Source organism: Thermobia domestica, chromosome 2 (assembly GCF_964235325.1).
Source record: "Thermobia domestica chromosome 2, izTheDome1.hap1.1, whole genome shotgun sequence".
NCBI lineage: Eukaryota > Metazoa > Arthropoda > Insecta > Zygentoma > Lepismatidae > Thermobia > Thermobia domestica.
This window is the reverse complement of record NC_137455.1, coordinates 289,421,098-289,540,225: the sequence shown is the minus strand read 5'-3', so window position 1 is coordinate 289,540,225 and position 119,128 is coordinate 289,421,098. Positions and strand designations below refer to the sequence as shown.

Below are 119,128 nucleotides of genomic sequence, written 5' to 3'. Positions count from 1 at the left end.
CTGTTCTCCAAAGTTGTGGAATGTCTAAAACAAACGAAATATCTATTAGTTATGCCTTTACTCATAAACTTTAAGCTCCCGTCAAATAAAAATTACGAATGTTTAGAAAAACTAAACGTTAGTAGTAAGAAAACCCCTCCCAAAACACTTTTTTAAATTCGCCACTGATTCTCAGTATAAAATTATCTTCAAGGTTGTATCCGGAAGATTATTGCTAAACATATAAACGAAACGAAATATTAGTTATGCCTGTACTCATAAACTTCAAGCACCTCCCAAATAAAATTAGGACTTTTTAGAAAACGAAACAATCAGAGAAACCCCTCCCAAAGTACTTTTCTAAATCCGCTATTGATTATTTGTATAAATTGGTATTCAAGGTTGTATCTGGAAAATTATTGCTAAATCATTGCACAACTACAGTATAACAGAAATGTGCAAATATGGTTTGACGGACATATTGAAAAACGTATGCTTTGACGGATATATAGAAAAACGTAAGTTTAACTTTCATGCTAGAAGCTGGAGTAGTAAGCTCTTAGAAATGAAACACGGATGACAAACTAAAATGATCTAGAGAAGGAAAAAAATGTCGATAACTCAAAAGTTAAAATAAAGTTAAATAACCTGTAAAATTGCCCTCAAATACTACATTCTTCATGTTAGCTTTAATTCGTAAAATATGTGCTCCATCCATCTTGATGGTGAATTACAGAGCTAAATATGGCATTCAGGTCGTGGAAATCTTATCTAACTATAGAATATACCATAAGAAAGCTATTTGGATAGAAAAATCATGAAATGAAAAAAGCCAAAATTTCCAAAATTCTCGTTTTTTTTCCAAAAAAGCCGGCTTTTTATGTGAAAAAAACCATCGATTCAAAAAAGCCGGCTTTTTTGCATCTCTACTTGCAAGACACTTTTCTTTAAATTGAAGTAAAAAGCCAGCGCGCATTGATTTTCAGTTGTTCACTTCTTCTCAAAAAAACACGTGACGCTTACTTCTTAACTTTCGGCGACAAGGTAGTGTTCGCGTTGTTAGCGTCTTTTTAGCATTCACCTTGAATAAAGGACAAAAGTTTTTTTTTTTTTTTTTTTTAATTGTGCTGTCTAGTGTTCTAATCCCACGTAGCTACAATGTCGCTCTTTATTTCTTCATATTTCGGTAACCATGAGGCTTAACGAATTCTGGTATTTATGTATAAAGCATAAATGTGAACATATATGGCAGCAGGCTTGAGCCTACTTATTTTGCGAAAGAATACAGAACTGTTGCTGATATTTTAATATGAACTTAATCTTTAACTTACAGTATAAACTTTACCTGAATGCTGTATTTAAGGTGTAAACGTTTTTCTGCGTTTTTATATAAAAAAAGGTAAAAATTTCAAGTACTCGCGGCTTGGTCGACATCACCGAGTTTCTCGCTTGAGACCACTGGGGATCCACAAGATAATCCACTATTTTTGAAAGCTTTTACTGTGAAGGATCTCAAGATCGACATCACCGTGCATTTCTCTTATAGAGAGAACACAGGGGAGTCACAGGAAGCTTTACAACATTAGTTATTAAGAGGGTGACCCACCTCTGGTGGGATTCAATTACTTATCTTTAATTATTATATTTTCTAGGTTTGTCATTAGTTATTAGGAGGGTAACCCACCTCTGAAAAAAACGGCTATCTCACCTCTGGGGGAATTCAATTACTTATCTGTTTAGTATTTATATTTCCTCGATTTGTCATTAGCTATGAGGGAGACCCACCTCAGAAAAAACGGGGATCTCACTTCTGGTGGGATTCATTAAGTAGTACGTATAATTAATTATCTTGGTTCAAGCTGTCATTTATTACGGGTGCACCACCACAGAAAACACGATTATCTCAGTCTCATTGAGAATATAGTACAAAAACAACGAAACCAATCATGCCATCAACTTCCAAGACAACTGTGCAGAAGACAACTGCTCCTGCCTTGAAGAAGACGGAGACTACAAAGAACCCAAACAAAACAGAGAAGTGGACGTATAAGCCGGAACGTTTCCCTGTATCGCTTGGGAACCGATCTTAAAACACCAAATCGACTGCTACTTACAAGCAGCGATATGGAATTTACAGTGGTGGGAAACATGAAGCGTAGGCGTTCTTCTCTGGATGGTAACACACCAAGTAAAAGCAGAACCCCACCATCCGAAAATTTCCCACTACTTCCACTGAGAAACTCTTTTGAGGTTCTCTGTCAGAATGCACAAACTATGGACACAAAGTCCACATCGTCTGCACCACTGCCTCAGAAACTGACCACCACCTATATTTATATTGAAAAATTGAATTGAATTGAAAAAGGTTTTATTCAAGTGGGCGAAGTTCAGCATATTGCTGCTCTACCACCTAACCCTTGTCAAGGAAGTACATTGAGTTATACAAATAAATGTCGAGATACTTCTTAGAGTCCATATTTCCCTCAACACGAACTAAGTGACCCAGTCCAAACCATGTAAAACTCCCAAACCATGACGCTGCCACCACCAAACTCCACAGTCGGCACAATGCAGTCACTGCAGAAGCGCTCGTCGGGCATCCGCCACACCCAGACCCATCCATCGGACTGCCAGATTGTATACCGGGATTCGTCACTAAACAGAGCACATTTTCACATGTCCAACGTCCCATGTCGGTGAGCTTTACACCATTGCAACAGACGCTTCGCATTTTGGAGGCTGATGTTTGTCTTGTGAGCGGCTGCACGACTATGGAATCCCAGTTTTTTTTTTTTTTTTTAACTCATGACGAACAGTCCTGCTGCTAGCACTAACCCGATGCACTTTGAAACTCCTGTGTGATTTCTATCATGCGATTTTATTTCATTACACGTTTGAGCGTTCTTTGGAAGCGTGCAGTAACTATTTTCGGCCTGCCATTTCATTTGTCGGTCGTTTCATTGCCTCGACGTTTCCACTTCATAATTACATCCTCCACAGTGGATTTCGGCCTCCGTAGCATTTCTGCAACTTGACGAACAGATTTCCTACTACGGTGACTTCCACTACCACGCCACGATTGAAGTCACTGAGCTCCGTAGACTTACTAATTGTAGCACAATCGCATCACTGTGACTCCCACACTATTATCGAGTTACTGAAAGGTGGCCTCTGACAGATAGCTGCACATGTTGTAAACAAAACGAGAGAGAGAATTGTTCGCTAATCACAGCACTATTCTCCCACGCTGTTTCTCGGCAACGAAGGTCACCGACCGCACTGTTGCCGGTAGTTGAGAAAACTTGTTAAACGTCTTAAGTTTGTCGCCAGAGCTGCTTTCTCTGTTGCTGAGCCTCTGGCAACAGCGCCTCCAATACTCCACGTGCTCTACCCAACTGTGAAGCCACCTTTCCTTGCGCACGCAGCACACCCGATACTGTTCTCGCCTTCAGTCACGGCCACTTAACGTCACCGGCCTGATGCATTTCTTCGGAGGGGTGTCCGGATACTTTTGGCCAGATAGGGTAATATTGAGGGAAGTGAAACTGGGTCGATCAGCATTTGTTCCATTTTGATTCTACAATTACTAGCGTCTATATGCCATTTTTTATTTCAGTATGATTAAAGCGATTCTTCAATATCGTAACACTCAGAGGCGGATCCAGGGGGGGGGCGATCGGGGCGATCGCCCCCCCAGAAGAGGGGACTTTCTTATTTTATATATATATAAATAAAACCCATCCCAAAGTTTGGAGCCCTTAAAAGTAGCAGTATTGCAACCCATCGCCCCCCCCAGAAGTCGGTCGTGGATCCGCCCCTGGTAACACTTAGACGATATGCAACAGGAAAGACGTACTTTTTTTTTTTTAAGCATAAACATATTTTGGAGCGAGAAATGTCTATATGGTTCACAATTGTATTACCAAACCATCTTTGTTCACCCTTGACTTTCAAGTTCAGCAGTGCTGTGCTGTGGAAAATCAGCGCCAGGGGGAGAGTATACGACGGCGCCCCCGTACATATGCCTGCGTCCCCACTGCAGTGATTCGGGTGTAAATAGACCGGTGGGGCGTTTTTAGTGTTTAGGGACACAAAAGGTATAAATATGACCCTGGTCAAATTAAATATTAGATTGAAAAATACTGCTGTTGATCTAAAATATTGCATGTAATGTTTCCTCTTTTTTTTCTCTTCTTTTCTTTTCTTTTTCCTCCCGAATTTTGTGCTCCCTTTACTTCTGCGCCCGGAGCAGTCGCCTCGCTCGCCCCCTAACCCTCCGCACACACACACGTCCATTCACACGGCACGGCACGGCACAGAAGTTCAGCGGTGTAGTTTTGGTTTCGTAAGTAATAGGCATAAATAACAGTAATCCTTCAACACAATGATTTATAATAATCACAGGAGGTCCGAAAATTCTGCTTTCCACCATACAATGCGAGCGGTTTTAATCATTTTAATTTTAAAATATTTTTACATTTTTACGAAGGGGAAGGGAAATTAAAACAATTTTGCTACGTTTGAGGACTCGGTAACTTCACCGCTTGGATTGTCGGTTGTTACGGCTCTGATCATGTGTCACCCAAACATCAAGCTTCTTTTAGTAATGAGCTTTTCTCAAATGGTAAACACAGTTTGGTGACTGATGTTTTGGTCATTGACGATCCGATTACTCTTTATATGCGATCTTGCTAAATTTTTTCTTGAATATCATCCTCATTTTTGTCTGATTGTTCAGTCAGTGCGAGAAGCACCTTGGACATCGAAATTTGCAGAACGAAACCAACGAACTACCTTTTGACTTTTGCTTTTATTAACATATCTTGCCTATAATCAGCACAAATTTCTTCTCGGATCTGTTCAACATTTGCGCAATTATTGAAATAACTAGCTTCAACTGTCAACAGTCATTTGCACTCTCCCATTGTAACTCATATATCCTGAGAGTTGGGATACTATCGCCATATCATGCGTTAAAGGCTCAATATTTTTGTAGATTTCTGATTTTTCTAGATGCTCACAGAAACAGAAAGAGACGCTTACGAGAGCTGTGTCGCTTTGATTCAAAGGTTTACAGGCAATCGGTAGGACAGAGAACTATGTGCAGCTTGTAGATATGAGCGGATTAAGGGCAGAACCAATGGAGCCCAAGCTCCGGGGCCCCCAGGCTCAGGGGGGCCCCAAAATCCCTCTCTTTAACACTAAAATATAGCAATTAACTTATATTATAGGCTTCAGACCCATGCTAATTTTCTTCCGCTCGCTATGTTCGCGGTATCACTAGTGTAAGTCTTCTTCCATCACGATATTTCACGATACATCTTCATGAAACTTATTTTGTGAGGGAGGGAGCTACTTTGGGCCTCTATTACAACCCAAATTATTAGCTTGTGGTGACAATTCCTTTGAAATATCTCTGTCATTACTTGGAGCAAATCTAGGAGGTTTTCCAAATCTCCTTACCAATAAAACGTTCGTATGTAAATCAATTTGAGCTCTCTGAGGTACTAAAATGTTATTCCCTAACAACATGTCTTGGGAAATATTACTTAACATGCGAAAAGTATGATGAAATGTTCTCCCATTAATTTGGAAACGTACAGGTACAATTGCTATCTTGTTTATCAAAAGAGAATTCTGAGTAATTCCTTTTATTCGAGTGTCGATATTCAATATCTTAGCCCTAGGTGAAACTAAATCCTCTCTAATTATTGATATCTGCGAAGCAGAATCTAATTGAGCATTAGCATTCTTACTTTCAATCAATAATGACATTAAGATCATATTATTTCGTGTAGTAATGGAGGATTTTACAACATGACCCCTATTTTCTAATACAGTGTTATCTGCAAATGTACTTCCCACATTTACAAACATTACGCGTTTAAAGACTGTTTACACAATAAACATGCATCTTCTGTGTGAAAACTATGATCACAAAAAGAGCAAACAGGATGTGTTTATGCCTGATTCGGAAATTGTTGATAATTGTTTCCATACATAGGTGTTTGAAACTGATAATTATAAAAGTTTCCTCTAGGATAAAATTGATTTATCGTCTATCCTCTAAAATTTGTAAAATTACCACGAAATCGACCTCTAAAATCCCCTCTTTGATTGTGATTCTGATTTCCTCTATTATGCCTGTAAAAATTATTCCCTTTACCTTGAAAAATCACCTAGTGAAGACCTTAGATGCTATGTGCTTTCACGTGGAAGCAGCTCTTTCCAGGACAAAAATTCCAACTTTTTGCTGTTAATTATTTATTATCTACAATCTGTAATGAGTTTGTTCAGCTGATATCTCAAAAGGTGTTAGGCAAGATCGTCGAAGAAATAAAGCGAGTAAAATATTATAGTATCAGTGTGGGTGGACTCGACACCGGACAAAACACACGTAGAGCAGCTTGCTGTAACCATTAGGTGAATGGCGTAACAAGGCCAGGCGGGTCCCCGGGGCAGACATTGGCCAGGGGACCTCCTCAGAAAAAGTAAAATGTTGGTCATATTTTGACATATCTTTTTATTTTTGACATAATAGCACATCATTTAGCAGTACCTTTTATAGGTACATATTTTAATAGCATTTATAGTTTTTAAGTTGCATATTGTTTGTAAAATTATATTTTTTTAACCAGACAGAAGAAAAGATAAGCTTAATCGTGGGAAATTCATATAAATAAATAAATTTAAATAAAATATAAGAATTTTCGAATTTTTTAAAAAATATATTACTTTTCAAGCAGGATGAAATAACTTAAAACTTGGTAGAACTAATCCTATAACTCCATTCACAGTAACTTTGCACCGAAAATTAGTAAACTATCTATTTTTTACCCTCTATTTAGGGGGGTGTTTTGAAGATGATTTTTTCGTCTTTGAACTTTGATCTGTCAAAAATAAAACTTGATCCTATTACGCATAGAAATAATTATCTTTGCACGAAATTTTGAAGGAAAGTTATCCCAAATGAAGTATAGATGTATTTGTTTAACAATCACCCCATACAGCTCAATGGCCATTTTACACGGGTATTTAACAATAACAACAAAGGAAAGGACTGGAGTAGATATTGGCCAGGGTCTATTTACTAGGTATCGTCCTGGAGTTTGACTGATAGAACTGAGGGATACCCTAATGAAATTAGTCAGCAACGGGATTCGAACCCACGTCCTCTCGAATGCGAAGCCAACGCTCTACCAACTGAGCTAGCTCGCTATAGATACATTAGAGTGTTTTAATACAATCTACGTTCTTTTTCACAATATAGACTTGGCAATTACATTTCTCGTACTCCGTCATACCTTTCAGAAACAACGTAAGTCACAATATTTCAACATGACTTTTGTACATACACTTTTGACGTATGTAAGTCAGAGTTCAATATGCATGATTAAACAACGGCTTCATGTTACAATAATAATTAGAACTCCACTTTACTGATGTTTTTCGTTCTTTTGACTTTCACTTAAAAATACTTTTAAAAAGTATCGATTATCTCAATAAAAAGGATAGGGTGAAAGTGTGACCATATTAGAAAACGTCAGAGTGGAAACTTGATGCTGGTCAGATTGATGCCACTAGTTTCGGAGATATACGGTACCGAAAGCGTGGTAAAATGAATTTTAAAGCATATATTTCAAAAACTATCCAGTGTAGAGACTGCGGCTTAAAACATCACACTGAAAGTAGTACCTGGTTTACTTGTAAATGCGTGTTTCAAAGCTCTGCAATGCATGGGCAAGGAATTTTCCAAAGGAACTGACGAACCGACAATGGATTTGACAGTCCCTTTGAAGAGTCCCTTCGAAGTATATGTCTCCCTCAGAAGTTCATTGTTCCACGCTTTGGATACCTCTGAAACTCTAAAGCTAGTTACTTTTAACCAAAGTCCAAGAGGATATTTTCCATGATTTGATCCCTTTCTTTGGCCAGAACAATAAATCATCATCGACATCAAGTACTTACCCTTTTTTTCTAACATAGTCACGCGCTTCTCTGTATAATTCTTTACTTACCAGAAGCTAATGAAAAATCACTCCTCGTATTTTCTGGGACAGTCGTAAAAAAAGAATAAATCTTCATAAGTTTTATCTTCAGCTCTTCTCTTCCTTTCTTCTTTCTACGTTTTGCTGCGCCACTTAGTTTACCCATTGTTTAGCAATAATTCGTACCATCTAAACGTATCAGAATTAACCATGAAATGCTTCGTTAACATTTACTACCCACATAGGGTTCAGCGATGCTTGGCCTCTTGTGAAAAGCACATGAAAAACTAACTAATTTCAGAATTACAAACTCCAGGACATTTTGCGGACGCTTTACCTAGGTAATATCTACAGATTTTAGAAAAAAACTATGAACTTAGCTGACTCAAAGGTCCCGCAGTCAGGGTGTGCTGACTGCAGGAGGCATTGACCTCGACATGATAAAACTGCTTTTAGATCCTGACATTACAGGTGTGTGCTGACAACAAACCCCTCCCATGGCGGAGGGTGGAACGAGGAAATCCTTGGTAACAATCAATCCGGAAAGGAACAAACCATAAAATTGCGTCTCTTTCTCCTTTAAATCCCGACCCCTGCTGCTCTTATTTCAAGGAGCTTATTCCAAGTAAACAGCATGTTTATTTTCATTTTAACACATCGCGGGTAGTCTTGATTGAAAAAAGAAAGACCGTCATTAGGAACTGAGCAGGGAGATCGAGAAATGTAGCATCATTATCACGTTTTTTCAGTATATATATATATATATATATATATATTTCCCAAAATACTTTTGGTGACAGACTGAATTTCACATTTGCGTTTTTCATTTATTTCGACGGAGCCGGGCCCCCCAAACACCCCCAAACCTTTGGGGCCTGGGGCACTGTCCCGGCAGCTCCGACGTATTTACGCCACTGCATTAGGTACGTTAAAGAGAAATGAGACGTTGTGCAACAATTTTTTCAGTTTATCCCTATTTTCAGTAATAATGGTAAGTTCTTAGCTGAGATAGTTATTAAAACATTGGAGGAGTACGGAATTTCTGTAGGAGATTGTCCAGGACAGTCATATGATAATGCAAGTAACATGTCGGGGCAGTATGAAGGACTGCAAGCTCATGCTGAACGTCTTAATGATTTAATTGAATTTGTTCCTTGCGCAGCACTCTCTAAACCTTCTAAGAAACGCTGCTGTTAAATCATGCGAAATTGCAGTCAATTACGTCAGTCTTCTCCAGTTGGTTTATAATTTCTTTAGTTCGTCAACACAAAGATGACATTTGCTAGAGGAAGAAATTAATGAAACAAAGAAAACACTGAAAACTTTGAACACTTTGTCTGGAACAAGGTGGTCTGCTAACAGCAATGCAGCACAGTTTGTGAGGAAATGTTTTGCCACTATAAAGAACATGTTAGCATCCATAACGGAAGATCCAATGGAAAACAAGGAAACACGTCAGGATGCGAAAAACATTTTGCAGAAGTTGACTACTCTTGAAACCTATTTCACGTCAATATTATGGGATATTATTTTAAGCAGAATAGATAAAACTAGTCAGTATCTCCCAAGTGAAAACACGGAGCAAGGAACTGTGGTCAATGTACTTGAGTCCTTGATCAGCTACGTTTCTTCCCTTAGAGAAAAGTTTGCCGAAATAGAAATATCTGTGAAATCAGAGAATGGACTGTGGAAGTATTGATGAAATGAAAAAAAAAAAAATCCGTAGAAAGGAATATTTTGACGAAAGTGGCACAGAAGAAGCTCTGTTACTAGGGAGTGATAAATTTCGTGTGGAAATGTTCTTTCCAATCATAGATAAACTCGCTTCAGAGCTATAGCGAAGGACAGCTCAGTACAAAAATCTTCACGAGACTTTCGGTTATCTTACAAAATTTAACTTCATGAACGAAGAGGATATAACTCGAGCCATCAGTGATCAACGAACTTACAAAGTTCGTTTCTGAATTCTCTGTCTGTGTGTCTGTCTGTCTGTCCGTCTGTTATTTGTGATTTTTTCAATTTTGAACCCTGCATTCTATAGAGCATCTAAAACTATCCGAGAAAGTGATTAAATTTTTCGCGTCACTCTTACCGTTCCCGAGATATTGGCCAAAAAGTGGCTGATTTCTAGATATTTAAGGAGCCATATCTCGGGAAACATCAGTCATAGAGAGATCATATTGGTGTTGATCAATACCTAAAAGGATCGTAAATATTTTGATATCAAATAGTAACCGGTGGCCACTGTCCAACTGGCCACTGGCTTGGACAGTAGCCAGTTGGCCAATGGCCTCCGATTAATATCGGTACCAAAATGTTTACCATCCTCTTAGGTATTGATTAGCACCAACAGTGGCGGCGATTAGGAGGGGCAAGAGGGGGTAGTTGCCCCCGCACTTTTTTGAAGTGAAGTGACTATATCTGTATATAGTTTCATTTGAAAATGTGAAGTTTTTGTATGTATTTCTGGTTCATAGAAAAAATGGTGTCATATAATATTTGTCCTTGCATGACTACGTATTGATTATTTGTCTTCCCGTGGAGAAAGCTACATGAATTGCGTTTTAATTGCAATTCAAAGCAATTAATATTGCAATTGCATAATTGTTTTAATGTAATAGGATATGCTAGTAGTATTTACTGTCTTTCATTTTCTAAGAGTAATAGCATACCTTTAATGGCATGTGTGGAATTCAATAGGTATAAAAGTTGTCCATTAATTCATTAGTTTTAATATAACTTATACAAAACAAGCCTCATTATTCATTACTATGATTGATATTATTCTTTCTGTTTATTTGTTTGGCAAATTTGTTATTAAATAATCTGGTCACACAATTTTCCAGACAGAGTTTTAAGATGTTCATGAGCAAGGAATCGAGCCCCTTCTTACACTTTCATTGTTCAAGGCTAGTTTTAGACAGAAGCATTTATCGTAACATTTCTCGTAGCAAAAATCGTATCATCGATATCGTAGCGTGTAAAGTAGCAAATGCTATAGCACTTTTATGCCATGGCATATCCTATGGCATTTCTTGTCGATAGAACCTGCTCTATTTCGTAGCATTTTCCCCAACATTTATGGTCTGATTGCAATGCCGTGGTGTGTTAAAAGGAAGGGAAAGATTTTGTGCCAAATATCCATGCTCTTTGTTTTGTGTGGGAAATTGAATTGTAGTAAAGAAAAATGAGTTGGAGTAAGATTGCTCTTTGCCCACATACTTTGTGATTTTCGTTTTTTAATATAACCAGCGAAAATTGTTGTTACAACCACTATAGCTTTAGCTACCTCACGCTTTAGTTTTCGAGTCATAATTTCGCTCTTCTCCAGTGATTTGTTTGCTACGTCACAAGATGCTAATCAAAATGCTACCGTGTAAAAACACCACATACTTTTGATGCCATAGAATATTATACGGGATTTTTGGCAGTACGTCCGCTACGAGAAATGCTACGATAAATGAATCCGTCTAAAACTAGCCTAAGAGTACAAAGGGCTAGTACCAACTTGCGTTGCTCTTGTCAATTTACTTAATAAAATATGAAATGCAATATACGGTATTTAAATCTCCCGAAATCGGAACTATTTTTGACCAATATCACGGAAACGGTAAGTCATAGAGAGATGATATTGGTGCTCAGTGGCGGCGATTGAACGTTAAAAGTGGGGGGCAAGACAAGATCTGAATATTTGTATATCAATGTTAGTTTTCCTGGTTGTTTCTAACACTGTTTGAAGAAAAGTTGCATAATTAATAGGATGCTATCTTTTTCAATTAAGGAGCCATATCTAAGGAGATACCTAAGACGATGATGAATATTTTGGTACTAAATAGTAGCCGGTGGCCATTGATCAACTGGCTACTGGCCAAGTAGCCACCGTTCCCGATATTGGAGAAAAAAATTCGAATTTCGGGAGATTTAAGGAGCCATATCTCGGGAACTGTAAATCATAGAGAGATGATATTTTGCGATTTTTTGCGAGAAACAGAACAAAGTGAGGATAAAAAGATTCATTTTTACATCTAGGAATAATCACAGTTATCCTTCGCGCTCCATCTCTCCATTCTTTTTAAGTTAGTTCAGGCAATGCTCTTCGAGCATTCTCAACTGGTTTTATTCTAAAAATACAATTGTGACGTGGACTGGAATTTTTGCGAATAGTTACGTGACTTCTTATTGTATATACAAACAAACACTTTTGATGTTATATGGAAGTATCTTAGATATAGTTTTCCCAAATGTCTGCATTGCGTACAGAATTTATCAATCTCTTTTTGTTACCAATTGGACTGGCGAAAGATCCTTTTCTAAACTTAAATGGTTAAAAAGTCCAGTAAGGTCTAACATGACGCAGCAGAAGTACAATGCTCTTGCCCTGTTATCTATTGAAACATGTCTGGTTCAGGCACGTAGCCAAGGGGGGGGTCCGGGGGGTCCGGGCCCCCCTTCGAGACCAAAAATGAAAAAGTAAGGAAGGATAAAACAAAATGAAATGACAAAAAGAAGGATCAGCGTTAAAAATTAAAAAGAAAACTACAGGAAGCTTTTGCTTAGGCCTACTCTTTCTTATGAGGAGATTTGTATTACTTGCAATATGGTGGCGAGGTAAGCGAGGTATTCTTGAAGAGTCAGGGAATTTGAAATTTCAAGAAAAGTTATGGAATTCTCAGAATTCCTGCTACTAGTCAGGGAGATTTCAAGTTTTCGAAAGCATAAGTGCCGTTGTGTAACCGCGTGGACATTTTTAATCATAACTTTTCGTCATCGCATCCTTTCAGTATCAAACATGTTATTTCAAGGACAATTTTCTGTTGCTCCTTTAACCTGTCATTTGGAACCGACAGTAGTTGACGGAATAATAAAAACAAAAAAATTATGTTGAAAGAAAGTTCTGTTAACATTTGATTCAACAGAGAAAGGAACGCATATATTGTAAAACTAGTTGAATATACACATGCTTCGCACAGGGGCTGTATTTCGAAGTCAACGCCTGTGGGAGTATCACCATTGATCTCAGCGACCGCGAAAACTATGAATTTGATACTAATATCGGTCATTTAGGGGTTATTTTTTACATGTCTCGGTACCCACTCCTCCACCCATCACGGCCCGCATACTTGCAAGTCAGCGCTAATGGAAGTGTCACCATTGATTTCAGCGACCGCGAAAACTATGGATTTGACACTAATAGCGGTCATTTTGGATTACTTTTATACGTCTTGGTATCTCACTCCCCCTCCGGTGACCCCCGGCCCGGAGCCGAATAGCGTGAATTTGGAAGTTAATGCGACTGGAGTTTCACCATTGATTTCAGCGACCGCGAAAATATGAATTCGACACCAATAGCTCAAGTGGTAGAGCGTTGGCTTCGCATTCGGGAGGTCGTGACTTCGAATCCCACTGCCTACCATCCTGACTGAGGTTTTCCAGGGTTTCCCTCAGTCCTATCAGGCAAATGCCGGGATGGCACCTACTAAACAGGGCCTGACCGATGCCTTCCCAAATCCTTTCCATTGTTAATGTTGTTGGATAGGGATGGTACCGAGACCGAGACTAGTCTCGGTCTCGTCTCGGTATCGTCTCGAATTATCGAGACGAGACCGAGACCGAGACGGCCTTTTATACACCGAGACGAGACCGAGACCGAGACGGCCTTTTATCTACCGAGACGAGACCGAGACCGAGACGGAGCTCTATAAATCGAGACGAGACCGAGACGAGACTTAGATCAGTCTCGAAAGTCTCGGTCTCGTCTCGAATATTGATATAGACAACTATTAAGATTGACTTTTACTCAAAATTTCTTTCGTTGCTGTATTAGATAATATGAGAACAGTTGACTAATGTTCAGTGGCGTATTTAGGGGATGGCTATCGGACTGAAGCCCCTCCCGAAATAAATTTGTGATCATTTTTTCGCATTGCACGTACAACACAAATATTTCTTACTCGTTCTCACGCCTCTCCCGAAACAAAATCCACTGCTGATGTGTATAGTCATCTCTGTCTGTCTCTCTCCCTCCCTCCCTCTCTCTCTCTCTCTCTCTCTCTCTCTCTCTATATATATATATATATATATATATATATATATATATATATATATATATATATATACCAGCGGATCCAGGATATGATCGAGGGAGGGGCGAAACCATAGCTTGACATTTTATCCACTGTAAAGAAAGAAGTAGGATTGAAGCCCATTTTATACAGTGTATAGCTGAGCGTCAAGGGGAGATATAACCCCTTTAACGCTCCCCTTGGATCCTCGCCTGTAAACCATATCTAATATAAGTAAAAGCAAGAGTTTGTTTGTCTGTGTGTCTGCGAGCCTGTCTTTCTGATTGCCTGTGTGCTGCCTGGGGACCAGACGAGAGTCCAAGAGTTACGAAATTTGGGTGACAAGTATCATATCCCAGGCCTCAGACCAAGAAGAAGCGTTTTTTTTTTCAATTTTGAATCAGGAGGAGCGTTTACCAGGACATGTAAAAGTAGTAGAAAATGACCGATATTAGTGTCGAATACATAGTTTTCGCAGTCACTGAGATCATACTTCCATTAGCGATGACTTTCAAAGTCAGCTACCAGTGCATGCGGGCCCTGGTTCGCTTGCGGGGGAGGGGAGTACCGAGACGTAAAAATAATACAAAATGACCGATATTATTGTCAAATAGTTTTCGCGTTTTCTGAGATCAATGGTGAAACTCCGATCGCATTAACCTCCAAATTCACCCAATTCAGCTGCGGGCCGGAGTTCACAAGAGGGATACCGAGACATGTAAAAGTAATCCAAAATGGCCAATATTAGTGTCAAATTATAGTTTTTGCGGTCGCTGGTGTCACTTGGTGTCACTTCCATTAGCGATGGTGTCACTTCCATTAGCGATGACTTTCAAATTCAGCTACCAGTGCATGCGGGCCTGGGTTCACCTGCTGGGGATGGAGTACCGAGACATGTAAAAATAATACAAAATGACCGATATTAGTGTTAAATACATAGTTTTCGCGGTTGCTGAGATAGTGATACTCCCACAGGCCTTGACTTCCAAATACTTGTCCCATGCGAAAAATTGGTATTTCATCTAGTTGTATACATATAATAGTCATATATATTAAAAATGCTGAATCTTTTTAACATGCTGTGTGAAATATGGAAGGGGAAATTCTTCTAGATACTCTGCAATACCACTAGATAAACAAGCAATGTTGCGAACGCAACATGAAGTAGTAATTTCTCAAATTGCACTACGTTTGATATTACATATTTCCGTTCAGTTAATTTAGTTTAGTGCGTGGGTTTTCTCGGGGTTCTCCCGTTTCCTCCCACTTTCTTCATTCCACCATTTCATTCATCTCTCATCATCACAGTCTCCTTTAGCCTAACCGGCATAACCGTGGGATGTAAAACTCAAAAATTTCATTTCATTTTTAATTGAGTTTAACGCCTCTTTCAGCAGCGTGGTTATATGAGACTGAACCTACTGATTAATGTTGAATCTAAACCACATGAGCTCCCGTCAGGAATCTAACTCGGGTCTCTCACGCCATAGGCTAACTGCTTAGCCACGAAAGAGTTCTACATATTTCTAATTTAGATATTAAATTAAACCACAAAAGCACATATATTATTCAGTGTAACAAAGGGCAATACATATCACTAACATCAACATTTTGGAAATCTCTAATAACTCAAATGGCAGGAACATTATAACATTAATGTTCAGTAGTTTTAATTACAACAAGTCGCAGTTACATTATTTTAAGCAGTGTTGCGAACTTAAATAAATTGCTAAATATTATTATAAATATAGTGCAAATAACGTAGCTAAGTTTTATGGTGCAAGAATGTTTTCAAAACACGATGTTTTTCATAGTCTTTGGGCTACTTATAATGTTAATGTCAAAGTTTTCGTTCCAACAATACATGTAAAAGCAAATTGTAACTGAAATTAAACGTAACTGACAATTTTTCAGTAGCACTAGTTGTTCTCCCTAAGCCTTAGGCTTGGTGTATTTTTTAGATTAAAACACTGCTTTATTAAAATTTTAATTACACCCTAACTGCATTTCATTTGTTGTAGTTTGACCACCGACCACCTCAAACTCGATCCATACCATATAGCTATATGCAATTATTCAAAGACTTACAGTTAGTAATACGCATTGTGTTGATTTTTGGTTTGTTTTGTTTTAGTTTAACGTCTCACGATTATGCTAGGGCGGCTAAAGGAGACGTGGAGTTACTGATCATAGTGGAATCCGAAAAACTTCGGTCATTGAACATTACCGCCACCGGGAATCGAACTCGGGACCATGCGAACCAAAATCAAGCATACTAGCCATTACAGCAAATGGGGGCTCTTACATTGTGTTGATTTAAATAATTGAGTCAGTGTTGCCAGATCCGAAGATCAAAAAGTAGCGTGTCTGTGCTCCAAAGTAGAGGATATGAACTATTTGTAGCTCAAATATATAGAAATGAATTATTTGACAACTAATGACTGGTACTAATGAAATAATGTTTAAAATAGACCGGAAAATGTGATGGACATATTGCTAGACGAAATTATGATCGATATACGAAAACAATTTTAGATTGGATACCACGTGACAAAAACAGCCTAGGAAATGTCCGCATACAAGAAATTGTGACAAAATCAGGGACCACTGGGGAGTAACCTGGAAAAGAATTACCCAAGATAGATAGTTGTAGAGAAAACTTGGGAAGACTTCATCCAGCAGTGGATTGATAATGCTTGATTATGATGATGGTGATGATTTTATATCGAGACCTAAGAGGTAAACTAAACCAAGTCATAATTTCGTAATTTTACAGGAGAAGCGAAAAACCGGTTCCTTAACTAAGATCTATAATACTGTTTTTCAAACTATACTAAGTAGTTACAAACTAGTAAGATGGCTTTAGACTTACATTATTACACCACTACAAAGAACATAGTCTATTTAAAATAAGTATTCTAACTCAATTTGACCAAAAAGTGACTTAACATAGTCTACCACTAATGTTAATATATATATATATATATATATATATATATATATATATATATATATATATATACTGTATAAATTTACTAGGTAAGGTAGGGTAAAATTGGATCCAAAATTTAACGAAAGTCATACATCGAAAAAAAATATTTTTTGACTATTTAATACTTCATGTTGCTGCAAAACTACGAAAATGAATACAAAAGAAAACTAGAAAGTTAAGAATCACTTGTTTTGGCGAGAGAGAGAGAAAATAGATACAGCTAGTTCGAATTACCTATATACTTATATAATATGTATGTTCATGTTTTGCAAGTAATTTTCAATCAATATAAAATTTCAACGTAATGAACGCACGATTAGTTTTCTCGAATAAAGATCACATGCACCGCTAAGAGCTCAGGAATAAGCTTAATCTATGTTACGGCAGTGGATATACGTATGCGTATGTAATGCATTACAGCTTTAGGAACTTGTATAAGAAACAGAATGTACTTAAATTTAGACGCGAACTATGCGAAACATCTGATTTGAATCTAACTTGTTTCGTGATGCAACCCGAGGCCACACATAGCAAAGATGAGTGCCGTAGCTCCCACCACAAAGTTCAGGAATTTCGTGTTATAAGGTGTCAATTAAACTCGTAGATGTGAAACGGTAATAAAGCATTTGTTCAATTTTAAACAAAATATATTGTAGTAATAATTTACCCTATTTGTTCAGATAATGAACGTTATATTATGTTTTTAAAATGACAGTCAAAACAGAATATATTGGATAATAAATGAGAAATTGTAAAATTTCAATTTCGGTACGATTAAATACATTCATGCTGCTATGTGTTGCGTTATCCGTTAGAATGTATTGAACAATTCTTATTCTAAGGAAGGAAATAAACTACTGTATAGTACTGAAGTTAATTTAATAGAGTTTAATTGTATAGGCAGTACTGGGCCATATGAGAAAGTCTTTTGCTGAAAGTGAAATATGGGTTACTATTAGAATTTTATCCCAGATATGATATACCCACTGATGATTGAAACTGGAACACACGCATGGAAGGCATCAGCGCTAGCAAATTAGCTCTGAAGAAGTACACCATACTATAATTCTAATTCAAGAATAAGGCCAAAAATAAGAAGCAGAAACGACAGACTTTACAATAATAATAATTTTACAATTTTAATTTCACCAATTTATTTCGAGACTTTCGAGACGAGACCGAGACGAGACCGAGATTTGGCCCTCGATACCGAGACCGAGATCGAGACAAGCATTTGTTGACCGAGACGAGACCGAGACCGAGACGGCGATTTTTGACTCGAGACGAGACCGAGACAGCTATTTTTAAACCGAGACGAGACCGAGACTGTACAAAGTCTCGTCTCGTCTCGTCTCGATACCATCCCTATTGTTGGATATTCAATGTAAAATGGCCTCTGAGCTGTATCTGGTGATTGCTAAATAAATAAATAAGTAAATATTGGTCATTTTCTACTACTTTTACATGGCCCGGTAAACGCCCCACTGAGACCCCCCTAGTTCGTATTTCGACAAAAATGTTTAACTCTGGTCTGGAGCCTGGACCAAGGTATTCGTGACTAAAATTTGGTAACTCTCGGTCAGTTTGTCTGGTTCCTAAGCCGGTTCCGGTAAACGCCCCCCTGAGACCCCACTGCTTCGAAATTAAAAAAAAAAACGCTTCGTCTTGATCTGCGGCCTGGGCCAAGGTACCCCTGACCAAAATTTGGTAACTCTCGGTCCACTCGTCTGGTCCCCAGGCCGTACATAGACAGACAGACAGACAGACAGACAAACACACAAACAAACGCTTTATTTTATTTATATTAGAAGATAGTTTACAAGACAGTATTCAGTATGTACTTTTTATAGTAATTGAGGTCATAACGAAAGGAAAATTGTTATATTTGAATAAACAGGAGAAGGACGTAAATATTGCAAAATCTTTTTCAATACTTTTTTTTTATTATTTTGCTCGAAATTTCTTCATAGTTTGTTATTAAAGTACTTGCGAACATATCCTCATTTTATTGCCGTAACAAACCAATAGTAAAGTAGTTTAGATTGATCGAGCACCTGGGCCTTCAAAACTTCATGTCACTTCCCCCTTCCCCGCGTTACGAAATCCTGGCTAAACGAACCAATATATGTTCCAGTATGTTCCAGAGTGATCGATCCGCTTTTGTGATGACCACAATATTTCATGTCACAGACCCCCTCCCCTTCACGAAATCCTGGCTACGTGCCTGTCTGGTCAGAGAGTTTATCGGTTTAATGATATAATAGAATCCTTTGCAGCAAAAATGTAGGAAGAAAACTTTTCCAACAATAGCCTTGTATATCTTTAGCTATTTATATGTGACTTTTCTCCTTTTACTCTATGAGTGTTTTTACGGGGACTGTTGACCATTTGGCTTATATTTGGCATGTGTGTGTGTGTGTGTGTGTTACACTGCAGTATATGAGCATGTAACTGTTAATAATGAGTGTAATTAAAATAATTATTGTAAAGTTGGAGCACATTAAAATATTACAGCGGTGTTTCGATGAGCATATGAGACTGTGGAAGGCAGAAACAAAATTTATGCACTGCAATTATTTGTAACATAGGGCTCCTTGAAATAGTCGGCTCCAGGGCCCCAAAAGCCTTAATCCGCCCCTGCTTGTAGATAACCTTACGAAGAACTATTGCGAAATGGGATGTAGGATGCCTTCATGTTCTTCATTCACGTCTTGAACTATTATGGATAAGATGGAAACGTACGATAAGGAGGATGCGGAGCGCTTATACCAATTATTTCGAATTTTGAACGCTGGTATTAGAGTCAGGCCAATGAAAATATAATTGCTGATAATTGATTCCTTACATACCATGCAAGCTTCAATGTAGAAAAGATATTCATTGCTAATACTGGTAGCCTAGTAGATTTTTCGTATTGGCTTTCTTTCGGGGAAAAGGTAGACAAGGTATTCAATATTAATCATATTTTAAGAAAGGGGAAAATAACTAGATCGAAGTGTAAAGGTGTAAGTTTATTTAATTATTTTTTTACTTCACTTTACCAAGACTAACAATGAAACTAAACGAATTTGTCTATATTAATCTTTTAGTTTTGCTATTGCTTTAATTTCATAGTACGAAAGACTATTTTTAATCAGTATGCGCTAATAGTAACATTTTATAGCAGCGTTTAAAGTTATAGCTGTATGGCCTGCTACTATTGCTTTTGGTTTTGTGATTCAACTGTTCGTCAAAAATGGTGGCAGTTGTTGATATTGTTATGTCAATCGTAAATTAATATAAACTTGGCTATTCGTAAGTTCAACCATTATGGGTACGGAGAAGTATCGTTGAAAATGATGAGAAATGTGCATTGCAGTGGTGTGTTGACATGTGTTTATGTATTTAATATTCAAATGTGTTTGTGAAAGGTAGTCAATTTGCCTACTGTATGCACCAAATTAATGAGCGGAAGATCAGGTTAACGTAATCAATGATGGCCATTGATGTTCGAATCTCGTGTGTTCATTCTTTCTACAGTGTTGATACTTAATTAATAGCGCTTTTAGTGTAAGAAGTGAGTTGAAAAGGTTTTATCGTCTAATTTTAATAGCTTGGTAACTGTATCTTTGAATTAAAAGTATGGGCATGTTAAATTTTTCAGTAGAGTGGAAATTGCGCCCTAGTGTTGTCAATTATAAAACAGTTTGAAGAATGCAACGGATATGTGTTTTTGGTTGTTCTTTTCGAATATTTCCACCGAAACAAAAGGACTTCATTGTACTTTCGTTATTACCTTGTAGTTGGCGGGAAAATGTTCGGGATAGTTTTCAAAATGTGCGGGAAAACGTAAGATACCGGGAATGTTAACAAACAAGAATGCAATAAATTTAATACATGGTCTTACAGCCAATTACATTAAAGTTAACTTTTTAAGTCTACTGGTAAAGAAAAAAAGCAAATTTTTAGTATTGATATATTCAAAGAGAATAAAAGCACGATTGGACCGTAATTCGGACCCTGCTCTCCAACCTATTATGCCGGTACTTTAATCACTACGCTATCCAGGCTGGGTTCTGAACAGTCATATGTACAGTTCTATATTATGGGACCATACTGAAATTCATGATTCGTGTACTTTCATCAGGAAATCGACTTCTAATACTTTACAAATTGTTTCTTATGGGAGAAATTTCATACCTTGGTGCAGATTCACTTTAGTAGGGCGTATGCTAGTTTCCCATTAAAAGGAAGTAGACAGGTGAAGTCGAAACTGGTGAGGTGTTCAAAGAGGGCAGGTGCGTCAGCGATAATTAGTATGCACGTAAATAGGGCATGTTCCTCATGTTGCTAAATGACGTACCTGTCGGACAGCTTTATCGTTATGTGGAAACGAAATGAAATCTTTGAGTTTTACGTCCCACGCATATACCGGCTAGGCTAAAGGAGACGGTGATGAGAAATGAATGAAATGAAGAAAGTGAGAGGAAACGGGAGAACCCCGAGAAAACCCACGCACACGTTGTTTGTCCACCACAAAGTTCACGTGGCGTGGGCTGGGATCGAACCCGGGACCCCAAGCACCACAGGTGAACACTCTATTACTGAGCCACCGCGGCACCTCCTTTATCGTTGTGGATCATGACCTCACTCACCACATTGACATAGGAATTCAGTTTATCATGTCTTCATTATTACACTGGTATATGGTTAAAATAATGCAGTTTCGATCATAGTTTTGAACGTATTAAGGACATCAGAGATATATTCTGATAATTACGTTTTCATTATTTCCTCTGTAAATTTTACAAATCTGTGGTCTCATAAAATACAGAGGTTGTTCAGTCTACATTTGGCCAATTTCGACTTACCTAAAACTTTAGAAGAATCCATGGCCCCAGGTTCGTAAGTGCTCGATGTGTTTCCCTTGGTTCCTAACAATAGCCCGACAGCGTAATTTCCACTGTAATAGGCTTCTCTGAAGAACTGGGAGGGGAATCTTGTCCCATTCCCTTTGCAAAGCTTTCCAAACTCCTTCCACAGTTGTCACGCGCCGTTTTCTCAAAGCCCGCTTCAGCAATCCAAATCCACAATAGACCATAGGACTTGCATCTGGAGATTTAACAGGTACCTCATTGAAAGTTATCACCTGTAGAATACGAGGGGCGATCGTGAGGTATGTGATGAGGCCTTGTCCATGTGAATGCGCACCAGATTGGCGTTATTTCCGTACATTGTTGGAATTTCATCCTCGTAGATCAGCCGCATGATCTGCTCCTGAAAATACTTCGAATTTATTTTGCAGTTCTTCGCCACCCTACGAATCTTCAGTTTACCTCGGTAACAATAGCCAATAACGACCATGAACCCTTTTGGGAAGGATTCTTTACAGACACGGACCCACCTTCTGAAGTTCTTGGCGCCTTTCTCTCGGTGCATGATGGCTCTCGGTTTGGCGCAGTCGGAAAGGTAAATCCATGTTTCATCGAGCGTTACGACGTACATCCACCTTTGTTTTGCCAGATGCCGTTCGTACAGCTTCCGGGCGTTACACTTTCGTTCCTTTTGGTGGGCATCCGTGAGAAGATGGCCGCGAGCTTTCATGACTTTTTCCAGCTTGAGTTGATGGTGTAACGTCCGGCTCACAGTCCCCAAAGACATGTCAAGACGATTAGCCATACACCTTTGTGTTGGCGGATTTTCTTGCATTAGCCATTTTGCGAAGTTTCCTCTGCATGGTGGAGGTGGCTTTGGTGCATTCCCGCTTCCTAGCAACTTCGTTGGTGATCCAAATGGTGGAGCTTCGTTGCCCTTGTACTTTTAATAACATTTTTTTATTCCAGTTAAACTGATGTTGCAGCCATTCTTCTTGAACTGTTTTCTAATGACAGAAACACTGGGGCCGGAAAAATTCAGCTAGATGTTTTAATTGAGTTTCAAATTTAATTTACAAACGGATTTCCTATTTTTAGAAGTATTCGTACGTTTTGTAGGAAAAAGAAATAGTTGTGTTAGAGAAAAATAATAAGAAAAAGAAAGTACGAATGTCGCAGGATAATAGGCAATGTGATAGACACCGATAATAAGAGATCATATCAGTCTCCGAAGTTTTAAAAATTAATGAAAAAATACAAAGAATAGGTAAAAACGTAACTTCTGCTGGTATTTTAAAACGAATGAGACTAATGAATTTACCGTTACAGTACATACTGAGAACCTCGTAGAAAAAGAGTACAAGAATTGAGCAGTGGCACTAATTCGAAAATCGAATACAGTTCCCTTCAGTAAATTATGAGGGGAGAAAATGGAATATTGGACAATTGTCCGTTATTAAATAAGGAACAGGTCACACTAATTATACACACATGCATCCGCCATTCGTATCGTAAACGATCTTTCAAAAGTAGGCCTACGCATAAGTGACCTCACCAACTGTTATTAATTATATCAGGTGGAAGCCCTCCAGCATATAAATTAGCTAAATATTTTGAATAAGCATTTTCTTCTAATTTATTAAAATTTATGCACGCAAGTTTCAATATTTTTTAACCCCTTCGAAATGAAAATGTTCAGAGCTTAGTCCTCTCTTTTGGTCAGTGGGAGAGCAAAAAATATTTAATTTCCCTTGTAACTGTGTCTATTACAAATCTGGAACTTATTACATAAAAATATTCAATTTAAAAAAATCAAAACTTTAATTAGTACTCTTAATTATTTAGAAATAATACGAAGTACTAAATGATTTGTCGATGTAATAGCACATATCAAGGTCTAGCAACACCATATACAAGGGTTAGATTTTTAGTAATGGCAACAGTGCTATACATATACTCGGGAACAAAGCAATCCATTATAATTCACACCAGCGGTAGGTTAGATGCCGGCCCTCCCTCAGAGCACATGAACTCGCCTGCCCTCCCCTCCATACGCGCGCAGCGCCACCAGTTAGAAGACATTTCGAGTGAGTGCTCATAGACTACAGTTACACTGCGTGAGTGCTCGCGGAATACAGTCATGTTTATGAAGCAAGATCAGAGGAGCTGGTTGAAAATTGAATGCGCTAGAGGTAGGAATGCAAAACAGTGCTACGAAGTATTGGAAGATGTTTGCGGTGCAAGTGCATTACCGTACCGTATAGTAGCAAGGTGGGTCAAAGCCTTTAATGACGGACGACAAAATGTCACAGACATGCCTCGCTCCGGCCATCCTTCTGTAAGTGAAAAAGATGTGCAGAACGTGAACGCGTTAGTGCTAGCGGATCGGAACGCACGATTCGTAAATTTGCTAACGATACAGGACTAGCGCATTCGACTGTGCTGAAAATTCTAAAGAAGAACCTGGGATTGCGTAAAATTGCCTCAGGATGGGTTCTATATGATCTGATTGAACAACACAAGTGGCTACGATATGATGCCACTCGAACACACTTGGAGCAGTATCAACGTGAAGGTGAGGCCGTCTTACGGCGGCTCATTGCTATTGATGAGACCTGGGCCACAGCGTATGAACCACAACTGAAACGGCAAACAAACGAGTAGCGTCATCCTAGGCTACCGAGAAAAACAACAGTTCGAAATACCCCAACCAATGGGAAAGCTATGCTCATCAGTGCACACGACTGGGATGGTGTAATCATAAACCACACCGTCCCCCATGGACACACCGTTAGTGCAGAGTACTACTGCAATTTTTTGCAAAACAATCTGCGAGCAGCTGTAAAACGAAAACGAGACCACTTCCTGACAAACTCACCCATCGTTCTGCATGACAAGGCAAGGACACATTTAGCAGGTGCCGTCACTGATTTGTTGCGTCGTTAGGACGGAAATGCTGTATCACCCCCGGTATTCTTCAAATTTAAGTTCCTGTGACTGCGATCTCTTCCCGAAGATAAAGGAACCATTTCGTGAGACACGCTTCCGTACAGTTGATGACCTCTGGGCGACCGATCGCTTCATCCGCACTACCCAGAGATTAGGCACTGCCAATGGCATCCAGCGGCTTCCACATCGCTGGGATCACGTGATTCACAATGCTGGTTGTAGCGGCAGTCTTGTTACCAAGTAATCCACTACCTATGAAAGGGTACTTCAGGATTCCCCTTAATGCGGAGTAGGTTGGGCAAGTAATCCTTTTCGTGGAAATTATAAATATACTTCAACTCGAACAATTTATTGTATAATTTCTTCAACATAAATGTAAATTCAACAATAACAATATAACTGTGCTAACACAAAACAACATTGCTCAATAGTACCCTTTCCCTTTTTGAATGGTAGTCCGGAATTTTCATACATTTGCATTCCACTAATTTTATATTCCAAATTAAATTTACTGGTTGTACTTTTGAAAGGTTTCATATATCAAATATTTACACAAATTGAATTTAATCCCCAAATATAACAATATATATATTAAACTAGTGACCAAAGACATACACTCACCAAAAAGTTGTAACAGTTGAGCCGAAATGGAAAGAAAAAAATAGATTAAAATTTTGTACTTACAATTTCCTGACGAGCTGCATATCAATGGCACTTACATAATTTTACATTTATTATTCCGGCTACTTTCTGTGTAGGAGCACTAATACCCAAACACTATTCCGAAATCACATTAAACTAATTATCAATTTAACCGACACAATTTCTAAGCTCCTACCCCTTCCTTACCTCATGTTCCAATCTAAAGGAAACGCAATAGGTACGGGTAGATTACAAAAGATAGATGGCGTTTTAGTCACTTCGAACAAACGAATATCAAAACCCTGACATTGACCTACAGAGCCAATGTTTCCATATACAAGTTTATTTAACTAATCAGCTGATCGAGTTTAAGTTCTTTTTTTTTTTCGTTGAACTTCTTTGAAATGTCTCATGGTGATTACATCAAGGATCTGTAAAACTTCGAACCTTGTAAGTACTCCACTTCTCAAGATATACCGTTGTTGCCATTACTAAAAATCCAACCCTTGAATTTGGATGTCATAGAAAATGATTAACAGTAAGTACTAATTCTGGCAGTAGGTCAATTACTGCGATACTAACCTTGAACTACACTCTAGCACCCGCATGATTAATTTATTCGTATACATTTCGATGACTAGTTACATATGATGAATAAATCCTGACTGATTAACGCCTAGGTCAGGCATGCATATGGATCTTGACTCATTTTTCTGCGGCCTTCGACTCACCCCGAGAAAATGTTATATATAATTTTCAGATAGAATTAATAGAAACTCAATGCTATTCACCTCTATATAAAACAGTATTCAATGAAGTGAGTATCCCCTAATTTTACAAATATACCTACTTACCTGTGCGATTTTCAGAAACCCATAAATTTGCATCAGACGGGACTTCCATATTCGGTAGTATGCATCGGTGTGAACCCATTTTTTCACTTGTGAAAAGTGAAAGTCCTCAGCGAGATCAAATTAATAGACCTCCATATGACCTCTGTTCTGAAAATCGTTAGTGCGAGCAGCATGTCTGCAGACAACTGAAAGAAAATAATAATAATAATAATAATAATAAAAAACATGCCGGGAAGAAATAATAAGTATCCATCTACTATGCGGATTTCCTTATTCTATTTTGTAAACAACTACACTATTACTCAAGATGCTCTAGGAGACATTTTTTTTTATCTATTTACTCACTTTTTAAATAGATCATTAGTATCAAAGCGGATTTTTTTTTTCTTGCGACGCATATATTGTAAACTCATTACCATTTGGTCCACTTGAAATCCTAAGTTGACATGGATTGGCCTAAGTCAAACTGCCCAAGGTAGAAATTCAAAATTTGAACAGTACCGTACACACAGTCTGGTCAAAAATTCTGAATGTCGTATTAAAAATGTCGTCCTTGTACCTGGACACAGGCTCCGAAACGATGCAGCCAATCATCAGTGGTAGCACACACCACATTCATGTCGATGTCACCCACTGCTTTCACTATAGCAGACTTTTAAGTGGTCCACAGTCATGTGAGGTTGAGCACACTTTCTCGTCTAAATAGAACAAGATATTGTAATCAAGAGGATTTCAATCTGGACTGGACGAGGTTTGTTGCGATGAAACCATTCCTACGTTGTCTTCGCTTTGTGAGCTAGTGCTGAGTCTTGTTTGAACACCCAACACATATTTTGGAACGTAGTGGTGCTAAGGGATTTCACCACCTTGTCGAGAATGTCCTCCTGGTACTCTTTGGTCTCCGTTTTCACATCTTTTTGGCAAAAGTGGAAGTCAGTGGAACCCAGCCAAACCATTACTGACGTAAGGTGATGGTCTCGCTAGACTCGGGGAACTTGTTCACATGCTGCAGCACTGGTTGCAGCATAACATACTATCATTCTGTCTGTTGAAGTGTTCTTGAACTGTCAATTTTCTCATCTATAAAGAAAGTTTGTCGATGCTTGTTATCCGAGAGTACTGCTGCAGCAACAACTTTGATCTGTCACGTCGCATTCTCATGAAGCGCTGATTTAACCGCTGGCCTGTTCTTCTGCGATAGCATTGAGTCCTAGGTCGTCATTGATTATGGCAACATGCTCATTTGCAGTGCCATGCGTTTCTTCTTACGGACTGAATTTCGAGCGATTCTTGCCTTGACTGCCTTTAATGACACCTGGTGTCCTAACGGAGCAAGGTGTACCAGTGCGAGGCATAACCTCGACAAACAATACTTCATTATTTCACTGTATGGAGCGATAAACGAATTTCGGTATAATGTTCAGTGTTTGCAGTAACTTAAAGATATCGGAGGATGTGCATACTTGTGTAGGGCCAAAACTTCAACACGATTTTCTTTCTTTCCCCACTCCGTCTTCACTCTGCAAGAAACAAAGGATAATAATAGCGTTGTAAGTTCAACCAACATTAGGGTTTCACAACAATGCTGGATTATTTTAATATATCGTTTCTAACTACTGGCATTTTTCGTACATATTTGGGACAAAACTTTTGACCAGACAGTGTACATAACGATTTTCTAACGTAAGGATTTTTGGAAATTCGACGTGGAGGATGGGGAAATGGAAGTTGCAATTATAATGAAATATCCATGTATCGGAATTCCTTAGTTAGAGTCATGAAATTTTGTATTTAGACTTTTCATTTAAAATAAGTAAGTTATATATTTTATTTATCCTAGAAGGAAAGAAAAGAGGTGGGGAAAAAAGGGAGCGAAGTTTGCAATTATTATAATAACCTATCCATATTATGAGAGTCCTTCAAGTTAGGCACATGGCATTTGGTACGGTATTTAGACTTGTCATCTGAAACAATTAAACACGTATTGCAGCGTATTTTGATATTTGCCCTAGAAAGGAAGAAAAACAGATGGAGGTTGCAATTATTACAGTAAAATGTCCATATCTCGGGGAAATTCGATACTTGGACTTTTCAATTATAACACTTAAACACATGTTTCAGAATTTTGAAATAATACAGCTTATTGTTGTTAATTGCGTCGTTTAACAATTAAGGATAAACATGATACATACAGCATTAATTAAATCTGAATATTAAAGCACAAAGACCTGAATTTAATATGTTTCATCTCTAGACCCTTACGCTTCATAATACAGGATTGGTATGAAAATGTGATAAATCAATATTAGTAACTTAACGCAAAATCGCTACCAAATGCCAGTGTAGTATATTTATCTTGTAAGAAAGTATTTGGGTTTTTGTCTTCTTGGTTAGAATGGTCTCTTTCAGTGTGCATATTCACAAATCCAGTTGGGAGAAGACTGAACGCAAACCTAAGTAGGAATTGGATCTTGGTTGAATCGTAGGTCTCATGCTTCATGAGCTGAATATTGTAACGTGTAAAGCACGTTCAATTAAGAAATAATATACCAGTCATATTCATGTAGTAACAAATGTGTAAGCATTTCAAATGACTAAACTATAAGATAATACGATTTTTTGTGTATATAAATATAGATCTTGATTTGAATCTAGGCTAATAAGAGTATATGCAGATGTTTACATTGCTACACTGAATAATAGTGTAAGGTTCATATTGATCTGAAGAGACACATGACCCAAAGAATGCTTCGAAATATACGGAAATTCAGGGATATTGCTGTATTTCATAGAAGAATCAGGGATTTTGATTTAACTGCTCACAGAAGATATGAAGAACATTTCAAAGAATGAAGACAAGCTGAAAAAGATGATAAAAAAGGATGAAAAAAGAAAATTATTTTAAGAAACAAAAAAAGCTTGAGAAGCGCCAGAAAGTATTAGAACTTAAAGCTTTGAATGAAAAAGAACAAATTAATTTTAAAAAATCAAATGCGACAGAAAAAAATTATTTTTGTTGATTATAAATAATCAGAGATAGGCCAAACTATGATACATATTTACTTGAATAAGTGTATTCAGATAATTATTGTTCGGCACTGGTGTTTTATTGTATTTCAAATGCAGGAAGTTTGATTTAAAAAAAATTTTCCAGTAAGAAAGTAAACTTACACCTAAAAATAAAAAGCAGAGTGTTGAACGGTTATAAGATGGAGCTCGATTAAGAAGATTAGTTTTTTGTGAACTTAATCATAAATAATAGTGTTTGCGGTGTCGTGGGTCAGGGAAAATTTACTTAGTCATGAAAATTCAGGGAAATCAATACCAGAACTTCATTATGAACTCTGAAAAAATGAAAATGAAATCTTTACGTCTATGCCGGTTAGGCTAAAGGAAACGGTGTTGATGAGAAATGAATGAAATGGTGGAATGAAGAAAGTTGGAGGATGTAACCACCAGGAGTTCGTGGTCCATGTTCGGGCGGCATTTATTTGTAACCGACCGTAGGTCGGTCACTGTTCGGGCGAACATTTATTATGTAACCAACTAGAGGTCGTGGTCCATGTTCGGGCAGCTATTTATTTGTAATCGATTGAGTTCGTGGTCCATTTATTTGTAACCGGCGTGGTTCTGTTCGCTGTCCTTGGCTCGTGGTATTACCAATAAGTATATTCCTGATACTTTAACTTACCTGGACAGGACGACGAAGACCTCTCCAAGAAAGGTTACAAACTGTTTCCCACAAAGCTCGTCGGTCTCAATAATGAGATGAGCATTAGGCGCCGAGAGGTTCGGGTGTCTCGTCTCGAAAACCTCACGGACGATCAGACGGTCATCCAGACCATAACGCACACAAATATCACTCATACAAACAACGAAAACACACTGGATTAATTGACATTATACTTATTTATTAGAACACTATTTTGAAAAAAAAATAACGAAGAGAAATGAATACAACACTGGACACTAATAAATTTTGCCGCTGAAATTACGTTTTGCCCTATTCGGGAAATATAGCCCTTTCTATGTATATATGATTATAATTCAGGTATCACTATAAATACTTTGCTCACACCATGAACACACTTGGGGGATTCGCACTGGGGAAAAGTTGTCTGGATCGTCCCACGATGAACCCAGTTGTTACGCTGAACAGTCCTGCAGCGTAAAAGTAAATCTTGAGTAAATAAACGAAAAGAAGGTCTTCGCAGTTGAATTCTGATATTGGAGGGCGCGTATATAACGTTTGAAACGCACAAGGTCTGAGGACCTAGGATTTCACTGATTGGGGCTAGCCGTAAGAAATCGTCCTTCATCGGCTAAATAGCTTGTGCCCCTTAACACCACTTATGTTTGAAGTTCAACGCGAGATGCGTGGTTGCATCTTCCAGACCTGTAGTCAAACTCCCTGAGCTTCCAAGCTCAAGCTACGGGTTGCAATGGTCAACGGAAAAGTGTTGGCAGTTCATTTCAAAAATTACTCAGTTACTCACCTGTATGCACATACAAACAGAATATAGAAAACAATTTCTGTTAATTTTAGTCAACTGCCTATAATGCACTAGACACGGCGATAACACTGGCGTGAGAAAGTACAGATAACGGGCTACGAAACAACACAGTTGGTGCCACTTTGGTTACTGAAACATCTGGTCAGTCCGTATTTCTCCAATCTATTATAATGTTTCCATAAGCGATTAAGGAAAACACTTAATTCAGTTCCCATTAACTATAGAATATATACTGTGCATATAATGAGTCAGGGAGAAACACTGAAATGGTTAGTCACTAACTGAAATGTTCTCAGCGAAAGCAACGTTTTAAATATATATATGAAAAAACGATGAAAGACTTCTTTGTCCAATTATGTGGGAAAGAAGCAATTCCCACCAAAGAAAGAACTTAAGTGCGTTGCAGAATAAAGTACAAATCGAAAATAATAATCACTGTCTTCACGAAATATACAGGGCGTCCACAAAAAAATACTTCTATAACCTGGTGGCGGTTATAGATTGGTGTCCGAAAGTGGAACGACCTGTCAAGTGCACATGTAGACAGGTTGAGAACCCTTAGCCGTCTGACGAAGTATGAATAAAATTAGGTTTTTCACCTGAAAAAGGGCTATTTAAAATAGTTAAATAACTTGTTCACTCACTACAACATGATGAGGTTCCTGCATGAGCAATGTCCAATCCAAATGTTCCATAAAGTAATAAGATCCTCTTGAACAATTGGTGCAGTTGGGTTTCCTTATCTTCCGTTTCTTCACATGTTGAAACCATACTGTCTTCCTGTGTGAGTATCCTCCATGATTCTCCAACGATGAGTTGATGAGGGGAGAAGGGGAGATTTTTTTTTTTTTAACACTGGTGTGAGAAACGAGACATGGTTATAACACCTGTATGATAACTTTTTTTTTTTTAAGTTCGCAGAAAGCGTTTATAGGGCTATTAAAATTCTTACTTTTTTAAAAAAAAAAAAAAAAAACACAAATACTTTTTGTAAAATGTTTAAGTGTTCCGTTTCGATCACTTTATTTTGTGTAATATGAAATAAATATACACACACGATAACTATTCATGAAAACATCGACTTGAAGAATTATCAAATATTTCAATAAAAATTAGTAAATATACTGATATCTGTATTTAAAATATCAAAATGTGAATGAATAAGCAAATAGCAAAACATGTTAAAGGTACTAAAATATTAAAATTATTGTTAAAGTTTCGAGTATTAATCACTCTAATATATTTGAAAAATATGAAAATCATTGAAAAAGTAAAATGAATGGAAATGTAAACACATGATAAACTGACAATATATAAACAAAATAAGATTTTCACCTGTATGTCCGTTTTTGATTTTTTTTTTTTTTTTTTTTTAACTGTGCCTCGTGTTGTTTGGCAGAAAAGAACGAAAAATCGTTTTTCAAAAATAAAAAAAAAATAAACTTAAGTGTCAAAATTGACGTTCATAGTAATTCCAAGAAACAAGCATGGTTCTGCATATCAAGGAAAAGATCGTGATTTCGTTGACATGTATGAAGAAAATTTGGCACGCCATAAGATCAAATGCCATATGCTCGTCGTGAAAATCGAGACTTTAATTCAGTAATGCTCAATACAACAAATGGTTTCGTTCTGAAACAAAGTTATTATTAGTTTAGGCCTAGAATAATGGTTGTTGTTCACTTCTAAAACGTAAACATTGTAGGGTTACCAGAATAGATGGGTATTATCTGCAAAAAATTTATTAATAAAGTGTTGAAAACTATTCAATATTGATCCAAGTTTTTCGAAGGTCTAAGTCAAGGAAGTTGACTCACTAGTCCAAACATTCCTGAAAATAAATGGTCATTACGCCATGAATTGACCAAAACCATAGGTGGGAAAAATGTGTAATACTACACGTACTTACACACACAATATGCCATCGACACCTGCGAGGCAAAAAAACTAGAAACGAGGAAGGCCTGCAACCCTAGGCACTTACAAAATTGTTTCTGCACAAAACTGAAATATAAACATTAATATTCAGTAAACTACGCGTATGTTCCCTGGAACATAACATACGTCTTCCACCTAGAAAAAATGTGTAAACACACAAAATACAAATGCTCTCGTAGCATCGTAAAGATATGTCTCTATAAGACAAAATACATGAGACCTACTAAGAGAAAAACATGAGATACAAACAAGAATATAGTCAACGACATTACAACTTTCTGGTTGGTCTGAAACATCCAATTAAATTCCCTACAAAACAGCTGTAACAAGCTTCCTTAGGCATCTTCGCTACAAAATTTTCAAAATGGTCTTATTAACATATTAAAATTCAGTCATCGAGCATATGAAATAATTGACAGAAAGTAATTCTCAAAAAACGTTATGGCTTCATACTGTCGGAAAAAAAGAAAATAAGTTTATTTTTCGGGATCTATATCAATATCTCTAAGACGGCTGAAACCTCATAAATAATGGGCCATGTCGATTTTTGAAGAAAATCATCCGTCATTGGTAGTATGGCTGAAACCTAAAGATTTATATTCCAAAACCTTTGGCTATGTTGATTTCTGAAATCCTCTATACTGTTTGTTATGGCTGAAACCTAAAGGTTTATATTCCAAAACCTTTGGCCATGTTGATTTCTGAAGGAAATCCTCCATAACAAAAACAATTTTACTAAAAAATTCCAAATAGTTTTGGGACATACTGTGACTAAAATATAACTTTCTCAAAATTAACATGAAAAATAAACATTACAACTCATTAGCATACAAGTACACAATATAGTTACGATTCATAAACATTAAAATATTCACTGAAATGTTACTAGACATTAAAATATACTCTAAAAATCTAACCTAAGAATACGCATGCTTAGTTACGGATACCATAAAAGAAGAAGAGAAATGAAAACTATATTTTGCGATTGATGGCGAAAATACAGTTAGCTATGGAATATCCAGTGGATTAGCCACATCCATTTTTGCAACAGATCTGCAATTCCAGGAAATATTGCCTCCCTGAAAAAAATATTTATCTTTATCCCCATAAAATATCCTACCCGAAGAAGTTTCCCTACGGTCGTTCAGTGGTCTAGAGAAGACGAAAAAAAATGTTAATTAGAAATTACAAGGAAATATAGAAGTTAAACATATTTCCGCATATATATTAATATGAGGGGAAAAACGACCGTTCACCATCAGAATATCTGTTCATATAGTTCCTTCTACAATAAAAAGATCACTGCTTTCGTTCGGAGGATTATACTATTCACACGACATTCCTGCACATTCTATTACCAACAAGGAAATGTCTGTTATCACTTGTTTAAGGCTTAACCTACTTTCCGTTCTAAACTTATCTCTTCGAACAAAATATATCATGTCACATCCTGGAAATTCAAATAAGTCAAAATCGGGTAAATGACGTAAATGAGGTTCAATAAAATTACAGTAAACACTTCAAAATGAAAACAAAAATCTAAGATTAACACTGAAAAGAAATTTAACGTTGATTATAAATGTAAAGTTTCATATTCTACGCATGAGATTACATACTCAGTTTCATTTACAAATACAGAAATATATACGTAACTAACAACTAAAAATTTTCTTATCCTGGGCATCTTGATATTTTTTTTTTTTCTGAAAAGAAAATCAAACATTAATTGTGAGTCATACGTATGATAACATGTTTAAGGATTTGGAAAGTGGGAAGGGATTCTAAAAAGAATTTTTTTTTTTTTTTTAAATTGAAAACAATAAAAATATATATATTATAACGCCAAAATATCTTCCCACTAGCTAGGAATACGGAACTGCGCCACTAGTTCAAATTGCTTTTGGATAAATGCAATCTCCCTACGTATATGATTACATACTAAATTTTAATTATAAACATACAGCTATATACATATATATTAGTAACAACTAAAATTTTTCTGATTCTGCGCATCTGGATACATTATTCTCTTTTTTCTAAAAGAAAATCAAACATTAATTGTGAATAACATGTAATAACCTATTTAAGAATTTCGAAAGTGGGAAGGGATCCTAAAAAGGGATTTAAAATTTAAAACATTTAATAAAAATATGTTATAAGGCCAAAATATCTTCCCACTGGCTGAGGTACGGATATCTCGCCAAGATATCAAACCGTTTTTGGATAAGTACGGTCCCTCTACGTATTGGATACGTTAATTATTTACTAAAAAATCTAAATTCAAACATCTGAAATGAAAACAAGAAAAAATTAATGACATTAAACTAATAGTAAGTCAATGATAAGGTTTGCAACACTCATACACAGCTGACTGAGGTGTGAACTGCTACACGGAGCAAAGACAGAAAAAAGAAAAGAATGAATCAGCTGTATACCGTCCGTTATTCGTCGACATTAACAGGTGATCGAAAATGCAGCGATTATCTTATCAAAATAAAGAAAAACGTGTTATCTGCTCATTGCCGAACAGTTAAAAGCTGGAAGCAAAAAATGAGTTTAAAAGAAATGCGTAGTTCTTCTTTTCGTGTCCAGGTGTTTTATCAAAAACTAAAAGCAAAAAGGAAGAAAAATGAATGAATGTCTACCGCTTAGAAATGCGTCGCTCTCCTGAAAGAAAATTCGTATCAGCATACAAAGTTTTGGTTGCCCCTCTTTTTTTTTCTTTTCCTATGATTACTGTTTCTGCTTTGATAATTACGGTTTGTTCGTCTATTTCTACGATGGTTACCTCTATGTACAAATCTATGCTTAATGTCACACAAATTGCGGTTCCTGTCTAGTATGTGATAACTCAGGTTACGTGGCCGTGATTTACGACTTCTTTTGTATTTGTTATTCTTTCGTATGCGCTCTTGGTTCTGATTCCCTTTAAATTTTGTATTGTTTAACAACTGGTCTTCGTATCTTTGCCTACTGCTATAACTGTAACCTCGTTTGCGCTTTTTTACTCTGTGGTTAGTGGTAGTTATTCTTGTACGCTTACGACCTCTGTCGTCTACAATCATATGTTCGTGGATTTCACTACTTCTACTACAAGCGACGTCACTAGATTCTGAATAGATAAAATCATTATCAGATGTGTTACGAGGTTGGTTTAGACTACCTGTCTCTGGTTGGAGTTCAGATGCCTGCGTTTCCTTTTCATTAGGAATATCAGTCTCTAGCTCAGGTTCCAATTCCAATGTTTTTTTTACGCTAGGAATATCAGTCACTAACTGAGGTTCAAATTCCGGTGTTTCGTATCCAGTAGGAACATCTGACTGTAACTGGGGTTCACATTCCGATGTTTTGTTTTCAGCATTTTCCGTTTTCTGACTATTTTCACGAAACACGTCCCGTAAAGCGTCTATCTTTTGACCTAATCCACTCTTTGACTCAACGAGATTCTCTTTCAAGCGAGCACAATTCTCTTTAAACTCAACACAGCTCTCTTTAAAATCAACTTTACTTTCCTTTATGTATCTCTCAATTTTTTCATTATTTTGATCTAGCTTTCCTTCTAACCTATCTAAATGCTTTTGAAAAACTGAAGCTATCTTAGTAAACAAATCTGCTTCGTTGTATGCCATCTTGAACAAGATAAAGCTTAAAACATACAATTAAAATAAAATATGCTATCACAAAACATATTATTAAAATCACCTGAAAGAGAAGTTTTTTTTTTCAGATTACTGGTTCCTGAGCTGAAAGAGAAATGATATATTAAAATATTAATCTTAAATGTATATTCGAGCACCAACGGTCTCGATTCGGGTCCCTGTTCGGGCGCCATTTATTTGTAATCGACTATAGGTCGAGTCGCTGTTCGGGCAGCTATTTATTTGTAATCGATTGAGTGTTCGAGTCCCTGTTCGGGCGCCATTTATTTGTAACCACCAGGAGTTCGTGGTCCATGTTCGGGCGGCATTTATTTGTAACCGACCGTAGGTCGGTCACTGTTCGGGCGAACATTTATTATGTAACCAACTAGAGGTCGTGGTCCATGTTCGGGCAGCTATTTATTTGTAATCGATTGAGTTCGTGGTCCATTTATTTGTAACCGGCGTGGTTCTGTTCGCTGTCCTTGGCTCGTGGTATTACCAATAAGTATATTCCTGATACTTTAACTTACCTGGACAGGACGACGAAGACCTCTCCAAGAAAGGTTACAAACTGTTTCCCACAAAGCTCGTCGGTCTCAATAATGAGATGAGCATTAGGCGCCGAGAGGTTCGGGTGTCTCGTCTCGAAAACCTCACGGACGATCAGACGGTCATCCAGACCATAACGCACACAAATATCACTCATACAAACAACGAAAACACACTGGATTAATTGACATTATACTTATTTATTAGAACACTATTTTGAAAAAAAAATAACGAAGAGAAATGAATACAACACTGGACACTAATAAATTTTGCCGCTGAAATTACGTTTTGCCCTATTCGGGAAATATAGCCCTTTCTATGTATATATGATTATAATTCAGGTATCACTATAAATACTTTGCTCACACCATGAACACACTTGGGGGATTCGCACTGGGGAAAAGTTGTCTGGATCGTCCCACGATGAACCCAGTTGTTACGCTGAACAGTCCTGCAGCGTAAAAGTAAATCTTGAGTAAATAAACGAAAAGAAGGTCTTCGCAGTTGAATTCTGATATTGGAGGGCGCGTATATAACGTTTGAAACGCACAAGGTCTGAGGACCTAGGATTTCACTGATTGGGGCTAGCCGTAAGAAATCGTCCTTCATCGGCTAAATAGCTTGTGCCCCTTAACACCACTTATGTTTGAAGTTCAACGCGAGATGCGTGGTTGCATCTTCCAGACCTGTAGTCAAACTCCCTGAGCTTCCAAGCTCAAGCTACGGGTTGCAATGGTCAACGGAAAAGTGTTGGCAGTTCATTTCAAAAATTACTCAGTTACTCACCTGTATGCACATACAAACAGAATATAGAAAACAATTTCTGTTAATTTTAGTCAACTGCCTATAATGCACTAGACACGGCGATAACACTGGCGTGAGAAAGTACAGATAACGGGCTACGAAACAACACAGTTGGTGCCACTTTGGTTACTGAAACATCTGGTCAGTCCGTATTTCTCCAATCTATTATAATGTTTCCATAAGCGATTAAGGAAAACACTTAATTCAGTTCCCATTAACTATAGAATATATACTGTGCATATAATGAGTCAGGGAGAAACACTGAAATGGTTAGTCACTAACTGAAATGTTCTCAGCGAAAGCAACGTTTTAAATATATATATGAAAAAACGATGAAAGACTTCTTTGTCCAATTATGTGGGAAAGAAGCAATTCCCACCAAAGAAAGAACTTAAGTGCGTTGCAGAATAAAGTACAAATCGAAAATAATAATCACTGTCTTCACGAAATATACAGGGCGTCCACAAAAAAATACTTCTATAACCTGGTGGCGGTTATAAGGAAACGGAAGAACCCCGAGAAAACCCACGAGCACGGTGTTTGTCTACCACAAAGTCCACACGGCGCGAGCTGGGATCAAACCAGGGACCCCAAGCACTGGAGGTGAACGCTCTACCACTGAGCCACCGCGCAGTATGAACTCTGATATGGTACACTTGTTGCTATCACTTGTCGCATAGTGTTGCGAACTCAGTATTCAGTCTTTCCGTTTGGATGGAAACATGAATAGCGGGGTCGGTGAGAATGCATTTGGTCAGATTACGCTTAAGCTGTAGATTCGTGACTCATAGCCTTGGTATTGGATAGGAATGATGAACTCTTTAAATCAATATACGAGGTGCTACCCAAAATATCCGAGAATGTCATTGTAAAAGTCAGAAAACTATACTTACGTTCTTATGTTCTCAGTCACCTTCAAAATATCCTATCCGGCGTGTATACAACGATCGCAATGTTGTTCTCACTTTTGGAAGCATTCGTGGAAGTCCGCAGGGTGAAGGTGTTCAGGACCCGTTGCGATTCCACTTAGATGTCTTCAATGGAGTTAAAACATCGCCCTTTTAATGCGTTTCCAGGTCATAACCATAGACTCAAGATTCATCACCTGTAATGACTCTGGATAAGAAGTTTACACACTCTTGAACTCTTTGTTGCAGCTCAGTGCACGTCTGAATCCTGAGGTTTTTCTGGTCGATGCTGAGAAAGCGAGGGACAAACTTCGCTGCAATTCGTCTCATGTTCAGTTCATCGGATAGAATTCGTTGACATGTACCGTACGACAGTCGAAGTCTGTTACAAACATTGTGAATTGTCAGCCTTCTCTCTTCGCGAATCACATCTCGCACTTTCATGATCATTTCCTATGTTGTGCATGGTGACGGTCGACCAGAATGTTTTTCATCTTCCACAAATTCGCGGCTTCTTTGAAACACTTGAACCACTCAAATGTTCTTGCTTGATTCAGTGCACTCTCACCAAATGCCTCTTTCAGCATGCGGCGGGTTTCGGCTGCAATTTTCTTCAACTTGGCACAGAACTTGATGCAAATCCGTTGCTCCTTAACGTCAGCCATTTGACAAATTGTAGAAACACTGAAACATGTCCTGACACGCACAACTACAACTCAAATCTAAATGCGCCAAAGATGACGCAACTTCGTTGTGCAGTAGCTAATACATGTTTCTCAAAATATCTAGCGACGGAATGTTGTACTGCTGCTGGTTTACCCGGTAAAAAAAATTCTCGGATATTTTGGGTAGCACCTCGCAGATATTCCACCTTTTATATATTTATTTATTTTAGTTTTTCGTTTACTGACTTCTGCAGTTTTATTCGAATGTATTTTGCTTTTTAATAAATATTTCTGTTCTTGATAATTCAATATAATATTCATAAATCATATAGTGTATTTGGAGCTAGAAACATAGAAAAAACTTGTCTGTGTTGACCACCATTCAAGTGTAATTTGAAACAAAATTAGTAGATCAAAATATGTTTTTCTAATACAGTAATTAATATTTGTCTCAGTATTAGTTTGTATTTTAGAAATCGTATATAGTAAAAGTTCAAATTCAACATACCAGATATTTACAGATCATTATAATTCATTCTGCGTTTCTTTTTTTCTTCACCACGTAGGACAAAAGATTCAGATAAGACCTCAGTTTTTTATAAAATAGGCGGAATATCTGTCGTTTTCACCTTAAGTAGCTTTATACCAAAGATATCCCTAAGTTGTGAATTTACAAACGTCCTACAATCGCATTGCTAATGTGGCTAAAACATGAAGCAGAAGAATGAGGCAGGGCATTACATTATTATTAGAGCTCCATTGTGGCTATATACTTAGCTTACGCCCTTTAGAGTGTTAGGGCCAGGTTCGATTCCTGGCAGGAACTCATGTGCAGGATTCCATGTTAAGCTGTATGTCCACATCTCATACAGCTTCAATGCTGAAACAAACGCTAAACTTCAATCCAATCCAATGCATTATTTTTATAATTATTTAACATTGCAATATGAAACCAATCCCGAAGTACTACTAGTTTCCTGTCTTTTTCATCCAGAAGGAAAATTTTTACTTTACGAGAAGAAAACAAAGCCTTCAAGAATTCGGTAAATCCATCGAATTTGGACTACCAAATGTCTTTCGAAGTTTAAGAGTGTTACAGATAAGTTTAGTGGCACTAATCTGTTCATACATTTTGTGACAATAAATGTAAAAAGCGACAGACGTTAATACCGCCTCTTGTATTTTTGAATGATTCATTCTTTCTTCCTTGAGGTTATTGAATTTATTAGACAACAATAGTGAAAGACAAGAGTCGAATAATCAAGGTCGCAGTGGCGACAGGAAAAGTTCAGTTTCCAGTTCACCTTAAGCCTCTACTTTATATTAGTAACGAGTGATTCTATTTCAAATCGTCCAGAGTGGTCCACACGACTGTCTCAGATTTAGTTTATTTTTTAAAATGAGAAACTACATACAAAATTATTAGATCCATATTTTTTCTTTTTGCTGAAAATTTTTTTCCATTGATATATAGCCTTCCAAAATGGCTGCCCTCCTCTCGCATTGCTCGAAAAACTGAAAAATATGTCAAAATTAAAAGTTTTATTATAGAGAAACCAGTGTGCTTAGTAACATAATCGCAATGGTAGGAAAAATATAAAGTAGTGTATTTCGGTGGAGGGGTAAAATTTGTTTGTTCGCCCAATAGGAATCGCGTAATTCACTCGCAATGTTGCCAACTGTGGTAAAACTTTTTGCTAACTTCAAACATTTTTATTTCTGTCCTCACGAGCCATATCAACCATCTGCTTCTAGCATCGAAATCTACTCGAGAAGGTCTCTTGAAAGTGTAAAGGACTTACGTTTCTGATTATTACAACCTACGTTGTAATATGGTGAAAAGCTGAAAATTTCATTAAGACGGAATGTTTGGCAGCCATTTTCTCAAAAACCCACCATTCAAAATCTGAATTTTTTACAACTGTTGGAGAAGTACCTAAGTATTTAATATCTGTTAACCGTTTATGCGGCTGCAGCCCCTAATGTTGCAATTAATTACTGAAATTTCGATTTTTGTACTTGCAATGTGAATATTTGCTATGGGCATTTAAGTCCTGTATACAAGGCGATTTGAAGGGTAGCATGAAAATTTTGAGAGATGAATCCTGACATCAAATCAAGTAGAACAGTTCCTATAAACATGAGTCGAATTCCGCTTCGTTTTCAAGTTACAGAGTTTCGAACTTGGGACCCAAAATCGGCTTGCGACAATGGAAAATAATATATATATATATATATATCGGGTTAAATAAGAAACTATGCGTTAAAGTTATGATGAAATTGGAAAAGTTGATTTGTATCAATATGATGATTTTTACGTGGGTAAGGGCGATGCAATTCGGTTGGTAGTATTACCAACCTGGTAGAACTTTTATTTGTTTCCAAATGACACTACGTGGTTTTCATTTGATATTTGGTATTCACTAATGATTGTAAACATCAAATGAATCACAGTTTTTCCCACATCACCAAAGTTTTCGAAAACTTGCATGTATTTCATTGAAAGGTTTTATCTCATACGTACTTAATAGTTTCCAACATTGAGTGTGAATTTCACTTGATGTATACCATCATTATAGTAAAACCAAAATGTCGAATAAAAACTACGTCTTTGTAAGTTATATTATTAATAATAAGGAAATTTCTTTTTTATTATTGCTGAACCCCTCGTAACTCTATGCATCAAGTACCTACCTCTTCAAGAAGTTCTATTGCAACCACTCGTGAACATAGTCCTAGTGTTCTCTGGAAGCATGAAAATTGTTATCACTAGTAACATGACATTGTAATCCACTAATTGCAGTGTTTGTGTGAATAACAATGAAGAAGTCGTAATACAGTAAGTACTGTATTAAATGTGTTGACTATGCTAAAATGGCATAAGAGGATTGTGTACAGAAAGAATTCTCAATAAAAATTTATCTTGTGGTAAATAGGGGAGGAGAATTCTTTGTATAAAGGCTGCTTTGAATATTTACCGTGAAGAACGTGAATGTGTGTGTGTGATATTGGTGACTACAGAAGAAAGTGTAAATATGAAATTATGCACAAGCAAGACGAAGAATTTGAATGTAGATTTGGAAACCCTTAACCAGATAGCTAACGTACTGAACATGAATGTGTCGCTATTAAAACGGCCGTCATCGATGAAACTTAGACTACGGCGAAGGATTCATTTTTCACAATTTTTCATACTGCCTTTCAAATCACCTTGTCTACAGAATCATCCTCCTCTAATACTACGTTTGGGCAGACACGTTGTATGCAATCCATATATTTTACCGCAAGGTAAAATTTTTGTCGAGAATTCTTTCTGTACATAATCGTTTTGTGCCTTTTAGCATAATCAACACATTTAACACAGTCCTTACTCTAATAGGACTTCTCCATTGTTATTCACACAAACACTGTAATTAGTGCACTACAATGTCATGTTATTAGTGATAACAATTTTCATGCTTCCAGAGAATGCTAGGACCATGTTCACGAGTGGTTGCAACTGAAATTCTTGAACAAGTTGGTACTTAATGCGTCGAGTTACAAGGGGTTCTGCAATAATAAAAAAAGAAATTTCCTTCTTATTATTAATATAACTTACAAAGACGTAGTTTTTATTCGACATTTTGGTTTTACTATAATGATGGTTTACATCAAGTGAAATTCACACTCAATGTTGGAAACTATTAAGTACGTATGAGATAAAACCTTTTAATGAAATACATGCAAGTTTTCGAAAACTTTGGTGATGTGGGAAAAATTGTGATTCATTTGATGTTTACAATCATTAGTGAATACCAAATATCAAATGAAAACCACGTAGTGTCATTTGGAAACAAATAAAAGTTCTACCAGGTTGGTAATACTACCAACCGAATTGCATCGCCCTTACCCACGTAAAAATCATCATATTGATACAAATCAACTTTTTCAATTTCATCATAACTTCAACGCATAGTTTCTCATTTAACCCGATATATATATATAAGCTTCGGATTTTTAGGTCCCAAAAAATTCAAATTACGATTTTAAAAAGTGCATTTTAGGATTTTATAGGTTTTTAAAAACACGGTTTAGGATTTTTGCGTTATATTACTGAAAACGGAATATTACTACACTTTAAACACTTTGTTAGCTATTTCATACTTAAATAGTAACCTTAATTTAGTAAGCTTTATGCTAACCAGTCTTCTGCGTAATAAAAATAATAAAACTCTTCTTACCTTGGCCTTTTTTGATAGTTGAAATATAGTTTAACATATGTATGGCCTGTCTTACTATAGTAGTAGTAGTAGTTGTTTTTGTCAGTTTTCTTATATTTGAAATTTTATACAACACCACAAATATCACTTCACTTTTCTAACGATACATTGAGGAAATACGAATGTTCAAATATTGTTTTTCCGGCACTTTTCATGTTTTCTATAGCTCAAAAAGTGGTCACTTCACTTTCTGTAATGGCACTGAACAACAAAATATTTGGCAAGATTTTCTGTTGTGAACTTTTTCCTGTTGTCTGACAAAATTCTCTTGAATACAGAAAAACTGCGTTCCACATCACACGATGTAAGAGGCGCATATTTCATACTGGCTAATTCCTCGGGATTGCATAGCAAATTTTCTTGGACATTGTCTCCACGAAGAATTTGGCCCACTAGTTGTATCTGTGTGAAATCAGGACTGCGTTTCAAAACCGCCTCCAACTTGTCCGCAAGTTTTGTTCCAACTTTCCCAGGTACTTTTTTCTCTTTCACTTCTTGAAGAATTTGAAGAGCTTCTGTTAGTGGAAGAGACTTCTCCAATTCAGTGATGGCTTGAGGCAAATGAGAAAAGTTAGCTTTAATGTAACTTACTTGTTGTACAGCAAACTGTGACTTCAGTGCTTTTTTTTTTTTTTTTTTTTTTTTTTTCAGACGTGATTGAAGCGGCTTCAATCTCGTCGAGCGAATCGATGACCTGAACAATGCTTTCAAAATTATCTGCATAGTACAGTGCTGCTGAGAGCCACGTTCCCCAACGAGAGACAACGGGCTGTGGTGGCAGTGGTGTGTTTGGAAGCATATCCTTGTAGGTAGCCACTCTGTTAGGAGCTTTCGAGAAAACCTTCTTTACAGATGAAATTATGTCGTTGACGATTGACTACGTGTTTGAAAGTATTTTTCAGGTTAAAAATAACTATAAAGAATCATTTAGGACGTTATAGGTTCTAAAAGCTAATTTAGGATTTTTTAGGTCCTAACCCCCCAATTAGGACATTTTAGGTCCTATAAAACTAATATAGTTCTACTTATAGCAACTTGAAATGTAAAGAAAACACGAATTTTTTGCATTCACTGTACAGGAATAAAATAGGTTCGAACCTAAAAATCCGGAGCCTATATATATATATATATATATATATATATATATATATATATATATATATTATTTTCCATTGTCGCGAGCCGATTTTGGGTCCCAAGTTCGAAACTCTGTAACTTGAAAACGAAGCGGAATTCGACTCATGTTTATAGGAACTGTTCTACTTGATTTGATGTCAGGATTCATCTCTCAAAATTTTCATACTACCTTTCAAATCACTTTGTATACAGGACGTAAATGCCCATAGCAAATATTTACATTCCAAGTACAAAAATCGAAATTTCAGTAATTAATTGCAAACATTAGGGGCTGCAGCCGCATAAACGGTTAACAGATATTAAATACTTAGGTACTTCTCCAATAGTTGTAAAAAATTCAGATTTTTAAATGGTGGGATTTTTGAGAAAATGGCTGCCAAACATTCCGTCTTTTTCCAGCTTTTCATCATACTATAATGTAGGTTGTAATAATCAGAAATGTAAGTCCTTTACACTTTCAAGAGACCTTATCGAATAGATTTCGATGCTAGAAGCAGATGGTTGATATGGCTCGTGAGGACAGAAATAAAAATGTTTGAAGTTTGCAAAAATTTTACCAAAGTTGGCAACATTGCGAGTGAATTACGCGATTCCTATTGGGCGAACAAACGAATTTTGCCCCTCTACCGAAACACACACTTTATATTCTTCCTACCATTGCGATTATATTACTAAGCACACTGGTTTCTCTACAATAAAACTTTTAATTTGACCTGTTTTCCAGTTTTTCGAGCAATCCGAGAGGAGGGCAGTCGTTTTGAAAGGCTGTATATCGAAGGAGAAATTTTTTGAGCGGAAAGAAATAATACGGGTAATGATATTGCATGTAGATCCCATATTTAAAAAAAAAAAAAAAAAAAAAAAAAAAAAAAAAAAAAAAAAAAAAGTGAATGAAACCTGGGACTATAAGGGTGACTAATTTTGTTTTGCCTGGACGATTTAAAATGGAATCGGTCTAACGGCATTTTAAGGCCTATGTATCAAATTGAATGTGTTATTGTAGTGACCGGTTTTCCGAACAGGCGCCTACGAAAGAAGAAAATTATTTTAGCACTGGTAAAAGAACAAGCATATACAATGAATATTCAATGGAGATTTTAGAAGTCTGAAACACAGAATTAAATTTTGTTTCAATGCTGCCAAACTCTAAGATACACAGTTCACCAACTTCTGAAGTAATAAGTACGTAATGTATATTGTTGTGAAAAATGCAAATCCAATAAAAAATAGGTCAATTTAGGCAGGTTAACGAGTTAATGGGCTTTGCTTCTTTAATTACTTTTTAACAATGACATTTGATATTTCTTGTCTGCAGTGCATGTTTCAAAGGTACACGCTGCAATATTGTTTTTCACAGCATAAGTATTGTGGTAAAACATATTCTATTCATGCCAAACTTTTCTTTACAGAATTTGTTGAAAGGGTCCAAGAGGGGAAGCTGGTAAGATGGCAGTAAATGCATTCCATGAGGGAGGATTTGTGGGCTTTGATTTAGAAGCTGAAAGGTAGAGTAACTAAAAGTTCTTACTTCCTTATACTAATGTTTGTTACATTTAGTTTTTTCCCTCTTGTTTCTTTTTTCTTTCTTTTCTTTTCTTTTTTTTTCAGATAAGGATATCTGTATAACTGAGTGCTAACGTTAATCTTCTCAGAACGATCGCACTCTTTCCTAACTTACAGTAGTCTTTCTAATTTCACTACCACAAAGCAATAACTAATACCTCATTTTGAAGTTATTATAATATTATTATTATTATTAGGCTTCCAAATTACATTCACTGTTTATGTTTACGTGACTACGCAATTACAAAATTATTAAAATTTTAAATAAAGGGAAAGATGTCTTTTCCAAAGTGGCCCTAAATCAGACACAAATATTAGATAATGTTAATGTTCAAAAATTTGGTGTTCATATGATTACGTAAAACTGTAAAGTATCAGTTTTCTGGTCCATAGTTGGAGGATTATGTGGTGAATATATACATGGTTCAGTATTGTAATATTAATGTCAAAAAGTAAGCAACTTCAAAACCTCATTCAAAGATGAAGTCACAAGTATGCAAGAATAGTAATATATTCTTCCCGTCTTTATAGTACATACCGTATTTTCATTTCTAGATATTTGATTCAAATTTTATAATATGTGAATATTCAAGACTTGAAAGTTTCCGATTATATTCCTAAAGGCTAACGTTTACAGGTATTTACAGTAGAAAGGGAGCAACTTGACAGCAGTGGCATCTCTACTTTTTTGTACCAGTTCGACATTCCAATGGTATACATTGGTTTAATACTATATTTCAATTGCAGACCGGTCTGAGAGATTGGACAGGCGTGCCAAACTTCTCACCTACAATACTGTGTGATTCGTTCCTTTATTGGCGACCTCCGTGGCTAAGTGATTAGCGTGCGCGCGTTTGGCGTGGGAAACCTTGGTTCGATTCTCGGCGGGAGTTCATGTGGTTCGGATACATGATAATCAGTAGGTCCCGTCTCGTATAGCCTCGCTGCTAAATGGGACGTTAAACTCGGAATCAACCTTTATTGGCGAGAGTACCTGTGTCAGTTAAAGTTCTGAATGTTCGTCGCAATCTTGCATTTTTATTTCCCGCTCCTCACTTTCTTACATCTCATATGCGAGAGCCGTTGTCATCTCTACTAATTATCACGTAAATTGAAGTACACCGAAATAGACTTTTGTCGTTGAAGGAATCGCAGTTATTTAACGTATAGTAGTATTCTATTGTTTCTATCTTCATTAAATGTAGACTTACTCTCAATTCGGACTTTATAACTGCAATTTATTATGCATTTCTTTTGGTACGCTTACCTTTATAGTGTGTGATTCCGGCATTAATTGTCGTTGGAATCCCATTTCCATTACTTTGACTGAAGAAGGTAAATTTGTGTCACAACTTCAGTATTGTGTTACTTTATTAGGTAATATTGCTCTATAGGAAAATTGTTAATACTGAGTTTTGTCAAGTCTTTTGGTAGGTGAAAAAGTATTGTCATTAGAACAGAACATTCACATTAGTAATTGACTAGGTTGCTAGATTATTATTTTATTAACCTTTTGGAAGGAAATCATAAGCAATAAATGTTTATTGAAATAATAATAATAATAATAATAATAATAATAATAATAATAATAATAATAATAATAATAATAATAATAATAATAGGGATCCCACACACTTCAAAAATGAAGGAAATAAACTTCGAGAGTGTTTTCAGGAATATTTTCCTTTCTAGATACTTATGTTATTAAATTATTCTGAGTTGATAGTCTCAAGGAAGTCAGAAAAGATCATTAAAATATCATATAATAAGTTGAAAATTATATTTATTATATTAGTACGTTATAATTTATTCTTTTACCAATATTTCGGCTTTAAATTGTGCTTAAAAAGTTTCTTCATGCTACTGTATGTGTAAGAAAATCTTGTGCTGCTTCATGGATCACATGCCTATGTTCTTGCATTTTGTCTTGAACTATAGAATTTTTAAATATACAAAAAGCCCTGCTATACTTGTTATCACGAGATTCTCCTCAAGTACAGTAACCCTGAAGAAGACTTTCGCAGAATTTGAAGCCAAAATACAGTGGAGCATTATTTATCCGCATTGATTTGGACCGAAGGTTATGCGGATAATCAAACATGCCTTTATTTAACAAAGAAAAACACGTACTGTACTTTTTTTTTTTTTTTGTTACAATGTACTATACTTCATTTAAAGAAATTACTCTACAGTACTGTATACGTATACAAAAGAAAAAAGAAGAAGCTGCTGCTTATATTTGTTGAAAACGATTCAAATGTAGTTAGTATGCATACATAGTTTGTATATATATATGCAGATAAACTGCTTTCTACTGTATAATTATATGGGCGCATGAGAGAATGATTTAAATTAACAAAAAGTTGGCTACTTACCAATGAATCCTCCCTTGGAAAGCCTAAGCACTTTTTAGACGTTTCGGAACTCTCAGCTGGTTCCTTCCTCAGTGGCAGGTGAAAGGGATTCTTACAAAACATAACATATCTGCTTCAAGTATCCCTCAAAAAGTCTACAAAAGAATCTCGCCGGATTCAAAAGTTATTTTGTTGATCCACTAAATAAGTCAGGCATTTACCGCGTTCAATGCGAATATGACTCCCGTATATAGGCCAAACGAAACGTAATATTAACACTCGAATTAAAGAACATGTTAAACAATCAAAAATATTACAAGAAGAGGGCATGTTGGGTTTGGTGCTTCATTTAAAACAACATACGCATAATATAAAACAGGTTACGGTAATAGGTTCAGCAAAATAAAATAAAAACAACGGGAGATCAAAGAATCATTCGTTATTCATAAATACAAACCTACATTGAACCTTGATACTGGCAACATTGGTAGAACTTGGGCACCTACCTTTGATGCCTACTTTGAATCTGGCAATATTGACGTAATATAGACACCGCGCTTTCTTTAATTCTTTCCACTCTTTTTTTTGTAGTTCGCTTTGCTCGTTCATCTCAGGATCGACTCTTTACATTACATTTATTTATTTAGTGGTATGTATTCCTTGTTTTATCTCCTATCCGTTTTAATCCCTTTCACCTTGCCACTAAGGAAGGAACCAGCTGAGAGTTCCGAAACGTCTAAAAAGTGTTTGGGCTTTCCAAGGGAGGATTCAATGGTAAGTAGCCAATTTATTGTTACTTTCTACTGTATTTGTAAAAAAACAAATTAAAATCGCACTAATTAGCTAAATACAATTTTCATTAGAATCTATTTTTTCTGTATATATTCTTCCAATTTTTTATTAGACAGAAGCATTGATCTTTTTTCATATGTGCCACTTAAATGCTGTAAGCTGTTCTATACCACTTTTAACATTCGAGCGTATACACTATAGTACTACTACCATAATCGTCTTTAAGTGTTCAAGATTGCGAACGTTTGTTGGCAGCTGAAGAGTTAGTAAACAAAACACAGTAAAAAGGTATCTGTGGTTGAAAACGTAGCAAAAGACTTCAACACGTTGAAGAAAATGAAAATAAGAGAATGAAAAAAGAGCAAAATTAAACTGAGCGAGGTGAGTTTGAGTACATCACCAGAAATGCTTGTATACAAATTCGTAGGCTCTTGAAAATGCTACTTCAAGCTAATCACTGAAATTTCCAACTTAAAAGTACAACTCATTGTGGTAAAGTTCACGTCTCTTTTCATAAAGCACGTCATCGTTAGATTTCAAATATCTCCGTAAATGTTTCTCAGTGGTAGCTTACTCATATTTCCATTAACTTCTGACAAACATTACAGCGTGTCGTTTAAAACATAGTGTCTATCGGTCACGAAAGTCATGAAAAAGACACGAAATTTATCTTTTGGATCCCGAATTTTTTTATCTGTACAAATATAAGTACAGACTGGGAAATTTTGTTCTATAAAACGTCAAAATTCACCAACAAAAATGTCTATGGTCGGCTTTAGACACTACCAAATTGCAAGCAAAACATGCTAGTATCGCATGCATGAAAATTCAGCCTAATTTGCACCCAAAATCCCACTTGAGAATATTACAAAATTTTATGGTTTGGTAAAGAAAAGTAACGAAATTTCATTTTGGAATTTTAGTAGACACCCTGTAAAAACAATATCCGGTACCCGTGCCTTAAGAAGTATGTATGTGCTCGTGAACTATTAATAAATATTTATTTATTTAGCAAAATGGGATGAATCAGCCGATGTTTCCTTAAACTACGTCCTTTACAGATTGGAGTTCATTTTAAATTTATCAGTTAGCTGTGTGCAGTTTGTAGCAACTAATTAGAGACTCAGAATATCGCAGTGTTCTCGTAAGCGCCAACATCGTCAACACCCAATTCTTTTTTAACCTTCAAATCGCATCTACTTTGCGTCTCAATAAAATCAATTATGAGTGTGGGATACCATGCATGTATTATTCATCTTCGCTTTAAAATGTTAAACTATTTGGTTCTAATACCTTTACTTATTACAGGAACAGATTACGATCGAGTAGGTTACCTTCGCATTTATAATCATTCATCAGCCTATTATTTCCGCAGGAACACGAATATTATCTTTTTGTAGTGTTGACTACTGTGCGATGTAACAACGAATACGATTTTTAGGCATGCTTTACTTTCAAGTGCATTCTTGCTTTTATATATATATATGGGCATCTAACAGGTTCCTTCCTGAAAATTTAGTTAGTCCCATCTTCAAAGTAAATAGGAAGACAGAGTAAAAAAAAATATGACTGGACCGGGACTCGAACCCGGGACTACCGGCATACCGTACCGATGCGATAACCACTACGCCAACGAGTCAGCTTCCCAAACCAGCCACTCACTCTCTTACTTTCGAGATCAGTGCTCTCCTCTCTGACCATGTGGGTTGTACCACATACCCCTCCTGCTATGATTAGACAATCCTGTGTCCATATACCGAGCACCTTATGACGGTTGTGATTTCATATATAATAATGAAAGTAGGGAACAACCGAATTTTCCATTTTCTTTTACACACCAGATCCTCTATAGCTGTGGAAAAAAAAGTCGGTCTATAACACTGTACCTTAGTTGACCCGCGCACATCCTGCAATGAGCATCTAAGAAATGTTGATGGTATTTTGCCTTTAATTCCATACTTTAGTTATAAGTGTATCGCTTGTTTGTCCTTTCCTTGCGAAAATTAGGCTTTTTATGATGGGACTTATATACTCAGATGAGATTTTGTAATGTATTATTTATGTAGTCACCCGAGGTACTTCTCCTTGGTACATCCTATATAATATACAGGATGTTAATGAACTATACTGACAAACTGTAAAAGGTGATTCCTCACATCAAAATAAGAGAAAAAATTCATATGGCTCTATGGCGAAAAGTGAATAGTTTCAGAGCTAGGGCTTTCCAAAACTACGAAAAAGCCAATTTCAAGAGACCTTATTTCGAATTCCAGAAACTGTGGATGGTGGTCCTTATCAGCGTAAAGGAAACGATGCATACACAATATTTCGTCAATTTTCAATAGGTATACAGGGTATTCCCTACAGGGTGTAATTCTCAGATATGCTCTCAAGAGAGTTTTCAGATATACCCTGATTTCAAGGAGGGTCCAAAATAGGCAGAAGGTAAGCCTTGACAACAATGGGCATCCAATGCTTCGAAGGGAAGTCGAAAGTGTTAGGAACCGGCAGCTCCACTTTTTTCTTTTTTTTCGTTCGGAATAATGTGTGATGCGTTCGTCACGGTATATTTCACGTTTTATTTACTTACAAGCGTGAAAGAAAACATTGTAGCATGCGTTTTCCCAAGTACGAGAAACCGTGATGCCGACGATCCTCAACACTTTCGACATCGCGCCAAAAGATTCTGTGTTCACTGCTATCAAGGCTTATCGTTTACCTACTTTGGACCAATGCTTATCTCAAAATTCGGTTGATGGCATGTCTGGGAATTTCACTCTATATGGAATACTCTGTACACCCACTGTGTGTATGCGTGACTTCCTTTACGCTGATAAGGACCACCATCCACAGTTTCTGGAATTCAAAATAAGGCCTCTTGAAATTTGGCTTTTTCGCGATTTTGAACACTCCTAGCTCTGAAACTATGCACTTTTCGCCATAGGTCCATATGAACTTTTTGTCTTCACCTCTTACAGTTTGTCGGTATAGTTCATTAACACCAGTCCTGACTGACTAACCGATCAACGCTCAGGCAATACTACTCAAGCTAGAAGCTTGAAAATTTGACACTGCATAGTGTATGTAACGTAAGGGTGGCCCGCCTATTGTATAGCTCTTGCCTTTCGTGGTCCCGGGTCTGATTTCTGGTGGCGACATTCGGTCGAAAAAGTGTAAAAACTTTTTTCAGACCAGCCATCCCGATTAAGCTTGTCATGAGTTTTTCTTCTTCACACCAGATGGATGCTGGAATGGTACCTAATGGTCTAAGGCCACTTCCTTCCTTTCGCATTCCTTTCTCCCTCTCCAATACTCCGAGTAGTGAGATCGCTGAGGGACGGGCTGACATGGTCATAGATACTAAAAGCACAGAAATTAATTCCTAATCCTAATCCTGACATGAAATGCCACTAAGAAAGTATTTTTGGAGGGTGACATTATAGTAAAATGTCCATATCTTTGAAAGGTAGAGACATGAAATTCAGTATTTGGACTTCTCATTTAAAATAATTAGACACATGTTTCACCGCTTTTTATATTTCTCTCGAAGGGAAGAAAAACGGATGAGGTTACAGTTGTTAAAAAATGACCGTATTTCGAAATTTCTTAAGGTTAGAGACATGAAATTTCGACTTTTCATTTAAAATAATTAAAGACGTGTTCCAGCGTTTCATATTTTCCCTAGAAGGGAAGAAAAAGGATAGAAAAGAGAGTGGAAGTTGTAGTTGTAAACTGGATATCCATATCTCGAAATTCCTTAAGGTTAGAAATGTGGAATTTGGTATCCTTAAACACGTTTTTGAAAATGTCCTCTACGAGAGTAGAAAAGGGCTGGAATAAAAGAACTAGGGATTGCAATTGTCAAAATAAGATGGCCATATCTCGAAATCTTTTAAGATTAGAGACATGTTAATTAAAGACTTGTTTCAGAGTTTTGTGATGTTTGAAGGAAGAAAAAAGGGTAGGGATTGCATTTCTTATAATAAAATTCATGTATTTCGAAGTTGCCCGTCTCATCATCAGGAGAAAACGGATGAACTATTTGAAATGAATTTTTGAACACAGTACTTGAGCAAACCTAAGTTTTTATCATTTTACTTTGGTTGAAATGCGTAGTCTAAGAGAAAAAGAAATTTAAATTTTCGCAAGAGTAATGCATAAATTTATTCTAGTCGTAGGAAGAACGGAAGTAAATGCTGAAATAAGGGGTGTGAAGCCGTAGGACGAGCAAATGCAGGTATCTGGAGGCGAAGTTCCCAGTTAGTCGAAGGCTAGTACCGTATATTTCTGAATCCAGGATGACCATTTTTTAAACAAAGAATTTTGATAAAACTACAGCACATGCTGAGTATATTTTCAAAACATACTATAATACTAGACCAAAAATCAATTAATAAGATACAGTCCTCCCATAGTTTTTCTCACTGGAAAGTCCACTGAATCTTCAGTATTGCTGCCTGTGTCAGTATGATCTTGGTTTTCTTTTCACAGAAGATCGCACATCATATCTCGCGAAAGCAGAGAAATCCTATTTTGGGCACGAAATTGCGAAGAAATAATAATAAAAAAAAAAGTCTAGCACTCGAATCTCTTCATAAAGAGAGTTTTTCTTCTTTTTATGTTGCTGCTTTGTAAATCGTGTAAAGATATCTTTATGACTGAAACTTTATTTTCTTGTATACTGATATATTTAATATCTCCTACTTTCATATCTTAAAATACGAGGGTGGGCTGATAAGTTCTCGGCCCGACCCAGAAGGACTTGAGCTGCAGGCATGAAAGTGGGAGGCTATTCAACATTGTCCCCTCGAAGGTCAACACACTTGGCACTTCGATGCTGTAACTTCTCCAACCCCACCACCAAAAATAATAATAATAACAATAATAATAATCTCAAGGTCTGCAAAAAAAAAAAAAAAAACTGTTCTGCAGCTGTTATCACCTCTTCATCACTGTGAAATATCTGTCCTTTCAGTGCTGTTTTGAGTTTTGGAAACAGATAATAATCAGAAGGGGCAAGATCTGGCGAGTAAGGTGGGTGGTCAATGCACTGAAAGCCTAGGTCCCTCAGAAAATCCATTTTTCTGCCACCCTTGTGGACGGGAGCATTGTCCTGCAAGAACAAGACATCTCGTGTCAACTTTCCCCGGCGCTTTTCTTTAATAGCGTCATTTACCTTAGCCAGCAGATTGCAGTAATACTCTGCAGTTATGGTTTGGCCCTTTGGAAGGTAGTCTGAGAGCAAAACACCATCCTTATCCCAGAATATTGAGGCAAGCACCTTCCCTGCGGACTTGTGTACTTTGAATTTTTTGGGCCTTGGAGATCCTGAGTGGCGCCACTCGCAAGACTGCTGTTTATTCTCCGGATCAAAGTAATGCAACCACGTTTCATCCTGGTTAACAAGCCGATTCAAAAAATCGTGCTCGGAGTTCGCAAAATGCCGTAAAATCACCTGCGATGATCTCACACGTTCGCGTTTCTGATCCGCGTTCAAACATTTCAGAATCCATTTCGCAGAAAACTTGCGCATGTCCAACTGACCATGGATTATTGACCCAACACGTTCTTTGGATATGTGCACTTTGTCAGCTATCTCCTGAAGCGAAATCCGTCTATTGCTCAAAATCAGGCCATGAATCTGGTCCACTTTTTCGGGCTGACACTGACACTGGCCTGCCACACCTGTCACCATCTTCTGTTGAAAATTCACCACGCTTGAAGTTCGCACACCATTTCTTTACAGTGGAGTATGAAGGGCACTGTCCACCCAATGTGTCTAGCATGCAACCATGGATTTCCTTGGGCGACTTCTGTTGCAGGAGGAAGAACTTCGTTACACCTCGCAATTCCTCTTTGGTGAATTTGACATCTGGCTCCGCCATGGTTCATTCAATTACCTGTAAAATGAAAACCGTTCATGGTAGAATCGTGATATTTGGTACTTAAACATATAAAAGATCAACATTTCACATGACATCAATTACATCAGGATAGTATATTCGGAAGGGGGTCGGAACTTATCAGCCGACCCTCGTATATATATTGAATTTAGTGTAGAACATATGCTATAGTTTAGCTTTCATGAATTGTGAGATTGAGGAATTTCAGAATTGCTGAGTTTCTGTAAATTACAGGCAACTTCATATTGACCCTCCTTGCAAAGTTTTCTGCCCACATACCTTTGTTATATATTATTTTCCCTATATTAACAGGTTCTTCATATCATTTCATATATTGTAAATGTTGATTTTTAACAATTCCTTGATGTTCCAACCTTTCAGTTCCTGTGAAAATAGGAGTAAAGTAATAAAAATGTGAAGGAATAAACTCACCGGGGTAGAGCAGTGATAATACACCTTGTCAGTTGCGGCTGATTACACGTCACAGCGCCGCACAGCCATTTGATGTGTAATTGATTGTGAAGTCTGGCCCGTGGTGATTCAGTGGTAGAGCGTTCAGCTCTGGTGCATGGGGTCCTGGGTTCGATCCCAGCTCGCGCCAAGTGAGTTTTGTGGTGAAAAAACACCGTGTGCGTGGGTTTTCTCGGGTTCTTCCGTTTCCTCCCACTTTCTTCATTCCATCATTTCATTCATCTCTCATCATCACCGTCTCTAGTCCAGCCGGCATAACCACGGGACGTAAAACTTAAAGATTTCATTTTTTATTCCCAGTTGATTAAGCACGATATCTGAAATATAAGACTATCTGAATCAAAGCCATCAGTGGTGTTATACAAGAGATTCTTTCAACTTTCGTAATGATACACATTAAATTTTGTCCCCATCGTTCTATGAAGCACTGTAAAGTGTTCTCTTCATGTGTATGTGAAATATATATATTGCTTTCGGACAAGATTCCTTCATAAAGAACAATTGAAGGGTACGGGGAAAAAACAAGGAATGTCCATGTATGTGCTTTTTCGGGTGCTTTGTCCTATCTGTTGGTGACTCTTGGTACTATTTGACTGTCTATGGCATGCATGCGTAAATGTAGAAATGTTCATGTAAAAAGTGGCAAAAGATTTCATAACCCTATTTTTTGTACGCAGTTTTCAATATTAAAACGCCGTTTTCTCGAAAATGCAGTTTTGTGACATTCCTTGTTTTTTCCCCTTACCCTTCAATTGTAAATTACTACTGCGAGAGAATTATGTGAAATAAATATGGAATTATCATTTGGAATCAAGTATGCTGTAGATCACTTCACTAAATAAAGCTTTGTGGTTGTGTTTTTCTTTTTGTTACTATTTCAGTTGAGTTGCGAAAACATTATCACGTTATTTTCTTTTCTTCCAGACCAACCTCTGCTGATATATTAGCTCGACTGACTCTTAAATTGTACGAAGAGAAGAATCCAGACGGTACTGCGCATACTGCTACTGGTAAGTAGAAACATTCCCCTTTGTTAATTTAGATATGAAATGCAGGATGACTATGGAACTAATGAGATACTGATTATAACCTAGTTGATGACTTAGAATTTCGGGAAGGATACCTGTGAAATAAGTACCATAGTCATCTGACCTCAACCTAGAGTTACCATCTGTAAAGACCTGACCATATATATATACACGATAATTTCACTTTTCACTAGGTAGTTGGACCACGGGCGCATAGACCAAGTCAGTGGCGTCACCTTGTGCAGTTCGCAAGAGCACGTGAACCACCAACTATCATGGGCTGTTTGTTGCTTCTTAAGATATTTAATAATATTTAGAATATTATTATATTGTTTCGTTTCTACGCTTGCTTTGCCCCTTTCTTATATGCATTCTATCATCACACCACCACGTTCACAACAGAGCAGCGAGCGTGATAGGCTGCTCTGTGTGTAGTACGGAAGGAAAACGCGGGCAGCTGAGGAGAGGAATTGCGGTCTCCTGACGTTCAAATCAAGATTTGCACGAGCAGCGTTGACAGCATTGTTGTTGACATATTTCCCGTAATGAGGCACTCTAAACAGAATCAAAACATGGATTTTTGTGTTAGCTGTTGTTGACTAATTTCCAGTAACGTGGCGCTTTAAACAGAATCAAATAATGAACTGCAAATTAAAAACTATATAGAAGAATATAATAGTACTATATAACTCATTCTTTCAATCAGTTATCTGCATTTGTTTTTATCTCAATTTCTCGTAATGAAAATACACTAATGGAACAACCAAAATTACGGTTTTCGAGGTCGTATCAAGGGAAATGGGAAGTTTAAAACCCTTTCCCAGAGATTTTTAAGTTAATGCAGAATAAAATTAAATTCTAATTTATTTTCAAGATTTTTTAAATATGTATAATCTCTGATTTTTCTTTAGGCTACGTTTTTTTCTACCTCAATAAACTAAATGTTTGTAAGAAAAGCGAGTAGCTTATCAAAGCATGCTGTACTTGGTAATATTGCTACAATGGTAAAATCTTACCGTTTGTATTGTAGGAACCTGAAGGATTTTTTTTTTTTTTTTTTTTTTTTTTTTAACATTCATCAGAACACATTGAGAATAGGAAAAGACGAGTATTGAGATTTGCATTAACGTACGTTCAGCTGTAACCGGAAAGTTTTTTTTCTTTCTTTCTTTGGAGGGGGACGGAACAGTAATGAAGTGTCTTGAGATAACAATGCAAAAGTACATGGACAAAGCGTTCCTAATTAAAGGTGCCTCTGCAACCATCATAATAATTTGATACATTGCATGTTTCGTATATACTATTAACAGTTCACTAAAGAGCATACATGGCAATTCAAATATAGGAGTTGAGTTGATTTTGAGTTTAACGTCCCTTCCAGGAGCGAGGCTGTATGAGACGGGACTTGTAGCATAGCACTCCTTTCACATTCTAGTAATTATTACAATACAAACAATGCCATTTTTATTCGTTTTACTTTTTTTTTCAATGTCCTATTCATCTTTACTTTTACTAATACTTCATAATAGTTCTTTTTATTTAGTTTCTATTTAATTTTTAGTTCTTCTTTTCCTCCATCCATTCTTCAGCCGGATCATTAGCAACATACACAATCTGTCCAAATTCCAGTGGCGTATCCCATACTTGCGGTACCATCGCCACAGACCTACTGATTAACGTGGAATCCGAATCACATGAGCTTCCTCCGGAAATCGAATCCGGGTCTCCCATGCCAAAGGCACTTAACGCTAACCTGTGAGCCACGAAGGAGCTTTTTAAATATACGAGATAGCAGACGTTCGCAGTCTTGATGCTGATGGAGATTACATTTAGTATATTGTGAAATTGATGGTATGTCTGTAGAAAGAGAATGGCATACAACAAAATTCGTGAAAATCATAGCAAATAATCCGAAGTTTACTTCAGAAAAGTGCATTAGCTATAGTATCAACAGAGAAAACAATTGTAAAAACTAAACTTCAGAAGAGTTATTGACAAGTTGATTGTCCAGAAGAACATGAGGAGTAATTTCATATAGGAATGTAATAGAGCATTTGTGTATAATTGGTACTTTTAATTATGTATATATATATATATATACGGTTACTTTTATTGATTATCTATAATTTTTCTTATTTAGAATACTGAAAGAATTCTACAATAGAATTTTCTAACGACTGTGATTTACCGAAAAAGTTGTCATGAGACGCCACTGGGCCAAGTGCTATATTGTACTTGAAATGTATGGATGATCCGGAAGATAACTGGAGAAAAACATTTATTAGAGTTCGTATCTTCTAATTTCGTACACAGGAAAAGAAAAAGTAGTACTTCATTTCGCTTTCACTTTCGCAGAACTTCAAATTATCGACAGTCCTGCAAACAACGATGCAAATTAGAAAGAAATATAAACAAAAGGCTAGTACTCAGCGAAAAAAAAAAAGAAAAGAATTCTTCTAGGTAGCGGTTTCGGAAAAATCTGCTTTCATCTTCTGCCTAGAAACATTTCGAAGAGGATTTAAAACATGGGGGAGAAATATGGATAAGTAAAAACGGTTAAAAGAATGTAAAATATGTGAAGCACAAATTGTCTTGTCAAAAATGAACACACATTAATAGCCACTCATTTATCACTGTTTTTTTTTATTGCCTTCTGTTTTTAAGGTGGCGGAAATATGTAGTAAAAGGATTGCTCTAAATTGCATTTGTGCTTCCTTTATCAAAATTGACTGTAGGTTTTTCTTTATGAATGTAAGAGACTTCTTTAATTTTTCGTTCAGTTATTGTTTTTGCTTTCTCTATCAAACATGAATTAGCAATGTTAAGGTTATTGTATGTAAGATGCGCTGTCAATCCGGGTAACTGTTGTAAGCAACGACATTTCGATGTGTGAATGTGCTCAGCTATTCTGTTACAAATATTTCTTTTTGTTTGACCTATTTATATTTTGTCACATTGACATTTAACCCGATAAACGCCACTACTTTGTTAAAGGTCAGTAAACCATGCTTTGAAATTAGTTATTTATTTTTCTTGATTTAGAAGGGACATCTGAAACCTTGATGTAATGTGTTTGCAGGATCTTCTTAATTTTTGGCGAAGTAAGAAGGGCCCAAAGGGACCCAGGACGAAATATACAAGGTAATTTTAAAAAGTTCTTGCCGTTTTTGACGTCCCTTTAATCGCGCTCAGAGAGAGGAAACGAAATGACACATGTGCCTGCCAAGAGATCTGGAGTTAGTCTGACCTTCGACCTTCAGTAATACAGACACGTTGCACACATACAGCAGTTATAGTTAGTCCAATGTCGAAAAAATGGAGGTATCGAAGCAGTTCGTTCGCGTTTGTTTGTTGGTGTGATTTAAAAGTGGACCGGTCAGCTGCCGCATCAAGTTGCCGCATATGCTAGGCATTTGAGAAGAATGCCGTGAACGAACACATCGCCAGGAATTAATTTCAGAAATTCCATTCGGGAGATGGCAAGAGTTTTAAATGAACATCGTAGTGGACGACCACGTGTGTTGATTGACGAGGCCCTGAAAACAGAGTCATACAAGTTAGGCAAGTGGGTACCCCACATATTGTCAGCAGCCAACAAATAACGAGTGACAGCCTTTTGACCTTCCTCATTCGGCACCTGAACACCCCATCTTTGATCGTTTACTCACTGATGACGAAAGGAGGGTCTCCTCTTGACAATCCCAAACGTACCAGACATTGGTTGTCGCTAGCTGACCCTGTTCCTCACACCTCAAGATGACCTCTGCATCCACGAAAGGTACTCTCTGTATGGTGAAATTGTCGACAAGTGGTGCATTACGAGGTCCTTCCCTCTGGTCAGATCATCACTGCTGACCTCTATTCTCAGCAGTTACGGTGCACCGTGCATTGCGGCAGAAGAAGTCGGCATTGATGAATCGCAAGAGTGTGCTGTTGTTGCACGACAATGCCAAGCCGCATGTGGCAAAGAGGTAACCCTTCATCAACTTGGCTGGGAGACAGTCATCCACCCTATTCACCGGACTTTGCGCCAATAAATTACCATCTGTTTCGTTCCCTCGACAACCACCAACGTGGGAGATCCTTTGCAAACTTCGAAAACTAAAGGTACGTACTGTCCACTGTATTGCTGTGTATCACTGCTTTAGAACGGCACGAACTTTTTTCGGTTACCGTGTAATTATACATAGCAAGGAAATCTCTCTCTCTCTCTCTCTCTCTCTATATATATATATATATATATATATATATATATATATATATATTGACAAAGTGAATTTATTATGAATCTATGCCTTTTCGGTGATTTTTATTTTCATGTTTGCTTCATTTATTTTATTTTAGGTAATAAGCAAGACTCATGTTACCCAACGGAAATTCAGGTTCACAGTGAAGGCGAAATGGAATATAAAACAGTTGATGAACCAGAAGATGATGAATATATTTGTGAGTATTTTTGCTTGCTATGTTTACTTATCTATCTATTATATATATATATATATATATATATATATATATATATATATATATATATATATATATATATATATATATACCCTCCATTCCAAAAGAAACCGAACGTTTAAAAAAAACAAAAAAACAATGTACATTTTGGAACAAATCATTTTTATTAATCAATGTATTCCGCTTCTGCATCGATACACATATTTGCACGCTCCAACAAGTTGTCAAACGACTTCTCCATGTCCTTTATTGGAATGGTTTTTAGGACGGCGGTCGTCGCCTTCTCAATTGCATCAATCGATGCGTGCCAATTTCCTTTCATCGCCAAATGCAGTTTCGGGAACAGATAGAAATCGCACGGAGCGAGACCTGGTGAATAGGGCGGATGATGCAACCGAATAATGTGATTTTTGACCAAAAATTCAGTTACAAGTCGCGAACGATGTGATGGTGCATTATCGTTCAAAAGAGTCCAACTGCCGATTTCGCGATAATCGGGCCGAATACGACGAATTCTTGCCAGCAAACGCTTCATGACGCCCAAGTAAAACTCTCCAGTGACTGTTTGGCCGGGCTGAACAAATTCTTTGTGGATAATTCCTTTTGAATCGTAAAAACAAATCAGCATCACCTTAACTTTTGACTTCACCAAGCGACTTTTTTTGGGTGTTCCTTCATCCGGCGCTCTCCATTCAGCACTTTGCCGCTTTGTTTCGGGCTCATATTCAAAACACCACGTCTCGTCACCAGTTACAATCGATTTCAAGAAGTTTCGATCCTGCCGAGCACTTTTAACGATGTCTTTGCAATGCGCAATTCGATCAACTTTTTGGTCTTCGGTGAGTATGTGTGGTACAAACCGCGAATTAACCTTCTTAAGGCCCAAAACTTCGGTCAAAATGCGGTATGCGGTTGTTTGAGGAATGCCTAATTCCATTTCAATAACTTTCACCGACGATTTTTTGTTATGTTTGATGAATTCACGCACTTTTTCGATGTTTTCTTCCGATAATCCGGTTCTGGGACGGCTTGATCTTTCGTCATCATCCAGCGTCTCTCTACCCGATTTGAATCGCCTGAACCACTCGTAAACTTGCGTACGGGATAGACACTCATCACCATATGCATTTTGTAGCATTTGGTGCGTTTCACTAAAAGTTTTACCCAGTTTAACACAAAACTCAATTGCAGCTCGTTGTTTGAAACTCATTTTCCGACCGACGTACACAACACACTGACAGTTGAAACGCAATAACTTTGTTGCCGTGCATCCAAATGTCATGACATTTATACCAGTTGTCAATGAGGGACTACGCCATCTACCGGTAAAATATTACAACAGATGGCACTAGTGGTACTATTTGTTTTCAAAAGTTCGGTTTCTTTTAGAATGGAGGGTATATATATATATATATATATATATATATATATATATATATATATATATATATATATATATATATATATATATATATATATATATATATATATATACACATATAGTCAGTATCTATCTATCTAAATATAGTCAATATAATTTAAAACTGAACAGTGTTAACATTTTACATTGATATATATTACATGGTTTGGATTGCGTGTAGTTGTTTGTAGGCACTGGGAAAATGTACGCCAATTGGCATATTAGGTACGAATGATGTGAAACATATCAGGCGGCCCAGTCTCGAAATAGCAAAATAAATCCAGTGCTGTTCATTCAACCCAATGACTATTTGATTGGTTAAAAACGGAGAAAATTATCATATTAAAATAAACTGAGAAAAGTGAAAATGAGCAATAAAAATTATTTTTCATTCCTGATTAAAATCAAGTTGTTGAAGTTCATTGATAGACACGATATTCAAAAAAGTACTGCTTTCTCGTAGGCGAATTTTTAGAATGCATTCCTTTGGGATTCGTAATTCCGTTTCGAATTTCCAGTGGGGGACAGGACTCGTGAGGCATCTGGGGAGATATTTGAATTAAGATTTAGTAAACTTCTTTATGGAAAGCAACAAATAACGACAAAGGAAATCGAAAGTTTTGACGACACTACTAAGAAATCTTTTGCTGCTTCCTTCCTGTTGCTTTCTTGTTTTAGTTTGTGTAATAAGTACTATTTATTTATTTGAAGAATTGCTTCAAGTGGAATAATATTATCTTTTTCTCGTTTCATTCACAGCTAAGATTAATTTTCATAATCTCAGTTAGTTTACGAAGACTCTTGTTTCTGGATTTTTTTTTTTTTTTTTTTTTTTTTTTTTTGAATGTATCAGGATGGTGACAAACCTGGAAAACCGAGAAAAGTCAGATAGTTTGAGAAGACCGAGAAATGTCAGGGGATTCTGTTAGGAGTCAAGGAGTTATTATTATTATTATTATTATTATTATTATTATTATTATTATTATTATTATTATTTTCTGTACGGCACAATCTATCAATAGCCTTCGCCCTCTAGCTATTCTTTCGCGGCTTCAGGAAACACGTCTTCCCACTTGAAACACTAATCTATTGTGATAAATGAAAGTTAATTTTCATTGTAAGCAATTCGTCCTATACTGAGAACCTGAAAAATCTTTGTAAACAAGCTTAAGAAATACAGTTCATTGTTATGAATTCATTTAAAGGTATTTCGATGGTCATAAATTTACATTTTCGAATGTATCTCTTTTGTTCGTTGTTAAAAGACCTTAATTTTCTTTTATACTTATACAGATTGTGAGGGCTGTAATCTCAAATGGAAAGATGGCAACTGTCCAGCCCACGGATCACTTGAGATTGTTCCAAATGCACAGGTAAGGAAAACCTTTAAAAAAAAAAGTCTTTTTGTGAAATTTGTTTCCATCAGTAATATTTACGTAGATTAGGTACTCAAGATTCACTTCTCGTATTGGTCCTTTTCTCCTTCTTACTGGACTAGTAGCTAGCCCTTCTGTCTTTGCTGCACATGGTCACTGGTTCGATTCTAGGTGTAAGAGCCTTCGAATTTGAACGCGTTTACGATAATTGGGATTCCACCTTAAACTGTAGTTCCACGTCTTATAGCTTTGGTGCTGATAAGTGATACTAAATTTCAGCAAATGAACCTTTCTGCCATTTGTATGCGTAACTAAGTTCCGAATTCCAACTTATTTATAGTAAAACAAACTAAAATTGTGGTGTATTAAAGTTGAAGTTTTCATAAAAAAGAATGAATTTATGTTCGCCTATTTTCTCTGGTTCAAATCACTGCATGTATTCAAATATTATTATAAACTTCCTGGGTTTTAAGCGTGTTAGATATAAGATCTTAATACTTGAACATTTTAATTTCAAAAACTACAGTTTACTACTTATATCATCATTCTAATTGTTAATATGATTTTATATTTTATATTGAGTCTCTTTGTGGCTAAGTGGGCAACGCGTATCCAATGCGTATCTCATGTGATAATTACTATTAATATTTTGTAGAAAACATTAAAGTCTTCGTCAGCTTTCCTACTTTCTTCTCCCATAGTTTCTAATAATTAAACATGTCAACTTAGAAGTGGCAAAGAAAACTTTGCAAGAAGTTACAAAAGGAAAGGATTGTAATTGCGTTTCTCTTGTACATAATTTTCTTTTTTCTTTTTTTTCTGTGTATTTTCTTGTATAACATAACATAGCTTTCTAAGTCAGCAATTTTATTTTCTTATAACTACGAATGAAAGCAGCAGCGAGGCTGTCGAAAAACTGATAATGTTTTCTTTACCGTAAAATCTTAATGAAAATCACCATAGAGGGTGGGTGCACATTGTTTACATGGATTCGCTGTGTTTAATTGGGAGTATGTACATACTACATGAGTACAAGTTGTTTGATTTTTAAAAAAAGTAAAGTAATGATCCACAAATATATGTTCAGATGTTCAGGCCTCTGATAATCTCAGGCCTGAAAACAGTCGCCTGAAGATGCCTGGTTAGATGAAGCTCGTGGAATAAGCAACAAACAGTGTGTCACTGATGGTTTAAATAGTAGAATATCCATTTGACAAATTGAAGATTTGAGTTTGATTCCGCACCAGCCCAGCGATTAGATTTTTCAGTTTTTACACTGTTCCATATACAATGATGTTACATAATAATGTCCTTTGTGTATATTTTATATAAAGTGAACAGCTTATGCTCTCTGGTAGTGCATAAAATTAATCAATATGCGTAAATTAATCGTATTACTGTTACTGACACCATACTCATAAAAGTATTGTTCTCTTCTAGCGTGTGTACTGTTGTAGTATGTTACCCTGTTGTTAATGACTTGTTTTTGTAGTCTTTTTGTGGTAGTTTTTCTAGTTGTTTGAAATAATGTCATGCTGTTTCTCCTTTATTATTATTATTATTATTATTATTATTATTATTATTATTATTATTTACGTTTACGAGGGTAAGTCAAAAATTATCCGCAATTCCAACATAACTCTTCATACATTGTTCATATAGATCTCTGTCCTCGTATGTTGTGTTATTATGCTATGAATATTTGATCCTAATTCCTTCATTTGTCTTCCTTTTGTTGCAGATTAATCATGATCTCCGTTAGAAGTTTTCACCAAAGAGGAACAACGAGCAGTAATCTGGTTTTTGGCTAACAGAACCATGTCACGTATACGCTCAATGTTGTCTTCATTTGTAGCTGTAGATGGTCATCCGGCTCCTTCCTCGTGCATAATATTTGTGCGACCCTTTTTGAATTTTTCAATCCATTCGTAAATACTCCGTTGCAGCAACATACTGTTCCCGTATTGCGTCGAAAGTCTTTGATAGATTGGGACCCTGACACACATTCTAATCACAAAAACCGGATCACTGCTTGTTGGAAACTTCTAATGGAGCGGCCATGATAGATCTGCACAAAAGGAAGACAAATGAAGGAATTAAAATCAAATTTTGGTAGCATGGCCACCACAGCATAACAACAAAATAAACGAGGACAGAGATCAGTTTGAACAATGTAAGAAGAGTTATGTCGAAATTGTGGATAATTTTTGACTTACCTTCGTATAATAATTTTATGTATTTGTTTTGAAAAATATATTTTTATGTAATATAATAAATTACAAAGAAATCAATAAAAGTTATCACTCAAAACATGTTTGCTCACGCTGTTATCGCGTAGTAAATAACTTTCTTGTTTAGTCTTAAACAAATTTCATGCTGTAATTGAAAATTTTGAAGAGTATATATTTTTTAAATCCAGTTTTAAGTTTTATCCAATAATAGGCGTCTAAATATAGAATTAGACATGTACACTTTTTTTTCTCTGTCTCACTAGGTGCCGACTGATAGGAATAATCCACTTCGCGCGATGGAGACTCTTCCTCCTTACCTTGAAATTGGTATGTCTAGCATACGAGGAGCTGATAAAGGGGTTTATACAAAGGTAGAGTTAAAGAAAGGGCTGATGTTTGGACCTTACGAGGGTACTATCATCCAAGAAAGAAACAACAGCGACTATCTGTGGAAGGTATGTGAAACAATAAAATGAGGCAGACGTGTTGAACTATCCCATATGAAACTAAACTAACTGCCTTACGTGTTTTTCTTCTTTGATTCTTCGTGAAATTTATTAAGAACCATTTTGGATTAGTGGTAGTTCTTAGGTCTTTTGTAGTTGTAATCTTTTGTTCGATTTCATTCTGTGAGTTTGTCTGTGGGTTCTGTTCTCTTGTACTATCTTCATCCCACCAATCCTTTTCTCATTTTATATCTTTCTCAGACTTATCATTCATCTATTTGTCAGTGCTTTAACCAAGGTCTTACTCAACCAAGTGTTTGTCAAAGCTTATTATTTTCTTTTCATTTCATTTGAAGCGTGCTAACGAACACCTCATAAATCCATATTGGTTCCAGCTTTATTCTTCAGACTTTCAGTTAATTGCGGTTCTTATCATAAACACAAAGCAAAAATGTACCGTAATGCAGACGTATGTATTAGTAGTACCGTCCATGGATGTTTACGTAGGAAACGTTAATTTTATGGAAATTAAGTTATGTAAAACAAATGTTTTTTTTTTTCCCTTCTCGATAGAGGAAAAATATTCAAAATTACATTTCTATATTTAAATTTATATTTTACAAAGTAAGTTCATGCTAGTTGTTGTTATTGAAATTCGTGATGCCATACGGAAAATTTAGAAATGTAATTAACTGTCTGAAGAATACGTATTTCAGTATTCATCACATTGTATTCACACCAATTATATTGGCGATAGAAGTACGTATCTCTTCATATTGTATCATCATGAGTATCGTTTTCTTAGATGTATTGAGAACGTAATTTTCTGTAAGTTACTGAAAACTACATTCATATTGATCCATTTATGTCGAAATGACAACGAACGTGTAGGAAGAGAGAGCAGCTTTTTTGCAGGTAACAGTTTCTAAACTATACAACAAGAATATTTAAATGCAATTAAAATTAAACTATGGTGGTATTGTATATGAAAATTTGTAACCATACTTATGGTAAGACTAGGATACCTTTTTTTAAAAAAATATAATTATTTATTTGTAACTAATTAATTGCATAGTAGAAAGCTTCATCATAAGGTTTTGTGGCTGTCTCGTATAAGTATTTAGAATAATGCCACATCTGTACGTTTCTCTCCAGTGCAGGCTAATCTGGCTAATTCTGTTATATAAAACAGGTTTACTTAAGAAAATTGAAATTGTCCAGACCGAACCACCTAAAATGAATAATAGAATTTTTTAAAAAATAATTTTACTTTGTATTCATTTAGGAAAATTATCGAGCTTTGTAAGTAGCATATGTTGTTATTTTTTCAGATCCACCGGGACCCAAATCCTTATTACGTAGATGCATCTGATCCGTCTGTTTCCAATTGGATGCGATATGTGAACTGTGCGAGGCACAGAGACGAACAGAATCTAAGCCCAGTGCAATACAAGGGTCATATGTATTATTGTACAAACCGAAAAATTCTTCCCTACGAGGAGCTGCTTGTATGGTATGGCGAAGACTATGCCAGAAAGCTAGGTATCGATGTGGAAAACTATCACAAACCTCGATATTCAGGTAATAGTAGGATACAGTGAGGAATGATGTAATGTCTTGGAGATTCATACTTGTGTATCTAGAGTGTATTTCATAGCTTTATACTGCAAATATTAGTATTATCTAATCGAAATGAGCTATTAGTTATGCATTGTACGATTTCGTTCAAAGTTATTACAATACTCACGTACTTTGCGAAGGAAGTAATTTTATAAAGTCTTTAAATAAGAAAATCTAGCTAAAATTTCCAGTTAAGATTACGAAATGACACAAAGTAATGTCCTTTTTTTTTATTTTGTTTCTTTCTTATTTTAATGTATAAATATCCAACAGAAAAAGTGAGAATTGGAATTCTTTCGAAAGAATGTACCAATATTAACGTAAAAATATTGTGAATAATACCGTAAAGTAGACACTCCTAACGTTAAGATTTCCATTTATTTCTCACTTCCAAAGTAAAATTGATCATATAGTGCCCTGTGACGTCAGACCATTGCTTCAAATAAGTACGTACAGTAGTATTTAGTAATATACCACTTTTCTCAAAGTATCTTTTAAGCTATTCCAACGTTAATTTTTATAGCTTAAAAATAAATGAAAAGTTCAAAAATCTAAATAGCCATGTCCTCATTCATGAGATCACATCTCAACAGCTTCAGTAGTGAGATTTGTCGGAAAGTTATTTTGGAAGATTATGTCATTGTCCGGAAACAATATCTGGACCACAGGAGTAAGGTAATCTAAGTAAAATGTCCATATCAATACTAACAATAGGATCATTCCACGTCAATTCAACCAAAATTTTAGGGAAATTTAACTCACTATCGCAAATTTGGATGAAATTTGGTAGTGTCATATAACTTTTTATGGTGACTGCAACTGTAAATTTTATTGCAATAGAATCAGCGGTTCAGAAGTTATTGCATTTAAAAAATTAGAAGAAAATCCATTTTTAACAGTTGCGACATGTTTCCCCTTTCTATAAGAACACTTACAAAATCATATTTCGGTTCCTATTAATGCCAGAAACATTATTATTTTTTAAAAAAATTCAGATTGTCTTCAAGTTGTTTACTATGAAAAAAAAAATCCGTAGAACAGATAGAAAATTTATAGTCAATTGAAAGATAACATTTTGAGAAAAAAACTAGAACGCCATATTGTAAACTTCAAACCTTTATTTCTCAAAATCCCCGTCATGAATTTCAATGAATTTGTTTTTGTTTGGTGGCTTATTACATCTAGTATCACAGATACAAAAATTGCGATGGGCCATCCAAGCACTGAGGAGATATCTCAGTCAGTGTTGCCAACTGATTGCGAAATAAACTTTTTCCAATAACTTCCATACGATTTAACATATCCACCTCGAAATTGGTATAAGTACTCTTCGGTGTCCTAAAAACACGTCTGTGAGCATTACCACTCCTCCTAAGCAACCCAGTTGTCAGGGTTGCCAACCAATTTAAGGATTGTCTGTCATAACGTTAGACGTATCTGTGCCACATTTTTAGTAAGCTTATTACATATATTTTCACTATACAAAAATTGTGATGGGCCATCCAAGCACTGAAGAGATATCCCAGTCAGTGTTCCCAACTGATTGCGAAATAAACGTTTTCCAATAACTTCCATACGATGTAACATATTCTCCTAAAATTTTTCTATGTACTCTTCGGTATCCTGGAAATACGCCTGTAAGCATTACCACTCCTCCCAACCAAACCAGTTGTCAGGGTTGCATGTCACAGCATTAGACGTATCTGTGCCCACGCTTTGCATTATTGCGTGCGACATTACAAATGTACGAAATCGTGTGGACCAATACCCCTAATTACTGAACTAGCAATTTCGTAAAAGCATAATATATATATATATATATATATATATATATATATATATATATATATATTAAACTATACAGAACCAGGGTGTCTTATCAGACACGAATGTCACGAAATCAGAAAACGGTCATAAAAGTCACAAAATTTAGCTTTTGGGTCACGATTTTTTTTTAACTGTACAAATGTAAGTACAGATTGGAAAATTTTGTTCTATAAAACGTCAAAATTCACTACCAAAAATGTCTATGGTCGGGTTTAGACACTACCAAATCGCAAGCAAAGTACGTTTCTATCACATGGATGAAAATTCGACCTAATTCGCACCCAAATTCGCTCTTGAAAATGTTAGGAAATTTTGTGATTTGGTAAAGAAAAGGTCACGAAATTTCATTTTGGAATTTTAGTAGACACCCTGAGAACACATGTGTTCGACACCCTACTAAGCTGTACATAGGGCTCAAAACCCGTATTCACTCTGCTCTCATGTTCAAACAATAGCGAAATTCTTTCTTTTTTTTTTCTTTTCTTTTCTTTTTCTTTTGTTTTTTTTTCTTTTTCTTTTCTTTTCTTTTCTTTTCTTTTAAAATGTCCATGACACTAGGAAAAATACTACATGGTTTGACGCTCCCAATCTTTCCGAAAGTCAGAGTTAGTGAATGTATTTGAACATCTTCCAAATATTGCTTACCCCGCACAACGAAGGGCGTATCAGCTAGTACATCTGTTACAAGTAAAGTCTTATGCTGCTGTTCTAATGTAGTATAAAATTATTAATGTTAGAATTAAGGAAACTCTTGTATCCCAATGTGATTCCCCCAACTAATTATGACTATTCAACACAAAAGTTACTCCATTCTTTCAGATGATATGGAACATGACGTACCAACGCTCTTTCAAACACAAAATCTGGTAATGTCGGATTTAAAACAAAATTTTCCTCACGTAACAAAAGTGAAATATTTCACTGAGGGGTGTGGAGCCCAATACGTATAAAAACTGCAAAGCCTTCTTAAATCTTTACTTTCACGCAAGTGATTTCCATGGTATGGTGGCAAAATTATCTTTTTTTTTTTTTTTGCTACCAGCCATGGAAAGTCCCCATGCGTTCGAATTGGTGGGACTGTTATGTGGGTTGTGACAAAAGTAAGTCTTCAGAGACTATTGTCTGATCAAATAAATACATGTACCCTTATGTTTCATTTCTGTGATGAAAACATAATAACCACCATGTTTTTCTTTGTGCACAAAGAAGAAATGCTTGTTGTTCGTGCCATACTTCAACAAAGATTTCTGAAAGCAAAAACTATTCCGGGGACACATGCAATGCATTGTTTTGAAAAAGATGGTCCATTCAAGACTGGAGCAAAGCGTACAAGTCTGGATGAAGATTTTAGTGAATAGTGATGAAGGCGATGCATCAGTAAAATTCCTACATCCCCATGGTCCATCTCCCTTATTTTATTGGGCTGAAAATAATTCCTGCTGTGTTCCATTTTTCACATATTATGTAAAGTGGGTATAACAACTGCTACTGGCAGAACATACCAGTTATATCCAAAGTTTCTAAAAGTATTTACTTCAAATTGGGAAACGTTTACAAGAAGTACTTCAAGTTAGTATCTAATTACAGCAAAACCGAAGATCTGTTTTATGTGCCATAATATGTAGGCCTATAATACTGTCAGCAGGGTTGAAAAAAACTTTTTTTTTTTTTTTTTTTTTTTTTTTTAAAAAGGAACATGTTTAAAATGTTTATTTTGTTTAAAACAATAATCTAAATAGGCATATATATTACATTTTTACACTCTTAGGTATTGCTTGCCATCTATATTCAACCGCTAGATCAAATTTCGGGAACTTCCCTAATCTCGGTCCGCCCAAATGTTCAATTCCGGAGAAAGCAATCGGGATTTTCCCGATCTCCGTTCACGGAATATGTAGTTTAGTTTCTTTGTGTTACGTTCTACTGGTCGTCTGCATTCTTAATCCTTAAACGTCCATTGACGCAACTGCTGTGTCAGGGCTTTAAACCTCAATGGCTCAGTCTTAAACCTCAAATTAAAGCTGGAAGATGGTTTTGGTACAAATTTATTCCTGAAAGATGCAGCTTTGCTGGTGTGCATTTTATGTATATGGGAGGAGGGTAAATATCGTTTTTGTTGTTAACAGTTTTTGGGGGCCATTTCCCCTCTTGGGGGATAGATTCATAAAAATTGTTACGTGAAGCAATAAAGTAGGCCACTACATGGTAATATCGTGTATTTGTACTTCTTGCTTATATGGGGTAGCAGGGAGGGGGCAAAGTTAGCCAATTTTTGGAGTTTAAGTTTTTTTTTGACGTAAAATACATTTATTTTTACAACAAACATCAATAGCTCAGGCTCTAATTAAGCTAGATAGATGTTTTGGTACCAATGTATTCCTGAGAAATGAAGCTTTCCGTCAGTTGCATTTTATGTATATAGGGGGGTACGTATGTACGGCCGAGAAAGGGAGGATGAAGTTCGTTTTTTAATTTTTCATCAAATTTTTTTCATCAGGTTTTGCCGGGTATTCCTCCCCCCTTTGTGGTACATCCATAAAAATTGGTATGTGAAGCAATGAGGTAGTCCCCTACATGATAGTAACCTGAATGTGTACTTGTTGTTTATAGAGGAAGAGGAGGTCAAATTTGGTTAATTTACATTTATTTTCGGGACGGTCCCATATAACACAAGATATATTTTACTGAAGTGGTCTAGAAGCATAATTCTTGTTCGTATACATAATGTGTGCAGCAAAAATGATTTGCATATGGACGTGGTACTATAGTGAAGGAGGGGAGAGAATGTCTAATTCAATGAATGTTTTCTGCGCATATATATATATATATATAATATTTCCTACATAAAACGAATTCATTACGCAATGGCTACCATTTCTTATATTATTGTCACTAGTATGTGGCCTACACATTCATCATTTTGTCAGCGTAGGGTGACTGCAGGGGTTGCCAGGGCTCCGCAAAGTCAATATTTTATATTTTTAATGATTTTTATGTCTGTTCTTTTTCTACGAATACGGCGGGAATTTCACGAATGTTACCTCATTGGAATTTGTGGTCTATAAGCTTTCCAATGGTGTATAACTCATGAGTCTGATAATTAGGGAGTCACCAGAGCCCCGAACGTAAGAGTCTACCATTTTGTTAAAATCCCTGGCAGGCGTCTGTGTGTTGTTATGCCGTAGACATTAGTCATTATTAGCTATCCATGTTGCAGATAGAGATGTATCTTCAAAACTGTTTAGTTAAAATATGTCATTTGCTCCTTGTAGGCTAGTCACTGCTCTTTTCTATGAGTTGTATTGTATTTGTCAGAGCATTTCTTCTAGCTTATGATATGAGAACTCTACATTATTATGGAAATGATAGTGATCAAAAAATACCCAAGTTTTGAATTTGTGAATTTGGATCTTAGAATAGTGTATAGTGTGTTTAACCTCCGTTATTCTTGGAAATTAAGAAATGTTGAAATACTTCATTTGAATTTCTGTTGGTTTAGTTATACGCACATTGATGTGCAGAATTTCGTTCAGTACTTGCTGTTATAATAAGAATATAACTCTGCTTGTAATTTACTCCATGCACAAATCCTGCGAAGAATGGGTTGTTTGTTAGAAAATTAAATTAACGTACTCAATCTGATATTTTAGTTGTTTTAAACATGTTCAACCACCATCGAAAAAAAAAAAAAAAAAAACACGTTTAAAACAATTTGTTTAAAACGTTTAAAACAAACTGAATAAAACAACAGTCCTCGTTTTAAACATGTTTTAAACACTTGTTTTAAACATTTTGTTTTAAACATATCAACCCTGACTGTCAGGCTTATTACATTTGCTTCTATGGTAGTTATTCTGATTAACAGTAAAAAATGCTAATGAGTATTTATTGTTCAGATTATTGTATTTTTTCCCCTTAATTATTAATTTTCGAAACTCCCTATTGCTCCTCCGCCCATCACATTTTTTGTATATTGAAAATAGATGTAATAAGCTTACTGCGAAATGTGGCACAGGTACGTCTAACGTGATGACAGGCAACCCTAAAGTTGGTTGGCAACCCTGACAACTAGGTTGCTTGGGAGGAGTGGTAATGCTCGCAGACGTGTTTCTAGGTTACTGAAGAATACTTATACCAATTTTGAGGTGGATATATTAAACCGTATGGAAGTTATTGGAAAAAGTTTATTTTGCAATCAGTTTGCAACACTGACTGATATATCTCCTCAGTGCTTGGATGGCCCATCACAATTTTTGTATATGTGAAACTAGATGTAATAACCTTTCAAACAAAAACAAATTCATTGAAATTCATGATGGAGATTTTGAGAAATAAAAGTTTGAAATTTACAAAATGGCGTTCTAGTTTTTTTCTCAAAATGTTACCTTTCAAATGACTTCATAAATTTTCTATCAGCTCTACGGAAATTTTTTATTTTTTTCATGCTAAACAACTTCAAGACAATCTGAATAAACAAAAGGAATAATTTATAGGAACCGAAATATGAGTCTTTAAGTGTCGGACTGTTTTTAAGTAACGGAGAAATATGTCGCGACTGTTAAAAATGTATTTTCTTTTCATTTTTTAAATGCAATAACTTCTGAACCGCTCACACTATTGCAATAAAATTTACACACTTAAAATCAGCATAAAAAAATGTATAACACTACCAAATTTCATCCAAATCTGTGATAGTGGGTTAAAAGCCTTGGTTGAACTGACGTGGAATGACCCAGTAATGTGACTGAACGTAATCACAGAATTGTGGAATACCAGGAAATTGCTGCATACAGTATCACAGAGCTGCCACAAAGTTTCACGGTTGAGAAAAGACAAGAGAATAAGCTTCGTGGGTGTTCCCTTACATAAACACAGCTATAGTTGGAAAGAAGATGAAAGAGGGCCCATCAGATAATATCATGTGTTTCCAATAGATAGCGCCCTACTTTGCATGTCTTCGGTACCATTTTTGTTGCATTAAAACGTTGTTGGCAGTGAATAGTGGTTTGCAAAAGTGCAACCCAAGTGCAGAAATTCAGGTTATACAACTCGAGTCAAACTGTGGTTATCAAAATAGGCTGTTCCAAATACTGGTTGAGTTCCGTAGTCACTTTTGCCTTATTTGCTCTACTGTCCTCTTCGTTGTTTAGCGGTCCCTGTCCTTCCACAATTACTGTTATTCTTTGTAGTTTTGTGATAAATTGTGTAGCTCGTTATCACCTTGGACACTGTTCATTTAGATATACTTGCTCAAACTAATCGCATAACAAAAATGAAATCTTTCAGTTTTACGTCCCACGATTATGCCGGGTAAGCTAAAGAAGACTGTGATGATGAGAAATTTCTGCAATGATGGAATTAATAAAGTGGTAGGAAACAGGAGAACTCTGGGAAGACCCCACGAAAATGGTGTTTGTTCACCACAAAACCAACTTTGCACGAGCTGGGATCGAATCAGGGACCCGACGCACTATAGTTGAACTCTCTACCACCGAGCCACCGTGCTTAACCGCGTAACAATCTTACTTTCTAATAAATACTGTATTCCTAAAATGTATTATATGAGTTATCCAAAATTCCGTTCATGATTTTGTAATAATAATACAATTGATTTTCCAGTTTTATGATTTACTAATTTTATAAGATAAAATCTCCAAGTAGGCTGTCAGATTTTTATTGTAGTTTTTTTCTCCACCAGGGATGTATTGTATGAGAGGAAATTAAAATCCTACATTAACGAGGGATTTGATCTACCGGGAATCGAACTCGAGTTTATACAAGGATTTTGGCTAGCTCTATTTATAGTATATTTGTATATTAAAATTAACCTCATCTTTGCTTACTTTCATGTTCCGTTCAACGTCCGATATTTCGAATAATAGAGCGGTATTCATCATCAGAGCGAGAACGCTCTTTTATTTCACACACATATATATAAGATAATAGGTACCTTAGTTTTGATAAGTGATTACTGTTGCGATATTAAAGAAACATAGGTAACAGAACATTTCATTATATGTCATCTTTTTAATTTAAAAAAAAAAAAAAAAAATTAAACGAAATCCATCCAAAGTTAAAACTACTAAAATATAACTGATTTCCTCCATACTGAATAAAACAGCCGTGTCTTACTGAGGATGGATAACCGTTGTGTTATTCGAAATATTTAGAGGAAACCAGTTGTTTGTATGTTAAACATGAAAGTAAGCTAATTTGAATAAATATTCCTTACGTTCTATTAGTAATTATAATGTTTGTATATATTTGTTTTCATTTCCTTTCAGCCGGCCTATATAAGTGCAACCAACATAACATGACATTCAACACGTTGCAAGAATTCACGTGGCATATCGGAACACACAAGCTGTCCTCACCAATCGCTGAGAAGCTATTATCTGAAAACGGAAGAAGTGGCACACTGATTGGTGACCGCAGTTTCTTTAACCCGAGCTTAAGTACCGCAGCGACTAATGGTGAGAGCAACCCATGGAGCAGGTACATGTTATCAGGTAATCGACCAGAGTATCCAGGAAGCTTTGAGAAAGTGAAACCGTACACCTGTTCGATTTGTGGGAAGTCGTTTCGAGTAACCATGTACTTACAGAGACATATGAACACACACACGGGACAGAAACCATATCGATGTTGCGTGTGTGGGAAGCGATTTGCCCAGCAAGCCAACCTCAGTGTCCACACTCGCATTCACTCGGGCAAGAAACCGTATCAATGTAATGTTTGTGGCAAGAGCTTCACACAAAGTGGCAATCTCAAAGTGCACAGCAACATTCATACAGGGTTACGTATGTATCAGTGTGCTGTGTGCAAGAAATGTTTCAGTCAGTTGGGTAACCTGATCCGCCACCAAGCTGTCCATACCGGCCGAAGAGACTATTGGTGCGGAATGTGTGGGAAAGGGTTTAGTCAGTGTGAGAATCTGAAAAGACATTGTCGTATCCACACGGGAGAAAAGAAATATAAGTGCAATACCTGCGGAAAAGTCTTCACCCAACAACAGAACCAGAGGCGACACGAGAAGCTTAGTTGCTGTGAGAAACAGTAACGATCTTAGTATTTTGTGCAAGGATTATTTCAGGGTCGTTTCTTCCATAATGTCCCTGGTTATGCGTAATTAGACGCATAATTGAGGATATTGGTAGCGATCAGGGATTTAAACACGAAAACGAACTAAAATTAATATTAAATATTCCTACTGCCACAAGTTTTTCCCAACTTATTTTTACAGTTTAAAAGTTCACTCCAAATAATGATAGTAGTGCTTAGAAAGCAGAATCATGTGCTTTGTTTCTATAATGTTTCCTATGATATTAAGACCTTTGTCAAGGGACCTCAAATGGATTTTTTTTAAAGCATACTAATAGTATATTCGTTCAGTTTTCCTAGTTTTGTTGAAGAGTTTGCAATCGTACGTATTTAGTTTTAGATTGTAATATATCATTGCCCTTGGAGCACTATAATGATAACCAATGTGAAATTCTAAATGAGAGTTTTATACATAGGCTTGTATTACCGTATTTGCCTGCATATAATGAAGGCGTCTTATATACCGATACAGAGATTTTGATTATTTCAGTTTCAATAAGTATTTCCGATTCTGTGTTCTTGCATTTTTTTTTATTATTATTTTTTTTATTTGTTTTTTAATTTTTTTTTAATGGTGTACCATAGCAGTCCGGCTATGTACAGTTCAAGTAAGTGAATGTAGTTTGGATACAATCGTTTTATTCACTATTTCGTAGTATGTGCGCTTTTTTGAACGTACATATACAATAAGACGTGCGTGCGATTTTACATTTAGCTAAGCATTGTTAACTCTATATATATGTTTCTCGCTAAAGTATCATTTTGTATTTAATAAAAAAAAAATTTAAAAAAAAAATAGAAAATGAGACAAATACGGTAAGTAGTTGTCTTCAATATGTTAACAAAAATGTTAATATACCAATAATATAACATTTGGTCATAACGTTGAATATAATCAGTATTCAAGATCTGTGCTACCTGTTGAACTTAGATCTGTCCAAGAATATGAGGTACCATTATTATGTGCCAAGGGCAACTCTTTATTATTAAAATGGGAAAGTCATATGGTGTATTTATTTTCCTTATCGAACACTGCGTATTTATTTTCCCAATCAGACTTTGAAGTTTAGATAGTCGTTACCTTTTTCGTTAAGGTTTAACATCGTATTTTCGACACACACTTTCTGGAAAGAACGTAAATTTCCTTTTTCAAAAAATCCCACGGATTTCTTGTCGAAGTTTCGTTTTAATTTTAAAACCATTTTCGATACAATGTAAAATGAGGGATAAAAGCAAGATAGCAAGAAAGGACGCATGAAGATTACAATATCCTCTTCTAGAGACAAATATGTGTAGTCTTGAGAATGCTCTGAGAGAGAAACTTCGACGTGAAACATAATTCAGAAGGAGTATTATAGTTTTATTATTATTATTTTATTTCTTCAAAATTAGTATTGATTGTTTCTTGTTTTTGAAAATGATAACCATCGCCGTATTTTTGTTCAACACCAAGTCGATATGAGACGTGGACCTATACTAAAACGGAATCCGTAGCCAATGAGCTTTCATCGGACTCTAATTAGAATTTCCCGCACGAAAACGAATATATAATCACTGTGCCACGAGAGATCCCCATTTTAATTTAATTACACATTCACTGCTCTCTTATTACACATCTCATTAATGTTGACCAGTTCCATTATCTGTGATATATTTTTACTGGATGCTAAGGTCATCATTCCGATTGGTGATTTTCTGCTCATTCTGTATTCCCTGAATAAATCCAGAATGGTTTATTATTTACTTAAACTGAAACTAATGCTTTGTTGCGAAATTTTTAATACATCGAATGTTAATACGTTTAGCGGTTTACTATCTTGGCATCGTGCAATGTCAAAACTGCAATTCTGAGTCATTACGAGGTAATTCCATCGAAGAAATATCATCACATGCGTGCGCTATGTAGAAAAAAGTTTTCAAATACACGTATTAAAAATAGAAATAGATGATGATACTTACAATCGTAGTAATAGGATTATGTAATCCCCTATTATGCAACATATTAAAAAAACTACTGCAAAATTACTACTTGATTTTAATCGAGTAAACCAAAGTACATACCTGTAAAACGTAATTGTAAAGAAAAGCACGAATATGTTAACACACTTTTTACTTCTTTCAGATTAGAAAGCGAAGAACTTGTGGCCGAAAGAATAACACATGAACTGATGAAAATACGATATCATTTTGTAATAAAGAGGTTGATCCCAGTGCAATTGAATGATTATATGAATTGCTCGTCCTTAGCTAGTATCGTAGTTACGTCATTTACGTTGACTCATAGTACATTATTTTTCCTCGCATACCTACAGTATTTATTTGTCTTGCCATTTAACTGTTATTAAAGTTTTGAGTTATCTTCATACTTCCGTGACGGATGATCTAGTTAAGCATGATTTTTTTCTTAAATATATGTATATAGATACAAAGAAAGAGTATGTATATTGTTATTCTTATAAATACATTTATTTTCACTTCTCCGCAAGTAGTAAACTGGATTTTTCCCTGAATGTGAGATATCTTGTAATAGCAAAGTGGATAAATTGTCTTTCATGAGCATTCCAAGAAAATGAAACTAGTGCAACAACTCAAACATTGGCTTTAAAAAATAGTAATTTTAAAGCACAACACAAAATGCAAATTTAATATTGGCAATTGCGTAATTGCATTACAAAGAGCGACTTAACTAAGGAATTAGTTTTATGCCCTTTTTTTGTGTTTGTTTTTGTTTTTGTCAGGTATTTTCACCTTATGCAATTCAGTTTTTAAATAATGTTATCTGTTAGGGTGTCAAGAAAAACTGATTTCAAATTGTACAGATCAAAATTTTGTAAGCGTCTGCTTTAATATCACTTCAGAAATGCACAGTTTCTTACGAATTCACGAAGATGTGGTTTGTTAAACTACTTGAAATTAGGGCATTAGTAAAAGCCTATTAGTACAAAATGTATTTTTCTTCATAATAAATTAAATGCTGGGGATATTATGGAAGTAAATCAAAGGTAATATAAAGATGTATGTGCTAAATTTTCCAGAGTTTGGTCATGTGAATAATGTATGTAGTTTGACAGTGGTTTCTCGCCGTTTCTTGCCTTTCATCTATCAGAAGTATATTGTATCTGCTTCCAAAGAATCAATTTCAACAAACAGGGAAAATTCACCAAATATAAATATATATATATATCTGTAGATAGTTTTAACGAAACTAGAGAAAAAGATATATAAAAATCATTTTACGAACTTAATTTCACAAATTAGCCATCACATTGCAAAGAGATTTATGTTATATATTTTTTCAATTTCCTTTAGGATTTGAACGAACTAAGTTTGCCTCTTGCTTATAGATAATTATTATGTTGAATCCTAGAGTGCGTTTTATATTGTTTTAACTCTCTCTCCTCCTCTTCATCTCCCCTCCCATGTAATATTTAGTACTTAAGTTTTACCTCATGATACAGAGGCGATGTTACGAATGCGTATCGTAGAAGAAGAAAGGTTAAGTTGTACACTTTAAAATATAACACAATCAATCAATATATATATAGCTCTATCACATTGTTTTGAATCAAAAGAAACTAATGTTTGATGCAGAAGTATAGTAAACTTTGCTTGTAGATGTTCTATGTCAGTTGCTTTGAATCTTACCTTTATGTTGTTTTGTTTTTGTAGCAGCATTATCTCATAACTTTTGAACCTAGCCAACGTTGGAGTGCGAGTTTTTCTTTTTCTTTCTTTCTTTCTACATTGAACCGCATTTCTTATTTAAATCAATTTCTTTTAGTGCCTATAAAATCTTATGAGTTATTGCATGTTAAATAATAAAAAAAGTAATGATGGATGTCAAGGCAAACATTTCCTTACAGCATAAAAACATCACATTCTAGCCTAATGTATCTGTAAGCAGTCATCGGAACCATACTATAAATTACACTCCTCGTTAGTAGTACAGGGTGAGGCAAAAAGACGTTAACATTAAATGAACATTTACTCACGTGAAATTACAAGGCAAGGATTCGGTTACAGGGTTTCAATTTGGAACCCATCCTGCTCATTGCGTTTATGGAGTCTGTCCACTGTTGATTGTTTTGCCCTCTTGCCGTTTGGGCAGGGGTAGCAGCGATGACCTGAGTGATGCCGTGTTTCAGGTCGTCCAAGTTGCTAGGTTTGCTGGCATACACATGATCCTTGACCATACCCCACAACCAGAAGTCTCATGGCGTCAGGTCGGGGGAATGTGCTGGTCATAGGAGAGGACCACCTCTACCAATCCAACGTTTACCGAACATGTCGTTCAGGTAATCCCGAACCATCTGACTGTAATGAGCAGGGGTGCCGTCTTGCTGAAAGTGCCCTCGCTGGAGAATGGCAAGTGACGCGTTCTCCATGAATGTACTGAACATGGCAAGGTAATTCTCTCCCCTGACGGTCTCTTCGAAACAGAAGGATGCAGTCACTCCAAATTTGCTCGCTGCACATCAAACGTTCACCCTGGGGGAATTCTGCATGTGTTCTCGAACTTCCTGCGGGTGCTTGGTCGCCCAGATCACACAGTTGTGTTTATTCACACGACCACTGATGTGGAATGTTTCTTCGTCAGAAAACATGAATAGAATGCCCGGCTCGCCATGGTTTAATCTGCAAACCAAAAACAAAAAGAACACCCATTTAATGTTAATAACACCTATCTTTTTGCCTCATCCTGTATTCATGGCAGAATAATATGATCGTTAATTTTATTGCATTCGTGATATTTTATGAAATTAACTGTAAAGTAATATGATTGCTTTTTTTCTTTTTTTAAAAAAGGTAATATTGTTAGAAGCAAAAAAAAAAAAAAAAAAAATGGATATTTTTCTAGTAATTATGTTAGTCCCATTTAAATTATTTATTGAACACGTAATTCAGCATAGTTGTTCAAATACGAACCTATAATTGTAAGAATTGTCTCTCTAGTTGGTATTTTTGAAGAAACAACTACTTTCATGTAAACAACGTGCAGAAAGTAAAGAAAGCTGAGAAAGCAGTTTTACTATTAAATAAAAAGTTTCGGCTACGGTCTCATGCAGGAGATTTTCACTTTTCCGGTAGTTTTTTCATATATTGTCTGAACTAAACAAAATAAACAAAAATAATATATTTTAACCCTACTAATATTCGCATCAATTCTGAATAATAAAATTTTAACTGTAATGGTCTCTAGGGACCGCGGTGGCTCAGGGGTAGAGCATTCACCTCTTGGTGCATGGGGTCCTTGGTTCGATCCCAGCTCGTGCCAAGTGAGCTTTGTGGTGGACAGACACCGTATGCGTAGGTTTTTTCGGTGTTCTCCCTTTCTTCACACTTTCTTCATTCCACCATTTCTTTCATTTCTCATTATCCCTGTCATCTTTAGCCTAGCCGGCGTAATCGTGGGGCGTAAAATTTAAAGATTTCATTTATTTAAAAGTCTCTGTCTAGATATTTCGAGTAACTAGTTTCGAAATATTCTTATTTGATTTCAAGAAAGAACGATATTGCGTAATCTATTATCGATATTGGAAATTAGGAAGATAAGATTAGAAAGAATTCAGTACTATCGAGGGAAAAATAAATCACATATCTATTCGGAATTTCATTTGGGATTAATGATTGCAGTATAGTTAAAATCATGTGGTAATCGAAATAATATTTTCTATAAAATTTCTAAATGATATGTTTTTATAAATGTTAGCGTTGTTTATACTCAACAATTTTATTTGCGCCACATAATATACCAACTCTTAACGACATGCATAACTTTTTGTTTGTTATTGTTTTCAGCTGTAGCTGTTTGCCACTTTGTTGATATGTTTTCTTTTATAATATTCAGTACTTTATTATGGTACATATGTTTATTGATATTAATATTTTTAGTGTACAAAAGTAATCATGTGCAATATACATATATATATAAAGTGAGAACTTATAATAATGTTAGGTTCACAACATTACTGTTTACTGAATGGGTAAAGAAAATACTTCCATCGTTTGTAACATCGCCTCTTGTGAAAATTACCAGTATTCTCTTAGGAAATATTTTTTCTAAGTATTAGTGTTAATATAATTTTACAGTATTGATATTGTGGTAGCGTTTTATTAAAGAGAATAATAATTTTATGATTAATGTGAATAATGTGTGATGTATCAAGAGTGTTTATTATTAACATATTGTTAGGTGTTTCTTACGATAGCGTGGGCGGTTCCCCATTTGCTGGACGAGATATAATTCAGTTATTTCGTTTTAAGCTTGTATATTAAAAGAAAGCTTGTCGATTTTTTTCAGTCAGTTTATCGTTGCAGTTGCTTTAAGGAAGAAAGTGTTAAAATCAATGAAAAGAACAATGAATTAAAAATGTTAAACTTCGTGTAAGTAATACTATTTACGGTAATTGTTGATTAATTATGGTGTCATTCGTATTAAACAATGATTGGCCAATAGATGCAACTGGTTTGTGTATGTATATATATAAAAACATGATCAAATGTTAACGAAGTTAAACAATGAATCTCATTACTGATTCGGAATTGCATAGTAGTAAAAACATTCCAAATACTGGTGAACGTTGTTTATTTTCGTATCTAACTTTCTGTTTTTCAGTCATTATGCTTGATTGCTTAACTGTTAAAAGGGTATAAAGCATTGTATCTTCCATCTTCTCCTGATGAATTTAGTGTTGTGAAATTTTGTTGATTTGTCCGGTTGTGTTGATGTCTGGCCAAGTACTTTCTCGAAGTAATATTGTTGTGCTGAGCACACACATGAAAGAAATATATTTATTTATTTTAAATATATTTATTTAATAGTTATTTTGTCTCCGATGATTAGACATTACAGTTCTCAGTTGTAAGATTGTAGATGCGCAAGAAAATATCTTTTCGTTTCTTCTGAAAATGAATAATGTAATTCAAAACATAACTGTCAGAAGACGTTTTAACTGAAATACTCGTGTGAAAGTGTCCTCACAACCTCTTTCAAATGGACATAAACATCAAACTGTTTTAGCAGTGCAAGAATACTTTGGTAACTGCGTTTATAGTAATTATTTTTAAAATGAAAAATGGTATACTTTTGGTAAAATTCTTTCTAAATTGAAAGTATTGTACTCTGCAAATTCAGTTGATTAGTCAGATGTACAATCAACATAAATGTACGTAGCGTAAATACAGAAGATTTATTAATTGAATGAACGTAGTGCCTACTCTGATACAGTTTGGGACCGGAAAGGAAATGTCTCTGAAGTAAATCCCTTATATTTCTGAATCCAAGATGAGACCCGATTTATATATATATATATATATATATATATATATATATATATATATATATATATTAATAAAAGCTTATAAAATATACATCTACAACACATACTGGGTATATTTTCGGAGCTATTATATAATTACACTAAAACTCAAATCAGGCACAGCTTCCCCTTAGTCTTCCTCTCTAGAAAGTTAACTGAATCTGCAAATGTTAGAGGCTAAAGTGGGTAAAGATAGAGCTTAATGGAAACTTATGATTCTGTTCAGTAAAGAAAAAGTCCACATCATATGTCGTAAAAGCAAGACAACTCCTGTTTTTGGGCGCAAAGTTGCGGCGAAAAAAGAAAAGTCTGGATTCAAAAATATCCGTTAATGTTCTGTGTGTTTCTTCGTCACTAAAAAGGATAGGCTGAAAATAATTTGATACGCAGTTTCTGAATTTGATTTTGAAAATTCAATTAAAATTCCCCTTCCAAACTTTTAAAAGCTCTGAACAGTTCATTTTATAATGCTTTGTGTCGCTATCAAAATGCTAAGAAATCTTATTTTCTCCTATATTTTACATTATGTTAATGTTACTGATAAATATCCTTCTCAATAAAAGCAAGAAAGTACATTGTCGTTATCATGTAACTAGGATTGCGAATTTTAATGTCATGTTAAGGTTGTGAAGAATGAAACAAGTAGTTTCTAAGTGATACATGAATAAGAGGAGGTAACCAAAACTTTAGATGATGGAACTGATCCTGTACCTATTAATTCTTATATTTTTCCTCCTCTATAAACTTACATTGTAGGTTGGTTGTATTTGTGTTAATTTCTACGTTATGTACAGTTGTACAGTAGCATCATGCTTTGTAATGCATTTTTAAAAGGGGCCGCGGTGGTTCAGTGGTAGAGGGTTCACCTCTCGTGCATGGGGTCCTTGGTTCGTTCCTAGCTCGCACCAAGTGAACTTTATGGTAGGCAAACACCGTGTGCATTGGTTTTCTCGGGATTCTTCATTCCACCACTTCTTTCATTTCTCATCATCACCGTCTTCTTTAGCCTAGCCGGCATAACCATAGGACGTAAAACTTAAAGATTTCATTTTTTCTTCATTTTTTAGAATTCTAAATCAAAGAACTTTGCCACAGTGGGAAATCAAGGTCTCCATAAACATTAATAAAAGGTGACACGGTCAAAAGAATGTGTGTGGAGACAACAAAACGCTCGCTGTAAGAATTTAAGTACATTTTTAAAAAAAAGTTTCTATGAGAAAGTAAAAGTTAATCCTAGCAAATTGGGTTGGGTCATTTCAGGCCCTTTTCAGAAGTCCGGATATGTAAGACTTGGAGCTACAGCTTAACATGGGATCCAAAGCACATGAGCTCCTACCAAGACTTGAACTGCAGTCTCGCGCCCAAGGAGCAAACGCTAGCCACGAGAAGGCCTTAATCTGAATTGTATTTAGCTTATTTATGTTAATAAATCTCGTAAATTTTAATTGAATTGCTCCGTCTGCTATTTTAAAATGTAAAAGTTATCTAGCGAATAGGTTTGTGATCAAATGTATAGTGTAGGTACGTTCATTTCAAAATTTAGCTGTTCATAGTTGCATTGTAGAATTTTTTAAACCATTATTTAATATCATTAATTAAACATGGAATTTATAACAAATATGTTTCTACTGAGAATACTATTTTAATTTATATATTTGGAATTACTATGTGCATTAATGTGTTTGCTTTCATTTCTCGGTCAAAGCGTATGGAAAGGGGATAATTTGCAGTATCTTTTTTAAGCTCCAAAGTAGCACTGACTTTTATTGGCACTGTTAAAAAAATGAAACTAGTGAGAATAGAAAAATATCCCTTTTCAAGAATTTAATTTAGTATGCCCTTCTAGAGCTTGCTGGCATAATGAGTCCGCAATTGTTTGAAAGGTTGTTTGTTACAAACAAAACTAAACGAATTAATTATCCAATATAACAATAAGATTTCACACTAATTAAATAGTATTAGATCAGAATTGAAATGTACACCTACTTGAATATTTACCTCCGAACTACAGACTTGAATTCTAAACATAATCTTCTGTGTATTTAGTTATGCTTTTCGTAGTACCAAACGTTTCTGGAGGTTTACTTTTCTTTCCGCCAGAAGTTTGCGAATAACTGAAAAAGGAATGACGAGCTTTTGTTTCTGCTCCAATGAAGCATCAAGCCTTTTGAGCCATATAGTTAGCGTAAAATACGAGTTTTCAACTAAAACATAATTTTACTAAATACCTTTAAGTTTTTCTTAAGTAGAAGTGTAGTAACATAATTTCTATATTACTTTGAATATTGATTGTTTATTTGCTTTGAAGTTATATTTAAGTTCCTTTATTTATTTAAATCATTTGAAAATATAGTCTTTTAAAGTATTGTATTTATAGAAGAGTCAAAATCAATAGAATCAGAAAAAATGTGTTACTATTATAAACTCAAGTAGAGTTTCCGCCACTTTTGATGATGAGTCACGATAAGATTTTTTTTTTTTTCGTGCTAGAATTATAGATAACTTTCTTGGACGAGTTTATGTTCTCTCCTATATATATAAGCTAATAGCGTTATCATATTCAGTTCTTCTTGATTCTGAGTTGACATTCGGAGATACAAATCAAAATTGTAAGTGCAATGATATGTATACGGTAATTGTAGTGTGTACAGGAGAAGATGGTTACGTACAAAGCAATCACTAAATTCTCTGTTGACATAAACTTGTTGATATATGTATATATGCGAAATTTATGAATTAAGCAAAACCATGACAAGATTTATTATTTTTGTTTTGTAGTGTCAGAAACAAATTCTAGAAAATATCTTGTAGTTTTTTATATTGTTTGTTTCTTTTTTTTAAAAGAGAGATGAAATTAATTATTCTTGCATAAGGCTTTATTGTGTGTTTTATAATATCTTATTAATTGAAATATATCCAGTATTCATGGAAGGAGAGTTGTGTTATATCAGTTAAAGAGAAATAAACTCCTTTTTTATTTCATGGAGCCCTAGTTTTTATTATTTTGTATCTCTAAGTTGTAAGTTTCACCAAATGAAGTGTGGATAATTAAATTAATTGAGACTTTTAAGATAGGCGGAAAATATCAGTCGCGAGAGAGATATACACAGAGTGCACAATGTAAATTAGAAAGCCCAAAGGAAAAATGTCAATGTTGAAGTCACTCGCAAGGCAAATACACGAAATGCATAATGTACGCTATTAATAGAAAGCCTCTAGGAAAAACTTCCATGTTTAGGAGTCATATTTTGTTCAAGGAGGTGGTCTATATTGTTTTGACAAACCAGTAAGTTATATTTGCAGCTGTTAGGAAAATTAGGAAAATATATAATTGCTAGACGGAAGGGAACTTTTCGAATTTCAATCTCCCGTTTTTCCAGTAGATGCTTTAACTTGTGACAAACCAGCTTAGATGTAGTACATTTTCAGGATGTATAGAAATTCAATTGAAAATTATGCAGTTTCAGGAAGACTTGGGATACTTAAATGAAATGTGGTCCAAGTTCAAGATACATATCGAAAGAGGGAGGAGGAAACATGTGTACTGGGACATAAACGGTGCACTTGGTGTACAACATTAAGCTATAGGGTTAGAAAAATCATATTTTTGTTCCCCTGATGCTTTCTTATGCGATGATTTTAAAAAAAATAAATAAAGGCTATTATAAAGTACGAAGGGGAATTTATTCTAATCTACTCTTCTCCAACTAACTGCAGTTCTTTAAAACGATTTAGCATCGCAACTTACTGTGTAAAAACCATGGGCATAAACAGTTTTTCTGAAAACTGGAAACAGACTTTTAGAAAATGCGACAGTTCAGTTTTCTCTAAAACCGCTTCAGTTTTTCACCGAAGCCGGTTCTCCAAAAACCGGTTAATTTTTCACCAAAACCGGTTCGTTTAAACCGGATTCGGCGAAAACAATTTCGGCCTTTTCACTGAAACCAGTGCAATTTTCAGCGAAGCAAGTATCTATGTTTAAACATTGGTTTCGGTTTGGACTCCTTTCAATTGAAAACTTATTCATGTTTTAGGTCTTAAATCCCATAAAATGTTCTAACAAAACTGGCTTCAGCTTTGTATCAAAAACTTCTTTTGAGTTTCTAATTAAAATTCAGTTTCTATTTTTATCAAAACATGATTGGGATTTTTGTTGAGATGCTTTTTTTTTTCCTTTTTTTTTTTCAAAAATTATATTTTACCATTGATTCAGTTTTTGCTTTTCTGTAAACTTCTAGTTTCTTACAAGCAAACTGGATCTTTCTTATTAATTGAAGAGTTTTAGAATATAGAATAGAATTTTGATTAGAAGTTTAATCATAAACGTTCAAATTAAATGGGGGAAATCTAGAATGAAATACTTTTCCGTGCTATATAGATTTGCATAGTCTTGTGCAATAAAAAGAAATCGTAATATTAGTGAAAAAACTGCTTTTGCATTACCTTAAAAGAAAATACTGGAAATTGTTTTTTTTGGAAAAGTGAATCCCCGCTCCCATACTTTTTAGCTTACTAGAGGACTAAATACAAGGTTTCCGGACAGGGTCGTCATTTCAGACTTCGTTTGAAGGGGACAAGAACACCACCGACATAAGACTTTCATGTTTGCACTGGTATATTAGTAGACAATCGATTAAAGTATATGTTGGGGTTATGCTATGTATGAGTTATCTATGATCTACATAGAACGGGACGTACGCAAGAAGTGTTATAGCAATAACCAAAACTTTCTTAATCTAGACATCGATAAGTTTGTACACCAATAGACTCATCATTAATCATTTCGGTTGAAATAAAAGAATAGGATCTGTGGGGAATGTTTTTAATGTGTGTAGTTTTGATCAGTAGCGTCTATTTGAAACTTCCCAAGCACTGACTCATGACTAGGCATTGACAAATATGAAACAGGTACATACCTTTTCTTATTGATGTAGTCTAGATAAGCAAATTGATCCACACTAGTAACTAGGTGTTCCTCCTGATAGGTCTTCGAAGCTACTACCACTGACTTTGGAAAAGCCCAGTAGTTTTGTTACTCGACTCGAGACATGGTTATGGAACTTCCTATACTCGTGGTGGAATACGTGAAGACGTGAACCTCTGAAATTCACTTCTGTCATCATATTTGTCAATGCATGGATCTTACATGTTGAATTGTGAAAGCTAGCTGACTTCAGTGCTTGGCAACGATTTCAAAGACGGAATTACATAGCAGTTTTACAGATAAAGAATTCATTAATTAAACACAATTTGATTTTGAAATATCCATCATTTCCTTTCGCTGTTCGTTGAATGTCCTTTGAAGAATATTGAACTAAAAGTACAATCACGGACAAAGTTTAACGATGATATCGATGAGCGTCCGTGACAATATATATATATTCCTCAAACCCTTGGGGGAAGCGTTTCCGGATAACTACCACTAAGAAATTAAAATGGCTTGGCAACTAATAGGGATAGTATCTTCCGGTTTTATTACTAACAGAAAACATTCATTGTACTCAACAGATCTCTACGGGCGCTTCTTTGCACAACAAACAAACAAGGCGGTACTCAACATCTCTGCGGTCTGTAATGTTTGAGACATCATAGATACACACAGAGATATGATTCTCTGTCGAAGATCGCCCAAGGCGTGCACTGGTGTTCGGTACGCAAGAATTTGTTGTGTCTGAATACAAAGTAGTTTAGGAGGAACAAATCAGGCTAGCTCCTGAACCAATGAATTCACTCCATTTACAATACAATTCTGAGAAAAATTGTTGTCCAGAAAATGTGTGATACCTAGGCACAATGTGGGGGCGGACGCCATGTTTGAACGTATGATCGTGTATCAATACGGTAGGCCATAGATGGGAGACAGCAGAATATTACAACTTTGGAAATATATTTCTCTTGCAACTATATTTATTTCAAAGGGAAAGGGCCCGATTAGTGGCGCACCTTATACTTCCACAGTTGCTGTGTTTAAAGGAGGGGATGAGACTAGGGGGCCTTAGAATGTTCGATGGTTACTGAAGCATGTGTGGATTGCATTTATACTGGGAAACTATTCTAAGGTCATCGTCCAGGAAATCCCCTAACTGAAGTATCCACACTTGAAGTAGGCGGGGGAGGAATCCAACAGCTTATTATTATTTTTTTCGTTCACCTGCAGTCTCTTTACAAGCCGTGTTCAGCTGCAGGGCAAAACTTCAACCATTGATGGGTAGTCTTTTCTTTCTGCAGGCAGGAATAGATTTTTTGAAAGAAAAGCTAGAATTAGCAGAAGGTTATTCGCATCGAATTTCGTTTGTGGGATTCTCCATAACTCGTGTTAAGTTTTCTTTCGTCCGTTTATCACATAAAACTTTTTTTTTCTTTTCTATTATTACCAAAATATGAGATAAATACCGTTAGTTCTTTGTATACAGAAAACTAACAAACCATACTAACCCTTTCTTACAATTATCAGTACTGTATGTTTTTTTTTTTTTTTTTTTTTTTTCCTGAAGTGTATGATGCATGAAAAATGGACAGAGTGAATTTTGACTGTTCTATTTGTTGCTACCCTTTTGAGTAGAGAGAATGGTGTTGCGTAACTAATGGGTCTGCAGGGCCCGCAACGCTGGGAGGTCCAGAGCAAAAAGAGGCCAATTTCAGTTTGGAAGTTAAACTTTATAATGGTTTAGGATGTTAAAATTATGTGATGTTGCAACTATATCTCATTTTTTACCTATGAAGACGGTAACACCTGACCGATTATAAATTAAAAGTCAACAAAACTTATACTGACCAGCGAAAACATTGTGATCACTTGATACTTTTAGAACGAAATCACGGCTGAGATAAGGGCTACGAGCAACAACAACCGTGCGCTAGATGGTGACAGGAATCTCACTCGATTAGTCAGGGTGGTACTTGTGCGTTGAGTGGGGAAGGACAACGATATATCAGGGATGGATACAGGGGGCGGTCGGGGCAATTGCCCCCGCTCCGAAATAGGATTATTTTATTTTAAAAATAAAACTTATCCTAAGAATTTTCACCTTTGTATTATAAATGTAAAATAAAACCTATTGACTTCGAACGGCCACCCCCCAAACATTCAGCCTGGATCCGCCCCTGCGATATATCAGAGTTTAATAGTGTGACTAAATGGCTGGGAGCTTCATTTCGGAAACAGTGTGACTTGTCGTGTTTTCGCAATCTGCCGTGCTTACTATATTTCAAAGGTAGAAATTAAATTTTCAGTTTTACGTCTCACGATTATGCTAGTTAGGCTAAAGGAGGCGGTGATGAGAAATGAATGAAATGGTAGAATGAAGAAAGTGGTAGAATGAAGACAACCCCGAGGAAATCCACGAGTACGTTGATTGTCCACCACAAAGTCCACACGGCGCGAGTTGGGGTGGAACCAGAGACCCTAAGCACTGGAGGTGAACGCTCTATCACTGAGCCACCGCGCTCCCCTATTTCAAAGATGGGAAAAGGACAGTGAAATCAGCATCGAACCAAACCATATAAAAACTGGGGCGACCACACTTCATTTAAAATGTCGGATGTCGTCGACCCTCGAGGATGATACAACAGACTAGGCGAAAACTATAGCCCAATATAATAATAATAAATAATGTGCATTTTTTCATATGAGCAAGTAGTGACTCACTAGATAGAACATAGAAAGTCAAAACTCTATTCTCTGTAAATTTTTGGGTGTCCCATGAACGTGGAAAGAGGGGTCCTGTGTAACATTTTTGTGGGGAGGCCCATTCGTCCTTACTTAGGCTACTGAGAGAAAGTAAGGTAAAACAATAACACCAATATATATATATATATATATATATATATATATATATATATATATATATATATATATATATATATATATATATATATATATAAGCTCCTGGCATAACAGTCCCTTGTGATCTGGGTCTAGATCAGAGGAGGCCCGTATCCAGGGGGGCCGGGCCTCCCTAAATTTTGGCTGGTTAGGGTGTTACTGAATTACTTTTGGAATATGCCATTTCTCATAAGGTAAAGTTCAAAATTATTGTGACATAATTAAAAAGCTCATTATCAGCCACGTATTCTTCCCTCTAATATCTATAAAAGATTTCAAGATATCATGTGTCAAAAATGGTTGAAACATTTGAAGAAGTTAGTTACTTGAAGAAGATAGTGGACTTATACATACATGATTAGAATTGCCCGCGTAAAGAAACACAAAATCATAATATGAACCATTTTGGTAAATTTTTCATAATTTTAAGCGCGAACAGCCGGTTTCTTTCCTTATATTTTGAACTTGGGATTTATATTCTACTTGTCACCTATCGGGAAAGTCATATAATGACATGGGTCCCATAGCTAGAATATATTATGCGACAGAGGCAATGACAATTTTTGTCATTTCATCTCTCAATATCTGTTAAATTTGTGAAATTTATTGGACGACATCGGTTTTATAATACGAATAAATTTCCCGCGACAAGGTGCAAATAGTGGTCGTAAGAAATGACAAAAGCTGCCATTGACCTTTATAGTTTGATTGATGCTTTTTCGATCATGGTCTTCCCCTTAAATTTTGTAAAGGACAGTATCATTTTAATTAGCTTGACCTAATTTTATAAAGCCTCTCATTCGTACCTTAAAAGAAAATTTATATTTTTTATGTAAAAGAATTTAGGGAATGCAAATTTATTCAAAATTCCTTTACAATTAAAGTCGGCTAAATAGATATTCCTTAGTTCTTTTGTCTTTACTTGTTTCGGAATTTTTCATATCAATATGATCAGTTCCCAGAATTATTTTAGTTCCCCGGTAAATCCATTTCTAAAGGTCCAAACTGCTTCAATATTAATTTGGCTTCAGAAGAATCTGCATATCTCACCTCTTTGTTACTCTCTATATATCCATCTACTATGTAAACAAGAATCAGTGAAAGAAAGAGGCTGAGAGCTAATGCTTCGTGCTTCGTGAGCTGCGTGCTTCGTGAGGAACGTTGTCATTCCTTTTACTGGTATTTCTAAAGAATCTAGTGTTGCCATGAGACGAGACGAGACGAATCTTCTGATTGTCTCGTTTCGTTTCGTGCAAAGCATATTTCATCTCGTCTCGTAAAGATGTCGTTGTCTCGTTTCGTGGCAACACTAGAAAGGCTGAGACCCACAAAAAAAGAGCTGTCATGCCAAGTGGGTAAACTTTTAACCAAGTCTGGTTTGGTTAATACAGCACAAAACGACTACAGTCTTGCAGCAACGACTGCTTAGTTTCGACTGAACCAGTAATTACTAAGTCAGGAGCATTTGTCAATACCGTCGGTACAGTCGAAAGGCCTTCCCCGCTTATTCTGAAATCCTTTCTTCAGAACCTCTGTTGCCACTTCAACAAATAAGGAGGCCTATGTAACTTTCCGATTTCAAAAATGGCTTAGGTTCGAATATCATCATGAAAAAAAAACAACTAAATTTTATCAAACCAGCATCTTTTCAAAACTCAGTACGAGAAAGGCTGACACTTTTCTGTCTTATTTCGGAACGGGAAAGATCATGAAACAATTGTTAGTTACTGATAAAATTGCTACCTGTACTTCTATAACAGGATTTTGATACGTAGGCATCCCCACCAGCCCCCGAAACGAAAATTTCTGAAACACTGATCTCGATGAACGCTTTACATTGTACTTAAATTTAGAGCACTATCACAAAATAATTAAACTTGAATCGATTGAAAAATGGAAATGAAAGCTGTTTGTAAGAATATTTTTTTTTAAATTACTTTAGGTATTCCCTGTTCTTTGTAGGATTTGAAATATTGAATCATTTGGATCATTTGAAATAATAAAAGCTGGAATACATTTCGAAGGCAAATAATTTATTCCGAGCTAATAAATTTTTAAACAAATTCAAAAGTTGTGTTTATTTTTTTCGAGACACGAGACGAAGACACTTCACAAAACTTCTCGTCTCGTTTCGTATCTCGCCTCAAAGGGTCCTGTCTCGTCTCGCCTCGTGGCAACACTAAGAGAGTCTTACGCATTCTCTTTCCAAGAAAATGAGCTAGAAAGTTGAAAAGCACATTCAGTTAATTGTTATCATAGAATACACTATGGGAAAAGCCACTGATGTGTAGAAGATGACAAGGTGGAATTTGTTCTTACGGGGCCCTTGGCGAGTTGTCGCCGTGGGGTTCTATTATTTGCATTGGAAACATTGGCTCAAAAAAATTTACATTTTACACACACACACATTGCATGGAGCCACGGGCAAGGTCCGGTTCGTCCGTCCAAAAAAAAAAAAAAAAAAAAAAAAAAAAAAAAAAACACTTCTGGGAGGTGGGGTGGAAACACCCTTGAAACATAGAGATATGCTAATCGTAATATTCTGAAATATAATACCCCCCGAGGAATAAATAAATAAAATTAGTTTCGTAATGTTTATCTTCTGTGTCTCAACAATGAGAGCCAGGCGATCCTGCGCTTCTGGTGCGAACAAATATTGTTTGTAAATTTATATTGAGAACTTCTCGTTCCCTAATTAATGTTTACTCTCTCAATTTGTTGTACGGAAGCTTGCCTCAGACGCCAAACTTACACAGAATCTCAACAGAGTTCAAGTGTGCCTGTGTCTACTGTGAACCACAGGTCAGTTATAGAGGCTTTTAGAGGGTAATTCTAGGAACGCTGTAGGGGATCATCCCGCTTCGCCTGAAACAAAACAAAATCTGGCGGCACGAAACGGAATCAAGTGGTTGCAAAGCAGGTGCAACAATGTTCTGAACGAAAAGTTTTTTTTTTTTTTTTTCACTATTCCATTTTCCGAACAGTAACATTTACACTTGACTTAATATTCCCCCCTCCAAGGAAACCAAATTTAATCGGAATTCGCCCAGATCGTTTGAGCATGAATAATTATCGTTATATCACAACGCATACTAAAGTATTACACATGATTTTGCAGGGGCCTGTTAGCCCTTTATAATCAACATTCACCATTCCATAGATGTTTCAATCTTACATAGGTAAGAAAAGTTTATTTAGTTTCTTTTAGCAAGTATGAAAGATAAAGTTTACTGTTTATTTAAAACTGGTACCCTCCAACAATAAAACTAACAATAATATGTAAAATCGACATGTACCATTCCCTAGATATTTCAAAGGTGTGGAAAGTTTGGCCAGTTTCTGGTAGCAAGTGTGGAAGATGAAGTTGATTGTTTATTTAATAATGGTGATCAACAACAAAATTAATAACAATATGTGAAATAAACATGTAACATTTCCTAGATATTTCAATCCCAAATAGATGTACCACGTTTGGTCAGTTTCTGGTAGTAAGTGTGGAAAATAAAGTTGATTCTCCATTTAACAGTGGTGGCCTCCAATTAAGATGTGAAATCGACATGTGCCATTCTATAAATATTTCAATCATAAATGGGTGTGCCAAGTTTGATCAGTTTCTGGTGGAAAGTATGGCAGATATTGTTGATTGTTTATTTAACAGTGGCCACAACAATTAAACTAATAACAATATGTGAAATCGACATGTACCATTCCCTAAATATTTCAATTGTAAATACACGTAGGAGTGCAAAATTTGTCAGTTTCTGGTAACAAGTACAGAAGATAAAGTTGATTGTTTATTTAACAATAGTGCCTCCAGCAATGAAACTAACAACAATATGTGAAATTGACCGGTACCATTCCCTAGATATTTCAGTCGTAATATAATGGGTGTGCCAGGTTTCGTAAGTTTCTGTTGGTAAGTATGAAAGATAAAGTTGATTGTTTATTTAACAATGGTTTCATTCAGCGATTTTTTAATTTAAAAATGGAGACCCACCAACAACGAAACTAGAAACGTATCAAATCTACACTACAATTTGCTAGATATTTCAACCGTAAATGAGTGTGCAAAGTTTGTTCACTTTCTGGTAGAAGGTGTAGCAGATAAAGTTGATTATTTATTTAACAATGGTGGTCTCCAACAATAAAACTAACAACAATATGTGAAACCGACACCTACCATTCCCTAGATATTTCAATCATAAAAGAGTGTGCCAAGTTTTGTCAGTTTCTCGTAGTAAATATGAGAGATAAAATTGATTGATTATTTAAAATGTCAGACTCCAATAATGAAACTAACAACAATATATGAAATGGATATCCATCATCCCTTGATATTTCAACCGTAAATACGTGTCAGTTTCTGGTAGAAAGTGTAGCAGATAAAGTAGATTGTATATTTAACAATGATGTTCTCCGACGATTTATTTAATATGGTGACCCCCAACAATGAAACCAGCAACAATATGTGGAATCGACACATCATTCTCTAGATATTTCAATCATGAATAGGTGTGCAAAGCTTGGTTAGTTTCTTGTAGAAAGTATGGCAGATAAAGTTGATTGTTTATTTACCAATGGTAGGCTTCAACGATTGTTTGACAATGGTGACCCACCAACAATGAAACTATAAACAATATGTGAAATCGACACGTACTCATCCCTAGATATTTTAATTGTAGATGGGTGTCCCTAGTTTGGTCAGTTTCTGGCAGAAAGTGTAGCAGAAAAAGTTGATTATTTAATTAACTATGATGGCCTCTAATAATGAAACTAACTACAATATGTGGAATCGACACGTACCATTCCCTAGATATTTCAATTGTAAATGATTGTGCAAAGTTTGGTCTGTTTCTGGTAGAAATTGTAGCAGATAAAGTAGATTGTATATTTAACAATGATGTTCTCCGACGATTTATTTAATATGGTGACCCCCAACAATGAAACCAGCAACAATATGTGGAATCGACACATCATTCTCTAGATATTTCAATCATGAATAGGTGTGCAAAGCTTGGTTAGTTTCTTGTAGAAAGTATGGCAGATAAAGTTGATTGTTTATTTACCAATGGTGGGCTTCAACGATTGTTTGACAATGGTGACCCACCAACAATGAAACTAACAACAATATGTGAAATCGACACGTACTCATCCCTAGATATTTTAATTGTAGATGGGTGTCCCTAGTTTGGTCAGTTTTTGGCAGAAAGTGTAGCAGAAAAAGTTGATTATTTAATTAACTATGATGGCCTCTAATAATGAAACTAACTACAATATGTGGAATCGACACGTACCATTCCCTAGATATTTCAATTGTAAATGATTGTGCAAAGTTTGGTCTGTTTCTGGTAGAAATTGTAGCAGATAAAGTAGGTTATATATTTAACAATGATGTTCTCCGACGATTTATTTAATATGGTGACCCCCAACAATGAAACCAGCAACAATATGTGGAATCGACACATCATTCTCTAGATATTTCAATCATGAATAGGTGTGCAAAGCTTGGTTAGTTTCTTGTAGAAAGTATGGCAGATAAAGTTGATTGTTTATTTAACAATGGTGGCCTCCAACAATGAAACTAACAGCAATATGTGGAATCGACACGTACCATTCCCTTGATATTTCAATCGTAAATTATTGTGCCAAGTTTAGTCAGTTTCTGCTAGAAAGTGTAGCAGAAAAAATTGATTGTTCATTTAACAATGGTGGCCTCCAACAATTAAACTAACAACAATATGTGAAATCGAAATGCACCATCGTTTGATATTTCAATCGTAAATGATTGTGCCAAGTTTGTTCAGTTTCTGGTAGAAAGTATATCAGATAAAGTTGATTGTTTATTTAACAATGGTGGCCTCCAACGATTGTTTAACAATAGAGACCTACCAACAATAAAAATAACAACAATATGTGAAATCGACACGTACCATTCTCTAAATATTTCAATCGTAAATGATTATGCTAAGTTTGGTCAGTTTCTGGTAGAAAGAATATCAGATAAAGTTGATTGTTTATTTAACAATGGTGGCCTCTAACGATTTTATATCATTTTATATCGTAAAGGTCAGATCCACCGTTATTGTAACAGAGTGGTGCTTGAGCGATTGACTAGAAATTCAAACTCCGATTAGTGATAATTTCACAGTCTTGTTTTATTACAAGTGTAAACTCTCTAGTCAGTTCAGAAGAGGCCGTGGATCGTGTTCAGAGTTGATGACAATAGATTTTGGTGAGTCAGAGTAGGTCAAAGTGGATGAGAGTGCTTCATGGTGGGTGGTGGGTCACGGTGGGTCAGAGTGGGTCACCGTGGGTGGTGGGTCACGGTGGGCCGTGGGTCATGGTGGGTGGTGGGTCAGAGTGGGTCACGGTGAGTCGTGGGTCAGAGTGGGTATGGTGGGTGGTGGGTCAGTGGGTCGTGGGTCAAGTTTTCATTGACCCACGCCACGGCATTGAAGTATTGATGCCATAGCTACAGGGCCAGAGCAAGGGGAGTCAAGCTGTGCCACCGCCCAGGGCGGCAAGTCTAATGGGCGAAAAATTTGAAAAATAAAATATTATCGTAATAGACCCACATGGAAAAATAAAATTGTGTTCACCTGAGAATGTAATTGAATTTACTTCACTCACATTCAGGAAATTCAGAGCATTCCCCCTCATTTTCAATTTTCAAACTACTAGCCACGGGTATCTTGTTTAATATTTCCCTAGCAGCGGCGTACATAAGATTTTCAGTTAGGGTGGATAGGTTCTTAACGTTCCTCAAAATGAAGATGAGTCAAAATAATTAGATTTAAATGAAGAACTTACTCAGTCAGGAAATGTAATTTAGAGTGAATAGTCTCTGTTAGTGATACGCATTGGCGTATTTACGATTTTGTTTCGGGAGGGGCTTTGCTAACTTTCGGGGAGGGGGGCTTTGCCTGGAAATGTGAAAATTCTGCAAGATATTTCATTTACTTTACTATACTAAGTAAGATTTCGTGGGGGGCTTAAGCCCGGAAGCCACCCCCCTAAATACGCCACTGGTGATACGCCTTCGTCTTTACATTTTTCTATAGATACAATGAATTACGATCTCACCACAGAAGCGAGCACAAATATCACACATAGTGATGACGTTACAGACCAAGACCCAGCGAATTGCCTCGTAGTATAATTGATTTTCAGAGCAATTAACCAAGTTTGACAACTGTTCCGGAGATAATTTCAACCGTCGGTTCCTGTTACAAGTACACATTGTGTAATGGCAAAACTCTGTTCAGAAAGTTGTTAGTTTTTTCCATTGGCGTCTCTGGCATGTAAAATTTGAGGGGGACATCAAAGGAAATGATCTAACTGCTAGTGAGTATCTAAATAAATTAAATTAAAATAAAATATCGAATATTTCGTATTTCAAAATATTGGGGGGACGCGCCCCCCCGTCCCGCCCGCCAGAGACGCCCATGGTTTATTCAGAAAGTAAGAACGCCGTTTTCTGTTTTTGTTGCAAATTATTTTCTACAACTAAAATATCTTTCACAGTTGATGGTTATAACAATTGGCGCCACATTTCTGAAGCTTTGGCTAGTCATGATAGGTCCCAATTGACATAGAACACCAGAAAATGTTAAATACCGAAGCACAGCATTGGAAGAATGTAATAGATCGACTAGTTGCAATAATTCGATTTTCAGGTGAATAATGTCTACCGTTACGTGGAACATCAGATAAACTTTACACAAGTAATAACGGTAATTTTCTGAAATTGGTGGAACTCTTTGCGAAGTTTGACAGCGTTATGACCCAACACATTAAAAGAATCATAGCAGGACAAAATAAATACCATTATTAGTTAGGAAAAGATGTCCAAAATGAAATTATTCAAATTCTTAGTGCCCAAATTAAAAGTAAAATACTGTCTTTGTTAAGAGTTGCAAAATATTATAGTATAATACTAGACTGTACGCCAGATATTTCTTGTACAGAGCAAATCACAATAATAGTTCGTTTTGTGTAAATTATATACAGCAATGGAGAATGTCTTGTAAAAATTTCTGGACCCTTTCTTGGTTTCGTAACGGTAACAGATATCACTGGTCTAGGACTGACAAAAGTAATAATTAAACAGCTAAAGGAAATGATATTCCTATCGAAGACATGAGAGGCCAAGGATGTGACAATAGTTCCAATATGAAAGTCGAATACTCAGGTATTCAGAAGAGAAACCTTTGAAATCATTATGTTTTACGTCCCACGGTTATGCCGGCTAGGCTAAAGGAGACGGTGATGATGAGAAATGAGTGAAATGAAGGAAGTGGGAGGAAGCGGGAGAACTCCGAGAAAACCCACGCACACGGTGTTTGTCTACCACAAAGTTCACTTGGCGTGAGGTGGGATCGAACCCAGAGCTGGGATCGCTCTACCACTGAAACCACCGCGGCCTCGTATTCAGAAGATAATTTTAGAAATAAAGTCCCGAGCCTTCTATGTTAGTCATTCACAACACTTTGTCGTTAACGATGCAGCCATAGTATCTCTGTACGCCGTTTCATTTTTTCTTTTGTATAGTTGAAAACGTTTATGACTTTTTTTCCTGCGTCAGTTCAACGTTGGGGCATACTGAAGGAACATATTAGCAGTCTCACTTTAAAACCATTAAGCACCACAAGGTGGGAGAACCGAATTGATGCTCTGACTGCACTTAGATATCAAATACGGGAGGTTTATGATGTCTTACTTCAAATAAGTAACGATAATGGAACAGATGGAATGGTCGCCCACTGTGCTTTATGTATAGCAAACCAACTGTGTGATTTTACTTTCCTTTGCTCACTCGTTATCTGGTATGACTTTTACTCCACATAAACATAGTAAGCCAAAATCTCATGTGTTGGATGCAGTCGGGTTTCTTGAAAATATATCTGACAAGTAAACCTTACGTTTGGGTGAATCGAGTTGCTGACTGAGACACATATGAGAAAGTAGTACTAAACGTGGTCAGTATTTCAGTGAAGTTGTAGGTGCGAAGCTCCAGGGGTTTAGGAGATACAGCTACCAGAACATCACATGGAAGTACAGAATAGTCTTCATACAGTTGGAGGTAAAAGCTCTGTAAGACCTCTTGTAACGACAAAAGGTGAGTAATAAATATATGGGTACATATTAGGACTAGGGGGAAGTCATATAGTAAGGGTATACCTGACGGCGGCCATATTGAAATCCGCCATTTTGAATTAAGGTTAAGTTTTTAAAATAGAAATAGGGTCATGTGATACATGATTTAAGGCGCAAATTTAATCAGAAGAACAATGGTGACGTTAATTTTGATTTACGTGCAATTGGTAAAACGTTACAGGGAAATTAATTGTTGCAGCATATGTATTAGTCCTTTACCCCACCTTGTAAATTTTGTGTTAATGATAATAATTAAATAAAAAGCAGGTGGATAAATATTAGGTCTATGGTAAGAGTTGAGTTTCTTCATCTTCCATTAGACCCCTTAAAAATTAAAAATATTCACTTTTGGCAAATTTCTGTCGGTTAGTCCCGCAAGGCTACAATCATGCAAAATTTCATCATTCTAATCTTGCCGGAAGCGCCTAAACATTTTGGGTGTAGAAAATGTCCCATATAAATAACATGGGAAACGTTTTTCAGTTATCCATAAAACCATTCTAAAGTTGGAAATTTTTAGTTTTAGTGATTTACTTACGTAACGCTAACGAAAACGTACAAGCATACCGAATTTCAAGTTTCTTTTCCAATTCCAAGTACCTAAAATATGAGATTATCTATTATATAAAAGAGAACGCACAAATCCTTTGTTCCCTCATCACGCTAATACGGCTGAACCAATTTCTTTTATTTTTGGGGGGTTATTAGGATTTGGACCCTAGATGGTTTTTATCATATCACTTTAATTTTTAATTACCAGTGTCTTGAGATAATTGACCATTCAAGTGTCCATAACGTACAAATCCTTTGTTAGTTCATCATAGGTAAAAATAAACGTATTTATATGCAACCCGCATGACCGTGTCACTCGGCGGGTTAACATAAATGACAGGCGATATAATGTTAACATTTACTGCAATCTACTATGGTTTTTATCATATCACTTGAAAGCGAAAACTTCCGGGATGACCGCAGCGAAGCGGGGCGGGTTAACATAAATGACAGGCGATATAATGTTAAGATTTACTGCAATCTTCTATGGTTTTTATCATATCACTTGAAAGCGAAAAAGTAAAAATTATCTAAGTAACAAAGTTTATTGCGTTCCGGGGTGACCGCAGCGAAGCGGGGTGAACGCTGCTAGTAAATAAATAAATAAAAGTTCATTTAAATAACATGAGGAATTTCTTTCTCTCTCCTTTAAACCCTCTACAAATTCAAAATATTCACTTTTGACAATTTTTCTGTCAGTTACTTCCAAAAAGCTACAATCATGTCAAATTTAATCATTGTATCCCTACAGGAAATGCCGAATAAGTTTGATGTGTAAAAGGTATCTCATGTAAATAACATGAGAAAGATTTTTCAGTTCCCAATAAAACCACTCTAAGCTTCGAAATTTTTTATTTTTACTGATTTACTTAGCCTTAGGTAATACTAACGAAAGCGTACAAGCATGCCAAATTTCAAGTTTTTATTCTAATTCCAAGTATCTAAACCATGAGATAATAGGTCCAAAGGAAAGGCCCATTTAAATAACATGGGGAAATTCTTCATTCCCCTTCTAGACCCCCTAAAAATTCAAAATATTCACATTTGGCAATTTTCCTGTCGGTTAGTCCCGGAAAGCTACAATCATGCCAAATTTCAACTTTCCACGTCAACCTGAAGTACTCCTTTAATTTGTCAGTTCATGTAGTTTTATATATAGTTAGGATATTTAATTAACAATCCTACAATACGGCATAAATAATTTTCCATGAAAAAGTTCATAAGGAATAATTTAGCTTTGGATAAATTTTCGGACGATTTTTTCAGAAAGACTCATACATTTGTTTTTCGATATTACACAAATGAACGTTTCATTAAGAACTCTATAATATGACAATTGATTTTAATGCTGAGCGCAAAAGTCTTGGTCTTGCAGTTTTTGCAAGTCTCGCATGCAAGACCAAGACCAAGACCAAGAGCATACCTACAAGACCAAGACCAAGACTCTTGCGCGAGAGTCTTGCACAAGTACCGGTACTACTTGAATTTTCTTATAGAATGTAAAAAAAGAAAGGGAAAAATCATTACATTTTTTGCTTGAATTTCTTGGCTTCAATAAAAATGCGGAGTGAATGTGTTCCCAGTAGTTTATGCAATGCGTGTGTGTCGATCTGCCCCTGTAGCATATAGCTACAGTATGTCGTTTTCTAAATTGGTTGTTCGCGTTTTCTGTAAATATTGCTCGTTTTCAAGTCACACAGGTGTCATTTTGCGCAATGTGAGCTTTTTTGGTGGGCAAACACCGTGTGCGTGGGTTTTCTCGGAATTTTTCCGTTTCCTCCTACTTTCTTCATTTCATCAATTCATCATTTCAGTCATTTCTCATCATCACCGTCTCCCTTAGCCTTGATGCAAAATCGTGGGACGTCATTTCATTTCAAAGCATATTATTGGTATTCTTCATCCAAAACAAAGACAAATGTAGTATTGAACATCGGTAATACCGTACCGTGCCGACTACATGGGTATGGCCTTGGCTCCGAGACTCAAGCATCCGTTGGAATTTTTTTCGAAATAACATTTTCATGACATTGACAAAAACTTAGTGCATGTGACCGCAAGTTTGACTTCATGGGCGGATGCTTATACGTTGAATAATTATTTATCAATATAACTTTTAGCCTCCTTAGGTATACGGCACATGGAGGATTGAGCGATATAACATACTACAACAATAAATCTATATTATAAACTTGAAAGTGATTATGTTTGTGACTCCTAATCTCTTGAACTGCCTGACCGATCTCGATCAAATTTATGACATAGATGAGGTTTGGGCCTTGGAGTGTTTTCATAATTTCACTTTGACAGTAAAACTTGGAGGAGGAGTTATAGTCGTAAAATAGGAAATAAAACTTAATAACTCTTCAACCTAACGACGAATCTCGATCAAATTTTTAACAGATGAGCTTCAAGCCTGGAATGTTATTTGTCAGTTCACTTTGACGGAGCAACGTAGAGGAGGAGGAGAAGGGGGAGATATACAGAAGTTAATATAAATAAAAATAAATATGACTAAGTTTGTGACGAACCACCCAACATATCTCGATCAAATTTTTAACATGTATAAGGTTCGGGACTGGAAAGTTATATATATATATATATATATATATATAGTTTCACTTTGATGGTAGAAGGTAGGGGAGGAAGAGGGGAGGGTTATATATAACTCAATAACTCTTGAAACACCGGACCGATCTCGATCAAATTTTCAACATAGATGAGTTCAGGCCTGGAACGATTTTTGTCGTTTTACTTTGACGGTGCAATTTAGAGGAGGGGGAGGAGGGAGATATATGTAAAAAAAAATATGTCATTGTCTTTGTGACTTCATTACTCTTGAATTAGCCGATTGATCTCAATTAAATTTTCTGGGGGCGCGGTGGCTCAGTGGTGGATTTTCTCGTTGACCGTAGAAGTGTGTGGACGTGTCTGCGTGCTCTGCGAAGTTAACATGTTTACTTGTGTAGTGCCTATCAAATGGAACTGCGGAATGGTAGGTAAAGTGTGGCCTGTCATTTTGCATGTTCTTCCTGACACAGCTATACATGTACATAGATATATATATATTTATATATGTTACTTGACGAACTTTTTTTTTGGCTTCTGAGTTTTTGTGAAAATGGAAAAGAATTTAAGAGAAAATACAATCAAATTTGCATTTGATAAGTCGACGAGTCGAAATAGGCCTAACCCTTATGCAATACATAAATGGCTGTCTGATACTATCAAACTCAATGCTGATCAGGTGCAAGGTATACAATTAAATAGCGAACAATATTGTGTATATGTAATTTAATTTCTAAGTGTTCTTTTGAACAGATTATGTCCTCACTGCCTCAGTCTGTCAATTTTCAACATGAAGATGGCCTGATCAGTGAAGTTCTAGTGTCGAATGCTACGGAACAAATAACGAAAGTGAAAGTAGTCAGTCTTCCATTGGAGATGGAAAATCAAAAAAATTGTCGCGACCTTAGGCAAGTGCGGTGTAAACAAAACAGTCTCAAATGAATAGTGGTCAGACAAATTTGAATATAAAGTAAATAATGGCAATCGTATAGTACAAATGGAAATAAAACAACATATCCCATCTTGTCTTGTCATAAGTGGCTATCGTGCCTCGATTATCTATTATGGACAACCCCACACGTGTTTTATTTGTGAATCAGTTGAATACGTAGCTAATAGGTGTTCTTTAAGAACTACAGAATACGTAGCTAATAGGTGTTCTTTAAGAACTACAGAATACGTAGCTAATAGGTGTTCTTTAAGAAGAACTACAGTGACACAGCAATAAAATTTGCCATCTACATCTTCAGGTGTTTTGCAACGGCAGGTAGTAAACTTCCTTCCAACAGAATTATTACAGGATGATGGACAAACTCAATCACCAACTACAGAACAAAAGATAACTGAATGAATAGAGGAAAGAGAACACATTTGAACTGCCAGATCAGCAGCACGGCACAACACTCTCGATCCCCATATTTCCAAAAATGACGACTTCACTCTCTCCGAGCACAATTTTTCTCCATTAGTTCAAGCTGTGACTAAAAAGAGTGCTGCTACCCTTCAAATTGCGGAACACATAGAGATACAGCCTGATGACGTTAGTCTTGGCCCAGGTTTTGCAAATGACCATCAAATGAAAGTATGTATGACTGTATCTCTTGACAAACCATCCGACGATACCTACCTATACCTTCTGTTGTGACAGCAGACGAAGATGGTATTGTTATAGCTGACAAGAACCATGATATTGCAGACCTAGACGAAGGAACGAGCTTACCAGAGACAGAAGGAATAAATGATGACTTGAATACGGAGAGCACATCACCTGAGATTTTGAATGAGAGTAGAAACAAGAAGAAAAGACGAAAAATTAGTCAAATTGAAGGAACAGACAAGCAAAGTGCACAGACATAGTTTTTGACGTCGAAAACCAATTTCTCTAATTTCGTTCCGTCCAATAACATACATTTTAAGCAATTTGTGCAGTTTAATAGTTATTTATGTTCACTTGAATGCGACATGTTACTAGGTGCATTTCACTAAATATTAACAAATTACAATCTGAAGTAAAACAGTCCCTATTCTAACAGTTTGTTTATGAACATGATGTCGACTTCCTGTGTCTTCAGGAGGTTACGACTGATGATTTTTCATATATTTTTGGCTACACTAGTTATGTAAATCTTGGGGAGAAACACTTTGGTACTGCGATCTTAGTTAAAGATGGATAATTGATGGTCGTGGTATTGTTTTATATTGTGATCAAACTGTTATTGTAAATATATATGCTCCGAGTGGGCATGGAAACAGGAAAGCTCGAGAAGTGTTCTATATTGCCGACATTTTATATCTGTTTACAGGCACCTTCAATAACATGACTTTAATAGGTGATACTAATAGTCACCTTCGACCACAAGACTGTCAGGATATGCCTTCGTAAAGTGCAGCATTACAACTCCTCATTCATCAATTCCATTTAGTTGATTGTGCTATTCAGTGTAAACGAGAACAGCTATTTACATATCTCAGGAATAATGCTTGTTCTAGAATAGATAGATGCTATGTTAACCGTACTATCATTTCACAATTAGTTGATCATAATGTCTACGCTGCACCCTTCACAGATCATTCTGCAATTAAACTAGAGCTTGCTATTGGAAAGACTTTTGTCTCTCATGGGAAATGTTATCGGAAAATGAATGCTCAGCTCTTACAACGCCAAGAATTCAATGAGTTGTTTTCTGAAAAATGGAAATTATGGGTTAAGTACAAGCAGCGATATTCCACAACAACCCAGTGGTGGCAAACGTATGTTAAGAAAAATATAAAATGGTTTTGTATAAAATATGTTCGGGAAATACAAAATACAGATAAATATACTATGGATTATTATATGAAATGTTTAGCTGAAACAAAACAACCAAACTTTCTCACGGTAATACTGAGATTTCCTACAGGGATGGGAAATATTTCAAACGTAAAATATTTCACCTACAATGTAAGAAAATTGCAAAACTTCGAACTTCATGTCGAAATACTGATATTTTACCTGACGAAAAGTTAACATTATACCAGTTGATTAAACACCGTGCAAGAAGACAGAAACAATTTATTACAAAACTGAAAACTGATTCCGGCAATATACTTTCATCACAGGCTGACATTTCCTTATGCATATATGAACATTTCAAAAATTTATTTGACAAAGAATTTACAACAGATCTAACTCATCTTGTAGACATTTCTGATGCGACACAAATTACACCTGCAGCTAATGATATGTTAATGGAATTGTATACAGAGAAAGAAATATGGGAAGTTATTTAAAATCTTAAAAGAAACAAGACGCCAGGGTTAGATGGTTTAATAGCAGAATTTTACCAGAAATTTTTTTGCACCATTGGAACAGAATTTACTCAAATGGTGAATGAAATTCTTTTCAGTAACGTTAGTCATCCGAATTTCTCCCAAGGTGTCATTATTCTAATTCCGAAAACTAGATATTCAAGTAAAATTAAAGATTATCGTCCATTATCTATGTTTCGTGTGGATTACAAAATCATTGCTAAATGCTCAGTCAATAGGCTAATGAAGGTTATACCCTCTATATTACATCCAATGCAAGCTGGATTTAATGATCGGAACATGATTGATTTGCTGATGGATTTAAGAGACACAGTGTCATATTTGGATTACAGCAAAAAACCACATGGAATATTATCAATAGATTTTCAAGGTGCTTTTGAATTAGTAAATCGTGACTATTTATATCACGTGATGAGTAATATGAGTTTCAAATGGAAGTCATACAAGTCAAAGCTTTATATACTATATCGAGATCCAAAATGCAGGTTAATGGATATTTTACTCCATCCTTTGCTGTTAAACGATCAGTGAGACAAGGATGTCGATTATCCATTATCCTTTTTAATATATATATATATATATGATGCCTTTGCTTTATGCACTTGAAGTAAACATATCTGGTATACAATTCGCTGATTTACAATTTAAACTTTTTTCCTACGCAGACGATTTAACTGTCCTTGTTAAAGATACAATTGAGTTGGATAGTGTCATTGCCACTATTCATGCCTTTGCAAAATATAGTGGTGCACAACCTAATACGAAGAAAACAAAATTACTTAAATTTGGAAACTGGAATAATGAGCACAATATACCAATCTCCCAAGTTGACAATCTCAAGATCTTAGGAATCTGGGTTTGTAGGCCTGTACATGAAATGATTACCTACAACTGGAATGTGATTATTCAAAACATCAAAGGTACGTGCCACAACTGGAAAGATCGTAATTTCTGTTTAGAGGAAAGAGTTTGGATTTCTAATACATATTAGCTGCGAAAATTTGGTTCGTTGGCCAACTCTTGCCCTTGCCATTACGTTGTAGTAGGCAAATTCAGACTGCAAATTCTATTGGTTTGTGTGAAAAGGGTCCATCTTTAAAACTCCTATGTATGTAATAACATGACCCAAATCTAATGGAGGATTGAATTTAGTTGATGTTCACATTAAGTGTAAAGTTTTGTATTTCCTTAAATGGTTCTACATTCTTCATTCAGGCAAATCGTTATTTGTGAAAGTATGGAGTTTATACTGGATAGAGACAACAGGGACTGTAGCACCTCTAAACCTCACAGTGATTCCCTCCTGTGTCAGATACACTCAGGACAATATTTTTGAAAGTGGTTATAATGTTCTCGATCCAAGTGTACCAGTAAGATTTAATGTCAAAAATATGTATCAATCCTTACAACTCACAGACAGTGATGTACAGAAGTCTCAAGTTTCATCCAAATCATAATTGGAATCAGATTTGGGAAAATGCAAATAATACAATTCTTAACGCCAAACAACGATCTCTTTGGTATAAAGTACCGGTAGTGCATGATTTGGTACCAACAAAAGGCAGACTACACAAGATTCATCTCAGTCAATCCCCAAATTGTGTGTCTTGCTGTGAACTTGATAACCTTCAACATAGACTAACAACCTGCAGTCTAGTTAGTCCCATCTGGCTCCTTCTCGGAACTATTTTCCGCATTATATGTCGTTGCCGTATTGATACGTTTTCGCCAGACTTTATGTTATTTCCAGATTTTAAATACTTTCCATCACAAAAACACAATGCAGTGATTTGGCTTTGTGGAATTACGATACAATATCTTTTGACAAATCAGGAATATACAGTGGACAGTTACAAATATCATGTTTTCAAAGAAAAATGGAAATTTTCTCCCAGTGTAAGGCAAAAGAACTTTGGCAATTTTCTTGTTGTTTTAAATGAAAATTAACACCATGATGTAGTGGTCCATAGTTTTTTTTTTTAATCTTATTCTATGAGACCTCTTTTGAAATGTCTAATTTCCTGTTACCTTACAATATATTTGTGTTAGTTAAATAAAAAAAATTAAAAAAATAAAAAAGTGGTAGAGCGTTCATCTCCGGTGCTTGGGGTCCCTGGTTCGATCCCAGCCCGCGCTGTGTGGGCTTTGTGGTTTACAAACACCGTGCTTGTGGGTTTTCTCGGGGTTCCCCCTTCCTCCCACTTTCTTCATTCTACCATTTCATTCATTTCTCATCATCACTGTCTCCCTTAGCTTAACTGTCATAAGCGTGGGACGTAAAACTCAAAAATTTCATTTCATATTTTTTCAATCAAATTTTCAACATAGATGAGGTTCGGACTTGGGGTGTTTTTTATCATATCACTTTGACAGTAGAACTTAGGGGAGGGGGAGACGAGGAGAAATGTAGGGAAATAAATAAAACTTAATAATTCTTGAACCACCCGACCGATCTCGATCACATTTTCAACATAGATGGGGTTCGAATCTGAGATGGTATCTGTCATATCATTTTGACGGTGCAGCTTAGGGGAGGGGACGGGGAGAGATATTCGAAAATGATCGAAAATGACCAATATTAGAGTGGAATCCATAGGTTTGAGGGTCGCTGAGGTAAACACTGATACATCCAATGCTGTATCCAAATTCAGCCTAATTCAAATCCAAATCCAATGCTGTATCCAAATCCAAATTTAGCCCCGTAGCTTGGCGGAGTGACGAATACTAGTGTCGAATCCATAGTTTTCGAGGTCACTGAGTTGACTACTGACACTTCTGATACCGTTTACGACCAAATTCAGCCTCGTAACTTGGGGGAGAAGAAGATACATAGAAATGATCAAAAGTGACCAAATATTATTGTCGAATCCATAGTTTTCTGGGTCGCTAAGGTGAACAGTGATGCTTCCGATCCCGTTGAAATGCAAATTCAGCACCGTAACGTTTGGGAGGGGGAGGAAGGAGATATATAAAAATTATTGAAAATGACCATTATCAACGTCGAATCCATGATTTTCGTTGTTATTGAGATGAACAGTGCCACTTTTGATGCCGTGCCTCGGAACATAGGGGAGGAGGAGATTTATATAAATTTGTTGAAAATGATTTGATTTGATTTGCTTTGATTTATTGACATATAACACAACGGGCACAGGCCTAATTACAGTGTTACATAGTATATACGTTATACAGATTATATAGCTTAATAAAGCTATTGGTAATAATTACATTTGTCTTACAAAATTAATAGACTTCTTAAAACTACTTACATCCATTGCCAGTACATCCAGGTTGAAAATTTCTTTAACTAACCTGTTGTAGGTTGCACTAACTCTCCATATAGGAGATCTGCTTAAGACGTTTGTTTTCGTTGTCATACAAAAAAATGTATTTTTCGAAGCAGTGCGCAATTTAGTGGATGGTACTTGGATACATATTTGTTCGTTAAGATCAGGACAGTCTATTTTGCCATGAAAGAGTTTAGTGCCGAATTCATAGTTTTCGGGGTCTCTGAGATGAACAGTGACACTTCTGATGCCATGTAAATACAAATTCAGCTCCGTAACTTGAGGAGAAGGAGGGGAGAGAAATATAAAAATCATCGAAATTGACCGATATCAGAGAGCGCTTTAGTAATAGTAAAAAGTGGCTGACTAACGAAACATTATTATTATTACTTTAATTTAACCCAACGAAGTGGGTAATTGATGCTAGTAATCCATATCCACAAGTGAGACTTCATATAACTTGGAGTTGAATGCCCTTATTTTGTATTTCTAATATTGGTCAAAAGTATTTATATAAACTGAGATTACACTAAAGACATAGACAGTTGAGTCATTTTTAGTTTTCACTCAAATTATTCTAAAATATTAAGAGGTTTGATTATAATAATTATTATTTTATTTTTTCTCTCTTTTTTGGTTAATATTGCTAAACATACGATCGTCATCATCATAGCTATTCTGCAACTGAGAATATTCGATGTACGGTGGTCCTCGCTAGTCTCTTCGTCTTGACGTAGCAATTTTCTGTTCTAATACCTTCCTTCAACTACAGTCTCCTTCGCTCCCTCCCTCTCTTTTCTTCCACCATACCCTCTAGCACGTTCTCCTCAGCCAATATCTCAACCAGTTCCTATTTCTCCTCTTATCAATATCTAAAATTATTCTTGTTTTCCCCTATTGCTAATATTTCTAATACCTATTCATTCGTTTTCCGTTCAACACAGCTAGTTCTCTGATTTTTTCTTCATGCCCACGTTTCGAAAAAAAAAAATGAAATGAAATCTTTAAGTTTTACGTCCCACGGTTATGCCGGTTAGGCTAAAGGAGACGGTGATGATGAGTAATGAATGAAATGGTGGAATGAAGAAAGTGGGAAGAAACGGGAGAACCCCGAGAAAACCCACGCACACGGTGTTTGTCCACCACAAAGTTCACTTGGCGGGGGCTGGGATCGAACCCGGGACCCCAAGCACCAGAGGTGAACGCTCTACCACTGAGCCACCGCGCCCCCCCACGCTTCGAAAGCCTGCAATTTTTTAATCGCTTTTGCGTAATGTCAATGTTTCTGCCCCATAGAGTACATATTGGAATCAGTAAAAAAAAAAAAAAAAAACTCAATATTTAATTGGAAGTTTGTTTAATATAAGGAGTAGCTAATCGTGGTTGAAAAGAAAAATCTGAAGCCTTTAGAGTGTAAAAATGGTATTTCAGTAATCTGTGCCGTTTTGATTTTCTTTCATGCGTCTCAAGAGTAGCTAGCTTCCACAGTTAGGGAACCAGTAGAGTGTTGGATTTGTTAAAAAATATAAAAGATTACGAAACGTTGTGATTTATCTTGAAGCGTGGGCATCCATTAAAAAGAATGAAGGTCATCACCTATGGTGTACACTATCATCGTACTTACACGAAGGTAAACTATATTACATTTAGAGACATACATTGTATTTTCGTTACAATTGGCGCATTGTAGAATTTATTATCCCTTATATCCAGAGTATAATTTACCTATGAAAAGTATAAGATTTCTTAAAAGCAAGACCAAGACCAAGGATTCCAGTGTAAGACCAAGACCAAGACTGGATATGCAAGACCAAGACCAAGACCACCCCGGTCTTGGTCTTGCTCTTGCATTTTCTCATCACTGTTAAGTCATGCACAAGCCTACAATAGATAGTTGTTTACTCTTGTTTTTTTTTTTTCTCATTATTTTCCCAGATGTAACTCTGACATATACTTTTAAATTTTGTAAATAAATGTTTCGTTAAATATCCCATAATATGGCAAAACATTTTGCACGAAAATGTTCATAAAAGGTATATTACTCTTGAGACCAGTGGCGGATCTAGCTCGGGGCCGGGGGGCCCAGGTTCCCCAGTTTTTTGAGTGACAAAAATAATTTAAGCTGTTATTTAATTTTTTGAAAGTTTATAGTAAACTCATGATATATATATATATATATATATATATATATATATATATATATATATATATATATATATATATATATATATATATATATATATATATATATAATAGTCTGGGTTATATGTAATAGTCAGTTTTTATCTTCTAGATCCGCCACTGATGGGGATGTTTTTCGGACGATTTCTCAAAAATATGCTCACTTGATTTTTGTTCATATTTCATAAATAAATATTTCTTTAACAACTCTACAATATGACATGAATAATTTCTCATTTAAAAATTCACAAGGGGGTATTTTTTCTATGTAAATCGGTGCGCTGAGTTTTCTTCGATACAAAGTTTTCAGGAAACGCATGTTATAATTTTATTCATATTTGGTTAAGAAGTATTTCAGTAAAACTGTAGCACGACATAGTGAGTCAGTTTCAGCGAATGGAGAAATTGAAAAAAAAATGTGTGAAAAGATTTTTGTTGTACTCCCAAAGAGTGGGAGTGAGAAAGTTCAATGCGGTAGTCTGTACCTCTTATTAGTGCATTTTTTCATAATCTTCTATTGAAAGAATTACCATTAAGAAAGGACAGTTGTAATAGTACCTATGACAATTAAGATGTTCTTCTTAATAATCTAACTGTAAGTTACTAACTGCAAGTTGAGCTCCTTCGTGGCTAAGCGATCAGTGTACACGCCTTTTGCATGGAAGACCCGGGTTCGATTACCGGCGGGAACTCATGTGGTTCGGATTCCACGTTAATCAGTAGGTCCCGTCTCATATAGCCTCGTTGCTGTAAGGGACGTTAAACTCAAACTCAACTCAACTCATACTAACCGTAAGTTACAACTGTAAGTTACTTAAGTCGCGTGTGTAATTAATATACATAATTATGCACATATCCTGTCACTCACATACCAAACGCGAACCGAACATCACCAGCGCTCCAAACGGAAAGCGTTATAAACCTCTTCACAAAGCATCACTCCGCATTAAACTAGAAACGACTTACGCTGACATCTGTTGAGTGGAAATCGTAATAAATTGGATCAATATGGTAACCAGGAGCAAAGAGACGAAGTTGCTATTTAGAGGGATATCTCCGGCAAGAAAGCGACGTTTTAGGGGAAAAAAATATTACCCAACCTCAGTTTTCAATCCAAGCCGTGGGAAAATTGAAACACTTTTCCTTTAAATCTTTACATATGAGGATCCTGTTCAAACACTAAATTAATTGTTAATAATAATAATAATAATAATAATAATAATAATAATAATAATAATAATAATAATAATAATAATAATAATAATAAAAATAATAATAGACCCCTAATAACTTTATTTTAAGTGCTATGAACAGCTTATAGGAAAAATACAGCACTATGTTAAAAACATTATATAATAATTTTAAACAGAACAGAAATTTAAAATAGTGTGTGTTTTAAAACAACACCTACAACATTTGGAAAGTGATTCCTGACATCAAGATAAGACAAAAAATATAGACCACAAATGATTCCTTTCAGAGTTATAGGCTGCAGAAAACATGAAAAAAAAAATGAATTTTAAAGGTCCATAGCTCCAAAACTATGAGACCTACCGTAGTCGGGTTAAGACTTCACTGGGGAACTAATATGTGCCCTATCCAAAAATCCATATTTCAGAATCCTAAGGTACTCACACAACAACTTTTATAGAGGGAGTTTGCCTACGGACATATAATTTGAAGCACGAGGGGAGGCTGGAAAGTTCATGAAATCACCAAGAAGAAATTTATGTGGAAGAACCATTTTAACACACTATTCAACGTATTTCCTCCGAAGCTCAATTCACTTTTCACAGCGATGTTGCAACATTTCTAACCCTTGCAAATAGAAGGTCTTGTCCTGCTGTGCAAACAATCCCTCCACCACTACAATGAGTACCTCATCGGATAGAAAATGCTTGCCTTTGAGATGTTAATTTGAGATGGGGGAAGAGGTGATAGTCGGAGATGGCCAGGTCAAATGAGTAGGGTGGATGAGGTACACAAGTGAAGCCCAGATACGCCAGCAATTGCATGGTTTGATGTGCCCTATGGGAGGGTGAATTGTCCTGGAGAAACTGAACACCATTGCTCACTTTTCCCTGACACTATTGATTTTTCTTCAGAGCCTCTTTCAGCTCAATCAAATAATTGGAATAAATCCCCAACATTGATGGTTTCACCCTTTTTAAGATATTTGATAAGGATGACACAGTCCTTATCCTAAAACACCGATGCAAGCACCTTCCCAACTGATCTTTGGCTTCGGAACTTCTTCTGTCGAGGAGATCCACTGTGGCGCCACTCCATGGATTGTTGTTTAGTCTCTGGATCATAGTAGTGCAGCCATGTTTCATCTTCTGTCACCAGACTGCGCAAGAACTCACTAGGGTTTTGAAACTTTTGCAAAATTTCCTGTGACATCTGCACCCGTGTTCTCTCCTGATCAGCATTCAAACATTTTGTGATCCATTTGGCACTGACCTTCCGCATGTCCAAATATTCTGTTATTATGACACCCACACGCTCACGCGATATCCCCACACGTGCAACAATGTTTTTGATCGATATGCGCCTATCCACCATGATCATGTCATGCACTTTGTTGATATTTTCCGTGGTCACTATACTTGAAAGCCTGCCTGAGCGAGGTTCATCTTCAATCTCACAATGACCAGCCTCACCCACTTCGCTACTGTTGTATATCCAGGAGCGTGTTCTCCCAAATTATCCTGCAAAGTTTTTTAAATTTCCATAGAGGATTTGTATTGCAGCCCAAAAAAGAGTTGATGACTGCGAAGCTCATTCTTCTCGAATTTCCTTAGATCCTCCGCCTACAGAACCTGTAACAAAGGAAATAACAATGATAAAATGATCATATACAGGATGAAAGTTTCACAATACATGACCTTTCTAATGACTAGAATGATATGTTTCAATTTTTATTTCTTCTTGGTAATTTCATGAATTTTCCAGCCCCCCTCATACTCACAAACTACCTCTATAAAATTTGTTGCGGAAGTACCGCAGAATTCTGAAACACGGATATTTGGATAGGGTACATATTAGTTCCTAAGTGAAGTCTTGATCCGACTTCAACAGCGTGGTGGTGTTTTGGGCTGTGCGTGGCATTATTCTGCGATATGCTGACAGGATAAAACAGTCTCTCCGGAAACCTCTACCAGCCACCGACCGGTGAATTTCAGCCGCGTTACATGTTTCTCCCACAGAAATCGAGTAACTGAGCAGACTTCTTCGCGAGAACAGTTTTCCAAACGAGTCACCATTTGCGTTTACCTGCAACTAACGCCGTAGGTGGCGGGTGGCTGAAACTGTGCACAGTTGCCAACTCCATGAATTAAAATTACCGTACACTCCTCATTCCTCTGTAACACACGAAACTCCCGAAGTATCAGCCTTGTAACCTTAGTTTCAGATCCTTCTTCGTATGTTGAATTAAAAAGTTTTTTTTTTTTGGGGGGGGGGGGAAGGTCCGGACACGTTGGACCCCCGTGGGTGCGCTCCTGGCCTCGCTGTTGAAAAGTACGCTAAACTTCAATCCATTCAAACAGTCTACACTAAATATTGGTCGTTTGTATTCTAGATGCTTCAATTGTATAAATGTTTAAATTTTAAGTGTCAGACTCCGAGATACACATTTTGGAATCAAATTAGCTCCTAATACAAATTATACCGTACAGTCTTCTAAAATCTGTATAGCAATGTTTTATTAATGACACTTGGTGGAATAAGAAACAAGAAAGTTTATGCGAAGAAAATCAGAAGTTTGTCTTACTTTTGCGTTATAAGCATGGCAGTATGTGAGAAATTCAAACTTTAAAATTACATTGCATAAATGGACAGACAATAACTTAAAGGTTCGAGAGAAATAATTCAATTTAGTACATTAAGAATGTTGCAGGAATAATTTTTAATTTTTTTCTTTTTAATTTAAGGCGTATTCGATCTTCTTTATTTCTTTTGGGGAAAGCATCTTCCATAAAATTCTAAATTTGAAATATTAGTCAAGTTCAACTTGTATAAAAATCGTTTCATCTAAATCTATTAATGTAAAAATGAAATGAAAATTTTGAGTTTTACGTCCCATGTTTATGCCGGTTAGGCTAAAGGAGATGGTGAGAGATGAATGAAATGGTGGAATGAAGAAAGTGGGAGAAAACGAGAGAACCTCGAGAAAACCCACGTACACGGTGTTTGTCCAACACAAAGTACACTTGTCGGGAGCAGGGTTTGAACCCGAGACCCCATGCACCAGAAGTGAACGCTCTACCACTGATCCACCGCGGCCCCTTTCTATTAATGTGTATACTATTTAACTTTAACATGTGGATGAAATGAAAACAAAATCTTTCAGTCGAATTTATGTAACACTGGCTGTGCAATTTTCGATAAGATGACATTATTCCTAGGTGCCTGCTATAATTGTTTCGTGTGCACTCACATGTCTGCTCTGTTTGATTTGTGATGCTTGCTTAAGGTTCTTAGAGCTTTAAAAAATTTAGTCAGATGACCTGAATGTGGTCTATAAGACCACCATTTTGAATTTACTATTTTGTCCAGATGAGAGGCTGATGTAACACTTAGATAGCAATATCTTATTAAAAGAAGGAAGCTGGAAACTGCATTCTTTTTGCCAATTTATAGATAATAGTTATTAACTTCTTACTTATCGTTACCATTTTAAAATATGACCGTCGTTGTATTCAAAGAGTAATTTTCCTGGTTTCTAAATGCTGTATCAGTGGTATATAAATATGAAATTACAGTGAATAAGGAACATTTCTGGAAATAAACCAAGATTTTTTAATTGTAATTTTTAAACTTAAAATTTAACAGAAAATATTACTTCTTTGCTTAACAATAACAGAGCAACTACACTAGACAACGTGTTAAATATTATTTGTTTACTACAACACACAACAGAATGCTAAATAAGAAATATTGTATGTCATTTTTGTAAAGGAATATACGTATGATCTTGAGAATTATGAAAATCATCGTACACTGAAAGGGTCTTCTATATCATCTTCATCTACTGGAGTCAAACGGTTACTGCAACCAAATCCTGTACAGAATTCTCACATGTTAGAACACTGAAGTTCATTTTTTCTGCATTCTCAGTTATTTTTATCACACTTTTTTTTTTTTTTTTTTTTTTTTTTTTTTTTTACAGTTACAAGATAATAGGCGAAGAAGATTTTGTGGAACAGGTTTTTCCGCAGTTGGAATTGGAATTAATTTTCCATTGTAATATTTCCGTACCTATTGAATGGGATGTAAGATTCATTTCTTTCCACTGTTGAACTTGTAAGAAAATTCTTAATGAATGTTGTCTTGCTGCACTTGTGATAGGTAGAAAAGTAGCTAGATTGAAATTTCCAGTACCGGTGACAATGTTTCGCTACAGTTCAAGTAGAACTCATACCGCAACTGGTTCGAATTATCAGTAATTTTACTACACAAAGAAACTTTCCACCGGCCTCTGCAGTATCATCTGCTAACGAGTGTTCTTCATTAAAAACAGCAACTTTCGTTCTTAGTTCTGAAAACCGTTCATAAGCTTATAAATAACTTTGGCTTTCCCTCCGCCATACATCCTGT

The 119,128-nt window shown here is 36.0% G+C and overlaps 1 protein-coding gene across 4 annotated transcripts; it reads left to right on the top strand.

Moving 5' to 3' along the window:
* Window positions 1-20,219: 20,219 nt before the first annotated feature.
* LOC145678563 (uncharacterized) lies at window positions 20,220-87,635 on the top strand. Of its 4 annotated transcripts, none has more exons than XM_081748864.1 (8): window positions 20,220-20,315; window positions 46,144-46,239; window positions 56,742-56,827; window positions 61,190-61,291; window positions 64,023-64,102; window positions 66,600-66,791; window positions 68,114-68,363; window positions 76,514-87,635. In XM_081748864.1, exons 2-8 carry the CDS (start codon window positions 46,181-46,183, stop codon window positions 77,287-77,289), a joined length of 1,545 nt encoding a protein of 514 aa, XP_081604990.1. In that variant the 5' UTR covers window positions 20,220-20,315; window positions 46,144-46,180; the 3' UTR covers window positions 77,290-87,635. The 4 variants fall into 4 exon arrangements, with proteins under 4 accessions (XP_081604990.1, XP_081604989.1, XP_081604988.1 ...); XM_081748863.1 differs by having other exon boundaries at window positions 20,251-20,381; XM_081748862.1 differs by having other exon boundaries at window positions 20,251-20,577.
* The last annotated feature ends 31,493 nt before the right edge of the window (window positions 87,636-119,128 follow it).

Bases quoted from the DNA above. Each gene is read 5' to 3' on its own strand.
- LOC145678563 (XM_081748864.1), top strand. From the start codon at position 46,181: ATGGCAGTAAATGCATTCCATGAGGGAGGATTTGTGGGCTTTGATTTA. The intron at 61,292-64,022 runs GTGAGTATTTTT...ATACTTATACAG, and splicing joins AGAAGATGATGAATATATTT to ATTGTGAGGGCTGTAATCTC. The intron at 64,103-66,599 runs GTAAGGAAAACC...CTGTCTCACTAG, and splicing joins AGATTGTTCCAAATGCACAG to GTGCCGACTGATAGGAATAA.